The 144,179-nt window shown below is 36.7% G+C and overlaps 4 protein-coding genes across 5 annotated transcripts; 3 read left to right on the forward strand and 1 right to left on the reverse strand.

Moving 5' to 3' along the window:
- The first annotated feature begins 3,122 nt into the window (after positions 1 to 3,122).
- LOC126821683 (muscarinic acetylcholine receptor M1) lies at positions 3,123 to 75,040 on the forward strand. 2 transcript variants are annotated; one of them, XM_050550156.2, is made up of 3 exons: positions 3,123 to 3,259; positions 62,308 to 64,517; positions 74,103 to 75,040. In XM_050550156.2, the coding sequence occupies exons 2-3, from the start codon at positions 62,543 to 62,545 to the stop codon at positions 74,279 to 74,281; spliced, it is 2,154 nt and encodes a 717-aa protein (XP_050406113.1). In that variant the 5' UTR covers positions 3,123 to 3,259; positions 62,308 to 62,542; the 3' UTR covers positions 74,282 to 75,040. The 2 variants fall into 2 exon arrangements, with proteins under 2 accessions (XP_050406113.1, XP_050406112.1); XM_050550155.2 differs by lacking the exon at positions 3,123 to 3,259 and adding an exon at positions 55,831 to 56,196.
- Positions 75,041 to 84,501: 9,461 nt separating this feature from the next.
- LOC126821382 (apolipoprotein D) lies at positions 84,502 to 90,351 on the reverse strand. The gene is made up of 4 exons (XM_050549793.1): positions 90,346 to 90,351; positions 88,531 to 88,655; positions 85,542 to 85,627; positions 84,502 to 84,740 (listed from the first exon to the last, which is right to left on the reverse strand). Exons 1-4 carry the CDS (start codon positions 90,349 to 90,351, stop codon positions 84,502 to 84,504), a joined length of 456 nt encoding a protein of 151 aa, XP_050405750.1.
- Positions 90,352 to 97,969: 7,618 nt separating this feature from the next.
- On the forward strand, positions 97,970 to 100,614 carry LOC126821993 (apolipoprotein D-like). Its single transcript, XM_056101027.1, has 4 exons — positions 97,970 to 98,083; positions 98,840 to 98,964; positions 99,759 to 99,784; positions 100,364 to 100,614. Exons 1-4 carry the CDS (start codon positions 97,970 to 97,972, stop codon positions 100,597 to 100,599), a joined length of 501 nt encoding a protein of 166 aa, XP_055957002.1. The 3' UTR covers positions 100,600 to 100,614.
- Positions 100,615 to 105,007: 4,393 nt separating this feature from the next.
- On the forward strand, positions 105,008 to 108,315 carry LOC126821381 (apolipoprotein D-like). The gene is made up of 4 exons (XM_050549792.1): positions 105,008 to 105,121; positions 106,800 to 106,924; positions 107,351 to 107,436; positions 108,083 to 108,315. The coding sequence occupies exons 1-4, from the start codon at positions 105,008 to 105,010 to the stop codon at positions 108,313 to 108,315; spliced, it is 558 nt and encodes a 185-aa protein (XP_050405749.1).
- Positions 108,316 to 144,179: the final 35,864 nt, after the last annotated feature.

Consider the following 144,179-nt stretch of genomic DNA (forward strand, 5'->3'; position numbering starts at 1 on the left):
ATATTAAAAAAATTTACTTTTAATAAGAAATGAACTGTTCTTTGAAAATAAAAAAAGTAGTTCCTTTTCAACTGACCGATCAAATTCATGTAGAGCGATATCTCCTAAGGAGATATCACAGTAGATTATGAAATATATCACACAAACGATATCTACTGTAAAATGTATTATTGGGTGATAAATCCTTTTTAAATTCACACAGTCTTGTCAAGTTTGTTACCGGGGATTTTTTACTATGATTTAATAAATTGTTTTTATAACATTTAAGTCCTAAAGAAAGATCTTTTTACAGTTAATTTTCAATATAGAAAACCTATTCTATCCTGCTCAGACATATCCACTAGAGTTTTTAAAAGAATATATATAAAAAAATACAAATATTTTAAAATAAAAGTGTCCGGTCTCGGTCCTCGTAAACCCATAATGCAAACAAAGGGAAAACACCGGTTTTTCTTATATATAACAACTGACTGGAGTAAAGAGCGGTAACAGATACACGGTCGATTCTCAGCTCACTGATAATTTCTTTGAAGACGAAAAGTTGTTAATATGAGACTATGAGAGGATATCTGTTCGAATCTGACAATTCATAAAAAGAAATGACTGTCACTAGATAAGAGAAAAAATAGAACTAGTCCGCGGATTACCCTTTTTTCATTAATTCTCTACTTACAAATGTTAAAGAGATAATTATAGTTTATTGCGGTTGCCCTATAAATAAACTAATGTCATGTTATTATTTTTTCAGAATTACTTCTTTGTTCGCCACCTGGATCACAAATCGCAATTTGGTATGCGCTCTAAAACGGTAATTAGGCGATCTTAATTTATCAAATGCTGCATTCATATTAATTCTTACATGTATCTAACCTATTAAAAGTTCTTACAATAAAAGTACACCGAAAAATTATCTCTGTGGATATTTGTGCAGCCGACCTCTTGTCAAATTCTTAAACCTAACCCATGACCCACCTAGCGTGTCCCACAATTTGTATAAGTGGCCTAGCTTGATCCATGAGGGGGGCTGGATGGCCGAATGGTTAGCGCGTGCGTGCTGTATCATAAAGTCTGTCATTAAGTTTCGATTCCCCGGTTGTACGTGACAAGGATTAGGGTCGCCTGTCCGACCTAGTGGGTTTTCTCCGGGTCCCCCGGTTTTCTTCCACTGCTAAAGACCGATACGCGCAAGCGAATTATTGTTATAAAACTGAAACATATGTTAGTCCCGAAATGACCTTGTTTGTGTCGAGTGGACGTCACCCCCCCCCTCTCTCTCTCTCTCTTTCGGTAATTAGTATCAAGAATTTTGTTTCGGTATTTTTCGATGTTTTTTCTTTAATTTTCGGAGTTATTTTTCGGTAATTTCAGGAATTTTCCAGTATATTGTACAGCCAGTTTAAAAGAGCAACAGCAACGTTAAAACCGACAGCATAACTTATTAGCATATTTAAAAGAGCAACATAGTTAAAAACCGACAATCGTAACATTCTAACATAGTTAAAAGAGCAACATAGTTAAAAACCGACACGCATAACTTATTAACATAGTTGAAAGAGCAACATAGTTAAAACTGACAAACATAACTTACGAAAATAGTTAAAAGGGCAACATAGTTAACAATCGACAAGCATAACTTATTAACATAGTTAAAAGAGCAACTTAGTTATAAACTGATAAACATAACTTACGAACATAGTTAAAAGAGCAACTTAGTTATAAACTGATAAACATAACTTACGAACATAGTTAAAAGAGCAACTTAGTTATAAACTGATAATTATAACTTACGAACATAGTTAAAAGAGCAATATAGTTAAAAACCGAGAAGCATAACTTATTAAAATAGTTAAAAGATTAACTGATAAGCATACCTTACTAACATAGTTAAAGCAACGTTATAGTTAAAAGGCCAATCATTTTGTCAGGGATATGATTTGCTCTAAAGTAATCATGTCTTTTTTTACCTTGTTGATTATATACAACCCGTGTAATGCCCAATCTTAGAATTTGTAAATTACGTTTTAAGAAAACTGCATTTCTAAGACGGGAAAACTGCCTTCCATTATTAAATCAGATTTATTTTTGAGGAGAAATGATTAATCCAAGCTTACACCATTTACGCTTACGGGGATTAACGTTTGTAGACAATAATGGAATCAATGAATCTGTTCGATTCTTTCTGAGCTGCTGGCCTATTTGTTTCCACGTGTTCGGCTCACTAGCCGTCCACTCACGCCTGGTAGCGCCAACACTGCAAGGCATTACCGACTGGAACTTTATTGGTGTTTAGCGCGAGTACCAGAATACCGGCTCGATTGTCTGCTGGTACCTTTTATATGACAATGATATGCACTACTAGAAACCTATAATTATAATGTAGCGAGTTATACGAGATATTGTGAGTTAGCCAGCGGAACGTTCATGCATCGCGCAGTATTACAGCGCCACGTATAGACAAGTTTAAAAAGTTCTCTTTTTTATCGACGAATCTTCTTCGGTGTTATTTCGGAAAGTTTCGGCGTCTAATATACTGATATACTACTTGGATATACTATTTACATATAAAGGCACGGATTTTCTAAATATTCTACATGGAAGTCTTCGTCGATCTGAATAACTAAAATTTAATTGAGATCCTTACTTTTACACGGATCTAGGTTTGGTTTAACTTTAGCTAGATTTTAACGAATCTATTTTGATTCCGGTTCGGCGAATTCCGGCAACTGTGATAACCTACAGTCTAGTTAAACATTTGACACAATTAACTGTAAAGAGTATACACTATTTAATTGTCGTGTTACTGTTTCATTGCTTTCTGTCGTGTACAGGAATTAATGTAAAAGACGAGCAGTGATTATATCAATATTGGTCCTAGTCTTTCAATGAGTTCCGTTATTTGCTGCGGATAACTTCGTCTGTTCTCCTCTGAAGTATGGAGCTTTTACTCAAAACTAACAAAGAACTTTAAAAAGGATAAATATTGGATTAGGATATTAATTTTTTTTTATCCAAAAAAGAAGTGTCGATGTTTTTGAAACATAAAAATGATTAAACTTTTTGTGCCACGACGAGCGCTGATATAACTGTAATGCCCCGTTAACAATTCGTTTACGAAACAACACTCAGAGCTACATCCTGTGCGTTAAATGATCATCAAATAATAATGCTATGGAGTTCTTTAAATTGTTCTATTGGATATTTCACCGTTTGCTTTTAAAACATTTGGTTGGATTTCAGCGTAGGAATTTCTATTGCACAGGTGAGTAATTTGTATTTATTCATTTTATAAAACAACCCCTCCCCCCCAAAAAAAAAACCAACAAAAAACAAACAAACAATTGATTATATTATAATCAATTGTTTTTTTTTATATAATTATTTCAATAATGCCACTATAGAAGCCTACGTCTTTGTTTTTATGCCACCCATGAAAATCGTATTAATTTTGCTAACTGTAAAGGATTGTGACCTGGGGACCATCTTAGCATATATTCCCAGTGAAAGGAAACGACAAATGTGACAGATTTTATCAAACATACGTCTAGTCAGATGTTTTTAATTATTGATATAAGTTCCCAGAAATGTATTGATGAACTTGATAAAGCACCGATGATATTATATACAGGAACAGTTATCTTGTAGATAACCAAAACACATGGTTATAACTAGGCAAAACATATTGTTTGGATGCTATAACCTGTAGAATATTACTTACCTGTATGGGGGATACTACCTGTGTATATTAAATACCTGTATGGATGATACTACCTGTGTATATTAAATACCTGTATGGATGATACTACCTGTGTATATTAAATACCTGTATGGGTGATACTATCCGTGAATATGTAACATAGCCTGTATGGATCATACTACTCGTGTATATACTGCACACCTGAACGTTGAGGGCTCATAATATAATCATTTTCAACAAACGGGACTCTATATCTATATATGAATTATGCCCAGATATCGCTAGATTTTATATTCTCAGCCCCCCCATCTCTATTGGCACAAATGAGAAGACTGCAGTCCACCCTATCTTGGAGGGGGGGGGGGATGGCAGAATGGTTATCATAAGGTCAGCTGACGTGGTTTCGATTCCCCGGTTGTACGTGACAAGGAATAGAGGCACCTGTCCAACTTCTTGCGTTGTCTCCTGGCCCTCTTGTTTCCTCCCACTACTAAAAACTCCTTTGGGCAAGCGAATTATTTAAATAAAATTGAACCATATGTTAGTCCCGAAATGACCTAGTTTGTGTCGAGTGAACGTTAAACGCCCCCCTCTCTCCCCTCTCTCTCTCTCCTCTCTCTCTCTCTCTCTCTCCCTCTCTCTCTCTAGATCTGCGAAACGAAGGTTTGAAGAAACGGAAGTGACGCAAAAAATGGAAAACAAGAGTTATCCTTCTATATAACTAACTGACTGAAGTAATGAGCGATAACAGATACACAGCCGAATTCCTGCTCACTGATAATTCATTCGATGACAAGAAGTTGTTATAATATTAGACTGTGGGAGGATATCTTGACAATTCAAAAAAATAATTAACTGTCTACTAGATCAGAGAAAACGAAAAAAAGAAAAAAAAAAAAAAAAATAGAAAAAGTCCGTGCATTACCATGTTTTTATTGAGTATAGAATGAATAAGAACAAGTGAATATATGGGCCTTTTTCTCTTTCTCGCTTTCTTTTATTTAGTGACATTCAATTATTTTTTTGAATTGTCAGATATTCTCGCACTGTCTCATATAACAACTTTTCGTCTTCGAAGGAATTATCAGTGAGCAGAAATTCGACCGTGTATCTGTTATCGCTCATTACTTCAGTCAGTTAGTTATATAGAAGGATAGCACTTGTTTTCCATTTTTTGCGTCACTTCCGTTTCTTCAAACCTTCGTTACGCATCTACCGTAGCAATGATATATGTGTTAAAATTATATTTGGAATGTGTTTAACCAGTTCTATCACATATGTGATAATGTCTGACACCAATATTGTCATTTAAATGTACGTGTAGTTACTTGTTATTTATATTTTTATGTTCTTAATAGCGTCAATGAGCCGCACATTGGCGTTGCTATACAAAATGTAACAACGCCACTAAGAAACGCATCGATGTTGTATATTAAACAAAATTAACAGCGCCACTAAGACAAACGTCGATATTATACAAAATTTAACAACGCCACTGAGAACATCGATGTTGCTATACAACAGCGTCACCGAACTGCACATGCTACACAAGATGTAATAGCGCCATTGATCTCTTAATGTAGCTGCATTTTATACATAATCTACAGATACCACTGTGTGCTATACAAATTATAATAGCACCACTTAGCAGCAAATGGATGTAGCTATGATCTTATACAAAATACAACAGTGCTAGACAGCACATCGATGTTACTATAATATTATACAAAATACAATCGCATTGATGAGTAGAGCATTACATAAGTCTTTTTATACGAATAATATATTAACACTTTTTCTAAAACTATCGTATTCTTTCTAAACATTTTTTCCTTTAGGGTATTATATTTTAAAGACTTCATTAAGAAAAGAAAGTCTCCGACGATCGGTAAATGAAGCCATGTATAAAACTATCAGTTCATCGCTATAAGTAGTAATAGTTGCCAACCACGAGGAGAAGTTAAAAAAGATAGGTATAATTTTATTGTACTTTTTCACGTTAATACATGAATATTAAACATACATTATGCAAGAGGTAAATCTGATTATTGCAAGTCTTTATTTAGGCTTCAGATGTCATAGAAATTATAAATTAGATCTTAGTTACACAACAAGCACAAAATCAACTCTGTAGACCCACGGATGACTTGGATTCGGAGTTAACGCCTGTCAATCAAACGATCGGCCATTCTCGGAGACGGCGAAGAGAGAGTTGACTCCTATTTCTAGTCAAAAATTACAATGGTGATAACTTTGTTCAGAATAAAGTAATTTGACTGAAATTTTCAATATATTCTTCTTTCATCATCTATTTTTGAACTGTTATAGCAAGAATGGCCAACTCTCTATTAAAATCTCCCACAATGTATCTTTAACTACATATCGTGATGTAGTAAAGTATATTTTAATAATTATAGATAATTAAATGGAAATTGCTCATAAATAAATCAATCTTTCTGTATTGTTTAGCAATCTTCTTACTAATATAATGCGTTATAATACCCGGAAGCGATAATTATTGTTACTCTATTTAAAGGGGTGGTCTCGACATTTAAGTATATAATTGTTATTTTTTGTGGATTTTGTGGTTTAAAAACAAAATGACTCATTTACTTATATACAAGGGTGAAGTTGAGATGGGTGGGTGTCATAACATCTAGTATATACGTTTATGAAACATTTGATAGATTTTTAGATTTAGAAATGAACACGATCTATTGCGTTGATTTAAAAAACGAGGAGATGGGGTTCCATACACCATCCTGTCATCACAAATACCTCGATCTAAACTGCATTGTATTGCCATTTTATTACACAACTTCTGCCACAACCACTAAGACACATTTTATGTTTTAAGATGTCTTAATGACAGAATGCACACATCCCTAGTTGAGAGGGCATTGTTAATACTGTAGTCAGCAGCGCTGGGCGGAGTTAACTGGTTAGCTAATTAACTAGTTAAAACAATTTAATTTGTTAAAATATTTGTAACTAGTCAAACCTTTGGCTTTATGTAAAGAAATTTCATCTGCAATCGTTTTCTTACATGGAAATAATAAAGATAATTAAAAATATTGTACAATACAATTCTGTACTGTCAAGTTGGATAAACATAAATATCTTTCATTCGTAGACGTATATGCCATGTGTTTTTGCTCTATTGTAATTTTGACGTTTGAACTTTTTTTTAATTGGGTAACTCGTTAATTTATAGCCATTTTTTTTTAACTCCGCCCAGCCCTGGTAGCCATAGAAACAACCTATCATTAAAGACGTGTTCAAAAATGAAAATTAATATACATAGTCATTCTATAATTACCGATGAAATAAAGGAAATAATTTATTTAAATTGACGTGGGTATGGAGGCGTAGCCCACAACAACAAATTGGTTTTAAGAGTTAAAACTCCCACTCTTACTTTCGTTAGGTAAGATTAGATAAAGAGCGACAGTTCTCGCTATAATAGTAAAAAACAGATAATGAAAACAGAAAATGCTGAAAATTTCAGCCAGATTGCTTCACTCTGAACCAAGATATTAATGATTCAATTTTCGGCTAGTCTCGATCATCATTACTAACTTCGGTTCTATAATTAACAAAGTCTCGATTATCCCCTTTTTACGTTAAATTATCCATCACAAAATGTATTCAAATCCACTAAAGATCGCAGTCTAACGATGGCACCGAGAGTTGTTTATGGGCCTGGATCAGTTAATTAATGTCTGATTAATAATTTAGATAGCATTTCAGGTCTAAAGAAATACCTGCAATAGGCAGATTTAGCTCTTGCATATGATCTATTATAAAATAATGTACTAATGTGTGATCTATGATCAAATTTATTAATGTGACATCTATGATAATATAGGTTATTAAAGTAGTATAAATGGAAGTGTAATAATACAGATAATAATGTAGTCTGAGTTAATCCATTAATGCACATTACATTATAATATAAAATCTTGTTAGACATGTCTGTCTACTACATGACATTTAAAAGGGATGGAAAGCTATTGGGTTTCAAGTCCCAACACTGTATTTCGGATATTCTGAGACTAACATATAATAATATTAAGTTTCTATAGGAGTGTTGTTGGGGTATGTAACCAAGGGATGTTTCATCGAGGTTTATCGTATCCATAGAATGACACACAGTTTGTATGTAGATAATACCATACAGCTTTGGGTTATACTAGTTATCACATATATTGTACTAATTTGAACGGTTTTCGTTTGTTTCCCAATGAAATGAAATAGGGTTTAACGCCCTACTGTTCTGCTACTAAACTGGGCTAATGAAGACGGGCATACGCCATACAGTGTACTATATCGAATTCCAACTGCCAAGGGATCTTTTACGTGCACGTCAATGTGTACACGGACCTCGATTTTTCGTCCCATCCGAACGACTAGATAGCTGTCCTTGTCATGCCCTCCGTCCTACATCACTGACAAGGGGAAACCACGTGATCAAGGACTAGGGAGTCCCGGTCTGTCGGTGATTACAGCGCTTGCTCACTAAATGGGGTTGGCCGAAAATGTTTCTCGGGAATTTAGTCAGACTTGCCCTGGGGTAAGAAAAAGCGTTTCTTGTATACCAATTACAGCACGTTTAAGATCCCCTCCTGATAATTAGAAATCGAAATAAGAGTTCGCTGTCCGACCACAATTTTTACAATTTCATTTCCAAAGACTGGACCGACGGAGCAGAAATCAAGTTTAGGCGGATTTCCCATTGTGATCGACAAACCGCATGCGTCACCTAATGATGTGCCGTTTCAAGCTATTGGGCCTTCTGCTCGTCATACAAAGTATATATAATTTAGACCAAATTTGAGCGATAAAATCCACCACTGCGTTCACGCTACAGTACTTAGATTATGGTTAAGTTAGAATTTAAAATGAAATGAAATTAATAATCAAGGAAATGGTAGTAGACAGTTTCGTGCAGCCGGCGCCAAGTCGTTGATGTTTCTAGAGGGATACCCACAATTCCGTACACCGTACACCAAGAACGCACTGTAACATACCGTTTCATTGGCTAATCGATCGCGTTTTCCAGAACGCGGGTTATGTCACTACTCTTCCAGATCCTAGTGTAGTAAAGTAAAACGAAATTTTGAATTATAAAAAAAAAGAAACCAAATAGGATCTGTGTTTTAATCAGATTGATTTTAATGTCTTCCATTTGCAAATGGAACAGAAAATGCTAAAGTTTATGTTTATGTTTAAGCGCAATGCAATTAAGAAATAAATCGATGATAAACGGAAAACATTGAAGTATTACTTTTGACCTCAAATATACATTTACATGCTTGATTTGAAATGAAATAAAATGGGGTTTAACGTCCTTGTTTTCTGCACCGACTTGGCGAATAAAGATGTGCATACGCAATACAATGTGCTATGATGGCAATTTTGCCTTGAAAGCGGCACTATGGCCTTTTCTTATTTCGAAATCCAACTGTCAATGCTTCTTTTGCGTGCCTCGCTTTTCAGTCCGATCTGAAGGACTGACATTTTATTTCTCCTTGCCTTGTCATACTCTCCATCCTGTATCACTGACAACGGGAAACCACTCCGGAATATCCCGAGCAACTGTCTCGGCCAACATCGGAAGCGAACCCGAGACCTCCAGATGAGCGAGCCTGCCCCCAAACCCCATTCTGGTTTAAAACTCTTTATTCCTTGATAACGAGATAAACCCACTGGTTAATTCGGTCAGACAATGACGAAAGCTTTATTGGGATTTTTTATATTTTAATCCGAGACCTTGACAAGACACCTAGGGAGATTCCATAGAGCTTTAAACTATACTACGTCTCAATAATTTCTAAAAAATAAATATTCTGAAATAAAGGAGAGAATCTTAATATCACAAAAGGACCATTTGGTTGAGGAAAACTGGACGAACTCGCAACAGCATGTCTCTTTATGATCATGGCTTTGTGCATTGGTTCAAGGTAAAAAAAGATACAATTTAAACTTAGGCTATATATCTTTCGTAGCGTCTGTATCGACTCCTCAGGGGCCCTGAATTCCAAATGAAGTTATAAATTGTTCTTTGGGGAATAACATTTTTACAAGAATCATCACCCTTTCTTTAAAAGGGTATTGATATTTCAAAATATTCTGGAAAATTGGACATGTTAAGGCGCAAAAAGCTTTGAATACAATTCATTATTTTATGTAGCCAGAACCTATATAAAATGTAGATTAAAACTAAATGTATCAAATTCTTTTCTTCTGTCACTCGACATTAACTCCGGATGGATATTCCGAATTGTATAAATGAACTTGAGGAGCTGTCTTCGGGGATATTTTTTTATACCCGAGTTATTAGTCTTTCGCTGGAATCGATTGAAGTATAGTAAAAAGTGATGACTTAGACATGTTTCTTACTAGGGGGTTAAAAAAATTCTCATTGAAAACTTTTTGTCAATTAAAACTAATTTTGTTTTTAAAAGAAGGTAAAAGAGATTGGGGTATTTTTGTTACAGATTGGTAATTAGGAATAATTTTACTCTACATGTATTTTTATATTCCCTAAATCCCTCCGTCCATCTCCCGTGACAGGCTACTATTAATATTTCTCTAATATTAACCTAGCAAATGGCCATCTTGCGGACAAATTGGGGATCACGGTGGCTAAGTGGGTAAGACGCTGGCTCGCTAGCCTGGAGGTCGTGTGTTCGATCCCTGCATTGGCCGAGAAAGTTCATCCCGATTTTCCGGCGTGATTCCTCCTTGTCAGTGATGCAGGACGGAGGGCCTGGCAAGGACAGCTGTCTAGTCCTTCGGATGAGACGAAAAACCGAGGTCCCGTGTATACATTGGCATGCACGTAAAAGATCCCATGGCAGTTGGAATTCGATATAAGAGTAGGCGATAGTGCCGCTGCCCGGGCAAAATTTCCCTCATAGCATAGCACACTGTATGGCGTATGCCCGTCTTCATTAGCCCAGTATAGAAGCAGAACAGTAGGACGTTAAACCCCATTTCATTTCATTTCATTTCATTTGCGGACAAATTGCTTGCTCGCCTTATTGGCTGCAATGCGATAATTCAACTAATCATAGCCCACGTTTGACCAATCGTTCAATTTAAACCAGTCGCTTCTAATGGAAATTTGGAGGGTGGGGGGTTGTTGGCCGAATGGTTAACGCGTACGCGTTGTATCATAAGTTTTGCCATTGAGTGATGTGGCATGGTTTCGATTCCCCGCTTGCACATGACAAGGATTAGGGTAACCTGTCCAACTTCGTGGGTTTTCCTCTCACTGCTAAAAGACCCCTACGCACAAGCGAATTAATGAAATACAATTGAACCATGTTAGTCCCGAAATGACCTTGTTTGTGTCGAGCGAACGTTAAACCTCTCTCTTTAAAGGAAATTTATATTTAAAAGTCTTACAGTAGCCGATAACGTCCTACTCTTCCACAGGGACTGGGCTAGTGAAGACGGACATACGCCATACAATGTGCTATGAGGGACAGCAGCGTTATGGGCTACTCTTATTTCGAATTCCAGCAGTCTTTTACGTACACGCCTATGTGTTCACGTAACCCAGGTTTTTCGTCTCGGCCGAACGACTAGACACTGTCTTTGCCAGGATCTTCACCCTGCATCACTGATAAGGGGAGAAATCGCGATGAGCTGTCTCCGCCAAAACCGAGATCGAACACAGGATCTCCAAGTTAGCGAGCCAACGTTTTACTCACTAAGCCACCGCGGCCACCTTTTTGAACTGTATTACCTTAATTCCGTTGATTTGCAAAAACATTTAGTATTGCTCAAATCTATAGTTTGTTTTGCAAAGGCTGATTGCCTTCAATGATACATTCTGATTCGTAAATCAACGATTGTACGTCAGGGTAACTTGAATCTATTACTAATCCAATTCAGAAAAGCTGACAGACTTCCTCTGCAATTTTCTTTTGTAATTTACTGTTCTTTAAAATAAAATGTAAATTCAATTAGATTCAATCTGAGTAAAACAAATACAAATGTGTGAAACAGATACAACCACTCCAGCCAGCTGTGGTGCAAGAATAACTCAAAAGCCTGCACAGAAGAGAACAAACTTAGGCCATGCCAATATTGGGTAAGATTAATTTAATAGAATCGACAATATTTCCTGTTCTGCAATACAGCCGAACAACCGTTAAATATGAATTAGGATTATTATTAAAAAAAATTCTATAGAAAGTAATTTTTACAAGAACACCAAATTCACGTCTTCGTACCTATTAAACTTTTATATTCGGAATATATAGTATACTAATATTTGTGACTGTCGTTTGTCTGTTTGTCTATCTGTCTGTCTGTCTGTTCAGGGTTGGCGGTTACAATTTGGTGTATTGGGGTAGCTCGGACCGCGGAGTAACGTAGGCTAGGTGATGTTGGCCTTCCCCCCCCGGTTTCGGAGTTATAGGCACAACCCGTGCAATGCCGGGTCATGCGCTAGTTTTAAATATTTTCCTTACAATACTTAAGGCGCTTCTGACAAAAAACTCTCTTGTCCGTGATTAGTAAGATCGCTTTTGTCCAAATTTCAATTTTCCATTCTTTTGTCAATTTTTTTCTGAAATATTAAAATTTTGAATATGATTTGTAGAATATGCACATCTATAAGATATCTTTCCTTGCCGGCCACCTTTTGCAATACTTTGGACTATATTGTCAAAAGAAACACCCCTGTCGGTTCTTATCAGTGATTAAGGACAAAAATTAGTATATACTTTTAATTTATCCTTAATGTTAAAGAATTCATGAAATATCTGGCCCCGGTTTCACAAAACATTCTCAGTTTAGAATATACTCAAAATTATTCGCCTTATTTTTAACTAAAATATAGTCTTGTATAACACTTTTGTTGTTTTAATGTATCAAATATATCATTAAGAGATTATGTGCAAGTTTGTATGTTTCTTGGTTAAAGATTTTTCTCATAAACAGTGATTGAAAGTTGAGTAAACTCTTAACTTAAGTCTGAGAATGCTTTGTGAAACCGGGGCCTGGTCTCTTTAAAAACGTTTATTACCAGGTAACGGTGAGCTGAAGGTTGCTGATTATTGTATTATGATACGTACATAAATTACTAAAACTGTGTCTGTCACTAAAACCCTTCTTTATGATTTTGTTAATAATGTTCGTCCTTGTAAATGAATTAAATTAATTGAATATGTTTTAAAAAATCAAATGTCATGTGAAATTTATATCGTATAACGACACAAGAAAAGTGGGGGAAAACATCCTAAATGTGAACCTGTTAAAAAATGATATGAAAGGTTAACGAGGGTGCCAAAGGTTAAGCGTGTTAATAGAAGCAGTTAGAGAAGTGATTAACTACATATTGATCCACTGCCATCGCCTTCGAATCTCTAGGGGTCGGATTTCATTCACCCATTGATCGCCAGTTAAGCAAGAGAAAGTCCAGAATTTGGCAATTAGAGTAAGAATTGTAACCATCAACCAGGGACACAATGTCAGAGTCGTTAGGGAATACGTAACCTCGTGCTTGTCAGTTAAGGAAAAGATAGTCCAGAATTAGGTAATTATGTGTAGAGTAAAAATTATAACCATCAACCAGGGAAATGGTGTCGGGGAATACGTAACCTCCTGCTTGTCTAACGGGCTCTTGCGATGTTGTAAGCTTTAATTAATAGATGATACATACAGGCGATCTCTCGCCTGTCCTTAAGGCAAAGTAAATGTATCAAAGTAAAGACTTCGTTATTGATAACCAGTGCATTATTCACCCTCGAAGTAACTAGTTGCATGGGAGATATGAAATCAATAAAGGAATTTTCTTAATAGAGAAACGGCTGTTGTAAAAACTGATATGATACATAAATTATTGCTATGCAAGAAACCCAATCGCTATCCTGTGATGAGTCTATCTGATATTAATCAGAAAGCCAATGGCCGTTTGTTGATTTGTAGCTTTAGATGTTCGGTCAGTGTAGCCGAATAAAAGACAATAATATCCGGGTCTTTTTATGTGATTGATATTCATGAAAAAAGGAAGATCCGATATTGACTCTAGCAACACAGTTATTAGAAAGAGCAATAGCGGCCATTTATATACACAGAGAGAAAAAAAAGTTAGACACCCTCTGTATATTTCACAATGGGAGTTGACGTTATACCTCGAAAAAAACAAACAAATATATTTTGCAAGAATACATATATGACAACAGGAAAACATAAAAAGTTTATCTAGTTTCGAGATTTTAATCATAGTTCTGAACAAAATTCCAAGATGTCAGAAAAGGAGTCACATTAAGTAGTGATGATTGTGTCAACAATTCTCATAAGATAAGTGATTATGAAATATACAGTAGGGTATATAATCATAAGCTGTTTGTTAATTTCACTTCCTGTTACATAGCTTATCCCGTTTGATATTACAATAACATCCCTTCTTGAAGAGCTTACGAGAATACAAACAGCCTATATTTCAGGGTGGGGGGGGGATACAAAGTACTATAAAAGGAACTGGTTCCAGACTAGTAACAACACTTTGTCTGCGATATCACCCTCTGTGGAAGCGGACGTTAAACACTAAGAACAACAACAACAACGACTGGTAACCTGTGGCTCTATTCTTCGGAACCTAAAATGGCTCTAAAAGCACATATTAAGGTAATATGAATGTATATAAATTGATTTATATTCAGTTTTTAAAATATTTATTGTAATTGTAATTTCTAATCAATTCGGTTCGGTGAAATAATAAACAGCCCAATTTGAACGAAAGTCGTTTACATCTGCTTAGTCAATTCTACACGTTTTTTTATAATCATTATTTTGTTGTTTGTGAATCAGCCATTACTAATTACACGTTTTTTATAATCATTATTTTGTTGTTTGTGAATCAGCCATTACTAATTACTCCCGGGAATTCTTTTTCTTTGTTGATTACAAATGGCACCCAAAAACACAGAGTACACGACTCGTGTATTGATTTTAAAATTTTCATTGTCTTAAGTATTGGATATTAGGATCCCATATTTTCATAGCAAGATAACAACATCAAAATTGACTGGGCTAATTCTTACATTTCTTATTCCTATTTTTAATTTCTGATATCATGGAAAATACTAAGTTAGAGATTTAGCTCATTCAAGTACTCGCCTGAACCAGCAGAAAACTTACAAAATTGGTCACCCGTATGAAGTCTGTTGGTAAATTTAAACAAGAAAGGAATATTTGCTTGCTGCATTACAGAAATAATTATTTTATTTCATTCCAAAAATTTAGAATGTATATTAAATCATCACTTCCGTTTAAGATTTCAATATGATTGTTTACATCTGTTTAAACAACAGGGTAGAAGTTGGTTTGCATCTCGGCCAATTTAAAGGCATTTTGTTCTTTTAAACTTGTACTTATCAATTAAGATGAGGTTCCCTATGAGGAAGTCCGTTCGATCCCCGAGTAGGCCGAGTCTCCTTGTCAGTGGTGCAGGATAAGGATCTGGTAAGGGAAAGTCGTCTAGATTTCCAGTTAGGATGGAAAACCGATTTCCAGCCGTCTGTGTACTCGTTCGTGTTCACGTAAAAAAACCATTGCCAATTAGAATTCCATGAAACGCCAATGTGATGGCAAAATTTACTTCACGTCACAGAGAGAACACCGCCGTGTGTTTTCTCGTCGTTATTACCCCGGTTCGGTTGGTACAGAAATGTAGGACGTTAAAACCCCATTTCAATTCATTATACATACTTACGGATAATACATTCAACTCGACCATAAACTTCGTATTACAAACTACGCAAATATACTTAATATGAAACTGGTACATTATCGTTCACAGATGTTTGATAACAAGCTCAACATTAACCTCTTTAAACCGTCCAGGTCGTTCAGTCAAGTTGACAATCCTTAATACAAAGCAGATTTCCTCTTTATTGGATGAACCATTACGTCTTTAATAGCTCATAACTGATAAGATTTCTTTCAAGCTCGGACCACTCAAACCTGATGGAAATCGCTTTATGGCTTTTAAAGATATTGTCTTTTAATATATGGAAGACATTTTATGCCCATTTTCCCATGGACGACTGCTCAATGTGTATTTATCTAAGTCAAGAACAGGATTTTACTCTTATTTTATTAGAAGTCAATCCGAAAAAACTCAGTATTTCCCCGCTTAATGACCTTTTATCAATATTCAATACTATATTAATGGTGTTTTGGGAAGCACCAAGTTGCATGTATAATAACACAAACGGAACTGTATTTTATGGTTGATATCTCTACTAAAGAAAAAAAAAACTGAGTGTATTAAGGCTATATTTTCTCGACGGTCGCAATCTTAATTACATTACCATCGATTGAAAAAGAACTACCCAAACCACCGTGAAGAATATATGTCACCAAAAGTATATCCCAGGCAAGACGCGTCAAGAGTAACGTTTTTGAGAATCTATAAATTATTTAGAACTCTTGCAAGGGGTGATGGATTGATGAGCGCTGGCGTTACCAGGCAACGACCAAAAACTGTAGTTGACGTTCTGTAATAATTAAAAATGCCTTATGTAAGATTAAGATAAAGAGCTGCCCGCTTTTGCTATAATAGTTCAAAAATAGATAATGAAATATGAATATATTGAAAATGTCATTCAAAGTCATTACTTTATTCTGGGCGAAGTAGTTTAGATCGTTTATTATCGTAGCAACGGTACATGACAAACGATCTAGAGGATTGATTATGTTCTTGTCATGTTAATAATAAATTCCAATCTTTATTATCTTTAAAATCACATCAAATATACACCTTCGTGTTCTAGGATACACGTAGATTAATAAAACCGCTACGGCACAACATTTCAGCGTCTAAAAGTAGCAAATAATACGGTAAAAAGACAATGATGTTATACGGACCTTTTCGGTATGAAAGTTGTTCGATATGTGCTGTTGTATCCGTGTGCCGTGTCACGTATGAGAAATACACACGCATTGATGACGTCACACGCAAAATCAATATGGATATCTTTGCTCGGTATTAGTTTGCTTCTTTAGGGAACCACGATAGCCAAGAAGCCAGGAAACTGGGCTGTTATATACATGGATCAAATACCGGGGTCCACCCGTGTACATACTGGCGTGCACTTAAAATAATCCCCGATTTTTTTTAAATCGAAGAAGAGTGGACGGAACACCGCTATCCTTGCACAAGTCGTAAGCCTAATCATTACCTAAAACTCTATTTCTTTAATTAATTAACTTTGCATGTCCGTCATTCGGTTCCTGTTGACCTTGAAATAAACAAAGTATAGGCATTGCTATATTCTGTAATTCAGTTTACCCGAAAGCTGATTGTTGCCATTGACAACCAAATCTGATCACTGACAAAGCACAAAAGACGTAAATTGGACCAATTAACTCAAAGCACAGTTGGTGTTTTATTTTTTTGAATGGAAAATAACCGTTAGCTATAGTAAGTGATCATGGTTTATATATCTAATTAACCGATCAGAATCTATTATGATTACTAGAATCAGTCGTCATCATAAACATGTTAACAGAATGAAATGCAATGGGGTTTAACGTCCTAACTTTCTGAACCAACTTGGCTAATGAAGACGGGCATACTCTCTATATACAGTGTGCTATGAGGGACATTTTGTACTACGGTCTACTATATTATATCGAATTCCAACTACCATGGGTTGTTTTACATGCATGCCAACGTGTACGCTGGAGCGGGTTTTCGTCCCACCCAGGCCCTTCTTCCTACATCAATGACATGGGGTCACCACGCTTGAAAATCCCGGGACCATTTTCGAACAACTCCGAGACTGAACCCGGACCTTCTGGCTAGTGAGCCAGCGGCACCGCGGCCCCCAAACATGTTAATACTATTATTGTAAATGTGGATATACTCTAGGTGACGGAGTTCAAAAATAAGATTGTAAAAGAATGGAGTTTAAGGTCTCGTCGAAACGTTACTAATAATACACAGGACCTTGGTTTTCTGCTCAAACGAGACCCGGGCGTGTTTAGTCCATTGCCCTAGCTTCTCAAACACCACCGATCGTTGCCCTTAATTTGAGTTGCTAATTGCAGCAACTAAATGACGACGCTAGTTTGAAGAAGATGATGTCCATAAAGTTGTGACCGTGTTGAAGATAATTTTAATATAAGTGTTGACCCCGGTTTATGAATTTCGCTTTCAAGTAGTCATTTTATTAAAAGATAAAATTGTCGGTTACATTGAATTTTATGCTTCGCCCTGTTCTGTGGGGTGGCAAACGGTCTTAACGCGAGTGCGCTTTAGGTCATAAGGTCAGCCATTGAATGAAGTATGAATTAGGTAGCATGGTTTTAATCTCAAACTTTCACAAGTAGTAGGCTCCCCTGCCTAAACTAAAAAAATCTTGGATGTTACCCACCCCCCTCTCTCTCTCTCTCTCTCCCCCCCTCTCTCTCTCTCTCTCTCTCTCTCACACAGTGCATTTAACAAGTTGAACTGGGTTCAGTTGAACAATTTTTTGTGGAACCAGTTTTACGTTTTTACCCACTTAGAGATTAAAGTACATGTCAAACAAGGTTTGGATTGGATTTAATATTACTGCACTCGATACCACAGTCTCACCGGAACATAACTCGACATGTTGCTGTAATAAATGTCTTGGATACTTGAGACATAAGAACCAACAATAGGGACTGTTGTAATTTGTTGCTTAGTAGGTTCAACGATTTTACACCGTACACATGAAATTTTAAACAGATAAACTTTCATTTAGGTAGATATAAAGTATTGAATTAGGATGATGTGATGTATTAATTCAATCAGTTAAAGGATAAATTCTATTTAAATAAATTTTCATTTCTGAAGACAACGCGGAAGTTGACGTGTTTACTTTATGGGCTCTCATACTGACATTGTAAATGGTAACATGTCATCTTGAAGCTGACCTGTTAATAGTAAATGACATCTTATAACTAACGTTGTAAATGGAAAATGACTTGTTAATGGTAAATGGCTTCTGACGTTGTTATAATATTGACAATAGAAACTATCTTGTCAGATACGTTGTATATTCATTCTGCATTATCTATTATTGAACTATTATTGCACAAACGGCCATTCCTTTATTTAAATTTTACTTAGCAGATTTTTAATAGATGCCTTGGGAAATAGGGGAGTTCTCCTTTAAATAATTTAGATATGAAGTAAGCTTTAGTCGCGGTGATCAATTTATTTTAAGCGTTTAGATTTTTGTAAACGAGGGTTATAAAACTAGGTGAATTTGTAAGAGCACAAAGGAATTGCCATGTAGAAGTTAATTTAGATGTATAACTGTAGTTTTATTTTATTACACGGTCTGTGTTCTACCAGGAACAACTTACCACGTATATCAAGAACATAAAATGTTTAGAATTCATCACATTAAGAGCGGTTCCTTATTGTGACCATAAAAATCAGGAAACGTCGTAAACATTGTCTCGTGTCTATAGGCTGTTTACTCTTTGAGAATTTTCAGGAATTACAGCATGGTTTATTCTACAGTTGCTATACTTATCTATCGGATTGGTGAAACGGTAATAAAAGGCTATTCGATGATTATTTATAACAATTAAGGGTATTGAATGACAACTGATATCTAAATAAGAGTACTGAATACGGACCAGTTCGTGTTAATTGTCATATATTTAGTTTTATTCGACGTGGCTACGTCCGGTGTCTTCATCCAAAATGCAATCATTAATCTTGTGGCCATTTTGTATGTATTTCAAACACGCATTTTTCCAATACCACTAAAACAACCAAACTGGCAATATATTATTTAAATTATTAACGGATAAGGGATAACAAGTAGTAATTTATCATATAATGAAGAAGATTGTGTAGGTTATATAATGCCATGGGGTCGATGTAAGCGGATACAAATTCAAAATAGTTTTAAAATATGACAGTTGTCTCAAAAGGCATAGAACCAACAATACAGCTTTAAAGATGAATTGTGTAAGAGCTAAAATCGGCTTATTGAAGGTTTTTCTTTTGGTTTTATACAAATAAATATTTAAAGATTTATTAACACGGCAAGCCTAAAATCAATTCTCTAAACTCTCGGATGGCCGAGATTTCAATGGATGTAAACATCTGCGAGATTTTAGAAAACAATTTGGACAATCGTTGCTAATATACGATTTATGCGATATCTTCAAACAGTCATAACTTCGCTCAAAATTAAGTAATTTGACGAGTCAGTTATGAGATATCAATAAACATTTTTCTATAGACTATGGGATGCAATCTCATGTACTGTAAGAGGTCGATCAAAAAATAACACACTATCAAATGTTTACCTTTTGGTGACTAAATACCCACTAGACGCTAGAATCAAAACCAGAAAGGCATTCATACATGTGCCTGATAATATCGGACGCAACGATGTGTGATTGGACAAGCTGATCAAAAGGCAACTCCTGTCTGCAAATTTCATTATAACTTCTAACATCAAAGTATACAGTGTGTACATAATTAATACGCGTTAGGTAATATTCGGTGACACATATGAGAAACGTCCATTATAAGATTTTGTTATGCAATGATTGGTGCAGTGGTGTGTACCGCGACACATTGATCAAAAGGGAAGATCACTCTGTACAATTAATAAGTTGAAAGCCTGATATTGAAACTGCGCAATTTCTCTGTTAAAGATGTAAAATCTAAGAGCTCATCTCTTTTCTTAAGAATTAGTTATGAAATGTTGTTTTTCTACATTTTAGAAGACCGTTGACAAATTTTGTACGACATTCGAAATGTGCGAGCGAATTACCTCAAACAAATTTAAAATGATAACCCTATTTGTTTTTTGAAAGTAATTCAATCCAGTTCAATCGCCGTAAATAGTTAATAGACAGAAAATAACTATTAAATCACTAATACATTTTCAGCCATATAATTCAATAGCCGACAAAGGAAATTGCTAATTAAAGATGCATTATGTAAGATTTAGATATGGAGCTGGTCGTTCTTGCTATAATAGTTCCAAAAATAGATAATGAAAAAAATGAATGTATTGAAAATTTTAGTCAAATTACTTTATGCCCTGCGAAGTTATGAGTTTTTAATTTTTTTTACAAATGTAGCGTAGTTTGTTTATTAGTGTAGCAACGGCACTTGACAATCGAGACCAAGTCTCAGATATCAATTTTATTTCTAATTAACTTAAAATCGGAGCCATCATATGTTCTAGAGAGTGGATTATGGGCTTTTCTTGTTAATAAATGTCTAAATAAAGCCAGAAAGAAAACCGGCAATAGGCTGATTTAGCGCTTACACAATGCATACTTAAGTATCTCGTAGGATATATGCTATTAGACAAGAAAACTTATAGAACTTTAATTGTTTGTTACATGACATAAATTTCTAATATCAGAGGTTTCACTGTAATCGTTTTTTTATTTTCATTTTCGTGATAAATGGATCTTAAATTTCAACACTTGTATAATATTTCAAGTATGGTTTATTGTTCGACTGTTTTCAAATAAAATGATAAATTTCAGAATACAAAATACAAATTTCAGTACAGTAAAATTTATTTTTAAATTATATATTAAAAATACTCAGTTGCATTAATTATCCCCAGTCTCCCCATTGATACATCCGGTTTATTACAGTCACCTCCTTCAATACAATGTTTTGTTTCGAAAGCGGAAGTTGGTTTGTATATTAATTTTTCCATTGAAACCGACTAGTTTAAATCAGATGCATTAGGTCATATTAATAACATGGCTTAGAGAGTAAACCATTGATTCGCTAACCTGAAGGTCCCGCATCTGGATATTCCGGCGTGGTTCCCCCTTGTCAGTGATGCAGGACAGAGGGCCTGGCAAGGGACAACATATAATGGTTTGGATTGACCGAAAAAATAAGGCCCCGTGTTAAACCTTGGTAGTTCGCCATAGCGCCGCTGTCCGGGCAAAATTTCCCTCATAGCAATCTGACTGTATCCCTTATGTCCGACTTCATTATCCCACCTTGGTAGTTCGCCTTAGCGCCGCTGTCCGGGCAAAATTTCCCTCATAGCACTCTGACTGTATCCCTTATGTCCGTCTTCGTTATCCCACAGGAGCTCGAAGTTTCGTCCCATCCGAACTTCAATGCGCTTTTCGCTGTCAGGCCACCTACTTTACAAAACTGACAAGGGAACCAGGTTGACTGGAAACCCCCAATAACCTTATCGACCAGGGGCCTGTTTCACGAAATTTTAATTAAGATATAATCCAAATTTTAGTAATTTTAGTAAGTTTCGTCCCATCCGAACTTCAATGCGCTTTTCGCTGTCAGGCCACCTACTTTACAAAACTGACAAGGGAACCAGGTTGACTGGAAACCCCCAATAACCTTATCGACCAGGGGCCTGTTTCACGAAATTTTAATTAAGATATAATCCAAATTTTAGTAATTTGATTGGATAATATTAGATTGATTTTAGCGCTTAACCAATCAAAATGGAAGTATCTACTAAAATTGGATTTTATCTTTAGTTAAGATTTCGAGAAACAGGGCCCAGTACCAAGACCTCCTGGTTGTAGCTCAGCATGGCCCACGCTTTGATAATGTGTTTATATCCATCTAATGCTAGGTTCCCATGCTATCCGTTACGATAGGATTTTCCCTATTGAGTCCAGGATCTAGTACGTGCAGACACGTTCGGATATGATTCGATATGATCAACACGATTGTTACGACTGCCATCAATATATGATAAGACATGATAAGATTACCAAGAGTACCCCACGAATAAAACCACGATTTCAATCGCAGCACAAATCGTGATAGTGGGAACCCAGCAGAAAGTATAAATATCGATAGACTATAACGTTGTAGAACATGTAATATGTACATCTCAACGATGGCCTAGCAGATTTGTCTTAGATTTCGCATATATACGAGACACTACTTCTCATTTGGGAAGCTCGCATAGCTAATGAACTTTTTCAAAACCGTTAAATGTAATTCGTTTATCATTTCAAATAGAAAGTTTTTTTCTTATTACCACTCCATAACCCGCACAGCGCAACTGCCTAGTTAAATTTTGAAAAGTTATGTTGAAAACGAGAATGAACAACACGCTTGTGTTACACAAGTGTGATGTTTTACTAAATATGCTACATTCCATCTCTTAACAGTTTCATCAAAGAACCCGACATTAAAGAACGTACAATAGAGCTTATCCCACTGTAACTAACTGAAAGTCAATTTATTTGGACGTTAACCGGACTATTAACATCAATAAGATTACAGCACTTCAATTGTGATTTAATCAATGCCAGGGCTCGTTTATCATTTCCGCGGTGATAATAGTTTGTAGTAAGTGCATAAAGTTGAATCTGTTCCTGCAAAACAAAAATGACAAATATTTGGTTGGAATTAGGTATTCTCAAACGATCTCGCAGACAATGCCTGGATTAACATATCACTTTTATGTACCAACCTAGATAATGACGACGGTAATACATCATACAGCGTCCTATGAGGGAAACTTTGCCCCGCACAGCTTATGCTAGGTTCTTACAGCGTTCGGATACGTTTCGATGCGATCAACACGATTTCAACGACAGACTTCAATACGGTATATGACAAGACCTGATAGGATCACCACGATTACTCCTCGATTAAAACCACGATTTCAGTCGTAGCGCGAATCGTGATAGTGGGAACCTGGCATTACCGGGATGGTGAAATGAAATGAAAGGAAATGGGGTTTAACGTCCTACTGTTCTGCTCCTAAACTGGGCTAATGAAAATGGGCATACGCCATACAGAGTGCTATGAGAAAAATTTTGCCCGGGCAGCGGCGCTACGTCCTACTATTATATCGAATTCCAACTACCAAGGGATCTTTTACGTGCACGCCAATATGTACACGGGACCTCGGTTTTTCGTCCCACCCGAACGACTAGACAGCTGTCCTTGTCAGGCCCTCCGTCCTGCATCACTGGCAAGGGGGGACCACGCCGGAAAATCTGGATGAACTTTCTCGGCCAATGCAGGGATCGAACACCCGACCTCCAGGCTAGCGAGCCAGCGTCTTACCCACTTAGCCACGTGATCCCCCATACCGGGATGGTACCATGAATGTAAACTTATTAGCCAATGTAACACCGGAAACATTCAAGATTATAAAAAAGTCGAATAGAGACTGTACACAATAAAACAAGTGGAAACAGTTTTGTATAAGCAGTTTATCTTGTTACTGCATCCTATCCACTTATATTTTTCAAAATGATCAATTGTAAATACTAATCTTCTCTTGAATAAAATACTATTAAAACCAAAACACGTGGCCAACTCTTTTTACGTAACACTTATTGTTGCATTTTGTACAAATTGCAAGCAGTATAAATATGTTAACTGCCTGATGCTCTGGCGTGGAATTGTTTATTAAACGACCAAACTGCCATAAAACATGGCTCAGGAATTAACATTGTTATAACTTTTTCTAACCTAGCAGTGATCAATCATGGTAATTTTAGAATTTAACATCTATATACCCTGCCTTATCTAATAAAGTTCAATCATGGTAGTTTTAGGATTTAATAATAAAAAACATCTTATTTTATTATCTTTTTATTACAATGTATTCTCTATTGAACAGCGTCTTATCTCATATTTTTGTATCATCATGCATGTATTTGTCCTTTTTAGAAGGATAATAAAATACAACCGCATGACTATTCCACTTTTGTCATCTAGCAATCAGCGCTCTGATGTCACCCTTCGCCTACCCCTCAAATCACAGTATTTAAATAAAAATATAAAGAGCGAAACATTGAAATCTTAATTAAAACTACAATTCCTTAATTTATGCTCTTGGTGCAGAAATATAATACAATGTTTTTAGAAATTGATATCGTTCAAATCTGCAATTTTGTTAACCGCACTTTTTGCCATTTCATAACTGCAAACAACAATTCAATTGAAAACAACTGTAACAATAAATAGAAACAAATTAATTGAATTATATCAATTTCCATTTCTATGAATTTTCACACTTCCCCATTTTCAAGATGGTTCCAAGAATATTAATAATAAACAGATGTGATAGTCTTTTATCTGGAAATAGATGAAATAACAAAAGGCATAATTAGTAACATTCATAATCACTGGGATGTTGTTTGGGGAGCATAGAAAACAGTTAAAAAACACACAAAAATAAACGATCAATTACATTAAGAATGGTGCGATGAAAACCAGGAAAGGGATATGTACAAAATTTCAACATTTAATCAACTATTGCATGTTTTTTTGCTTGAAGAATTTGTAATTGTTGCAGGCGTGCGTGAATGAGGTAATCCCTAAACGAATTCCACATGTAGCTACAATCATCCAGAACTAATCTACGTTTCTGGCTAGTTAACAATCAACGAGCTCCAAGCTCCGAGATATGATGATCTAATCCTACTATAGCTCAATAGTAAAATGTTCCTCGGGGCTAGTTGACGGCCATTTAACTCTATATGCGAGTATCAAATGATGAAGATTATCCTAATTTGATCTCATTTATTCTCCTAATTTAGAGAGATTAAGTAAATCTAGGTTAGGATAAAACCTCGATTCAAGATACCTTCCAGGCTAAACAACGCACCGGACATATGACTTAAATCTGAACTCGGTAAGCGAAATTGTGCTAATTTAGTAAGTTTTCTTGTAGAGCATTGCAGAAGTAAAATTTAAAGATTAAATAAGAATCAATTTCATTGGGTAATTCGGCAATATTATCCGATATATTTCTAGAGATTCAATATAGTCATTACCGGGATATTGATAGTCGACTTGTGGAGAGGCACTAATTTGTATTGTCTGATTTGGAAAACAAAAAAATACCAGTGACTATATTTCGTTTTATCCAATTACTAATAGAAGTATCAGTGTTCACCAGAACTTCTTGAGGTTACGAAGGTCATTGGCCATATTCCCACTATGGGAACAGCTTTGATTTTAACGAGTTTAACGAGAAGTGGTATCGGGTGTTCAGGAAAGAAAGCCACCCATGTTTTCGCACGACATCAGTCACTACCAACAGTTTGATGTGGCCATAGCTTTGATCTCGGATTTGTTTAAAATTGATGCAATAAATGCAGGGACATAAACACTCGCCTGTAAACCACAGTTAATGCGAGTTATTAAACATACATTATGCAAGAGCTAAATCTGCCTATTGCAGGTCTTTCTTTAGGCTAAAAATGGAGGAGCCAGATTTAGCCTCGAACAACCAGTACGGTGGTTGAAATTATTATTGCACACGTCTTGTCAAACCTTCTAAGGCTAATATCTTCGCTCGCAAAAGAGTAATTTAAGTGAAATTTTGAAATTATTCATTTTACATTATCTATTTTCGAACTATTATAGCAAGAATGGCTAGCTTTTTATCTAAATCTTACATACGGTATCTTTAAATTCAACCCAGCATTCTTTTTATTTTTTCTTCGACCATACTTGTGGTCCTTTGGAACAAATAATTTCATGGGCTTCGTATACTGATTATATCAACCAAATTTTTCTTACATTTTCTGTAATAGTTTAATGCAGCTTTGGACTGCTAGAATATATTAGAGGATTTGGAGCAAACAAAACTCTAGATAAATCAACACCCAACAGTGTACTCTTTAATTTCCCCCTACTGTGCAATACTGCAATATATCATATCATATTTCGCAGTTCTATTTCAGACAAATACACATTTTTTATTTGGTTAAAAGTACGGCTATTTAGCACGTATTATGTTTGAATCATCCTAGATGCAACTTCCTTAAGCACCATGTTTTGCAGAGCAGGAAGACTTAATTTCTGACACCTACTTCAAACTCCATACACGATTGTGTTTTTCAATGGTTTCATCGTGAAATGTACTTTTCTAACAAGAGTCATTCAACATGCAATAACAGACCTCTATAAGCAATGTTCACAATCCGTAAACACTTCTTCACTCACGATTCGTGTACTTTTCTAAAGACACTTACGGACATGGAAATGGACGATTCTTTGGTAGTACGTTAATCATTTATTAATAATTGTAGACAAATGTCTCACTCTCAAATATAAAAGTATGAAATTACGACACAATTTCTTCAGACGAAAAAAGGAGTCATATTATGTGGGCTAATGAAGACGCGGGACAAGAAAAAACTGTGATGATTCAAGGACAATATTGGTGTCAGTCATTGTCACATAAATTATGTGATAGAACTCGTTAAAAACGTTCCATAAATAATTTTAACATAGAGATCATTGCTACGATAGATGCGTAATGAAGGTTTCAACAATCGGAAGTGACGAACGCAAAAGGAAAACACGAGTTATCCTTCTATATAACTGACTGAAGTGACGAGTGATAACAGATACACGGGCGAATTTCTGCCCATACATTCGCGAATTTCTGCCCATACATTCCCCTTGTTTTTATTCACTCTATACCTTATAAAAACATGGTAATGCACGGACTTTTTCTATTTTTCTAGTTTTTTCTTTTTCTTTTCTAGTGACAGTCAATTACTTTTTGAATTGTCAGATATCCTCTTACAGTCTCACATAACAACATTTAGTCTTCGAAGGAATTATTAGTGACCCTAATTCGACCCTTATCATATATCTCAATTAATCGCCATTCTATTCTTAGGTTGCTTCTGTGTCGACAGTGGAACAAAAATGGATATATGTCTTTATAAACGTAAAACTTTCAGATAAGACATTGTCATCCCACACATATTGTCATCGAAGTTTGAAATCCAGTGTAATGGAAAATTTTATCTTTGAATTTATGATCTAAAGCGCCCGGACACCTTACTACGTCATCCGTGCCAGTGATGTTATTAGTGAAGTGAAATTCCACTGCGGACCGGTTTACTATTTCAGTCTGCTTCATACAGGTATTGCGAAAGCAATGAGAGGGAGTCAGAAATTGGATTTAACGTCCACTCGACACAAACTAGGTAATTTCAGGACTAACATATGGTTCAATTTTAATTCAATAATTCGCTTGCACAAAGGTAATCGAAACCACGCCAGCTGTCTCAATGACAGAGCTAACCATTCGGCCATCCAACCATAGTTGTTATAGTTCTGTAGTTGTTCTCGATCTTAGCACGCGCAGGGGGTTTTTTTCTGTGGGAGGAAACCGGAGTACCCTGAGTAAACCCATGAAGTGGAGAAGGCGCCCCTATCTCCAAGCCACATACGCTCACACCAGGGATCGAAACCACAACCGCAAGCCAGAGGTGACCGGTCAGCTAGAGGTCGAAGCGCGGCACTCTAGACTACTAGGCCATCCCAACCCCCTTATAGTTCTGTATAATATGACCGAGCTTTATAAGGCCAAGAATGAGTTCTACATGTGACGTCACATCATACGGCGTCGATCATTGGCTCGATTATTTACATAAGACGTAGTAGAGTAAACTGGTCCAGGCAGAATGGTGCCCTTTACGCATTTTATTTCCCATTTACACTAAATAAGAAATATCTTTTATCGAGATATACTTCAAACACCTTTATTTACTTTTCTAATACTTCAAAAAATAATCTAAAATTTAATTTGTAGAAGTGAAAATGTTAATATTGCGAGCTAATTAACGCGCACCGAAGTCATCCCTTTCAGCAAATATTCACTGCTGATCAATGTGTTACTTTTTGTGTTGGACGTTTATGTTTGCCATATCTATCATGCGTAAAAATGATTGTGTGGGCCAAGTGAAATTGATATTGACGCTTTACTTTTATAAATGACACATCTGTCATGCTTGCAAGTGATTGTATAGCAAAAGTTAAACCCCACTGCGGACCAGTTTACAATTGATGTTGTACTTGTATATTGCGAACAATATTGTATTGTTTTCCATCACTTTTTTTAAACGCTCAACCCACACATTTCTCAATTTGTTACGCTTTGTGCTTATGTATTATTATAGTTCTCTTTGTATTGTTCCCTGGCCTCGTTTATTTAATATGTGCCAGCTTCCATGTCTACATAAAATTGTCAAGATAATTCTTTCATCTGTTATACTACCAGTACTCGAGATCATCGATTTTACTGTCATCGATTATGATGGACGTAATTTACATGTTACTTAATCACAGCGTTTGGCATCATAATAAACACAACTGCTGTTACAAAACTATGACAGATCAAGTCAACAAACCGTCTAGAAGATGGACTGGGATTGTGCTAGTTCCCAAGTTTTACACAGATCACGGGATTAATCAATTAAAGAGTTAGGCGTCTTGGTTAAAAGATCAAACCCTCCAGTCATCAATCTTCTTGTAGCTCAACAGAACATAAAGTTTTTGTGAATCTGACTCGTATACAAAGGTAAACTTTCTATAGAGTGAATTACTCGTGTCGATATTGGTATATGGGGAAAGATTAATGTTGGCCTGTGGTGAAAAGTGAATTATTCGAGATTAGAATCAATAAATTAGAGCATGGTTATAATGCAGGTCTCCATTAAAAGGTTACGTCATTACTTTCTGCGTTGTTTTACTTTTTTATTCGAAAAATAAAAAAAAATCCATATTTGCAAATTAACAACCTGCTGTGTGATCATCGCCTATTAATAAATTTCATACAGATCATTTTACCAGATGTTGCACACACACGGAGAGATGTAATCAGTTGTATATTTGATTAAAAAGTTTGGTTTTGAGACACTTTTTAAAACCTTTAATAGAATTTGCGCTTTTGGTTTCCTTTGATATTGAATTCCATAATTTCGGCACACCGACTGCGCTAGATCTATCTCCGTAATTGGTTTTCGAAAAAAGCTTAATTAAGAGGTTGTCTGATTGTGATCGAAGGGATCAGCAAGTTTTATTGGTGTTGAGAAGGTCTCTAAGGTGTTGAGGTGAAGAATCGTCATTCAGAGCAGAATACGCAATAGACAGTATTTTAAAATTGATACGTTGACGGACTGGAAGCCAATGGAGATCTTTCAGAATTGGTGTCATGTGTACATTTGGTTTAGTCTTTGTTATGATCCAGGCTGCTTTATTTTGAAGTTTCTGAAGTCGTTTAATTGTACAAAAGTGAATTATAGTATCCGAGTCCTGATGTAACCATAGTGTTTACCAGCATTTTGATCGTGTCACTATCAATGAAAGGTCTAATTTTTCCAAAATTATAAATCTGAAAATTAATACTTTTCCACATGGCCTAAATTTGTTTATTCATGCCCAGATTAGAGTCAAAATAAATACCAAGATTTTTTACAGAATCTGTTGGTGTAAAAGAGATATTGCCAATTTGATCATTTTAATACTTGTATTATGTACAGTTCCGGGTTTAGATGAAGAGAGACCTTAGGCTATTCCACATGTATGGAAGCCGCAACAAAATATACGGTGGCAGCACAGACACCAAGATGGTGACGGGCGTTTAAGACTACACTGCGTGTAAGAATGACTTATGACAGTGTCAAAAACACACCTTGGTTAAAGGCCCTGAGCTACATCTTGAGGCCCAAGACTTCACCCTGGCAAATCCGGCGTTGATTATGGCAAGGTTTTAACAAATTACTGGGAAAAAACGCCTAATGTCTTTGGAAGACCAACAACCCAGGAGGCCTAGCGCCTCAAATCGTTTTTATCTTTGTCCTAACCATGGCCGAATGGTTAGCACGTTGTAGGGTCGCCTGTCCAACCTCGTGGGTTTTCTCCGGGTCCTCCGGTTTAGTCCCAAGACTAACATAAACCATATGTTAGTCCCGAAATGACCTAGTTTGTGTCGAGTGGACGTTAAACCCGAATTTTTCTCTCTCCCTCTCTCTCTCTCTCTCTCTCTTGAGGTGTGAGCTGGGCCATTGTGATTATCTTAAACCATTATTGAAAGATAAAACATCACCCATCAGGACCCCGCTTATCGAGTTACTTGCCCAAGGGTCCTAGCGCGGACCCCGATTATGTCAACCGCCAAATATACGAATTATTGTACTGATCTATAGCTTAATTGAAATATAATTAGATTGCATATACCAACATTGATTGTTAGGTTTACTTCTCGATTTGTTTTGTCAATTGCTAATCCCGGTTTTCTTGCAAACGCCTTGCTAAACAGCTTCATATTTAGTTATTGGGCGTGTGCTAAATGCTGTCACATAAAAATTGAAAAATGACCCAGTTCAATTTTAATTACACCTTTGTTTGTCGCACCTGTTTACTAATGACGACTAGCAGCGATTAGACAACCTTGGATTTGAGGCGTATTGGAAGCATTAATCACAATCTTGGAACAACATTGATGGGCTGTATTTTTTGTATTTTTTTTATTCCAAGGTATAGCATCGTATTTTTACTGAGAATAACGAAATGAAATGTGGTTTAACGTTCTTTTTGTTCTGCTCCGGCTAGGCTAATGAAGACGAGCATACGCCCAATCTGATTAAAACACAGATCTATATTTCGTTTCGTTTTATTACACTTTCGATGACCTACACTACAAGTTGTACTGGGAGGTCGTGTCAGGGGTCGTAAGAGTGGCTTTTGGCCCTATGACATCAATCAGCGTTGACGTTTCTCGTGGTTTACCCACAGTTCCATGCATGTCACACCAAGAAGTCGCCGTAACAGACCGTTTCATTGGCTAATCCCCACTTCAACCAAAAGGCCGGTAATACAACAAATCTTCCAGATCCTAGTGTAGTGAAGACTAGTAAAACGAAATTTTGAATTATATAAAAAACGAAACGAAATAGGATCTGTGTTTTAATCAGATTGAGCATACGCCATAGAGTGTGCTATTTCGAATTCCAACTGTCAAGGGCTCTTTTACATGCACACGCGACTTCGGTTTTTGGTACCATCCTAACGACTATAACTTTTCCATTGCCAGGCCCTCCGTCCTACATCACTGACAAGGGGCATTGACGCCGTAAAATCCCGATGAACTATCTCGGCCAACGCAGGGATCGAACACTGGACCTTCAGGTTAGCGATCCAGCGTCCTACTCACCGAGTCCGCAAATTTCAGGGAGCCGCGGTAGTTCAGTGACCCAGTCGAAGCAGAACAGTAGGACGTTAAACCCTATTTCATTTCATTTTCCGCAATCTTGAAACAACATTGATGTATCATGGTGCTTTTATTGAGAATAACAAAATCTTTATAACTAACGAAACACTAACAAATTTCACATTCAGTAATTCAGTGCACTAAGAGTAAAATATTAACTGTTAAGATTCGTGACTGTGTTGTGCTCCAAGGGATGTCATTCGTGATATATTTATAAAGTATTTCCTCGTAAGTTTTTATTTCGTAAAAATATTGAAATCGCAGAAGGCTTTAAACATTCATCCTTTTAAATTGAACATCAATAAGAACTGTAGAGTACAACGTACAAGCTTAAATAAAACATGGTGCTTAATATAATCTCATACGTCAAATGTATTTTTCGACTGATTACACCCTGGTGTAAACATGGCGGCGTGAAATCTGTAGAAAACTACTGTAAAGCCAAATGTCGATAATTTAAGATAGGATTGACCGATTTAAACAATTTTAGATCAATAATTTCATATTACGATTATTTTTAATTGTGTGAAATTTCTTCTTGCTCAAAATCATCATTATTGTTTTCTGTCCGGTACTTCAAGACCGGATTAAACGTATGTATGGTGCCCCTGGTTGAAAATGTTACTCGGGCCCCTTGCATAAAACAATGATAGTGAAAAGGGGTTATATTCTGGTCATTGTCCGTCACACTCACTTGAATTTGCAGGACAGTGTGGTAGATTTATTTGACACAAATATACAGCATAATAAATAAAAACATAGACTCATAATTGAATTTTTTGGGGAATTATTTTTTTTGTTTTTTTTTGTTTTTGAGAGCGGGGGTGGTTAATAAACGAACCCCTGACTTCAGTCCAATCTGCACTGCCTTAAATCTCTCCTTGCCCTAAGTCCTTAATTTATAAGACTTATTTAGACAAAAAATAGAATTTCAATTCAGTCAGTGCGGTTTTGATTATTGACTACAATCCTTTACTGATTGTGTTCCATACAGAGAGAGAGAGAGAGAGAGAGAGAGAACTGGTTTAACATCCACTCGACACAAACTCGACACAGGAAACCTCCGAGGTTGGACCGGCGACTCTACTCCTTGTCACGTACAACCGGAGAATCGAAACCACGCCATTTGACAAATCTTATGATACAGCGCGAACGTGCTAACCCTTCGGCCATCGAACCCCCCGTGTTCCATATTATTATAGACAAGGGCAAACGCACAGTCGTTTGGATGGGACGATCCCGTGTACACATTGGCGTGAACGTAAAAAATAACTCTTGGCAGATGGATTTCGATATAAGAGTAGGCCATAGCGCTAAGTTTTTTCCTCCGTGCCCGTCTTCATCAGCCCATTCGGAGCAGTAGGACGATAAACCCCACTTCATTTCATTTCTGTTCCATATATGTGAATACAATATTCTAATTTACGTCATCTGAGCAAGACTTGTCTGAAAGATAGGTCAGTTTTTAAAATAGAACATCTGTTATTGACATTATAGGCAATAGATGAAATACTTTTAACTTATTTATGACAGAAATTATTCTTTCAGCTAGATAATAAACGAAAGGAAATTAGGTTATTTTTTGTAATAGTTGGAAGAAATTTATAGTATCGCGGTTATGGATTTATTTTATTATTATCTTGGTATTGATCTTTAATGTATTTAAGAAAACTGTGTTTACGTACGATGGGATATGCAAAAGTAGTAGTTAAAAAGATAAAAGGTGAACTCAACAAATTGTATTAATAAAGATAAAATAACAAATCGAACAGATGGCAATCTATCTATAAATATTAGCACTAGTTTAAAGGGACCCATGCACAGTCCTGTACTAGAAAATATATCTGCGGTAGCCCTATTCAATTCTGAGAGAGAGAGAGAGAGAGAGAGAGAGAGAGAAATGGGATTTAACGTCCACTCGACACAAACTAAGTCATTTCGGGACTAATACATGGTTCAATTTTATTTCAATAATTCGCTTGTGCGTAGGGGTCTTTAGATGTGGGAGGAAACCGGAGGACCTGGAGACAACCCACGAGGTTGGACAGGCGACTATTCAGTTCATAGCAGATGTAAATATTACAACATTCTATCATAGACTTGTTTATATGAGAGGGTGACCTAGTGGTCTAACATATGAACTTTAGACAACATGTGCTTTGGATTTAGGGGGGTGAACGTGGTAAGAAATGTGGTAACATGTCTAAAATCTTTGGGGTTTTTTCCGAGCCCCCCCCCCCACCCCTGCTAAAGACGCCTACGCTCAAACAAATTATTGAAATAAATTGTACCATATTGCTAGTTCCCAGATGCTCCATCTTTAGGCATTTTTCTGATTCACAATTCGACAGCAGGTGTAATTTATTTAGTCTTGATTATCCAGAGTTCAGGCAGATCTAGACCTGATCAATACTTAATTGTCAAATTGAATTTTCGTTGATTTGCCATTCTTCAAAAATGTAACGTATTGTTTTAATATCATTAGGACCTTACTATAGTATAATATAACTACTCACATTATACAGGCAGAAAATATATAATTTAACTCGGAAAGTTGTAGAGGCTATTTCCAAGGAAGATTTAGGACTGGACAATCCTAAGTGTAATATGGCAATGTAATTTCCGGAAAATTACTAAACAATAATAGCACGCAAATGGAATTGTCGCACTTTCCCATATTCTCTTTAATACTTCACAATGTGTGGAAAACAACCTGAAGATACCAACTTTCAATAAAAGAAAAAAATAAGACAGGTCACCCTTAAAGGGGGGGGGGGGGGTGCTGCGGTGGCCCAGTAAGTAAAGTGGTCTCGAGTTTGCTCGGGCTCGGGAAATTCCGACGTGGTTTCACCTTATTAGTGGTGCAGAACATGGCAAGCATAGTACCTAGTTGTTCGGACAAAGAACCGAGACATATGTGTACACATTGTTGTGCACGTAAAAAAACCCATTACATTACGACAGTCTTCATTGTCCCAATCGGTGTAGGAAAGTAAGACATTAAACCCCATTTCATTCCATTTCACGTTTAATGGGCATACCGACACCCTTAAAATTAATATGCTTGATTTACACAGGGGGTAACACAGATCGATGGAATTTCAAGTCATCGGATCCTTGTAGATACGGACTACAACTCAACCATTTTGGATGGATTCAACTATTACAATATTGTAGTTGGCAAGAGATTCTAACATCGCTCAAATCACGCCCAAAGACTTCAAACTAAACTATTTTATCATATTATATGTTCCAGCTTGTCGGATTACGTATTCCATAGAGAAACAATGAAACGGGGTTTAACGTCCTACTGTTCTGCTCCAAACTGGGCTAATGAAGACGGGAATACGCCATACACTGTGCTATAAGGCACTACGGCCTACTCTTATATCAAATTCCAACTGTCAAGGGATCTTTTACGTGCACGCCAATGTGTACACGGGACCGTCTTTTTTTGCGTCCCATCCGAACGACTAGATAGCTGTTCTTGTCAGGCCCTCCGTCCTGCATCACTGACAAGGGGGAACCACGCCGAAAAATCTGGATGAACTTTCTCGGCCAATGCAGGGATCGAACAACCGACTGCCAGCGCCTTACCCATTTAGCCACCGCGACCCCCCCCCCCCTCAACCATAGAGAAACAATTGAAGTACTAAGAGATAAACGGGATTAACCTGCAAAACCAGTCTTAATCAACAATTAAAAACAGTCTTAATCAACAAGAACAGTCTTGATCAACAAGAACAGCCTTAATCCTTGTTTCACAAGAGAGAAGTATTTCACAATGTTTTTTTAGAATACTGTGTAGACTTAAATTGTCATTTACGCGTGCTAAAAGTTTATTTAGCGACATGGTATTTCAAAATGCCATGTTATGACTTATTCTGGTGATAAATTAGAAGCTTTGGTGCCAGTTTGTCAATCAGACTTGATTCTCTTGCAGACTTTCTAAACGTATATAAGGCGATTGAAAGCACATATATACAACTAAAGATATGACGAGAGAGAGAGAGAGAGAGAGAGAGAGAGAGAGAGAAATGGGGTTTAACGTCCACTCGACACAAACTAGGTCATTTCGGGACTAACATATGGTTTAGTTTTATTTCAATAATTCGCTTGCGCGTAGGGGGTCTTCAGCAGTGGGAGAAAACCGGAGGACCCGGAGAAAACCCACGAGGTTGGACAGGCGACCCTACTCCGTGTCACGTACAACCGGGGATTCGAAACCACGCCAGTTGACTCAATGACAGACTTTATGATACAGCGCGCACGTGCTAACCATTTGGCCATCCAACCCCCCCAAAGATATGACGAACAAGATCGTTGTTAAAATATAGATCAAACGTACAATATGTACTACTATAATGTATACTGTTGTCATTGTGTAGTTAAGAGTGAACTGGGGTTGAACACCCTACTTTTCTGCCACAACTGGGCTAATGAAGACAGTTACACACCATGCTATGTAGTATGGGGACTATCTACCCGGGCATCGGCGTTCCGTTCTTTACACGGGACCTCGCTTTTTCGTCCCATCCAAACGACTATGCGCTTTTCCAAGGCAACCCACGCTAGAACTTTCTCGGCCAACCCCCGGATCGAACCTAGGACCTTCTGGTTAGTGAGACATCACCCCACTCACTGAGCCACCGCGGCTCCCAGTATCAATTGTCCATATTACATTTGGTAATATTGTGTTTTATGTTATCATACGGATGTTCTAATATACCTTTGATCACCGTTATTTGAGAAAATAAAAATAAATAAGATAATAAAAAATATTCAGTTTCTCTGCAGGCTACGTTAAATATTAGTATGCTTAAGTATGTTCGTGGGTTTCAAATAGGAAACCTAATCAAGAAACTATGCAAACTATACTACTCATCAAAGATATCTATTTTTTTTTTGCTTAAACTTCCAGACTGCATTGTATAGCAATATCTTTTCAAGGGTTTCATTTGATGCAGATCGACGTTGGTGGGGACTCTTATCAAAGATCTTTAAAATTCAATATGATAAAACTATTATTCAGATTACAAGGTGTGTTATGCTTCTATTTCAAATCATCTAATCATAAATAAGACTTAAATAGATTCAAATAAATAGAATACCCACAAAACATGGTTGTTAAGATAATGTAAAATCGGAGAAAACCTAAAATAGTTTATAACTACCGATGACGTATTATCCGTAATTATTATTTGATTTATAAACAATATTTCATTTGAATTCGAGTACAATTGAACCGAGTGACGCAGGAGGTAAATCAAAAGTAAATTACAGATGCTTTAGCTATATGAAAACCTCAAATGCGAAGGGATATTATTAGGTGTTTTTAAGTATGGCTATGTTGAATTCTAAAACTGAAAGTGGTATTATGGCTAACAGGAACACAATTTGGAGCGGGCTATCTGAAACAGCCGCTATCAGATAGAATGTAATCTCGGGGCAATAGGTCACCACCTCAGTCCCCAGTCACGTAGTTTAGAAGCAGTTTCACTTTTATGAGGCTAGTCTCAAATCAGGAATCCAGGTGGATGTATGAGTGGAAATGATACAAAAATAAAAGAGAGAGAGAGAGAGAGAGAGAGAAAGAGAGAGAGAGAGAGACTTGGTCATTTCAGGACTAACATATGCTTCAATTTTATATCAATAATTCGGTTCCGCGTAGGGGTATTTATCAGTGGGAGGAAACCGGAGAACCCGGAGAAAACTCACGAGGTTGGGCAGGCGACCCTACTCCTTGTCACCTAACAACCGGGGAATCGAAACCACGCTGCTTGACTCAATGACAGACCTTATGATACAGCGTACACGTGCTAACCACTCGGCCATCACCCCCCCCCCCCCCCCGGAAATGATAAAGAAACTATTATGTCGATGGTCGTAGTAAGGAGTACATATTTAGAGGACGTATTTATCATACATTTATTCTGACCCTGTGTATGACTGATGTCAGAACATTTAAATTCGGGTCCAGATTTCGGCTCAAATCATTCAAAAGTAAAATAGAACCATGTTGCCATTTTGTATGTGATGATTTATGATCAGCTAACAAAGGTTATTTATTCCAGACACCCGGCTTTTTAAATGTGTGATTATTAATAATCTGACATCAATGCATTTAGAATTAGTTTTAATTTTTCGATTTTTCGTCCCATCCGAACGACTAGATACTGTCCTTGCCCTGCATCACTGGTAAGTTTAAACCACGCCAGAAAACCCGAGAACTACATGCCAAAAAGCCAACGTCTTACTCACTAAGCCACTGCGGCTTCCGAATTGACCCAAGATTTGAAGTAGATAACATAACTCGTACATAACAATCAATAAAAGATTATATCTGACGTTTTTAGTTTCAAATTGTTGTCTACAATCGCGCACTTTAAATCTTTTATGCTCCTTTTATAGACCACGACACCGTGTTGGCAAGGCTCTGTTGGCATAAAACCAGCGATTTATCACTTATTTTATTGACATGATTGCGATATCAATTTTAACACACGGTTTAAACTCATTTATCTAAGACACGTGTATATCACACCGGATGTCTCAATATTCGAACCCAGGACAGAACTGTATTCTAGTTTTATTTGTTTAAACATACATTATGCAAGAGCTAAATCTGAAATATTATCTAAATTATTAATTAGACATTAATTAACGTATCCAGACCATAATCAACTCTAGATGGCATCGCTTGCCTGCGATCTTAAGTGGATTGTGAGCGGATTTACTGCATAACTTTCCTTCTCGATTAAACGATTAATTGGATAATCGAGACTATACTGTTTATCGTTATCGTACTGACTTTAGTAATGATGACCGAGGCTAGCCAGAAATGTCATTCGCTTAGTTTTAGGTTCATAGTGGATCAATGTGAATGAAATTTTCAGCAAATTGCCTTTACGTTATCTAGTTTTTAACTATTATAGTGAGAACTGCTAACTCGTTATCGAATCTCCCATAATGTATCTTTAACCATTTATCTAAGATCTGTTTGTGATATTGGACTTGACCATAATATCTCAACATTCAAACCAAGGACGGAACTGTTTACTAGTTTGACTGAACTCTGTCTCGACATCGAATCCTAACCAAGGACGGAACTGTGTTCTACATTTATTTGTTAAGCTATCCCGTAACCCTTTATTGGTCTAAAAAGAAGACGTAACCCCTCTAAGACGCAAAGAACAATTTAAACTGTTATCACGCTCAACCAACATATTGTTTTACACTTTGATGAGTAAAAAACAGTTTTAATTGATGCCTGCGTCTTCTAATCAGTTTTCTGTCACGGACAATTCTCTTAACAGTTAACCTCGGATATATACCTTTAACCCTTAACTTCGGATAAATACCTTTAACTGTTAACTTCGGACAAATACCGTTAACAGTTAATTTCGGACAAATACATTTAACAGTAACTTTGGACAAATACCTTCATCACCTTCTGATGAAATTGACATCCACCTATTTCACATCGACACTATCTCTGGCCGACTATTTTAGGATAATTACTGTGCCTTGTCTTATAGTCCGTATAATAGTCAAACTCGCCCATTTTAAAGGAGAAATCCCAGATATATTTCAGTAAATAAAAATGGGTAATTCTGTGTGAAAGACCCTTGAACTGTGTATATTGCCCCAAACAAATATCTGGAGCTATAATACCAACGTTCAGCTTGCCATTGAAGAAGCACTCCAATGTCTATTACCCAGAGGCGTGTGCAGTGACATCCTAAAGCTATATTTCTGGTTATGTTGTTTTCCAGTGAGTAATGTATTTTGCAGGCTCACTGAATTACCTCTTGTCAGTGTTTGTTTTAAATGTGTCGAATAGGCGCATTAATCAAGCCATCCAATGAAAAATTGGAGCGAGCGCCCCATAAATTGTTTTGGCGATAATTTCCAAAGGGTTGCACTTAAAAACTTAAACGAACATTTATTTCGGGAAAACTGTGAAAACTGGGATCTCTATACATCAAATGATATGATACCGACTTACGTTGAAAGAATAATAATAATAATATTAAAACCAAAAGATATACCTCAAAATACGTCCAGTTTAAAGATGTATTATGTAAGAGCTAAATCTTCCTATAACAGATTTTTCTTTAGCCTCAAATTTATATTATAAATTATTACACATTTATTCACATGACAAGCCTATACAGGGTTCCCGCGGCTTCGTCAAACATTTTTTCAAGGATATTCAAGGATAAATATACGTCAAATTCAAGGATTTTCAAGGACATTTTTCAGCCTAAAGTTACAATTTTTCATCTTAAAAATAACCAAAACATTACCAACTATCGTTATAATCTCATATTTAAAAGGAATTGAAGACATTTGAAACAAAATAAAGGATCTCAACTGAAATTCAAGGATATTTTCTTATTTCCGCGAAATTCAAGGATATTCAAGACCTTGAAAATGAAATTTTAAATTTAAGGATATTCAAGGATTTTCAAGGACCGCGGGAACCCTGCTATAATCAATGGATTGAAACACGATCGTCATTTAGTAATTTAATTTAAACTGGATATTCGAGACTCTGTTCATTATCGTAACGATGGTACTTGACAATCGAAACCATATTGTGAAAGCCTGATAACTTCGCTCAGACATGAATACTTTTGAAATTTTCAATATATTCATTATTCATTATCATTACGTAATGTATCTTTAACAGTAATAACATTTGTCATACTAACGACTATATGAAATATCTGCCATGAAAACGTAAGTATTTATATAACACAACACAGTTTATAGTTAATTTACTAAGTATTTACAGTTTCTGAATGAATGCATGAAAGAACGAAGAAAAAAATTAATAATTCAAATTAGATATAAATACATACTTTATGGTCATTCATTCTTTAAATAAACAAAACGACACATAGAAAGTTTTAATACAAAAAAGAAAGATCAACACATATTTAATGAATTAAATAAATAGGTAAATCGATAATATACCGCATATAGTGGGTGATCATCGCATAGTATATTTTTTGCGATGCGGGTCTTCATTAGCACAGTCGGTCCAGAAAAGTAGGACATTAAACCCCATTTCATTTTTTTTTGTCCGGTAGTTCTATTGAGCAGAATACTGCCTGGAAATGAAAGAATCCCGATTATTAAGTCATATATTCAGTATTTCTCAGCATTGGCAGTTCGAACAAAGACACCGTATGTTATAGTGCACATGCGGAAAAAATCAACAAGGCTTTATTATGTAAATGTTGTTATATTTGCATAATCAGCTCCTTCTGACACAAGACGAGGCTGGTTATGCAAATAGAAGGAGGGTCACCTGCCGAACATCGTGGGTTTTCTCCGGTTCCCCCGGATTCCTCCCAAAGCTGAAAACCCTTACGCGGAAAGTGAATTCTGGCAGAAGACTAAGAGTATTGGGGTATGTTTAATCGGGAGATCAGAAACCAGAAATCAATTAGATGAGCCCACGCGGTGTCTTGGTTAATCCACTGTGCACTAATCTGGGTACAAGTCAACAATTCATCTAATATAGCAAGATATGACAAACTATATTTATCCTTATAGCTCTTTTGATAGTGCTATACGTTGCCAGAGGATTTGAAACACTATAAACAATTTCAGCCCACAGTTCACTCCTACTCGATTTAACCAAGATCATAAGTAATATTCTCCTGGCTTGTCTGATTATTAGATTTTGTGTTGTCAGGCTATAGAATTTTAATATTGAACAAATTCGCTTGTCTGCTATATGGATATCGTACTATTACACACGAAGGTTACGGTAAGAGCACACAATTATAAATTTTTCAGTGACTACTCACCAACAACGAATATGATTTTTAACTTCGAATTTCAAGTGCAAAACTATCGTTTCAGTTGGCTGCAACTATTGTACACAAGGCAGGATGTTTACTTAAACATAGCCGATGATACTTGTCGTTGTACTTTAATCATTTGAAGAGGTATGACAACAAGACAATAACTATAATCAGTTGTAACTTTACTTTCTGCGCCATATCTTAATATTAAAGAGCACATGTAAAAACGTGTATATCCCAGCAATGGCTCTGATGCTTCTGAAATGTTCCATGCAATTGAATATGAACATTGTAGCTGTACAGTCAAATCGAAACTTATCGTTTTATCAACCAACGTTTGTTACCTCAAAAGCGCTTCATGTCTCTCTTTAAGCAATTTGTTCTGCGACTGTGGGCGTTATATCTCTAATCCTAAAGTACACCCGTGTATTGTAGCTTGGAACATAATGTATATCGCACTAATTAAAGATATGCCCTTATTAGACGACCAGACAGCTGTGGTCCTAATATATGAGTATTATATTAAATACTCCAGGTCAGTAACCGGTGCTGACCAGAAACCCCTTGCTGGCTGTGAGATATCTGGATTATACCCACGGTTTTAACACTATGCCATGTGTGTAATCCTTTAATCGGCTCGTGTGTGAATCTGTTTAATGCATTTATGTAGACTCAAAGTTAACATAAGACGGGGACAGATTACGTCATCCTCTAGGGCCAGGGCAAACAGTTTGAAAATTTATAAATGATTTAATTAACCACTGAGTATATTGACGTTTCCAGCATCGTGCGGAGATATTATTATGTAGACTTTTATCTTATACAATATATCCAGAAATATTAGCACAACCGTAAAGCTGCACTACTTTGTTTCACGGTAAACGATGAAAAGATAAAAGGTATGCCCACACAAACTGATTTCGACACCGGTTTGATAACATTTTAAAGTACTTTTCGTCTGTCTTGGGATTATCTTTGAGTACAGATATTTTGGACCTTTCCATCTTTATATGGAGATATTTCGCAACTTTCCATCTTTATATAGATATATGTTGACCTCTCCGATCTTCGAATAGAAATAATTTGAACCTTTCCATCTTTGAATACAGATATTTCGGACCTTTCCATCTTTAAATACAGATAATTCGGACCTTTCCATCTTTATATAGATATATGTTGGCATCCCCTATCTTCTAATAGAAATAATTTGGACTTTTCCATCTTTAAATACAAAATTTCGGAACTTTCTATCTTTATATAGATATGTTTCGGACTTTTCCATTTTGATATAGATACATGTCGACCTCGCCTATCTTTATATAGATATATTTCGGACCTTTCCATCTGTATATAGATATATGTTGGCCTCTCCTATCTTCGAATAGAAATTATTTGGACCTTTCCATCTCTAAATACAGATATCTCGGACCTTTCCATCTTTATATAGAGATATTTCCTCCGACCTTTCCATCTTTATATAGATATATTTCGGTCCTTTCCATCTGTATATAGATATATGTTGGCCTCTCATATCTTCGTATAGAAATTATTTGGACCTTTCCATCTCAAAATACAGCTATCTCGGACCTTTCCATCTTTATATAGATGTATTGCGGACATTCCCATCTTTAAATAGAGATATTTCGGACCTTCTCATCAGAATGTAAAAGATATTTTGGACGTTCCAATCTTATAAGAGCCGAAGAGTTCTCCTTTACTTTACGACCCGATACGGGTTCGTGTTTTCATATGACTCAACCTTACAATCCTTAGGAATGATTCAGTTTTCTCAGAAAATATTCAATGTTTCCATTTGCTAACTAGAGTTTGGATATTCTTTTGGAGTCTCTATAGCTTCTTCAGCCTCTTGGGAATCGTATTTTCAATATGTTACTATTCACACACGGTAAAGCGTAGAAATACAATTTCCTTTCTGCACAATACAACTGTTTTTTCTCGGTTCGTAATACAGTAATAATTCAATAATTTTTGTCATGGTGACCATCGGTTATTTGAATAAGTTGAAAAACACAGGAAATGCGATGTGATTTCAATATTTTCAGTTCTAAGTATTTGTATTGAGCAAGGATGAAAGATTGATTTGTGAATTGCGCAAGTCTTTGTACGCCGTCGTGCAACTATTCATAGGTTCAGGTTTACAAGGCACCATAGAAAACCAGATTAAATTATTTCTGATTGATAAACCGAGTTCGTCTCACCTTATTAGGTTAGATCTTAAGAAATGGCTAGGGATGAGCACACGGGCGAACATACCGAGGTCACGAACTAATGATATGCAAATATCAATAATTAATGAATACTGGATCGGCATGTCTCGTGTTAAGATTTGGTACGCTTCAAGAAACGAGATGAACGAAGTAATTAAATAAAACGTTTTATCGGAATAAAATACAGAAATACAAATTTTGTAATTAAAACAGAGCGAGAAAGTTAATTGATCGAGCTTTTTTTTTCTTGTTGGTCCAAAAACTTATATAGCAAATGGTTCATTTTGGCTTATTTGAGACATTAAACATTTTGAAATAACGATCTTAATCATATCTTTTTTCTGACATTGAGTAATGAAAAATAAAATTGACCCACTTTTATAATTATTGTACATTTTTATAGCGCACAACTCATTCCACACACAGAGAACTAAATATTCTATGCCATGCCCAACAATAAGCATACTGTTTTGTAATGCGGTCCTACTCCGTTTCATATCTATTACACACAAAAAGAATATATATATCTTTTCAATTTTATTAAAGAAACCAGAATATATACTTCTCAAAATTCTCGAAAGATACTTAGTATTTTAGACTAAAATCGTCGATTTACAACCTTAAATGTCGGTCAACTAGCTTAGTGTCTGACCTCAAGCGGAGCTAATTTTAGACAGACAGCGTAAGTTTAGTATGCGCACACCTGCTACGACTAAGTGCCCATGTGCTTTACAAAATATGATACAGAAATTAAATATACAAATAAAATAATCCTTGATATCCACCGAGTTTGTTAGTCGCTAATATGAATTTCAGATGTTTTTCACAACTTTACTAGAATTTTGAAAAAATACAATTAAAAGGAATACGTGGAGTAATGTGGCCTTTTAATCAACCTCCCTTAATATTAGTCGCTAATATGTACATTAGTCGTTTTTAACGACTACAAATTTTCTCGGATGTTTTGAATTATGAAATGGAGTTGAAATTTATTTACAGCAATTTTTTGCAAATTTTAAAGAATGAAGAGAAAATGGTTTTGAGTAAGTCACGGGGAAAGAAGAATACAGATTTTTCGAGAAAGTGCTCCCTCTATCAAAATAATGTTTTTATTTCTGATAAGAATTCTGACAATCGCGTGCCTTTTTAACAAACCATATCATTTTGATCTTTTTATCCAATAATTCGAATTGGGTTGAATTCTTAAATCAGGTTTGCAATAGCTAAAGCGATCCCAGTCACGCAAAATAACACACCAACTGACCATAATTGTAGACATACGAGAAAAAAGATTCTCTACAAAAACCAGGGTTAAGTGGCCGCATTCTGTGAGTAAAAAATGTTCCTTGCGTGTTGGAAATCAGTCTACTGTGTATAAATGGTGAGTCGCACGTCGCGTCCAAGAACATCTTCAGCGATGTCTGAAAGACAAGATGGTTTGGGGTCCCTTTGTGACATATTCCATGTATATTGATTAAGCAACAATTGAGCTGAGCGAGATCATAGAACCCACTCCCGCTATCTAGTATCATCATTGATAAACTTTTATTGATCTTTGCTCATCGCAACTGTCTGAAAACACCGATACCGTCTTTTATTCTTTCCTCTCTTGGTTGCTTTTTTTCGTCTAACATTTATGGTGTTATCAAAGATAGTCTTTCACCAACTGTTCTATTAATGTTAAGACTTGGTCGTGTGTGCGTTTTTTTATGGCATTTGTGTGTCTAGATTAACTGTCATTAGATAATAAGCGTCTCTGGGGTAATAAGGATCATGCAGGAAATCACTTTTGTCGGCTAAATTTATTGTAATTCACCTTAAAAGGCAATTTATAAATTATTAAGCATTTAGCCAATTTCCATACTAATCATTTGCAAATTAAGAAACATGTAAAATACATCAAGAAATCTATGATAAAATCGGAATGTTGATCGGTCTAAGTTTATTTTCAGCGTACTAAATTTTTAAATCGATATCAATAAAAGAAGCTTTAAATTAAAAGTGATAGTTTCCTGGATAAAAAAACTTAGGTAACAAAATCGGTGTATTAAAATGGAAATATGAAAAACGGTAACAATTCGTATACCATTCAAAAAAAGTAGGGGATATTTGATTTTGGGGGCATAATACTAAAATATGCAAATGACTACGAAAAAAGTCACTATAGAACCTAACAGAAGAAACATTTCCAGTTACATGTGACGCCCAAACGCACCAATAGCTACCGCATGGAATGCAGGTGATGCTTGGGATCATCATGGGGGTCCAACCCAAGATTTGCACGATTCTGACTTTGAATGTTACAGTCATTGTGGCATTGAATTCCAGGGTGGAAACATCAGTTTAATTGTTTTAGTGACCAGAAAACAAATTTTGATATGCGTCGGCTTACCCAAAATGAAAGGTTACGTGCCCTTGGCATGCTACAGATCGGCACAACACAGGCGGTTGTGGCGCGGACGATGAATGTTTCTCAGTCTGTCATAAGCAGGCTATGGTCCAGATACCGTGATACACAATCTGTACAGGACAGACCACGCTCAGGTCGACCAAGGGCGACAACTCAAGCCCAGGATCGATTTATCCCTACCTTGGCCTTGAGAAATCGTGTCATCACAGCAAATCAGATCAGCGCTCGTCTTCAAACAGACACTGGTGTGAGAGTGAGTGGCCAGACGATTCGGAATCGACTGCATAGGGGTCACCTTCGCGCCCGACGTCCTCGCGTGATCCCTTGTTTGAGAGATCATCACATTCAGGCAAGACGTCGTTGGTGTAGGGATCGTCAACACTGGGATAATCGACGCTGGAGCAATGTGATGTTTTCAGATGAGTCAAGGTTCACTGTTGATTTTTTGGACAGACGTAGGAGGGTGTGGCGTCGTCGAAACGAGCGCTTCCAAGACGTTAACGTCATCAGACATGATCGATTTGGGGGTGGTTCTGTTATGGTGTGGGGAGGCATCACTGTTGCTGGAAGAACGGCTTTACATGTTGTTGCAGGGCGTGTTACAGGCCAGTACTACCGGGACAACATCTTGGCAGTCCATGTTGTGCCGTTCGCACGACGTCATGGCCGCCGTTTCATCTTCCAGGATGACAACGCAAGATGTCACAGGGCCAGGATCGTTACAGGTTACCTCCAACAACAGAACATCACCACATTACCTTGGCCAGCACTGAGTCCCGACCTCTCCCCCATCGAGCATGTCTGGGACATGCTTGGACAGAGGTTACGTCAACGTCAACAACGTCCTGCCAATGTCCAAGAACTTGCTGCTGCGTTGCAACAGGAATGGGACAATCTGGACCAAAATGACCTTAGACGTCTCATTAGGAGTATGCCACGTCGGATCAATGCTTGTTTGGCAAACAGAGGAGGATTTACCCGTTACTGACTTGGTTGTGATGCTGTGGTAACTTTGCTGTTTGACCCCGGGTATCATTTTACCCTTATAATGGTCAGTCTGTGCCTTACTTAGTCTAACGATCATTTGGAATAAATCGATGAATGTGAACTTCATTTCATTTTGTCATTTGTTTCTTCGTCAGTTTCATTAGGTGACTTTAATAACACTTAAAAATCAAATATCCCCTACTTTTTTTGAATAGTATATATCAACATAATTTGCCGTTTTACAAAGATCGTATAAATTTATGATTTTACTTCGCAAATACCCCAGTCATAAATAAATATTACGAGTTCAATTGCTCTGTAAGGAGAATATAAGAAATATGAAATAGACAAGTTTATAGCTTATAATATTTATATTGCTATCCCGGGTACAATTTTATAGCCTAAGTTTGAATTAGCCCTCTGGAGAAGTTTGCTGATGGACAAACACTAAAAGTCGTTTTCATACACTCATATATTGTCTTCACACCGTTAGGAAGAAGTTACAACAATGAAAGAAACCCTTCTACCATGAACCCTCGTACGTACATACGGTCCATGATAATACAACTCCGTAATTCCAAGTCTCTTCTACCATGGACTCTATATTATAAAAAAGTTATTCTACCACGAACCAATTCCTACAGCAACGACACTTCAGGTGTGAATTCAGAAGAACGTGTTAATCTGTTAAATGCAGCTGTAAATAATTAAAATAGATAAACGCACCAAAATCGCATTTATGTTTGTCAGCAACAGATGATAGAGTTCATCATATCTTTTTTTTAAACATACAGCTACTCGTAGAGATGAAGGAGTCAATGTTATATTCAATCCAGGTTACCAGATTATCTTCAAAGGTGTCATCACATGTCTGGTAGACGCAAATCAGGAATTATTAAACCAGATTATCTTTGAGGTTTTCATGATGAATCTGGTATTGCACAATATAACACGTGCGGGTAGTGATTACACAGCATGTCTCTATGAATTAATACCGACTGGAATCGTGGTATTGCCATGATTTACTTATTATTTATTTTAGCTCTACATTGTTAACATTTAACAAGTCAGAGGATTTTAGAAACTTTCCAGGATTTTCAGCTGTTCTATACATGTAGGTGACAGGGAGGACCCCCTTGCCTCCCCACCACCACCTTATCAGGTGTTACTGTCCCTTTTATTAAGAGTCGTTGTTAACAGAAACATCGTTAACGCGTTACGGATCGAGTGCTTTTTTAGGTTCTTTTTTTTGGGAACTGTTCCGCGTGGCATAAGGTATGATCCTGTCTGTCCTTGTTTGGAATTGTTCCACGTGGCATAAGGAATGATCCTACCGGAATTCTTATTCGTGCATTCAATTTAGATATAGTTATAGCCCCAGTCACAGAAATGTTCTACATATCGAAGGTTTTTAAAAATTATTTTCAAAACCGTGCTGGAATTTTAGTAGGTGGTGAGGATACATCCTGTGGCGTCATTTATCTGTCTTCCAGTCCCGTGACATTCCATCCTCTTAAATGCTGTTATTGCTCCTTTGACTTTTATCACAAAACTCTGACGACCTTACCCCCATTGAGAAAGCTTCTGTTGGGTGTATATTCGTTGCTTGTGAACACTATGTTTAGCATTAAAGTCGGAGTTAGTGGTTTTGTCCAGAGAAATAAATATGAATATAAATATAATTTTGTTCGAGACCCAAAGGAGAGAGAGAGAGAGAGAGAGAAATGGGGTTTAACGTCCGCTCGACACAAACTAGGTCATTTCGGGACTAACATATGATTTAATTTTATTTCAATAATTTGCTTGCGCGTAGGGGTCTTTAGCAGTGGGAGGAAACCGGAGGACCCGAAGAAAACCCACGACGTTGGACAGGCGACCCTACTCCTTGTCACGTACAACCGGGGATTCGAAACCACACCAGTCGACTCAATGACAGGCCGTATGATACAGCGCGCAGCGTGCACGTGCTAACCATTCAGCCATCCAACTCCCCAGACCTAAAGGAAGAAACTAAAGCATATTCTGATCGATAGTGTGCGAGATTTTTTAAATTCTTGATTTCAAAATCTTTACTCTTTTTGTTCTCAATGATTCCAACCCAGGTCATGATGAAAAATTTGCGGCTGAAATATTTATAATTGTTCCCTTTAGATTGCTGCACGAATGAATGAATAAATGAGTGATCCTCCTTTTCATCATATTGAAAGCGAGATTTAGATTCAATTCCCCGCTCTTAATAGTGTCATTCTTATCAGATTGTTCGAGATTTATCAGTTTCCTAAACCTCCCCCCTACACATTAAAGCTTTGCCACCATATGGCTTCTATTTCCCCTTCAAGTCAATGATATAGATTGATAGTCAACTAATTCAACATACAGATCGATATAAGTCCCAATTCAATATTATTCTTGTGTTAGCATGAGTGACATTTTAGAAGCAGATATTTACTATATTTCTTTTAATTTGTTAATAAAAGGCTATAACAGTTCCAAGTTTAGTCAAGGATCTTGATGTATTGTAAACGATATATCTGACCCTGAAAAGCAAGTATTATTAAGATAATCGTTTATTAGTATCGATAGTTTCAACATACATTATGCAAGAGCTAAATCTGCGTATTGCAGGTCTTTCTTTACACCTGAAATGTTATCTAAATTATTAATTAGACATTAATTAACTTATGGAAACCATAATCAACTCTCGATGTCAACGCTAGCCCGCGATGTTTATTGGATTAGGTTCCGATTTGCTGTTCGACTTCCATTCATGATTTAATCATGAAATGGATAATCGAGACTGTGTTTTTTATCGTACCGACTTTAGTAATGATGACCGAGGCTAGACCGAAAATTCAATCGCTAAAATCTCTGTTCAGAGTGGATAAATGTGACTGAAATTGTCAGCAGAGAGAGAGAGAGAGAGAGAGAGAGAGAGAATTGGGGTTTAACGTCCACTCGACACAAACTAGGTCATTTCGAGACTAACATATGGTTCAATTTTATTTCCATAATTCGCTTGCGCGTAGGGGTCTTTAGCAGTGGGAGGAAACCGAAGGACCCGGAGAAAACCCACGAAATTGGACAGGCGAGAAATTGTCAGCAAATTCCCTTTACACTATCTAGTTTTTAACTATTATAGTTAGAACTGGCAGCTCTTTATATAATCTCTCATACTGTATCTTTAAGAATGAATTTATTTAAGAAAACATCTGAATTGAAATCTGCAGAATTGTTGACTGAAATGTTTTGGAATCAAACGTTATCAGACTAAGTAGCGTCGTTATCTCTAAACCATCGGTCCAACTAGCTGTATATAGTAACAAGTGCTTATGGTGATTGGGTGGCCGAATGGTTTTATGCGTGCGCTTTAGACCAGATAAGGTCTGTTATTATTTCAAGTGGTCTGGTTCCGATTACCAGCTTGTGCCTGACACGAAGGTAGGGCGCTTGTTCAACCTCGTGTGTTTTCTCCGGATCCTCGCACAGGCGAATTATAGAAATGATAACTGAAACATATTTTAGTCCCGAAATGAACTAGTTTGTGTCGTGTCAAGTGGTAGTTAAAGCCTATTTCTCACTCTCTTTTCCCAGAGGACTTGGCAACACGTCTTATGTCGGCGGTCCTAGTTGATAGGACAAAGCAACTGCAAATACTATGTTGAGACGTACTTTGGCATTTGTCGCTAAAATATCAAATTTCTCACGGCTTATATCTACTCAGCTTGATTATTTAACATTTAATTAAGAAAACAAAATCAAAATACCAACGCTAGATAATGTCCTGGCTTGGTTTCAATAGGATTTAAAACGGGTCTATCATTAAATTGTTCGTGGACAACGACAGGTAGCAGCATGGTTTGATGAAATTCCAATTCCACATATCTTTGTAAATACTAAGCGGAATTGAACCATTATTGGACCATAAGCCTACTAGAGCCCCAGCGTTCGTGATATAGTCCTTATTGCTTTAAATTATATACCAAAATCATATTTACAAAATCAAGCTATACATACGTGACCGACTTGACGTTACATAACCTTTTGTCAGTGTCTACCTGATTTTACTAAAGGTCACTATAACGATATGGCTATCCTGGAAGCAGGTCGAGCATTAACTTAATTAAATTAAATGAGTTTAGTGGGGTGTCTTTGGAAGCCCAGATATTCCATTTCTGATGTATTAGCAATCACGTTCGAGTGAACTACCTGAAGTAAATCTACAACATCGATTCATGTACACATTCCGAATTAACTTAATGTCTAAACAATAAGTCAGCGCCGTATTTATGCTCGCGTGAAGTTCTGATCAGCTTTTCCAGATTTCACGGGGTATCCATAGATGAAAGTAGAATGCAAATCGAGCGCCAAAATCTGTAGAATTAGACTAATTATTTCGTCTGAAAATTTCTAATTAAAATTGTGTAAGGGACTTGGTAATTACGACGATGACTTAGGCAAGTATTTGGGTACTTATATACATCTAACAAGATATTGGGGGACTTCCTACCTACTCACATATAACTAAAAATTCATATGGCTTAGAAAAGTGCGTATGTGTGTGTGTCTGAAATAGCTTTATTTAAGTCTGCTTCAACGGAGGGGATATCGTCGACAATCTTAGAAACGGTGGCGTTGTGCTACATACAGTTGCATAGGTCCAGGACCGTCGATGATAAAGTGAGAGATTCTGATTTAGTCCCAAATAATGTGTTCGATAGGTGAAACTGATGATACGAGATGAGGCAAATTTTAAACGATTCAGAAATCGCCTGTAAATCTCATTTTCGTTTTTTCCTTATATGGCGATCACAAAATAGGCTGTACATGATAACGATGTTTCAAAACTGAGTAAAAATTACACTTTCAATCAAAGAGACCATGTCCTTTAAGATTTTTGTGGCTATATTTGTATTGTCATTTTATTGAAATACTCTCTGTACATGATAATAATATCACATGCGGTAATCAAATAAATGCGATGGAAATGCCATTTTTAATATTCGGGAACGTCAGCACTTAGGTCGTTTAGTGCTAACATCATTTTTTTTCTGATCTCAAAAATATTTGGTAGGGTAGCCAAACGATGTATTTAAAAATGTATACGGCAATATTCAAATTTCAATTTTAGGAAAATTCCTAATAATAACATTGTACACAATGGTTAATTTCCTATGGCCTTGGTTTTCAATGAGTTAAATCATAATTTAAATTATTTGTTAACACACCCATAACGCTTTTAGTTCACTTAATTGCCAATTTTTTAAACACCAATTTTTACAATAAGGTTTGCAAAACATTACTTTTTAAATAAATGCACCGGGGTTCCGTCCACTCTGAATTCTAGAAGAAAAATCATTTGCATGAACTGCCAATCCATAAACGGCACCGCTTGTTTTTTTGTACTATATGAACAACTGAACACTAATCTGTTTCAGTTGCATAGGTGTAACCCAACATATGATTTGATGATAGTTTGATAAAGCTATGAGTTAAAACTAGGTCTTAGTGTTTGCACTTCTGCTATATTCCCACTATAAAGAATCGTGCTACGATTGAAATCGATCGTGGTTTTAATCGTGGTTATCCTATCAGGTCTTATCATATATTGAGGTCATTCGTAGCAATCGTGGTGCCCATATCGAAACGTATCTGCACGTAGCAGATCGTGGACGCATCTCACGACAGTGCTAACTTGGCACTATCGATCACATTCATCAACCCCAGTGTTTTTTTGACAATAGGTCAACAATAATTGACAGACATGACATTTATGTCAAATAGACGCACCTATAATTAAGTTCTTTTTGTTTAAAGTTTAAATCAAATTTCAAAGAAATCCCCGTAAATATAAGTTTTAAAAGTTTGGAGTATTCCCAGGAGCAATGGGCCTAATAATACTTGAGCTTTCAAGAGTTTTTCTGCGTTTTATTTGCTGCGATATCTCCAAACAACGCCTGAAATGTGTAAACTATATAAAACATATATAGGACAGACGCGGTCTGTTGAATTCTGTTCCATCCTATTTTCTTTTGCAATGATCATGTAACATTGGAAATAGGTCACCATTACGTTATTTGTGATCGAATACTTCCCACTTATTTAGCGCATGCGCAGGGGTGTTTTATGTGCAAGAGAACCGGAGTAGACAGAATCTCAGAGCCACATACGACCGACAACTGGAGTTGATCGACCAGATACGCCCCGAAGCGCCACACTATAGGCCACCCTAACACGCCTGGCCCATTTTTTGACTCGGGTCTGCCCAGCTTCATAACAGATGCCCCGATACATACCAGAAGTGTAAGTACCAGCAACAACTTGTCAATTTTAGTCAAGTCCCTGTCTGTTCTGGAGTCGATGACCATGATCTTATTAGCAAAGAGGTCAACATAACATCAAATCACGTAGTACACATCTCTTCAAGACATCACAATCTCCGACCCCGCAAACAATAATGCTACTCAGACATTTCAAACTAGTGGTATAACCCAGATCAGCACACACTTAATTATTGGCTTGCGAGTGATTTAGGGTTGAAATCGAAACATGCCGTGCGTCATCGCTGGGCTTCTGTTTTATCGGTCTCTTGTCAAAAACTGATCAGATCCCAGAAGATCGAATATCTGAACCACGTGACCTAATAACTCTCCCACATCTTTTGCAAGTACTAAGAGGACCGAGTTGTAGCTTCATTACTAAAACACGAGTGACGTGAAATCGAATACAAAAGGTCTGAAACAGACTAATCGCTTCTTAGACAGGTTTTACATTGTTTTGTAACAAGGTTTAATTTTTAGTGTCGCAACATAATGTTTTGAATCTGTAATACAACATAGTATTTATAGAAAAATATTTTCAATTGCTGTCTCGAAAGCCATAGAGAGAGAGAGAGGTGGGGTTTAACGTCCACTCGACACAAACTAGGTCATTTCGGGACTAACATATGGTTTAATTTTACTTCAATAATTCGCTTGCGCATAGGGGTCTTAAGCAGTGGGAGGAAACCGGAGAACCCGGAGAAAACCCACGAGGTTGGACAGGCGACCCTACTCCTTGTCACGTACAACCGGGGATTCGAAACCACGCCAGTCGACTCAATGACAGACTTTATGATACAGCGCGCGCACGCTAACCATTCAGCCATACCCCCCCCCCCCCGAAAGACATGGTCACTAACCAAGACGGGTTGGGTATGATCACATCAGAACGAAATTCACATTTCGGAGCTGTTAAGTGCCAGTCAAAAGTATGGAACACATATTCGTAAATTATTAGGGAGATTGGAGCCCACTAATCCGACCGTTTCACGAAATTTTAACTAACATAAAATCCAAATTTAGTAATTTGATTGGATAATATTAGATTGATTTTAGTGCTTAGCCAATCAAAATTGAAGTATCTACTAAAATATGGAATTTATCTTAAGTTAAAATTTCGTGAAACAGGTCCCTGATATCAGTGATATTAGACAAAGATCATGGCAAGGAAATCGTCCATCATTCACCCCATGTTTGCATAGCAAGTATTTTAAGTAGAAATTTTGCAAGCCCCGCTTCCTGTGCTTAAAAGGAATATTGGCTTTAAATTACAGAACTGTACCCATAGAAAAAATGTTCAGATTTTCTTTGGGAAATTATATCATCGATTTTTTTTTCAAAATGGAGAGAGAGAGAGAGAGAAATGGGATTTAACGTCCACTCGACACAAACTAGGTCATTTCGGGACTAACATGTGGTTTAATTTTATTTACAGAATTCGCTTGCGCGTATCGCTTGCGCGTAGGGGTCTTTAGCAGTGGGAGCAAACCGGAGGACCCGGAGAAAACCCACGAGGTTGGACAGGCGACCCTACTCCTTGCCACGTACAACCGGGGATTCGAAACCACGCCAGTCGACTCAATGACAGACTTTATGATACAGCGCGCGCACGCTAACCATTCAGCCATCCACCCCCCCCCCTTTCAAAATGGACGGAAATTTAAACCAGATATGTTATATAAGGTATGTTAAAGGAGCTAAATCGCTATTCTTTGGCACCTAGAAATGGGCACAAATGGGCCGCAACGCATATAATAATGTAATATAAATGTATATAAAAAACGGATTTACATTAAATCGTTTCTGTTTTTACTGTAATTTCTAATCAGTTATGTTCGGAGAAATACCCGAAGAGTCCAACTTGAATGGCAGTCTTTGGCGTCTGGTTATTCCAGTCTATACCGGTAGTATTCTCTTGTGAGATGTATTTAGCCTCGCTCATCGAGTCGCTTCTTTACAAATGGCGCTCGAAAGCATTCTGGGACGCGACGCGTGTGCCAATTTTAAAATTTATATTTTGTCTTAAATATATATCGGATATCAGAAGTCCATTTTTTTACGGTAAGATAACAACACCAAGGTTGATTTCAATTGGCCAATAAATCGTGTGTGCAATGTCGAAGACTGGATAATATTGAGTTAAAAACTTGCCTCCTTTAACACAACTTCGGGTCGTCATAGTGCGATCATTCTATTTTATAACACAGTATTTATTTGATTGATAGATATAGGTGTCAGTTAACAATTGTTATTTATAACAATCATTTTAAAAATGCTTCAGTAACAGTCATATAAAGTTGTATTGACATATGCCATGAATTAATGTTTTCATTGTCAGAGCAAACAATGTCACGTGTAGACAATTTTTATAAACACGACAGTGGTACTGTGATAAGCAATGTACATGTATAGCATTTGTCACATAGTTTGCGGAGATATACACACACACATTCAGACCAGAAATTTCTAAATAGTTTGAATCTATTCCGGGACGTGTTTTTTGGGGATTATTTAAACTTCAATCAGCATAGTTAAATGTGTACACTTGTGTGTTGGCGTGTGTTTGTATTTATTTGGAATTAATGTGGATTGAAAAAAGTAGCAGTGGAGATTTACATACAACTCATATAGTCACTGTGAATGTGGTGCTTCTTTTGCCAAAACAACATTGTTATATAATCGGATATGTAGTTCAAGTTATGAGTTATCAAAAGGTAAAAAAATACTAATACGTGAATTCCTAAGCAAACGGCAAAAAAATGTCAGCTATGTGAACTACCGCAAGAAATAATCAAATATATATGTTTTAGACCAATTATTATTAAGCATAGCATACCTCTTGTACACATGGCTAATTATAGCGCCCCCGCGTTAGTCTTATATTTTGGAATTTAAAATACAAGGACCAGGAAAAGTAAAATGTTAAACGAAACTAACATATCCAGAAAGTCATATCATTACTTGTTGAAATTAATTTCCATTCACAAGATTAATGAAGTAATAAACTATAACACATACTTATGGAAGAACAATTACTGATTTATTTGGGCGACGTTTCGAAGAGTATTCTCTCAACGTTTTCAAGTATGTGTTATAGTTTATTGCTCTATCCAGTTACTAATTTAAATGCCTCTAAAAGATCATTAATGAAGTAATTGACTTATATGTCAGCTAATATTGCAGAGTTCATTATATAGAATAACATTAATTTAGTGAACAATTAGATTACAATTATTTCGTTTCATTTATAAAAATACTCTTGTTTTGGCATTCCATTAAGTGCAACATACATGTTGTTTCCAGAATTCGAGAAACCGAACTCATTCAGCATTTGATTAATAAATTAAGGCACCCGCTATGACATGATCAAGGTACATGTCAGTCACTGTATATAACGAAACAACATGTTCTTGACTAACTATTAAGTCGTTGGATCGGAGAATATCATAGCATTTATTCTGCTCTCTTTGTTTACAGCGGATGACAGATGCCCTGTTAACGTCATAGTCGACGTGGCGAGTTGTTAATTAAAGACGATACCCATTTGTATATTGGCATGAGCATGGTTCATACTATTTCTGTATTAGAATAAACGAACGACTTAACGAATATGCAACGGCTGGATTTGTCCTGCCCGTATAACGGAAATGCCACACCTTCAGTATAAAAAGAATATTCACGAATGAAATGTGTAAAGAATTTTTGGAAGAATATGTTGTTCCAATTTAGCATTTGGGAAATGATCGACCAGAAGTATCAGTTTATTGAGTATTGGGCCAGCATGATCATAAAAATGAGAAGCAACATGAAAATAAATGGGTGGACAACATCCTACGGTTATCGGATTAATGGGTATCGAACAGAAGGATGTCATATTATTAGGCTGCTCTCCCAAATCAACTACCTGACAGTAATAGCAGGTTTCATTGGTCAATAAAAGTTAGTATTGATCCATGGAATAATTGGTTTATTTTCTGGGAAAATGTTACAGTTTGTGATGAATGGTGCCCATAAGGTGATAATTAAAAAATATTGATAACTGACATACTATACTTTACAGAAAGAATTCGTAATAAAAATGTCCCAAAATATGTGATAGATATGAGAACGTGCAGATTTCATCAATATAATGCATACCTTCTAAATAGTATACCATTTACCAAGTAGCCTACTCCGATCTTCAGTCTAACAACTCCTCAAATACCATTTACCAAGTAGACCACCTCGAACTTCAAACTAGTAACTTTTCAAATACCATTTACCAAGTTGAACACTCCTAACTTCAGACTAGTAACTTCTCAAATACCATTTACCAAGTAGATCACTCCGATCTTCAGACTAAAACCTCCTCAAAATACCAACTTTTTATCTGGTAATAGGTCGTGGAGCTAATTATGATAACGCTGGAACCAGCAGCGCATTAAAAACTTTAGAATTAGTGTGTTTATGTGCTTTATAAATGTTAATTATACATGTATTAGTTTCATAAATTATACTTAGAATATTGATTATATAGTATTAAATATGGTGTGTGTTCTTTAATGATACATTTTGACTAGCGTGATTTTGTTGGATTCAAGGTGTAAAAATGTATTATCACATTTCATTATTACGCTGATTATGAGACTGTCAGGTGTTTAAGATAAGTACGAACATTGGTGTAAAAGCACATATTACTGTACTATGGGTGTACATAAAGTGATTTGGTTTAATGCGTTGACGGTCAAAATTGTACGGCAGTCGTTTACGCCGGCTTAGAACATTCTACTCGGTTTTGTAATATTATTTTGTTGTTTGTGAATCAGCCATTTCGAATATTATGGATACTAATGAGTCAGAAGTCAAGCCCCTTTAGAAGATATTGGATTGAATCAGTAACCAATGAAATAGATAAATTTTATGACCAAAGGTAAAATGATCGGAACCTTTCTTAATGTTTCTACTTAACTCCAGCTTAAAACATTTTCAGAGATAACCGAATACTTCAGTAAACTCGTCAGGCTACGATCGTGTGTAAATATCATTGTTACTGAAGTCTTTATATGTTTTAACTTCTATAAATAATCTATTGATTTTTATTGAACTTATTTGAATACACTGGCATATGGGTGGATATAAATACATGTATATCGAAATGTATATATTGAAATAATTGTGCAACAATCTGAACATCTGATGTGCACTGAATGACATTATACTCTAGAATTGTCCATATAAAAAGACAAATGCAGGGATGTCGATTATAATGGGTCACCCAATAAAAAATTAAAGTTACAGATAGTCAGACAATAGTAAATGCACGCGGAATCCCCACGTTGGGGGCGGGGCTGCCAGAGCAGTCTGTAGATTAGGAATGTTTCGTGCGCTTTTAATAATACAAGGCCTTTTTATTAATGTAGATTACCTCAACCAACAATCCAACATAATTCTTAAATAATTGATGTAGATTACGCCAAGTACAACACATAAATCGAGATTTAGCTCGCTATATATTAACGTTGTCATTGTACCTATTTTAGGAATTGCATATAAAATATTTTTTTCCTGAAAATAAATAAAATTCCGAATAGGTGGTTTTTCGTGCCTGGGATAGTCTGTCGATGAACTGTTACTCGAGGTATTGGTGTTACATCATTAATGCAATTAAACTAATTGAAACCGCAAGGTCACTTTCCGGTTAATTGCATAATGCGAACCATGGCAGTGCCAGTATAGCTTCAGGTCATGTTAGTATTAAATAATAGGTTAAACGTTCGTGTTCTTCTGAATGATTCAAACGCGTGGCCCTGTAAGTAATAAACCACTGAATTTCTGTACTTAAAAACGGTTCCTGTTCTACATATGGTAGTAATGTTTCTTTGTTTTAAAAAGACTTAAAGTTCGTGGTCAAGGTTAGCGTCATCTTGTAACGCTTGCCGCACACCACCCAATGTCTTATTATTATTGCTCACTCACCTCAAATTCAACTAGAACAGTGCCTGAAATGTTTCCATCAAACTATATTCTTAATGAACCATATGTTGAGTTTGCGGTAATCATTAATCAATGAATGCAAGGGGTTAACACCCTACTGTGCTGTACCTCCTGGGTTAAGACGGGAGAAGACATTAAATATATATTATTTAAGATGAGATAAAGAGCTGGCAGATCTCACTATAATAACTAAAAACTAGATAATGTGAAGGGAATATGCTGAAAATTCCAGTCAGTCAAATTGTTCCACTCTGAACCGAGATACTAGTGTTTGAATTTTGGGCCTAGACTCGATCATTATTACTAAAGTGGGTACGGTAAAAAAGATAATCCCGATTCAAATCGGATTCAAACCCAGTGAAAATCCGTCACATAAGATGGCATCGAGTGTCAGTTAAGGTCTTTTCATGTTAATAAATATCTAATTAATAGTTTATATAACATTTCAGGTCCAAAGAAAGACCTGCAATAGGCAGATCTAGCTCTTGCATAATGTATGTTTAAGGCTAAATGAAGAAAAGACCTACCACTGAACTGTATTGCACGTAAAGTTAGCTTTAAGAAAGAATTGAGGCCAGATTCTGAAATCGATCCGCGATAAACACTGACACAGATAATGAAAATATTGTTTGTAAAAGGTGGCATATACACAATGCCACCTTTCACCGCTAAGTGTTCTTTAAAGGCAATCATTGTCTTTACTGCAATCAAATAATATTATCCCAACATAGTAGTAATCTCGAGACTATAATAACTGCAACGTTCAATATTTTCCTTTAAAAGCTAAATTTTCTTTGAAGACACTAGTATTTATTGGCATTGTAATCAAATATTTTTATCCATAAAAGAATGATATAAAGAACTGGCCTCTCTCGCTATCAGACGCTAAGTGAGAGGGACGCAATGACGAGCTTTACGTCATGGTTTTGAGTTTTTGCGCCTTTTCACAAATCGTAAAATTGGCATGGTTTCAATGCAATTTTCAACATTATAATCATAACCAAAATGCTTAAACAGTATCAAACATATACCATGGGTCAGATATGCTACAAATCGACTCTAGCATGTTCCACACAGCCCAATATTACTCGACGGCACTGTGAGGGACCTTCCCCTCCCCCGCACACATATGAAAATTGTTTTTTGGGGCCCGGACGGGATCTTATTCCTCGTTCAAAATCATGGGCCACCACACCCCTGCTCGCTATAATAGTTCAAAATAGATAATGAAAAATTGAAAATTTCAGTCAAATTACTTTATTCAGTGCGAAGTTATGAGTGTTTGAAGTTTTAACAAATGTAGCTTAAATTGTTTATTATCGTAACAACGGAACCTGATAATAGAGACTATGTCTCGATTATCTATTTTATAGCGGTGTTCTAATCTACTTAAAATCTAAGCCATCCGATATCATAGAAAGCTGATTTTGGGTTTGTCAAGTCAACAAATGTTTAAATAAAAATTTATATAGCACTTGAAGCCAGAATAAGACCTGCAATAGACAGATATAGCTTTTCCATAAGGCATCTACTGTAACTATAGCTAGTGTTAATAATACACGTTTCCTATTCTCACTATATTTTCATTTATGACCCTACTCACCAATGACACACGTCGTGTTCAAAGAAACGCAGCCACTTGTAATTTAAAGGGGTAACATGCAGTTATGAAAATGGAGTATATAGATTACAAAAGGAGCCTGAAATTTGTTGACTTTGAGAATAATCCATGTGTTGGATCGTAGAAATCTAATTATAGATAGATTATAGTATTCATTAAAAAGTATTCCTATTGTAGAACATATAGCTCCAAAAATCAATCAATTGTGAGTAGGAACTCTTTCTTCGCGAAATTATTAAAAAAGGTTTTGTATGGAGTTTAGAGTAAGTGTATAAAACTATAAACATTGCAAATATCTACTGAATGTGAAATATTTAAATTGTAATATGTTAATCTTAGCTCTTTGATTTTTTATCATACACAAATTGGTGGTTTGATTCAATTCTTTGTGTTGATTGACTTTGTGGTGTGATAATCTGTGTCCGCGTGTTAAAAAATACGCCTAATCTTTTATTCAGATTTGTATCTGAATAGGGATTGGGGAACAGGCATAGCCTAAACTAAACCCACCCCCTTTCCCATTTATGCCCAATTTTGTGTTCAACAGTGGCAGTTAAAGTCACTACCTAGAATGACAATTTAATGGTATAGAGCTTAACCCTTAATAGCCGAAATACCAAAGCACATTGACCCGATAAACAGTTATTTTTTTATCTTAATTAATGAGATTTTCTCACTTTGAAATCGTGAGAATTTAAATATCACTTTAAGTACGATTTGGCTACATTATGCTTCCGGCTTCTAGGTGTGCATTAGTTTCTTCGGGTTTCACGCCATCATCTTTGTTTGTCGCAGTTCTTTACATCTTTTCCGTATAAATCACGTCATTCTTGGACAGATGTTGGCACTGGCATTTCACTTAAAGATCTGAGATAAAGGACAGCACATGATTACTCTTTTAATGAAAGTCAGTATATTCGGTACTATGTTAATGTGATAGTTTTCCATTTAGGAATGTCAACTTAATATTATCTGAATTCGATTCTGCCTTTAGTTTTATGTACGCCCCCGCCCTTTCCCTCTATGAGTCATAACGTTCCTACTTGTGTTTTAAAATAGTTTTGGATTATCCCACATAATGAAAATATAAGCAGCCATGATCTAATAGTATTTAGTGTAGATTTACATACGTTAATGAACATTACCGATGTAAAATTGTTTTATTACATTCGATGTAATCCTTGTTAATTGATTACTAATTAAATGTGTTGTTTTTATTTTCTATTTTTAGACTAACACCTGTGTTCCACAAAGTTAGCTAGAGAGAAAACCAGCTCAACAGGGGAAATTATGTTTGGCATCCAGGAGCAGATTGTATGTGATTACTATAGACAGCTAGCGGAAGATTATTAATACCGTTTTTCATCACCGTGTGTATTTATTTCCCCTATTTGCTTCTGTATGAAATACCTTCAGGAATCGTGATATCCGTTATTCAAGGAGTGATTGTGTAAAATGTGTCGGAAATGGCCGCTTGGAATGGAACTACAAACACCGTGTCACAAATATCAGTTAGTACCCAGATAGCTCAGGTTGAATATATGTTAGTGAATTCGCCAAAATCCGCGTCGTTTCTAGATATCTTTAATGCTTCCATTCCGGACAATCCGCAGACACAGCAGTATTTCTCTTCAACAGTGAAACCTTCCAACAATTTCACGCCTAACGCCATATTTGAAACGTCGTCTGCCATTGCGTCGATTATATCCTCAAATGCCGATTATGATTATGATAGCAACTGGACATTGTCAAATTTGAATTCTTCATTAGTGAGCTCTGATGTTACGCGTTCAACTTTGGAAGTGGCGATTATATCGTTTTTAGTAGTGTTACTGTCGCTTATGACGGCAGGTGGGAATTTACTAGTAATATGGGCATTTAAAATAGATCGTCGACTTCAAACCGTAAGCAATTATTTTCTGTTAAGTTTAGCAGTGGCAGATATAAGCATTGGGGTTGTGTCGATGCCCTTCTACACGGTCTATCTTCTTATGGATCATTGGCCACTTGGAACTCTTTTATGCGATATCTGGCTTTCCTTGGATTACACAATGAGCAATGCATCAGTGGCTAATCTAATTATTATCAGTTTTGACAGATATTTGTCCGTTACCAGACCCTTGACTTATCGGGCTAAACGAACTCCTAAACGTGCTGGCTGGATGATTGGGTGTGCTTGGGTGATCTCGGCCTTGATGTGGACGCCCTGGATCTTTGCCTGGCCTTATATAGAAGGTAAACGAACAGTCCCCGAAAACGATTGCTATATTCAGTTTCTGAAAACTAATCAGTATATAACCATCATTACGTGCATGGCTGCTTTTTATGTGCCCGTGTCCATAATGACCATCATATATTATCGAATTTATCGAGAGACGAGAAAGAGACAGAAAGATTTAGCAGGATTACAAGGAGGGAAGGAAGGGAAGGGTAGCAAGGGTAGCAAGAAATCAACTCTATCTAGTGATGAGGAGGGTTATTCAAGCTTAAGTGAAAAACGTAGTCCCTCCACGGAACTTGGTAATTCCATAAAACATAAAAACTCCTGTAAAAAGAAGTTTTTCTCGTGTTTGAAAATAGATCGGGATTCAGATTACGCCGAGGAATCCAGTTCTAGCGATCAAACAGCTTCTCCCGGTAATGCCAACATAATTGTGTCAGAATCTCATGAATATATCCCAGTGAACACCAATGTAAATAAACGTGTTACCCCTAGCAACCATATTAATCAGACTTCCATTAAAAGGGGCAAACACAATGATCAGATGTGTATTAGTGGTTCCCTTATACCTCTGTTACCCGTAGAAACACCCCTGTCTTCCCCCACCCCCTCATCTTGTCATGATATCACCACGTCTTTTTCACGACAGACTGATTTGTCGTCTATTCCTCTTGCAGAGGAAGACGATGACGTCATTGAAGAAGAAAAGGATAAAATGTATACAGTGTTTATCAAACTCCCTCCAAGTGATATAGAGGACCAACAGCCTTCTATTCGTTTGGTTCCTGATAGTGACGTAGATAGTATATGTGACACAGGCCACCACAGGACACATGGTGATAGTGATTCTAGTGATGATTGTCATCCTGATTTAAATGATGAAGACGACGATGAGGAGGAGGAAGACCGGAATCGTATTGTTCCACCCGTTCGTCCTCCAACCGGAACGCCCGCCATGGCTAGACGGGCACACAGCAACGATACCGCCCGTGTCGCCATGCAGGCCAAGATGGCGGCTAAAGTTGCCAATAAAGTACGAAAACAACGAGCTCATCATAAATTGCATTCCAAAAGACATGAAAGGAGGCAGGATCAAAAAGCTGCTAAAACACTGACAGCCATTTTATTAGCCTTTATCATCACATGGACACCGTATAATATATTTACAATAGTGGAAGCCTACTGTACTGGATGTATAAATGAAACTTTGTACGCTATAGGTAAGTCTATTATTATCGCCAAAATTTCCCAAGAGAGACTATAATGTTTCAGGACCGTCCATAGGTTTATACATGCACGCACAAGTCTACGGGTGCGATCTTTAAAAAAAACCCCACCGAAATCAGGCTTTGATTTTAATAGTTATCATCTAAGCAATCTCTCCATAGACTGTTTTACTGTTGGACTGGTCATGAAAAGAAACATTATCATTTCATCTTGTCAATAGAGTAGTGGTCTCGCAATGAAAAATATCTAGTCGTTCGGAAAACCGAGGTCCCGTGTAAATGTTGACGTGCACGTAAAAGAACCAGTTGGAATTCGATGAAATACAAGTGGAAAACCGCTGTCCGGACAAGATGTCCCCCATAGCGCACCATATGCCCGCCCTTCTCGGTTGGTGCCGAAATGTAGCACGTTAAACTTGTTTCCTTGCCTCTCTTAGAAAAACTACTTGTGACTTTGTGGACGCATTTTTCGTTGCCTGGCAATTCCATACCGTGTGCCGTTTACACACCTTTAAGATTAACTCGTCATTTCTTGAGACGGTAGTTCAACTTACAACCTGACAGCATAGCATTGCTGAGGTGAAAGACTAAATATTGTTCATTCATTAAATTGTAGACAGAAACATTTGTTTTAAAACAGACCATAATTAGTTTTATGTTTGATTAAAACATGTAAAGCTCATTTCAACAACCGTGTGTCATTTTCGCCATGTTAATTGTGATTTAACGGGGAATTATAGCACTTTGAAGATCTATGGCGGTTAGTTAAAAATAATTTCCAATTTACCATGATTTGACGATACATCATCGAGTGCCTTAAATTAATTGTATGCCGTTTTCCTGTCATATTTAACAATCCTTTGTAGATATAGACGTTTTAAGACTCTTTACGAGTCGTAAACATTATAGTGTTTTTTTACGAAATTCATCGGATCTTACAACAAAATTGACCAGTTCTTGGATTTTCGATAATTTGGCGAATTTGATATTCTTTTTGTACATTTAATGCCTTATTGAAAGTGATAACGTCCCTTTAAACCAAAGAATTCTTAGTACAAAACGTGTTAACAAAACACATGTTTCGCATTGCCGACGACCAGACTTATTATTAAGCACAGTTTTTAAAAATATTCTTTCCAATAATAATTCACAATGCAAATACATTGTGCCACAGTTAGTGTAAGCACCACTTCTTTAATGCTACATGTCTACTGAATTATTTTCTCTGTTGGACAGCATTTTTGGAGTGGCTTGTTAGATAATTGAACAACTTTTATAAGAGAGAAAAAAACCACGAAGAAAAAGTGTAAGCTACAATGGAATCGGTTACAGAAATATCCAGTTTTACGTTAAGATTCGTTATATGCATGGTTTATAACGTATCTCACCTGTTTTGGATTGGCGTGATGTTATAACATAGTCTTAGGGCCACGGTGGCTAAGAGGGTAAGCCGCTGGCTCGCTAGCCTGGAATTCGGGTCTTCGATCCTGCATTGGCCGAGAAAGTTCATCCAGATTTTCCGGCTTGGTTTCCCCTTGTCATTGATGCAGGACAGAGGGCCTGATAAGAACAGCTGTCTAGTCGTTCGGATGGGACGAAAAACCAAGGTCCCGTGTACACAGTGGATGGCACGTAAAACATCCCTTGACAGTTGGAATTCGATATAAGAGTAGGACGTAGTGCCGCTGTCCAGGCAAAATTTCCCTCATAGCACTATGTATGGCGTATGCCCGTCTGCATTAGCCCAGGTCGGAGCAGAACAGTAGGACGTGAAACCCCATTTCATTTCATTTCATTTATAACATAGTCTTGATGCGAATAATATTAGCATTGCTCTTTAATTCTGAGAAAACGATAGAGTATGTCGCCTGAGTTGTTGTAGCTACTACTGGTGTTAACTTAGGTCTCCCACATACTTACCGGAAGTACGTGTGGGATAGCTCACTTCGTACGTGTGGGATAGCTCACTTCCCGGATCTTATAAATAGTGACGGTTGTCATACACGAGGTTGTATATGCCTGCGAATTATTGAAATAAAATTGCACCATATGTTAGTCCCGAAATGACCTAGTTTGTGTCGAGTGGACATTAAACACCATTTCTCTCTCTTACAGAGAAGCCAAAACAACACTGACTACTGATAGTATCTGTTTCAAAATTAGTGAGGAATGCTGCTAATTGAAAGAAGCTTTAGGTCTATATTTATTGGATCAGGTTAAAGTTTTGACTTGTTTCGGAAGTGGCATTCGGGCGCGGACTTACTAATAAATATTGACCTATCTTGATTGTTGAAAACCATCAAGTAATTAACACTTAGTAATAAAGCTTGTGAAATAATGAGGTAGGGTATACAAGAAGAATGCTCCCACAGTAATGTACTAATATAATGGGAGCTACGATGGCCTATCACCTGTAGCTTGTGGTCGTGGTTTCGATCCAAGATGTAAACGTGTGTGGCTTGGAGATGGGGGCGCCTTCTCAACCGCGTTTGTTTACTCCCGGTACGCCGGTTTCCTCCTACAGGAAAGACCCCATACGCGTGCGCTAGGATAATAGAAATAAGTCAACTTATCTGCGATATCACCCTCGGTGGAAGCGGACGTTAAACACTAATAGCAGAAGACTCACTAAGGCAAACATTTCCCTCATAGCACATTGCATGACAAATGACCGTCTTCATTGGCCCGTTTGGCATAGAGATACGGCGTTAAACTCATTTATCCATTGTGTGTGAAATACCTTTATTTAACGTCCGCTTTCACCGAAGTGATACGCCCGGATTGAAATCTGGTCATATGTTGCCACCACCCATGTCTGTCCTTTCGTCAACATTTATTTTCCGATCTTTACAAATTTATCCGCGTTGTTCAGATTAGTGCGCAATGACATTTCGTTCGTTCGTTCGTTCGTCCCTGGAGTTTTATATCCACTTTTATCAAGGAACATATCGCAGACAAGGGCAATGACAACGAAAGCTACTGAATTTCATCGATTACCGATGCCAAGTTCTAGAGTTATTGCATTTACTCTCGCCGAGCATCCTGTGAATACCCTTGCAACAAAATGTATCATAGAAATGGGGTTAACGCCCACTCGATACAAACTAGGCCATTTCGGAACTATATTCGTGGCATTACTTTGCTGTAAAAAGTAACCGCTGCATCATTTGCCGGTCCCATTACTCATATGTCCTGTTCTATAATTGCTTGCAGCGCTTGTCAGTGGAATTATTTCACATTTTACGTAACTGCCATGAACGTTCTCATAGATAAAAATTTACTTTGTACTTTTGCATTGCTAACTCATTAGTATCTGACATATCTGTTACTCTAAGCTGTTACTGTATACTTTTATCTTCTTTAATTATTAGTCATCTTCAAATCATCTTATAGATCTTATAATAACAGTATGAAGATAATTCATACAAAAATTCTTATTAAGAAATATGACAGACAGTCTCAAAATTTCTACCTATTTTCCGCTTGAAAGGAAGTGCCAATTTTTGCAAACTCTATTAATTTGTTGTGATAAGACAAGAAGGCCAGTATCCTATTTTAAAAGAGTCACTGGTTACACTTCATTAGCCTTTAAATACACTTCATGTCAAAATCCGTCTCTGTGCTTATTTCTCGTTCGTAAAAAAGAAAATCATATGTATTGAATTTTCTGAAATGTCATTTCAGAAAACTTCGTCTTCATGTACTTGGCTGCGAAAGAAATGAATTAGAAATCTCGCTGGTGTCAATCATAATAATGACACTTTTCCAGTTGAAAGGTACTAGGACATCACTTGGCGTATTAGCTGTCTTAATTAGATTTAAGAAACACTGGTACAAGAGCGATAAATTGAACTGCTTGTCAAATTAACTGCCTATATTTGATCTTGGGCATTATAGTACGAACTGACCTAGGCGAACAGAACGAACTAGATGAATGAACACACGTTTGTAATATTCCAGCACGTATAACTTAATTTACGACTTACTCGTATTTAATTTACACCGCCATGGTGATTAGAATCCACTTCAAGCATCTTCCATACCATTTTCATTATGGTTGCCTTCGGGTCATCGGTTATAAGAGGCGATTAACTCAAGTTATTATTGGATTACCTTAAGCTTCTGTGCTTGCTTTAACACCCATAACCGGGGCATCTGTAATATATTTCATTACATTTTCTACGGTGCAAGAACGTAGATGGAACTTGAAAACATGGCTGGTCACATTGACCAACTGAACGTCTACATAAATGTATATATTGTAGGGTCGATCATTCCGAAAGTTGGCAACTTCGAATGGTTAAAACTAAAAGATTGCAGGATCCGTCAGTTCGAAGGACGGCTTCCCCGATGGTCTAAATATAAAAAGTTAACTACTCTGAAGACCCAAAAAATGTACATATCAATTGGCGCCAAGATCTTTCATACCGTTTGTTCATATCCTGAACCAGTTTTCTGCAAATGGAAAAATATATAAACAACCTATTTATATAATAAAATCGCAATTTATTTATGTTCTTACTCATTTACACAAAAGGCACAAAGAAGTATTAATAAAATGCGAAAGAATATCAAGGTCGGAGGTTTTTTTTGCGGAGGAGGGGGGGGGGGGGGTATTAATAAAATGCGAAAGAATATTAAGGTCGGAGTATTTTTGAGGGGTGAAATAATAATTAAATATTGATGAAAAGTAATTAACGGTTATGTTTTAATTACTTTTTCATTTGAATTACAAAATATTATCTTTAGATTCTATGTATGAAATATAACTTTTGGTATTTGTAATATTTTCTTTATCTCAAAGTAAATATTGGACTCTAGTTTAATTCTTTAAATGTTCATGTTTGATTACACCCAAATGTTTGTTTATACTGGTAATATCTATATAGTGTTCTAAAAATGTAAACCAATATTTCAAGAAGTTTTGTTATATCCGTGCATTTATTAAAGATTCGGTCTAGATTTTCAATTACAGAATTAATTTACGATCAAAAGTATTGTAGATTTTCAAACTAATTTTAATTAATGGAGACTCAAACGTTCGGGCTGTCTGACTAGCTGGCCTAACGCTTCTGAACATACAAACCATAACTTAAAGAGAGCTTGCGGGGACAATAATACACCATGGAAATATATTTTAGACATTAAAATAAAGAAAAAAAACCCAACATATTTCCGGGTTTTGCTATGGAAATTACAAGATTTCTAACTTTATTTCCACATAACTAACCACATCTGCGCAGTTTAAGGAGATCCTAGGCAGTAGTTGGTCAGTCGCGAAATCAACTTAATGGTGTATGAGGTCCATAACCTAGTTAAATTCTTTCACGATAAAATTCTGTTTATAATTCCAATTTGACTATGGAAACTGACATAATACGATAAGGACTGTTTGAAAATATATCATTATATTTAATATTCCTCAGAACAACATGACCTGTTTTCCCTAGTGGGCAATGTAATGTCAATAACAAACGAAGCGAATCAAAGCCAGTAAAACTTTCGGCACTTTTCTGTGAAATAAACGTCACTTTGTGTTGCCAGGCGGTCTATTTAGCAGTTATAAAGACCAATGCCAACGTCCTGTGTTTAAAGCGAGAATTTCAAATTTTCTAAGAAAGTCAAAACATAATTATTTCTTTGTCTTTTGCTCAATAGGTTATCAAATCACTATTGACAACATGGGGCAGCCATTTTCCAATGTTGGAATTTGAAGTTAAAAATGATATTTTTGCAAATTTCTCAGCTGGCAATAGCAAATTATAGGATTAATAGGATTATTCTTTAACAAGGTAGGACTGTTTATGGATACCATCTATTTTAAGGCTTTATATTTTAATACATTTTAAAAATATAACTTGAAAATTAGCAATTTCCGCTTTAATGGACAGGAAAAACATTCGGTTTAAATAAAGTGGGTTATGTATTTTCGGGGTTAATTATTTGCTGGTCTTCATTACATGCAGTTCTCTATATAGGTTGTCTATTCTGTTTCCATTATTATTCATCATATTGTACTTGGTTATTTAAGACAAGTCATCTCTTGATTGACGAAATGAGGGACCGGTTAAGGTCAAATCATCACAACCTTCTTCTGAGAATCAGGACGAATCGAAATCTCATCACACAGCAATATTGTTGCGCTTAGGGTTTTTAAATCTATAAATTTTATTCTTTAACTTTTTAACATCGTTTCATCAGAGGATTTTGAGAAATGAAAGGGGGATTTAACGTCCTACTGTTCTGCTCCGAACTGGGCTAATGAAGACGGGCCTACTCTTATATCGAATCCCAAATGTCAAGGGATCTTTTACGTGCACACCAATGTGTACACGGGAAGGGACCTCGGTTTTTCGTCCTATCAGAACGACTAAACAGCTGTCCTTGTCAGGCCCTCTGTCCTGCATCACTGACAAGAGGGAAGCACACCGGAAAATCTGGATGAACTTTCTCGGCCAACGCAGGGATCCAACACCCGACCTCCAGGCCAGCGAGCCAGCGTCTTACCCATTTAGCCACCGCGACCCCCACGATTTTGAGAATCGGGACGAATTTGAATCTAATTACACTGGAAAGGTTTTGCTCATTTAACTTTAACTAGAATGTTTACAATTACGCATCGTTTGATGATTTCGATATTAGAATTGACACCACAAGTCCAAGATGGCTGCGATGACGTCATGCTCGATTGCTGGTCTATATAGTACGTTTATACTTGTTAACATCTTAAGATGTTTTTGAGAATCAATACGACTTGACTACTCTCTATACAATTCTGATCACCTCGTTGTCTATAGGATTAACACTATATCGGTAAAAAGACGAAGCGAACATCCAGTACCGGGTACAAGTACTCAAATACCTTAATATACCCCGGATGAACGAGATGTATTTACAAAAGGTGAACAAGATAACACCACTAATGAAATGACACATGGCCCAATTTCCCGAAACAACTCTTATTAGTAGTTGTCTAATAAATTTTGACGCTTATATGGTGTTACTTTTGACCAGTTCCATGTTGTCAGTTCAAAGATAGAATATGTCTGAGATTTACACCAAGATCAATGGTTTTCATTATCGGACTCACTCCAATGTTTTCCGTTCGACATCAATGTCAGTTGGTCAATGCGACCAGTCGGTCAAAACGGCTAACGTATCTGTGTAATTAGTAAATTACCATGGACAACCAAATCAAACAGATCCAGAACCCCTTGTACTTGTCAATGAAAACAAAATAAACCCTGCTTCCTTTCAATAGCAGGAGTAATCTGACCGCATTTTTACGACAAAGCCATCGTTAGTTCTAGCAAGAATTCCAGAGAAATACACAAAAGACCTTTTGTCGTACAATTGATTATTATTTTTCTTTCATGTGTTTTAATATTTGAAATAGGGCGCCATGCCATGTTGGCATACATTTGCATGAACCAACCCTCAATATATATATATATATATATATATATATATATATATATATATTATTCTCGGAATAAAGTTTATAGAGAGCAATGACGAATGTTCCAAAACTGTCCAAAATGTATCCAAAATAATTAAGTAACGAATAGAGTGCCCACATAACGTCAATGGACAGATATAGCCAATTTCAAATCATCATATTATCTTTGCAAATGCTTTAGGGAACTGAACTGTTTTAAAGATTCAACAATATTGTGGTTCGCTATGGATTCAAATAACAGCTAACTTGAACAATGTGTGACAATCTATTGATTTGATATCATGAACCAATTTTTTTACCTGCGTACTTTGTTTTAATATTACTCTTTTAAAGAGAACTGTAACGTGGAAGTAAATCCCGGGTATTAATTTCGTTTATTTCACACAAACAGGGGTCTGGGTGGCCGAATGGTCTGCGGCGTATGGTTATGGTCATTAGGTATGTTATTGAGTCAAGTGGCTTAGTTTCGATCCCAAGCTTGTACGTGACAACGAATACGATCGTCTGGCCAACCTTGTGGGGTTTCTCCGGTTCCTCTGGTCACTTCCTACTGCTAAAGACACCTACCCGCAAGCAAAATATTGAAATAAAATTGAACCATATGCAAGCCTCTTTCTTGTCTTCGTTAAAAGTTTTAGGTCCATAAATAAAGCTGATATCGAGATATACTGAATGGATTGTGTGTTCCTTTGTCCACATAATCAGCTAAAAGTGAAATTAAAATTATAGTAAACAACCCGACTTATGAAAAAATATAAAGCTTATCAGATCAACCCAATTTAATACTTTGTTTTTGCAGATATCAATGAGGTCATCGTCTGTTAGTGTTTAACGTCCGCTTCCACTGAGGGTGATATCGCTTACAAGTTGTCTTTTTTACTATGCTCAGCGCATGCGCAGGGGTCTTTCCTGTAAGGGGGAACCGGAGTAAACCCACATACACCAGAGATAACCGCCGCTGTCCTGGGAAAATGATCTATGCCCGTCTTTATAAGCCCAGTCGGACCAGAACAGTAGGAAGTTTAACCCCATTTCATAACATTTCAATTATGAAATGTATTTTCACTAGTACAGTGTCAAGAGTGAAGTACATGTACATACGTGTTGATGTAGAGCAAACGCTACCAAATGAAAAATCATCCTCATTTGCATTTGATTTTGGTGCCAACGAAATCGTGTCCGGCGCTGCATGGCAAGGTGTCGAAGATGTTAGACCCGGCGTCGCTCATGCAGCCTTGCTTGCCTCAGGAAATTAAACATAAGAAACATACGATCACCAATATGAATGTCTGGCGCATCCATTTTGCATATGAATGACCTTCACTGCGCATTCAGTGTGGCGCTTTTCATTCTGAATTCAATCCGCTTTTTAAGCGTGAAAAACCAATCCGGAGACACCGGAATTCGCATTGAATGCGCATGCAGTGTGAACGCAGCTTAAGCCTGTTCCCCAATCCGATTTAGACAACCTGAATAAGATATTGTTTATATAAAAAAAGACCACTAGGCCATCCCAACCCCGCTACACCAATAAAATCTATGAACGCCATTTGATGGATTGAATAATCTCTTGTAAAATACAATATTACGAACATTGAATCTGTAATTCTCGCTTAAATCTAGTGACGGGCATCATTTTAATCCGATTGAATTCAAGTGGGGGGATTCTCTACCGTTGATTTTTTGATTTTGTTTTGATTAATTTTGATATTTTCCGAAAAATGCAAATGACGCACACGAATTTTAATTGATCTGCTGATATAAATTATATATCAAATTGTTTTTATTGAGTTTCGCAAAAACTGATGCAAATATGTTAATCTTAGTAGGTCTTTGGTCAAATAATTATATGATAGATAAAAATGGGGTTTAACGTCAACCAAACACAAACTAGGTCATTTCGGGACTAACATATGGTACAATTTTATTTCAATAATTTGCTTGTACATATAGATCTTTAGCAGTGAGAGGAAATCGGAAAGCGAACGCGTTAGGTTATTCAACCCACCCCTCAATATTTTTATGGACATACGGTTAATTTCAATATGTTAAAAAATGATTACATTTATTTTCTTAATGTCGGTTATATTGTCTCTTTAACTGTGCTTTATTTTTTTCAGGTTACTGGTTATGTTACATCAATAGTACAATTAATCCCTTATGTTACGCGTTATGTAACGCTAATTTTAGGAGAGCATTCTGGAGAATCTTGACGTGTCGGTTCTCAGCCGAGAGAAGACCTGCATTACATAGGATGATGATGCCACAAATAAATCCTGCAAACTTTTTACCAAGGTAAAATAAGCAGTAAAATAGGAATTTAGCAATATGTGTTCGTGATCTGCAAATCTTGTGGTGAGCTGTTGTTTTTAGCACGAGCTGGTTGTCGTATTTGGAATTCCGAAGTGTTTAAGACAAATAGAAGTAGTTCCAGGAATTTAACTGTTGTTTTTCAATTGTAATGATTTACAATGTTAAGTGTTCATCATTCAGCAAATTGTCCGTTCACGATGGAATTTGTCAGAAGAAATGGGGTGCTTGTGGTTCAACTAAACATTTTTGAAGGCGATATTGAATTTATTGTCTGTGGTATCCGATTTGTTAATGAAGAATGGTAATCGACTTATTCATGTTTGACTATACAAAATAATGAATGCCACAAAATTCGAAGAGGAAAGCAAAGTTATTAAGGGCGTTGTTTCGTAAACATGGTATTTCGGTAATTTTTAGACCCCCAAAAAACAACAAAAAAAAACCCAAAAAAATCTTTTATGGTCATGTGCGCGTTTCCACTTACTCCTTTTCGAATTCTGTCAATCGATTTTTGTACTTGCCAATGTGTGCACGAGTGGTCAATTAAAAGAAAGTTTAAATTTTATTTTAGAGGGAGGCCATGTCTCAAGTTGAATTACTTAATAACAATAGCATTATTATTGTATGTCTTGTGTGGTGTTTAATTGGAAAGGGTTATTTATATACTATACTTACTCTTAATGTAAATATTTATACCTCTATGTATATAATATTACTATTTAAATAAATAATGACAGTGCTTCGCGGAAACAATAAAACATGCATAGATTTATATATTCATACGAGAATCCTTGGATCTGAGTGTACCTAGTATAAAATCTAGGCGGTGTATATATTTTGAAATTTGTCTAGAAGGTATATAATGAAACAAATGGTATAATTTAGCGTATATCGTGATTATTAGATTTAAAAAACATGTTGTATAATAGTATTTATTTGACTTTTGGTAAAATTCTATTGTTGAAAACTCGCCAGACACAATAATAGCTATTTGAGTTTCTCTGCTATTATGATCAAATTCACTAATGCTTTTTATGGTGTTCGATATGAGCTGCGGCGATAATGATAATGAAATGAAATATCTTGAATAAGTCATGGTTCGAAATGATTAGATATATCAAATTATATGCTTTAAGATCAAGTTATTAATCTGTGCCAGTGTGCATTAACTGAAATGAAATGGGGTTTAACGTCTTATATCGAATTCGAAATGCAAGGGATATTTTACGTGCAGCCAATGTGTACATGGGATCTCGGTTTTTCGTCCCATCCGAACAACTATACTTTACCCCTTGTCAGACCCCTAAAAATACAAGGTATATTCTTCCAGGGAATAATGTAGCAAACATTTCGCTATGGTAAATCGTGTGTGATATTGTAATTTCATATTAGCCAAACGCAATCTGATTAAACCACAGATCCTATTTCGTTTCGTTATTTTTTGTAGTTCAAAATGTGGAAGTTATCGAAGGCAGAAAAAACGAAACGAAATATAGATCAGTATTTTAATCAGACTGAGCCAAACGAGTCATCTTGCAATATCATACGATAAACAATTCTTGCTTTGCGGTATTTTTACTTTCTAGTGTATATACGGGTATTAAAATAGAACAAGCACATGAAAGCACTGCTTATTAATAATTGTAGGGCTTAAAAGTCAGGTGATCCAAGTCCCCATCTCAAGTACATTGAGTTAGTCCTCCAGGTGTATAAACCCCGATATAGATTTTATCGTGCCAAAAGATCTAAGTCCTACTGATTAAAATATTTTCTAAACCGAAATACTATTAAGAAATTCTAGAAGATTAACCCATCATTTACAATATCTGGCCCTCCGTCTTGCATCCATCAAAAATCAAACCAAACATATTCAATGTTGATATAATGATAATTTATTTCGACAACCTGATTCACTTCCAACTACACTATTTTGTATAGATCTTGGTTTGGTAAAAACTTACATATTAAAATCTGTAATCGGCAAAGTGATCCAAACGGATGTCAAATGGCCATCAAAATTAATGGCCGTCAAATATTACCAAGGCAAGGAATGCAATCGTCAATCTGCTTCAAATGTACACTTTATTATATTCAACCTTCCAATAATTTGAAAAATCAAATGAAGTTTAAAATTAAAACTTTAAACTTCATTTACTCAAATCGACAGAGTCAGTAAATATTTGGGTAACTTCGCTTTTCAGCCCTCCAATTGAAAACTGCCTCGTGAATCCCTTGTAAGAATGATTTTATTTAGTATGCACTTTCACTCAAATAAGAAGCATAATCCTTGCCGCATTATCCTTAAAGAGAGGGTACTCTCACTGGTTATTGTATAGTAAAATATTAGATAGTGTTCAGGATAGCTTTTTTCAACACGTCTATAATATTGTTTACTTCTTTTGTTATACAAGTTTATTTATCCACATGAAGCACAGACTATACGCATGAGGGAATGTGCTTATTTTTAAAGAAGAAAGTACCAACTATTTTGTAGCAATGAAATGAAATGGGGTTTAACGTCCTACTGTTCTGCACCGACTGCGCTAATGAAGACGGGGGTAATGCTATACAGTGTGCCAGGAGGGAAATTGTTGCCCGGACAGCGGCGCTATAACCTTCTCTTAATCGAATTCTAACCTTCAAAGATTCTTTTACGTGGGCTAAATTATATAAGATATTGAATTTTCGAATGAATCGTGCCATAGAAGGATGCAACCACCATCCGCGAGTATCTGCACAGATCTATATCCTTGTTCTTAAAGTTGATAGGGTGCCACGGAAGTTCAGTGAATAAGGCGTTGGCTCACGAACTCACCAATTTTCAGGGTAGTTTCCCCTTATCAGTGTTGCAGAACCCGGGCCCTGGTATTCGATGCAGAATAGGCGGAAACGCTGTCCGGATAACATTTCCCCAGAACACAATGCCCCGTCTTTACCCACGTTGCTGCAGAAAAGTAGGGCGTTAAACCCCATTTCATTTCACTCAAAGCTGCTATTAATCTCTAAGATTAAAGTTAAAATGTTTTAGAGTAACAATAGATTATAAAGTTCTCTAGTAAAAATATAATGCACTACAGATTCGATATCATTTATGTGTTCCGTTGCAATGGATTACATTACTTCAATAGAAATTAATGTCAGTCATATTAATCCGTTTCTAAAAGGTGTGTGTTTCATGTCAATGGACGCCGGACTGGATTTTATCACTTCAGAAGAAGCAGAAGCCAATAACATACATTAATATGTTTTTAAATGGAATGGATTACATAATGTCAAAAGAAATAGATACCGGTCACATACATTAACATACATTGAAATTATTTGTAAAATATGTGGATTACACATGACTCCAATCGATATAGATGTCAATCACATGCATTAATATGTTTTTTAAAAGATATGTTTCATTGGAATTGATTACATAACTTACAGAAATATGTCAGTCACATTAACAAAGGATATGCGTTTCATTGCAATTGATTACATAACTTCAAAATAAAGATGTCAGTCACATACATTAAAATGATTTATAAAGTGTATGTTTCATTGCAATGGATTACATAACTTCTGAAGAAGCAGATGCCAATAACGTACATAGATATATGATTTTGTCTCTAATTCCGCTAAAACCTTCCCGTGACATGTGATCGATAGAAGGTGAACTTGTCAGATTTCTTTAAAAGTCTGTTAGAATGTCCCACTTCTCTGATTCCTAAAATTCCAACATGAATATTCGTCTGGAACAAGTGTAACATCCTGTTATCGATCCGGAGCTAAATCTGGAAGCTTTGATGAATTACTCATGAAAACTTACATTACTCCGTGCATCTGTCACTGTTCTTTCGTTCTTTCGTTCTTTCGTTTTTAGAACTGATTTGAAAATGACCTTGTTCTTATCATGAGATTTGATGTTACATAAAACCAACAAAGGAAGTTCTATTTTGGTTAGTTTGAATTCAAGATGTACGACCTTGACGCTGTCTTTATGACCGCTCTTAAGGGATTTTCCTTATAAATTCATTAACATACGTCCTGAACTATACGGAAAGTATGGGCTATCTATGGTGCTACAAAGGGAACATTGAAGAAGTTGAACGACACCCATGGGAACGCATCATTCGATAGCCTCACACTGAAATGGTACCTTTGCGTCACTGGCGATAGTTATAGCGGCATGGCGGCATGTTTTTCTTTTGGAAGTACAAGGTCTTCCCCGTTTAACTGAAGTCGTTATAAGATGGCAGTGAGTTTTCCGCGAAATATGTGCATCCATGACAGTATTTGTTTTCAAACTACATGGTCTTCGTTTTGAATTATACTCATTATAAGGTGACAGTGAGTTGTTCACTTAATATTTCTCAGTAATTGATGACCTTTAACCTTGGGTATAGATATTTATAGATATTTATTAACAATTGTTAAATAATAATCATTATATTGTTTGTTGAAATCAAAAGCATATTATAAGATATTACCCACACACGAAATAAATGTTTTATATAAAACTACAACACTTTATTTTATTTGTTTTTTGTCTGCTTTTGGGGGTGTGCTGGGTGGCCGAATAGTGTAAGGCGTGTAATGTGGATCATAAGGTCTGTCACTGAGTTGACGGTCATCAATAACGGGGATGAACTGGTATTAAACATAGCAGGTTGTACATCACAAAGTTTTCCTAAGGGAGTGGAGGAGTGGGGTTGCTATTTTACATTCAAGTAACTCCCAGTGGTCCGGAATGCAAGGGGGTTGGATGGCCGAATGGTTAGCACATGCGCACTGTATCTTAAGGTCTGTCATTGATTCAACGGGTATGGTTTCGATTCGCCGCTTGTACGTGACAAGGAGTAGGGTCGTCTGGCTAACCTCGTGGGTTTTCTCCTGGTCCTCCGATTTCCTCCAACAGCAAAAGACCGCTACGCGCAAGCCAAATATTGAAATAAAATTGAACCATGTGTTAGTCCCGAAATGACCTAGTATGTGTCGAGTGGACATTAACCCCCATCTCTTTCTGCCATGTTTTGGTAAATATTTAGAGTGTTGAGGCGGAAGGATAGTAATATGGCTATATACAGCGGATAATTACATGTTTATTAGTATGATATTCAAATTTGTGTATCTCAAAATTTCAATGGGCAACCTCATACGAGCTTTTGAGTATGACATATAGCCAGGTGTCGCCCCGTCTGTGGAGAAGTTGGAAGCAGGCAAAGAGATAAGAATTAACATTAAAGAAAATTGGGAAATCAATGATGATCTGCCCCCAACAACTCAGCGAGTGACCGTTATTAGCTGTTGATACTTCGCTTCGGTTTCTGATATCCAAACGCTATACAGGCAGTTAAATGTAGTGACGGGTGAGGTACACAGAGCAGGAGCAACGTCCTATTACTTTTCTGCACTGGACAGCGGCGTTAAGGCAAACTCTAATATCGAGATCCAACTCTCAAGAGTAACTTTACGTGCACACCAATGTGTACATTGGACCAGGGTTTTCGTTCCATCCAAGGGACTAGACACTGTCCTTAATACCATGCCCTCAGTTGGAAACAACGATGAAAGTCCCGAGGAACTTTCTCAACAGACACCGGGATTGATTTTTGGACCCATGGTAAGTAAGCTAGCGCCTATTGCTGAGCCACCACGGCTTCTGTGGTATTCAGAGCAAAGACCTAAAAGACAATATATACACCCATAACAACTGTGGGTGTCCATTATATTGTTATCGTTTTTGTATTATATAATCCATAACTTCATTAATTTTCTTATTGGAATTTTTTTCCCAGACTACTCTATTTTGATGTGATCGATCGATTTACTATTTTGCCAGTATGCAGATCAGAGTGGCTTTTTAACCGGGGCTATTTCACCTTTGACCCATATATAATTACAAACTGGCGACTGTGGAGACAACTCATTCGTGTTTTTAAATAACATCCTGGACTACGCGTCATGATTTCCTTTAGTGACGTTGTTGGTATTGGGCGAGTCCCCTAATGAACCCGAAGTTCTATGGGTTATCGACTGACAAACCTTTTCGTTAGAGTAACACATTGTTTATATGCAGAAAACTGTTGGACCCACGTTACAGCTTGCATGCAATAATTCAGACAAGCTTCATACACTGGTTGTATCCTAATGTCTTCGGGGAACGCTCCCTGTGTCGGCGGAGAAAGTTCCTTTGGATTTTGCGACGTGGTTTCCCTTTGTCAATTGTAAATGTCGGGGGGGGGGGGGTGGCAATAACAGTTTATAGTCGTTCGGGAGGGACAAAAGACGAGGGGTGCACGCAAAAGAACCCTTGAGAGGTGGAATCCGTGGTGCCGCTGTCGGGACAAAATATTCCTCACTATCGGATGATCCGGCGCTGCACGGGTTGAAAGTAGTATAACTGCGAAACCGGAAGCGGTAGTCCAACGTCACCTAGCCCATGTTAATCCCCGGTCAGCGCTACTCCTATACTCCAAATTTCAGCCTCGTTACAGCCCTAATGTAACCGCCAAACCAACCCTGAACAGACAAACAGACGAACAAACGACAGTCACAAATATTAGTATAGATATCACACTGGCGCATGCCCGTCGTTAACACTTTTATCTCATTTTATTTGTATCCTAATGCATATACAGACGGTCTGAGCAAATTCAACATGCGGTTTTTGTAACCTGCATTTAGAATATTGGTTAGTGTGGGTGTGAGTAACGACCGCTACAGTGATTCAATAGTTTCCACTGAAAGATATTGGATTTGTATACGATGTATTCGTTTATACACGCATACCCAGTAACACAAGTTGGTCTGCAAATCACACATCAAATTATAAAGGGAAACACAGGCGGTCCGGGGTTCGATCCCAGTGTGGGTCGAGAAATGTGGTCTTCCCTATTAGGAGGTGCAGGTCGGAGGGCTTAGCAGGGAGCACCATCCAGTAGTTCGGTTGGGACGAAAAACCTAGACCCCATGGGCATGGAAGTAAAAGAACACTTAACAGTTAGAATTCAATTATAAGAGTTGGCCGTAGCGCCGTTGTTCGGGCAAAATATCCCTCGTATCTTACTGTACGGTGTATATCCGTCTTCGTCAGCCCATTCGGTGCAGAACAGTTGGAAATGAAATGAAATGGGGTTTAACGTACAACTGTTCTGCTCCTATAATGGGCTAATGAAGACGGGCATACGCCATACAGTGTGCTATGAGGGAAACTTTGCCCGGGCAGCGGCACTATCGTCTACTGCCAAGGGATCTTTTACGTGCATTCCAATGTATACACGGGACCTCGGTTTTTCGTATCATTCGAAGGACTAGACAGTTGGACGTTAAACCACAATTCAATTCAATTCTAGCTCAGACATGTTCAACATATCAGATCAGGAGGTTTACTTAACCCGAACCAAAACATTCTAGTCATGAGACCATTGTCCTACCGCTTGACGGACGACCAGTGTCCCGGAGACTGCATTCAGTCTGACCTTCTGAGATTGGCCCCGCTTGAGAACCGACACTGACGTTTTAATTCCTAAATGGACGATTTTAGTCGAACACAATAAATATACTTCGAGAATTTTGAGAAGTATTTATTTCATCCATTTAATAAAATTGAAAATAGAATAATAATTTTTGGATAAGGCGGCCAATCATGGCAGATATCAAATCTCGAAGCACATAGTTATCTGTGTGCAGAATGACTGTCACATTTTCTTCAAAGTAATGTCAACTTTAATATACAGATACTCTAATGTAATACAACATAAAAAAATGAATACACATGAATGATCAGCTTTTAAGTCTTCAACCTTTCTTTTATATGTAGAATAATTTTAAAAGCCATTAACATCGATCACTGTCGTTATGTCATGTACGTTAAAAATCTAAGCAGCAATCTTTCGCAAATTATCTTAAATTCTTGTGCTATATAATGACCAAAAGGCGAGAGAGTTCATGGGATAATTATTATTTACACCCAATTAAAGACATTATTGAATGTGAATTACACAGACTTTTGCCGTTTGAACGGTTCTTAGTTCACAGGGGAAAATTACTGCATTAAAATCAGTCTTTAATCAACAGCGGTTACTGTATGGAGCCACGGTGGCTAAGCGAATAAGACGCTGGCCTGAAAGCCCGGAAGTCGCGGATTCGATCCCGGTGTTGGCCTAGAAAGTTCTTCGGGATTTTCCTGCGCGGTTTCCCCTTGTCAGTGGCGCAGAATGGTGGGTATTACAAAAATAGCTGTCTAGTCGTTCGGATGGGACGAAAACCAAAGGCCCATTTGCTTGTACATAACACATCCCTTGTCAGACGTTCAAGAAAGATCAGACAGCTACCTTATGATTCAATGTACATTGTATATGAGAATGATGTAAACAATTTTTATTTATTTATGTGTGAGGAAGTTTGTTTGTGGTTTCGCCATATACAACAAAACGGTTGAACTTATAAATCTTAAAATAACTTCATAATAGCCTTTTTTTACATAAAAAAAAAAAATAATAATAATAATGCTGCTATTTATTTTGTATTAAAAAATAGCCAATTAATTAATTCTGCGATATCATAATTGATATAATGCAGCTATTTTTGCTTCCCTATAACGAACACCCAAATAAAAGGTAAACCCCGTTCGTTTTTTTGTATAGAGATGTTATGTGGAAACGCACCAAGAACATACTGTATATTGTGTACTGGTTCTTTATCTTCGTGATAACTCTTTATTATTCTCACTAATTCTAAACTCTGAACACAGGTCACCATTAAAGGGGCATCATGGAAGATTAGATAAAGAGTTGACAGTTCTCGCTATAATAGTTAAAAATACGACGTAAATAGAATATGCTGAAAATTTCAGTCAAATTGCTTCACTCTGAACCGAGATATTAGGTTTTGAATTTTAGGATAATGTCGGTAAGATAAAAAAAACCCAAAGTATCGATTATCCAATTTTACGTTTAATTATCCTTCAGGCTAAATATCGCAGGCTAGCGATGGCATCAAGAGTTGATTTTGGTCTGGATAAAGTTAATTAATGACTAATTATGTAATAATTTAGATATCATTTCAGGCCTAAAGCAAGAATTGCAATGGGCAGATTTAGCTCTTGCATAATGCATTTTTAATTGCCTAGCTATTTAGCCATGAATTATAGTCTTTCGCTAAAACTGTCCCCTCCACCCACATCCAACTTTTTCATGGCGGATTTTATTGTAGAATCGAAAAAAAAGGTATGAATAAACAGTTTTCTGAGGCGGAAGGATAAAGGGGTTAAGAGGTTGGTTACGTTGATTTGGGCCGATAGTTATTTGGTTACAAGTATGCTATTTCCAGTTTGTTTATTTCAAGATTTTCAGGGTGACCGCATGCTTTTGAGCGTATTGCCCCAGTGGTAGAAAGCCTTAGATCCAACGAAAATTTATGAAAAACGTTAGATCCGGTCAGCGCCCAGAGCTCTAGCTTGCCGATCACCGCTGGCTTGCAGTCGTGGGTTTACTCCGGGTAACCCCGTTTCCTCCTCCAGGAAAGACCCGTTCGCGAAGATGATAAAAATGAAAATATGATAACTTGTCTGCGATATCACCATTAGTGGAATCGGACGTTAAACACTAAGAACAGCAACATTACAGTTATTGAGGAAATTAAAGGTGTATTGTGGCAATACCAGACACGCGCGCACCTGATGTTTGCCTCAAGCGTATTTGACGGGTGATCCTTACCTTAGGTCACCCGTCGGTTCACTCGACGGGGAAACTGTGATGGGTAAGTTATTTTGAGTGCAAGAGGGGATCACGTGTCTAAGTGGGTAAGAGGCTGGATCGTTAGCCTGGAGGTCGGGTGTTCGATCCCTGCATTGGCCGAGAAAGTTCATCCAGATTTTCAGGTGTGGTTTCCCCTTGTCCGTGAGGGCCTGACAAGGTTAGCTGTCTAGTCGTTCGGATGGGACTAAAAAACCGAGGTCCCGTGTACATATTGGCGTGCACGTAAAAGATCCCTTGGCAGTTGAAATTCGAAATAAGAATAGGCCGTAGCGCCGCTGCCCTGGCAAAATTTCCCTCATAGCACACTGTATGGCGTATGCCCGTCTTCATTAGCCCAGTTTAGGAGCAGAACAGTAGGACGTTAAACCCCATTTCATTTTGAGTGCAAGAAAAAATAAAGGAATTATCAATCTTCGATTTTTTAATAAATAAATCATGATGAAAGTGAGATAAATGCATTTTATTTCTTTAAACTTGTACAATTGCTTTGGTCTGTTTTTTTTAAATACGATGTTGGTACGCCATTATTTTCTAAAATCTGAAATAATTTCTGGTCCAAAGATTCGGTGATCGTGATATTCCGGCTTAAAATCCAGGCAAATTGGACATGTGCGATTTTGCCAAAAGATTCACAAGAAAATACAACAGTATAGTTCATGTAGTTCGTATCCAATACCCAGTAAGGTGCATAGGGAGAATCTGAAAAAAATGAGTAAACAATATGATATGAAAACTCAGAAAACCACCACGACCGGTAAGCAATTTTAAATTTTTGGGATTCCAAGTATTATTATTTTAGAATTAAAATATCTGTACCTACAATTGATTATTTTTTACAATCGGCTTCTAAAGTATGTAAGGTTTATAAATAAAGAGATGGTCGTTTTCTTATAATAGTTCACTTTAAATTAGATAATGAAAAAGGATTAGGGTGAAGATTTCATTCAAATGGCTTTATTCTGGGCTGCCATTGAGTCAACTGGCGTGGTTTCGATTCCCCCGTTGTACGTGGCAGGGAGTAGGGTCGCCTGTCCAACCTCGTGGGTTTTCTCCCGGTCCTCCGATTTCCTCCCACTGCTAAAGACCAATACGTGCATGCGAATTGTTGAAATAAAAATTGAATCATGTTTTAGTCCCGAAATGACCCAGTTTGTGTCGAGTGGACGTTAAACCCAATTTCTCCCTCTCTTTTATTCTAGGCGAAGTTATGCCTAAGTCTCCATTATCCAGTTTATTTAATTATTTAATTCTAACAGAGAATTGATTTTAGGCCTGTCATGTGAATTAATGCCTAAATAGTAATTTATATAAGACTTGAAACCAGATAAACGATTCCTATTTAAGTACGTCATCTAATTAATCCGGTAATTATAACTTTAACCAACAATTGTCCGTTATGAAAGATAAAATACAATGCACCTTGTTTCGATATGGCTTTTTTGAAGCACGGGAAAAGAGTAACCACTGGAATTTAATTACTCATAAGTAATCGATACTCACCCTCTGAAAATTTAACCATTAATTTTGCTGGATCGGACGGATCAGGCACATAAGCGTCACCAGTTTTTGAAACGGGTTGGCCATTCCTGTAATTAAAAAATAATATTTGTTATATTCAAATTAAATTATTATTCAAATCGCTATTTTACAAAGTTATTGTATAACATAATTTTCATATTTTATATAAATAAATACTAGTAATATAGAGACCTTTACATGGGCCCAAACTCAAACACTCTTGGGCGAAACATCTTTAATGCAAGTAACTGAAATGAAATGAAATGGGGTTTAACGTCCTACTGTTCTGCTCCTAAACTGGGCTAATGAAGACGGGCATACACCACACAGTGTGCTATGAGGGAAATTTTGCCCTGAAAATGGGGTTTAACGTCCTACTGTTCGGCCCCGACTGGGCTAATGAAGACGGGCATACGCCATACAGTGTGCTATGAGGGAAATCTTGCCCGCGCCGCGGCGCTACGGCCTACTCTTATATCGAATTCCAACTGCCAAGGGATCTTTTACGTGCACGCCAATATGTCCTGCATCACTGACAAGGGGAAACCACGCGGGAAAATCTGGATGACCTCCAGGCTAGCGAGCCAGCGTCTTACCCACTTAACCACGTGATCCTCCTGTAAGTACAGGAGGCCAGAAAGAAACAACAGCAAAATATAAAAAAGTGTAGATTTATCGAAAACTCCTTAATATAAATTGGTAATTTATCTTCTTAATGCACAGTAAAATATCTATAGAATATAAGTACGTATGAGTTCATGCTCAAATCCTCCGACCCCCGCCACTTAAAACTCTCTGAACAAAATCAAAACCGATCTGCATATTAAGTTTCTTCGATACAGACAAGGAATTCACATCTGTTATTAGGTAACATATTAAGATGTATAGTTTCTATAGGGAATTTGATGAATTATTTATTGAATTACACCATATTTAATTGATTATACATGTTTTTTTTTGTAATTTGAGATATTAAAGGTCCGATTCAAGTATCTAATCCACAAGAAACACACGAATAATTATCATCTTTTTAAAATTCATTTGGTACCAGGGCTAATGACGACCTAACAAGTCCCCCTCAGCCTCTAGAAACAAGGCATCGGCTTTACGCAGCTATATCTAGCAAAATGTGCTCTATTCTTATAAACAAGTACTTTCTTTAAGGCGGATCATAACACATTTTATCAGTACGAACCATTATGCTAGACCCCTAACAGCAGATAACATCCGGTTAGTCTTAACAGTTGAATACTGAATTATTGGAGAAATCAAAAATTAAATAAGATCTATTTCATCATCAATATGTGTTCAAAATGGCCACCCGTCTTCATTATCTTGGTTGGTTACAAGTAGGTCGTTAAACTCCTTATTTTACACTTCATTAGAAAATGAACCGTTGATTTTTATTCGACAACTTAGATTTTAAATTGACATTACAAATCGATTTTGACGTTGCTGAAGTTGTGGAAGCGGGACTTTAAACTTCTGTGATATTACATAATTATTATTACAAATTTCGGTTAAACTTTCATATAACTGTATCTAATGAATCCAGATTTTCATTAAATATTAGTATTAATAAATATTAACAATTACATAATACTGGTTGTATACTGTCGATTTCTCGAGAGAATGCTTGAAAATCTGATGCAACTGGGTTTTCTGACAAGCATTGGACAACTAAACTCAACAGTTTTGTGTTTTGTTTTAATAATTAGGTAGTGTGAGAGAGAGAGAGAGAGAGAGAGAGAGAGGGGGGGGGGGGTTCTGACATGCATTGGACAGCTAAACTCAACAGATAGTTTAACGTCCACTCGACACAAATAAGGTCATTTTGGGACTAACATATGGTTCAATTTTATTTCAATAATTCGCTTGCGCGTAGGGGTCTTTAGCAGTGGGGAGAAAAAACTCACGAGATTGGACAGGCAACTCTACTCCTTGTCACGTACAACGCGGGGAATGGAAACCACGCCAGTTGACTCATTGACAGGCCTTATGATACAGCGTGTACGTGCTAACCGTTCGGCTGGTTCACTAATGAGGTTGTGCCAGGTTCGTTCCCCGTGTTTACTGAGAAAGTTCTTCGGGATTATCAGTGGTGTAGAAGGCCTAGCAGGGAACGGTGTCTAGTCGTTCGGATGGAATGCAAAACCGAGGTTGTCCCGGGTTCGATCACCGTGTTTACTGAGAAAGGTCTTCGGGATTATCAGTGGTGAAATAATAGGGAAGGAAGACCTGGCAGGGAACGGTGTCTAGTCGTTTGGATGGAATGCAAAACCGAGGTTGTCCCGTGTTCGATCGCCGTGTTTACACAGAAAGATCTTCGGGATTATCAGAGGTGTAATATATAAGGAAGGAGACCATAGCAAGGAACAGTGTCTAGTCCTTCGTATGTTATAAAAAACCGAGATCCCGCGTACACGTTTGATTGCAAGTAAAAGCACCCCTGAAAGGCGAAATTCGTCGAAGAGCAGGCGGAAAACCTCGCGGTGGAGACATTTTTCCTTACTGCATGGGAGCCACTTTGGCTAAGCGAATAAAACGCTGGTTCGCTAGCCTGGAGGTCGCGCGTTCTGTTCCGGTGTTAGCCGAGAGTTCGTCGTGATTTTCCGGCGTGGTTTCCGCTTGTCAGTGGTACAGGGCGGAGAGCTTGACGAGGACAGCTGTCTAGTCGCTCGTCCTGTGTACATATTGACGTACATGTACATGTAAAAGATCCATTGGCAGTTGGAATTCGACATATGAGTAGTCCGTAGCGCCACTGTCAGGGCAAAATTTCCCTCATAGCACACTGTATGGTGTATGCCCGTCTTCATTAGCCCAGTCGAAGACGAACGGTAGGACGTTAAACCGCATTTTATTTCATTTCATTTCTTACTGCATGACGTATGTTCGTCTTCTTCATTAGACTGGTTGGCGCACAAAGGTATAGGATGATTAATTTCCCTTCATTTCCAGAAGTACTTACGTCACTCCCTGGTTAAAAACTTTAATATGTCCCCCAGCCTCCAGGGAATAATTAGCGGTAATGCACGATTGATCTTCCTCGAAAAAGTTTGGAATTTTGTAAATTTCATGCCATTTTCCTAAATACTGTAAAAACAAACAAGAAGTGTAAATTTTTGTACATAAGACCAAACTAAAGTTACAAAAAAATCTGCTGAATAGGATGGTATTGTTGATATACTTGGTTGAGTTAAACGGGTTAGTTTTATTATTATCAATTTAATTCTTTGATTAAATAAATAAATGTTCGTCAGGGCATCACTTCCACAGATTTGCAAAACGTAGAAGTCCTATAATCGAAGTTCTATTAGTGTTAAAAAAAACCCCCAAAACATTAGGATCCATACCCTATCCAATGCACCGTATTTATAATGCATGTGTATGAACGAACAAAACAATGCAAGAACTAGATATCTTCATAAACCTATCGTCTGTATTTGACTCAGAAACACAATTTAGATAAATAAAACTTAAATGTACACAAAATTCAAATTGAATATGAATTACAGATGTTACTTATTCGTATCATGGGATTACATTCTCATTTCATTGACTGGCAATTAATCATATGAAATTTAAACATCAAAGTATTATTATACAATAGATATCCACTAATTAATGTGTTGTTTCCAAAGATAAAAGCCAATAAACCTAACAGTACATTTTCTATACGGTATTAGTTATAGCCCACCCGGATCATCGCTGTCTAAATTCAACATAGGCATAAATTACAGTTGGAAATGATCCGATTATCATTCTTTGATATGACACCAATGCATTATCCAATAAAATAATTCAGTTGGTCCCGTGACATAGTTGAATGTCAGAACAAGTTTCTGATTGGTTAGGATTATCAACTTGCGTCATTCAAACTTATTTGCTGTGTTAGCCTCTGGCCTTTTCCGGACATACTACAATCCTATAGCTAGAGTATACAACCTTCGTCTGATTTAATGACGAACAATGAATTATTGACAAATGCACTACCCCCCCCCCCCAAAAAAAAAAACAACAAAAAAAACCAAAAAAACAACAAAAACAAAACAAAAAACCGATATCTCGTGCTAAAGCATTTTCAATAGAAGGCTTGATCTCGCTTGAACTCCGTACATCTTATCAAGCCCTTCACGTAATACCCCGCATATTTCGGCACTTGTTCCGATTGGCTACTGACCCAGATTGAAAAAGCCTATCAGATTCCTCGATCATCGCGAATACCAAGTCTCGCGCTTTCCAGCTAAAATGTCTACCTTTGATAACCGAGTTGCAAAGTTCAAGGTTCGTTCAATGTCAAGGCTTCCTTGGGGGTCGCCATGGTTGATCTGGGTGTGTTTGTGTCACAACCACTGATTGGTAGCTACTGTTCGCGTGTCTTCGGTACAGGGAGATAAGGTAGCTATAAGTTTGGAAATTGCAAAGATGTGTAGCAACGTTTTGATGTTGTAAAACTCGCGGTCGTTGCTTCAGTAACATGGTGTTAAAGAGACACTGGCAGCGTCGGAAAAAGGAGTGTGTGTGTGCGGTAGTATCGTGAATCCATGTGAAATGTAGCCTATATAAAAACATATGTACATGTGGGTCATTTTCTGGATTGGTAACATGTATTTTAGGGTGGCAAAGTGGCTGAAAATCGAAGAAAGTCCCTGTGAATGGGCAAGCGGTTCCAATCGGACAGCAGACACTTCGTCTCCATCACTCCCGTGGCGCTAACTTTAGGCAACTAACTATAGGGACGTTAACTATTACAACTATGTTATGAAATGTATTCAAGACGAACCCACATTAAAGTACAGATAATAAAATAAAATTAATAACAGAGCTTACTCTATTTATATCTAGACTGCTGAGTGGCAGGGCATCTGGGCAAGGACCAAACGCGGTCTTCTGAGCTGTCGACAACACTGCAAACAAACAAAGCAACACAGCTAACCTTTCCATTTTAATAAATTTATCACCAAATATATTTCTCTTATTTCTAGAAGTTGACCAACCCTATCTTGTATGATAAGAAAGGAAGGGACATACATGTTTATCAGTATATTTAATCGACTTGAAAACACGTGCAAGACACGGTCACGGGTTATATAACAACACGTGATATCTATATGTAACACAATTCTAATACCTCAAGGGAGAGAGAGAGAGAGAGAGAGAGAGTGGGGGGGGGGGCTCATCGTTCACTCGACACAAACTAGGGCATTTATTTCAATAACTCGATTGCGCGTGTCGGGCTTTAGCAGTGGAAAAAAAACTGGGACGCCCGGAGAAAACCCAAGAGGTTGGACATAAGCCACTACTCCTTGTTACGCACAAGCGGAGAATCGAAACCAGACCACTTGACTCAATGCCAGACCTTATAATCTATGGCGCACGCGCTAAACCATTTCCCTCATAGCACTGCCTGGCGTGGGCACTATTAGCCAGGTTAGTGCAGAAATGTAACACGCTAAACCACATTTCAGTGGTTCTTTTATGTGCACTCCAATGTGTACGAGGGTCTCGGTTTTTCGTTAAAATAATGCAAGTAATTATGTCAACATATCCTTTCAATAAGTATAACACGACACCCAAATGTCAATATTACCTGCAACAGGAAAATTTCAACGTTAGTAATTTCCGCCGTTCTCCGTGGGTAGTCGTAACTTTCCGTCAATAAACAATCTGTGGCGTCATTTTAGTCTTTCTACTCATAGAAATATAGACTAGAATAGTGAGCAGAAAGACTAAAATGACGTCATTAAGAACGCCTAAGAATTAGGTCGAAATTTTTTATTTTATTTGGCTGTGTTGACCGAATTACGATTTGTAACCCATGTTGCGGAGACAGTATAATAATAAGATGACATTATATGTATTTATTTATTTGGCTGTCGGAACTCGCACTACTACACATCATGAAGTGTAATAACTGATTTTTCGTTTTTTGTATCAAACCTTTCTGATTTTGTTGTAATCAGTTCTCAAAGAGTCTTATCGTTACAGGAAATATCAGCAATGTTCCCTCTACTTTTTAATTGAAAAGCAAGTTTTATTCCGGTGACAAATGTATGTATGCACGGCGTTTGTCCCATTTTAACTTGAAATTGTTTCAAGGTAAATTTTGCACAATCCATCTGTCATGCCTACAAAAACTGTATTGGCAAAAGTAGTTCGGCACACAGGCGCCCGTAACGTGGAAAATATTTCAAATATAGCATCAAGCTATGACTAAGTATATGTCTAAAGTCTGTTACGTCCATGTTCGTAAGTGAGATTATTGAATAAATGGTCTGTTTCCGATTTCTAACTCAGGGGTAAACAACTCGTCTGAAACCGATTATCTTTCAGTAGATATAATGCTCTAACGTGTGCGCTTTGGATCATATGGTCTGTCATTGAATCAGGTGAAGAGGTTTCGAGCCCACACTTGTTCGTAACAAGGGGCAGGGTCGCCTATCAAACCGTGTGGGTTTCTCTGGGTCCTCCGGTTTCCTCCCAAAGCAAAAAACCCCTACACGCATGCTTATTATTGAAATAAATTGAAGCATATGTTAGTCCCGAAATGACCTAGTTTGTGTCGAATGAACGTTAACCCACCGCCCATCGTTTCCCTGTTTTCGTAGTTATGCTACAATTCTTTCATAACCCACCTGACTACACAGAGTCCATACCACACCATAGAAATCAACACAGTGCTTAATTTCCCCACTTAGATATGTCAGTCATCAGGCATAAACTGCTTATCGAACTATATATAGATGTAATAATCTAGAACGCGTCATTAAGTCTTTATTTCCACTTATATCCCTGGAACACGATATATCTGACATGACCAATGTTTCCTATTTTATCCATATATCTCTTTTACTGACACACTGATAGCTGCAAATCAGTTCTGAACATAAAACATTAAAATAAGATACCGCGTTCAAACCTCATTTCCTCTCGACAACAAAGGCTTTACTGTATTGCTGCTTCCCGGTAACATGTCCCTCACAGAACATTGCATGGCGTCTGGCCGTCTTTATTAGCCCAGTTGAAGCAGAAAAGTGGCACGTTAATCGCTATTTCATTTGTATTACTGCTACATAGGACATAAAGAACAAAGTCCGAAAAAAATTATGCCATCGTATAAAATGCCTTCAGGGCCATGTGTATGATTAAGGCACTAGCCCTGGAAACGATTGAGAGCAATGTCCATTTAGTTACTGGACGATCGAAGCCCTAGCGGCGATGGCGGGCAATAATGGACAGTAAGGCACACACCTTCTTCTAAATTATACCCATTCAGTTATGCATTAAATATGTCTTAAATCGAATATTGCATGGTGTACAGACTCTGTTTAAACCCTAACTATGCTCATTCAGTTACCCAATACTTTTTGTGTCGAGACTCTCTTTAAACCCTAACTATGTAAATAACGCCGCCGACTTTGTTTAACCTATTTCCTGTCATTAATGTCAGTGCAATTCTTGATAGTTATTCCAACCATACGGCTATATAATATTTCTTCATTGTATGTTCTAATAAGAGTTCATCAACAATGAGAAACAGCGGTTGAAATGGATCGGAAATGATACTGAACGTATTGTGGTACGGTACCAAATCAATGATGATTTAGTTCGTGCTGAGAGTTCTATAGGAAATAAGCCAAATGTTAATATCTAATTTCCATTGATCACGCCTTACATATCAACTACCATAACTTAATTCAACTGGTTTCCGGTAACACTAGGGTTGCTTTCAGATGGCGCCTTATTTATAGGTCATGGGGTTAAGGGGTCATTTTATCCAATCACGCACCATGTACAGCGTGATCCCGTAATAAACATCTGCGAAATGAAAAGATGGCGAGTAAAAGGACACAATTCAATAAAAAGGGCGAGGTACACTTGTTAAGCGAATGATAATTTGATTATTGTGATGCCAACCTCTCATTCAGCCATCACCGCGGGATTATTTTGTGTATTCATTTCATTACCTATTTTGCCTTCCATGAGTGAATGTAGCAACTTGCCGTAAACTGATAGACAACAGATTTCATTAATGTGGTTAAGAATAGTGCCAAATGGGAAATGGCATTCTCTCCATATGGTAGTTCCGTTATTAAAGAAAAGTAACCGTATAAAATAATATAGTATGGGAATATTATCATAAAAGCACACTCAGGTTACCCTTAGTTCATGAGTTATATCTTCCGTCTGGAATTTCCCCCTATTATTACTATAGTTTCATTTTCTGTATATGGTAAAGATTGGCGCTGTCTTAAGTAAGTGCTCTCGGTGGACAACTTTAAGAGGCAACAGAAAGAAAAATGCGAAAGTAGTGTAACGCTGGGATGGTTATTAAAAGCATAATATGACGCACATCAATATTTGATTGACGGATAGTCTGGTTTCCAGACGAAATTTTTCTTAAGCCATTATAACGGTTCTATGTTTCTTTCCGTTTTAATTCCATGTCCAAACCCTCTCTAATTAGGTCGAACTAACCATACATAATTGGTTCCATAGCCACCCCCCTACCTACGAGTATATATAGTTCTAAACCGTTTGTGGCTTTGGAGTAATACCATCTAAGGGTTATCTAATGTTTAAACTTGATGTAAATGTTCATTAGGTGAATGTTTTAAATGAGTTCAATCATTAACATTTCCCACTAGAGCTATAAGCAGAGTTACGAAATTTCATTGCTCAATGCTTTGGGACAAGATAACTTTGATTCTAACTGATGGAAAGTGATGAAACTCGGTGCATAGTTTTACTACCAGGTACTTCTAAACCTTGACTGAGTTTGATCGTGAACATTTTATGCTTAGACTAAATATAGATAATCAGTTTGATTGCACAATACTTTTGAAAAGATAAATGTGCAAATAATCAATACGTGTCATCTCTTTATTTTGGGATTTCGGTGCGGGACATCATCCTCACTGCAGTTGGCTTGTTAAATTCGGTTTAAGCAAAGGGCATTGGTGACGGTCATCTAGTACTATGAGTAACATATGTACATGTAAGTCATATCATATGGAATCACTTTTCACTCGGTATAATTCTTGAAAAAAAATTAAAAAAAAAAAGATATGTACTTAATAACCTCACGTAAAATAAATAAGAAATAAAATCAGAAGTTTGTTTTGATGGGGAGATGTGGAGGGGATATGCGGGGGACTTGTTGTTGCATTAACAAACAGGCTTCAGCCTAATCATTCGAAACATGAAATGAAATGGGGTTTAACGTCCTACTGTTCTGCTCCTATACTGGGCTAATGAAGACGGGCATACGCCATACAGTATGCTATGAGGGAAATTTTGCCCGGGCAGCCATTCGAAACAATATTTTCAATATAATAACTAATCGATATAATAACACACCCGATCCGCCATACAGTGTGCTATGAGGGAAAGTTTGCCCGGGCAGCCATTCGAAACAATATTTTCAATCTAATAACTAATCGATATAATAAAACACCAGATCCACCATACCCAGTACTTTATTTTGACTTAAATCTAAGAGATTTAACCCCTTTAACGCCCAAATGTGTTGCCATGCAGTCCTCTGTATATTCTAAATGTAACCATGGCGTAATGACGTCTTAATAATTATTGTTTATAATTAATATTATAATAAATGCCGAAGAGCAATCTCGACTGTAAAAACGTTAGCACATGTCAAACTGTACTTCCAATGTAGTAGTCGCTATCATTCAAACAAATATTTTAAGAATTTATATTAGTCTGGATGGGTTGTCAACATTTACGAATAATAGATCATTGGCTAGATTATCCGGTCTTTTGCAAAGTCAAAGAATCCATTTGCATTGACAGTTGGTTTAAACAATATTTATTCATAAAATATATAATACATTACAGATTTAAAGATATGATACAAAAACAAGCTAAAAGCATATATAAATTTACTTCATATAAGCATTGCGAGTTCAATATCCTTAATTTTTTGTATTGTAAAATTTCTATCTTCATGAACAATATCTATGTTTTTTCAATTAATCCTAGTCCATCGTGTGGGGGGATCACGTGGCTAAGTGGGTAAGACGCTAGCTCGCTAGCCTGGAGGTCGGGTGTTCGATCCCTGCATTAGCCGAGAAAGTTCATCCAGATTTTCCGGCGTGGTTCTCCCTTGTCACTGGTGCAGGACGGAGGGGGCTGACAAGGAAAGCTGTCTAGTCGTTCGGATAGGACGAAAAACCGAGGCCCCGTGTACACATTGGCGTGCACGTAAAAGATCCCTTGGCAGTTGGAATTCGATATAAGAGTAGGCCGTAGTGCCGCTGTCCGGGCAAAATCTCCCTCATAGCACACTGTATGGCGTATGCCCGTCTTCATTAGCCCAGGTTAGGAGCAGAACAGTAAGACGTTAAACTCCATTTCATTCATTCATTCCATCGTGTGGCGATTGTTTATAATAATGCATGAATTAGGGATTTATTTCCGTAAGGAGCGCAACTCTTAAATGACTGGATTTACTGGATAACCAACGACATAAAAAATGACCCCCCCCCCCCCAGTTACGCATGTACAATGGAACTTTTTGTCAAACGTTGACAACAGACCCGTACCCTCGGGTGACCACCACTACCAATGTAGACTGGCCTAATCCAGACGCAAGAGACCGTCATTCAATTTCGACTGCTCGCGTATTTTGACGAACAAAACTGATTAGAAATTCTAATAAAGGACTTTAAAAGTGAATATAAATCGGCTTATATACTCTCATTGCTTTTGAACCAATGTTCGTCCAGTGAGTGTTCCAGAGACTAAAGATTTATCTCCTTTGAAATGCTTACATTACTCTGGACACTCACCTATTCGAACCAGTTTCGACACATATGGGTTAAAAGCGAACGTCAAACATAGCGTTTGTGTACCGAAAGTTTTTATTTAACAAGTTACTAACGGGGGCGATCTGTCTTATCTTTGATGCTACAATTATCAGACCAGCTGTTGTATTCTGTGTTCTCGGCCTTTTTTTTTTAAAGAAAAAGAAAACAACCCCAAACCATTTTATTGCCTAATTTGGTTTAATAAGAAACGGCCAATACACAAGATAGGGACACACAAACCAAACAATTAATGTTTATGTAACGCATTTTGCACACAGATAAGTATGTTTGATTTGCCTAATCTTCTAGAATACCTTTCCTACAAAGTATAAATCAGTCAACACGGAGAACACCCAAATCCGATATGGAACCCATAGAAACTTCAAACACATTACTACAGCATTAGAAAACGTGCAGATTAGAGCTACGAAGCTTGTTTCAGAATATAAAGACATGGGTTATGAATAAATAAAATGAAACGGGGTTTAACGTCCTGCTTTTCTGCCCCGGCTACGCCATGCAGTGTGTTACAGGTAATATTTTGCCCGGACAGCAACGTTAGGTTTACTCTTATATCTAATTCCAACGTTCAAGGGTTCTTTTATGTGCAAGCCAATGTGTACACGGGATCTCAGTTTTTCTTTCCATCCGAACGATGATGCATTGTCCCTTGCCATATCCTCCGGCATATGAAGAATATCTTAGAAAGCTGAAACTCCCAACACGCCTGGTGACATGATAGAGACATATAAAATAACGAGGAATTTATAAAAACAGTCTGCCACAATTATGCAAACTATACCCAGATTCATGTATATACATCTAATTCAGAGAAAATAGTAAAAAAAAAAGAAAAAAAGAAAATAAACCCCACTGATCAAACAAAAAATAAGAAAACCCTTTTCAAAAACAGAATAATTTATTTATGCTTTTAAATCAAACCTAAAAACAATAAATATGATCGAAAACGATGATATGGACCCGAGTATAGTGGTCAGCTCTCGGTGCTCAGAAGAGGCTCAGTAAGTATGCATAAAAAAAATCTGCCTAAGACATCAGATGAACTTCTTAATAATTGGTAAGTATTGTATCATTCGAAATGAAATGGAAATGAAACCTGGTTTAACGTCCTACTTTTCATTCTACGAATTTGATTAGGACTTCGAGCTTACCTATAGGACACGCGGTCTGATATTTCCAGTTTTGATTAAAACGTATCCCATATTTGTATTTATACCAATTACGGAAGATATGCAAAGAATGCACACCTAGTCATTATAGAAATTAGTTCAATGATATAAATAGTTGGAAATGTCGTTCATTGTCCATTAACCATTTTTATGAACATTTGGAATTCGCTTGTCATCGTTGTAATCATAGTTTCACCTTGGTAAACCACGAGCGCTATGATTGAGTCCTTTCAAGATAAAGAACAGTACAGAACAGTGTCTTATCAGAATCAGACAAAACTACACGTGTCGTGAATGACAATTATATAAGTTAACATATAAATAACGAAATAGTCTACACTACTAATTTGTCAAAGCGTCACAGTCTGCGGAGAAGAACACATTAAGCATGGAGACGTTAATTCTGGTTGTTTTAGCATGTTTTACCTCTGCTTTAGCACAGGTGCCTGGTTTTGGTGGATGCCCAGACGCTAAACCTCTAGCTCATCTTGATCTTAACAGAGTGAGTGTATTATATTTATATAATCAGTGCTTATAGGCAAGACGATGGGAACAGCACTTAGCACACATTACGTTTAGTTATAAGTCTAGACATCTTCTATTCTATATCATTGCATCTACTCTACGGATGGACCCGAGTTAATGTGTATTACCAATTTACATATTGGGATACATATTATATGGTTATTCAGATATTGTGTCAAGTTGGCCCATTCTGCATACAGAGATCTATATACTTCATACTTTGAGAATAGACCTCTGCTCTAAATGACCGCCATATCCAAAAATTATTATACTATTTTGAAAACGCGGTTCTACTCACATCTGTCATACACACAAAGACTAAATGAACTTTTTCAATTGTATTAAATGGAAGCAGAATAAATACAAATTTCTCAAAGTATACTTAGTGTTTTCTACTAAAATCGTCGATTTAGGACTTACAATATCGGTCAACTAGCTTAGTGTCTGTTCTCAAGCGGAGCTATCTGTATACAGACAGATTATAGGTTTAGTATGGAGTTAGCCCACACCACATTTTGTATCATGTTTTTGACACAGGCTTATTTTTTTTTTCAAACTAGTCTGCAGTGGATCTTACAATATCGCTAAGATCACTGGAACACATAACAATAGAGACGATTTGGGAATGGTTGAATCTAGGTGTCTTTCTATTGATGTTATTTTAAGGTATATTCCTTGTTCATTTGCATTATACTGGTTTGATCTATTTAATTCCTATGTTTAATTCTATCAGTATCTAGGAAAATGGTACGAGCTGTACAAAATGCCCAACTTATTTGAAGGTGGACAGACATGTGTAACAGCTAACTATTCTGTGAAAGCTAATGGACACATTAAAGTATATAACCATGGATTTACGTAAGTATTTACAAAATCATAGCATCAAAATAACAGAATCAAAATAAACGTGTGTCGACTTTTCTACTTTTCACCTAGGAAGTTGTTGTAGTCTCTGCCTTGCAGGTCACATTTGAATACGCGCAATTCCCGTTAACAAAAATGTCTGTGTGATAGAGTCTAGTAATGAAGGCGATTATTTTATTAATATCTCGATCAAGCCAAGATTGTAAGTTTTATAATATTATTACTGGCGGCTGCATAAAATTTTCCGTAACATAGAGATCGAGATATTAATAAAATAATCGCCATAATTACTAGACTCTATCACACAGACATTTTTGTTAACGGGAATTGCGCGTATTCAAATGTGACCTGCAAGGCAGAGACTACAACAACTTCCTAGGCGAAAAGTAGAAAAGTCGACAGTACGACAGATCATAGGTCGCTAATAGCGCAGTGTGTTAATTTCCTAATTTCTACTTTTCGAGTTGCATTTTGGCTTGTATAGCGTGTTGGCGCCTTCTTACTGACATCAATAAATACAAAAATATGACTAAGTCGACAAGACGGTATACAAGCCAAAATGCAAGTCGAAAAGTAGAAATTAAGAAAAAACGGGGGGCGCTATTATCGCTGTGTTATTTCTTAATTTCTTATTTTCGAGTTGATTTTGGCTTGTATACCGTCTTGTCGCCTCACATTTTGTCGTAACTTCTACTTTTCGACTTTCGTGTTCTGAAGAGGCGAAAAGTAGAAATTATGAATGGTAGTTATAGGCTTCCATACATTTCATTTCATTTCTTTTTTACCAGTAATGGTGAAGCAGTTTGGGCTGAAGGTGATGCCTTTTTACCAGACACCACCAAACCATCTCAACTAACTGTTAAGTTTACAGATAGTGAGTTCAAATGTTTTTTTTTATTTCTCGATAGTCAAGGTGTGAAATAATGTTATAGTTTATTTCTCGAAAGTTCGAATAACGATGTTATAGTTTATAAATGACAAATATTTAATTATTTCTCGATAGTTCAAATGTTATCGTTTATTTATCGATAGTTCAAATCACAAATTGTTCTATCTGGAAAATTCAAATTTTGGACATTTATTTTCTTTGGGGTGTCAGTATAGATTACTTCGCTTAGAGTGTAATAATTGATCCAAATCCCCGGGAGACTAGATTTACTTTCCTAGTTTGGTTCATATAAGACATTTAAGACCGCCATATTGAATTAAAAAAAATCAAAATCACTAGACCGATACGAAGATTGGCTTGTATTTGAAATCTTTATTGGGAATAGTTTTGAAACTGAAGAGATTAGCTAGATCTAATGCATCGTTTATATTTAAACTACTATTTTACAAAATCTGATTTTTTTATAATCCCTATGATATAAATTAATGTGCCATTTATTTTCAGACTCTCCATATGCCCCTTACTGGGTTTTGGACACAGATTACGATAACTATTCTGCAGTCTTCTCTTGCGAATCCTTAGGCGGATTAGCTCACGTGGAATTTGCTTGGATCCTTAGTCGAAATAATACTATCAGTGACAGTTTAAAGCAGAAAATATTCAAAATATTTGAAAAGAATGGTGTTGGTACCACTGATATCAAGAAGACCGTACAGGATAATTGTGGAAAGGATGTATAATGATGTACATATTCAATAAACTTATGTATATAAATGTTGTAAATACTTTTTCTTTTTTTAAAAAAAAATAAATAAACAGATTTTACCTTGTATTTTTTTTTGTTCTCATAAAAGAATGGATTGAAAATCTCAGTATTCCAGAATAAAAGGCAAATACTGCGTATAATAAGACCACACAATAATGTAGCGATCTGGCCCCCCGAATCTTTCCCCACAGACTTCCAGGCAAACATGCTTCACAAATATGTGATACGTTCGTTCCCAGTCTAGCACTACGATCGAATTTCAACAAAAATACATTCAACAATTAAACTTACGATATATATTAATTTATCTATACGAATATTTGTGACTGTCGTTTGTTTGTGGGTCTGTTCAGGGTTGGCGGCTACACTAGGGCTGTTTCCGAGGTTGGAATTTGGTGTATAGGGGTAGCTCGGACCGGGATGTAACATAGGCTTGGTATCGATGGCCTACCACTTCCGGTCTCGGAATTATGCTACTTCCGGTTCATGGCTACCCGGGTAACCACTAATACTATACTATAACTACTATATATTAATACTATAATATAAATAGGATGGATAAAATATGAATTCTGTTTCACAAGCTATAAATAATTGATTGCTTTATAAGTTATGAATCAATTACTAATCTTGCAGGTCACGGATAGCGACACATTATAAATGGTACGTGTTAATAATAATAACAGTGAAACAAGTTGTATTTGCAACCTAACGATGGGTTGTCATGAATAGAACGCGTTTACAATAAATAGTTAAAAATAGTGAAGCTATAGTAGAATTATATTACGCTAATTAAATTAAGAACCGCAGCAAGTGTTTGAACAACTAATCGTTGTGGACCTATCCACCTGCCCTATGCCCAAGAATATATCCAAATTAGGTGTGGGGGGCGTAAAATTTGTCTACAATATCACCTTTGGTGGGATGTACAACTCCAGGAACGAACGGACGAACCGGGCGTAAAATAAACCATGTTCGATCCCGGTGTCGGCGAAGAAAGTTCCCAGGGATTTTCTAGTCTGTTTTCTCTCCTGTCAGTGGCGCGTGGCTTGTCAAGGACATTGTCTCGGACATTGTCTCGTCCTTCGGGTGAGTTGAAACACTTAGGTGCTATGTACACGGCGGCATGCACGTAAAATAACCCCTGACAGGTGGTATTCGAAATAAAGAGTAGGACGTAGCGCCACTGTAAAGCCTAGCTTATGTCGCCCTACGACGCGACGAAACTGGCGGCAACTCGAAATTCGGCGACTGATTAAGATCGCGTGGAACTGATCAGTCGTAACTGCCTGATGACCTGTGCGCTCTTACGACTGGTCTACGTTACCGCCCAGTTGTTCTGAGTCGCACATTTTCTAATCCTACGACTGGAGACAACTAGTTTTCCCTAGTCGCCACTACCTTGAGCTAGTCGCCAGTTGCCGTCAGTTTAGTTGCGACATAATCTAGGCTTAAAGCCCGACTCATACCGCTACGACTACACACAACCCGACAGGACTCAGCGTCTTGGGTAGTTGTAAAAAAATCGGGTCGCGTCTTTACTTCAGTTGCCTACGACGGTACCAGTCCACACAGGCCCGACTCTCACAGATTATGCGTCGTGAGTTACGCCACTTCCCTCTAGCGAGCGATTCCAAAAGTAAACCGGACATTATATTTTGCCAAGATGCCGCTGAAGTTGACTGCTCGAAAAATCTGCCATCTTGAATCTTTCGGGGAAAACAAGGAGCGCATGACCTGCACAGTCACATGACTAAATGCTACTCTCTGATTGGCTAAACAACAGTAAGACAATTGATCGTGTCGTGTGAGTGTCCACACAAACACGATGGGTTACGAATGCATCTAACTGCATCCGACTACGATTGAACATGCTCAGTCGGACCGACGGGCAACGTCGCGACGGAAATCGATTGAATCGTGGTCGTGGGACTGTCCACACTGCACTGATTATCTGAGACAAGACGTTGCGTTGGGTAGAGTCTGGGCAAGTCGTGGCGGTGTGGGCCGGACTTAAGGGAAACATTACTTCATTGTACACTGTATGGCGTATGTTGGTCGTCATTGGGCTGGCCGGTGGATACAAATAGGATGTTAAACCCCATGGCATCACATTTCATTTCACATATTAAGCGAATTAGCAAATCATAAATGAACGGAACCAGATGTCTCTTTCATTTTTAAATTCAAATATTCATTTGAATGTGCCAAATAGACAGTTTGCTGTAATCTATAGGGAATATATAATAATGAAGTGAAGATGAATAATCTTTATATTACATTGAGTATTTCTCTAGATCGATACCAAATCAAATACACGGCCCTTTTCTAGATGGGAAGTGATATATCAAAGGCGTTGATCTGTTCTGCGATAACGCTTCGTGCATCAAGAGAGAGAGAGAGAGAGAGAGATGGAGGTTAACATCCACTCGACACAAACTAGGTCATTTCATTTCTGGACTAACATATGGTTCAATTTTATTTCAACAATTCGCTTGCGCGTAGGGGATCTTTAGCTGTGGAAGGAAACTGGAGGACCCAGAGAATACCCACGAGGTTGGACGGGCAACCCTACTCCTTGTCACGTATAACCGGGGAACCGAAACCACGCCAGTTGACTCAATGACAGACTTTATGATACAGCGCGCGCACGCTAACCATTCAGCCATCCCCCCCCCCCCGAAAGCCATGGTCACTAACCAAGACGTGTTGGGTATGATCACATCAGAACGAAATCATGATGTAGGTTAAATACAAACAAATATGATACATTTGTAAATATAAAAAGCACATAATACAGAATTATTTTTGACAATAAACACATTTAATCCTATGAAAGATATAAAATACAGACAATAAACACATTTAATCCTGTGAAAGATATAAAATACAGACAATAAACACATTTAATCATGTGAAAGATATAAAATACAGACAATAAACACATTTAATCCTGTGAAAGATATAAAATACAGTTTCACACCGATGAAAAGTTTTCGATGTCTACCATCTTGGAAATAACTGGGGAACTGAACTGGCAAAATTGTTTGGATTTAGGCGTTATTTTATCCGTGACACAATTAAAGTATCTTTGTTTACCATCAAAATTTCACCCGAATACATTGGGTAGATTTCAAACTGTTTAATGTTTTCCGTAAGGTTTCTTGATAAAAAGTGCATGAGTCGAAAAGGCGACGTTTATTCTGAGTATAAACAATATCAAAATAGTATATAAAAATGCAATGAAATGGCCTTTCAGTTCATGATAAGAAGAAATTAAATGGAAACATTTAACAAACCAATTTCTAAAAACACCTTTTACAACAACTGTTCTAGAACCGAAATGAAATGAAATGGGGATTAACGTCTTACTGTTCTGTAATTGTCTAGAACCTCAGTGATTAGTTAAATCAGAAGAATAAATAAGTTTTTGGGCGAGATGCATTCCTATACGTCTTAATTCTTGGTGACTTTCTGTTAACATCCAAGATGAAATGTTCAATGAAAACTGATCAAGCTTCGGTAACAATTGTAGGATTTGACGATAAAAAAGGGGACTAAATAAGTTTTGGTCGAGATGCATTCCTATACGTCTGATAGGATTTGACGAAAAACAAACAAACCGCAAATGATCAAATTTGACCCGTTTGGTCTTGCATATATGTTTTATGACCTCTAAGTCTTTAATCTGTTCCTGCTTGATAGAGAAGGGTTGTTATATATTTCTTTTCAAATCATGTTGACTGGTTAGGTGACCGAAGGGTTAACGCGTGCGCATTGTAACATAAGGTTTGTCATTGAGTCAGGTGGTGTGGTTTCGATTCACCGGTTGTACGTGGCAAGGAGTAGAGTCGTCTGTCCAACCTCTTGGGTTTTCTCCCGGTCCTCCGATCTCCCCCCGCCCACATTGCTAAAGACCCCTACGCGCAAGCGAAATACTGAAATAAAATTAAACCATACGTTAGTTAGGAAATGGCATAGTTTGTTTCGAGTGGGCGTTTATTTTATAATAGAAGGGAATGTTTTCTCGTAAACACATCATACCCTTACTCCACAGGTTTCAGAAGCTCTTGATTGGTCAAAATCAGCACGTCTTGTCTAAACGTTATAGGAATAATTGGAAACATTCATTGCTCATTGAAAACCGTTAGTAGAAGTTCAAATGTGTATTTTAAAAGTCTCTTATCATATTATAACCTGATTTCACTCACGTGCCCTAGGATTCCGTCCGTTTCATTAAAGATAAAAATAATACAGGTTAAAGTACACGTTTTTATGACGTGTCATGAATGACAATTATATAAGATGGACATATAAGTACATGGAATTGTCGGCACCATTCATCAAATTGGCAAAACGTCTCTTAAGAAGACACATTCGACATGGTGAGGTTAATTATAGTCGTTTTAGCATGTTTTACATCTGCGTTTGCGCAGGTGCCTGGTTTTGGTGGATGTCCAAGCTCTAACACGGTAGCTAATTTTGACATTGACAGAGTAAGTGTATTACATTAATATAATCACTGCGTTATACTCAGTAAGCCGAGAAAAGTTACAACAGTCGCTACGTCTATATGGAAGTCTATAGTCGTCTTCTATTCCTATTATTCAGTTTGTATTGTGGATGGATCCGAGATAAATATTTTGCTTGGAAAACTAAATCTCGATTAATTTCCATTAATTTCAGAGCGACGTGAAGTTAGCTTGTGGTTCGTTGTTCGTTATTAACAACGAGTCAGTTTAAGTGTTGTTCGGTATTCGCGAATAACAAACAAGGAGCCAGTTTGTTGCTCGGTATTTGCGAATAACGAGCTAGTTTGTTGTTTGTTATTCACCAGATATGGAATTAGTAATATAATAAAGGCATTTTATAGGGAATACGCCGGGGGTGTTTTTTATGAGCCTTATTGGTTTATAATACTTCAAAGTCTTTGGAAATAGATTCTAACGAGCTGTTTCATATTGGCGAATAACGAACAATGAACCAGTTTGTTGTTCAGTTTTAGCGAATAACAAACAATCATCTACTTTGTTGTTCGTTATTCACCAGATATTGAGAGAAAGAGAGAGAGGGGGCGGGGTAACGTTTACTCAACATAAACTGGGTCATTTCGGGACTAACCTATGGTTAAATTTTATTTCAATAATTCGTTTGTGCGTAGGGGTCTTTAACAGTGGGAGGTAACCGGAAAATCCGGAGAAGTTGGACATGCGAACCTACTCCTTTTCACGTACAGCCGGGGAATCGAAAACACGCCAATTGACTCAATGACAGACCTTATGATACAGCGCACGCTTTATACCAGATATGGAATTAGTAATATAATAAAGGCACTTTTATAGGGAATACGCTAAAACACTTCAAAGTCTTGGGAAATAGATTCTAACAAGCTGACATTCTACCCGAACAACGAGCTGTTTCATATTGGCGGATAACTAACAACGATCCAATTTGTTGTTCGGTATTTGCGAATAACGAACAACGAGCAAGATTGTTGTTCGGTATTCGAAATAACGAACAACGAGCTAGTTCGTTGTTCGTTATTCACCAGATATGGAATAAGTAATATAATAAAGGCACTTTTATAGAGAATACCCGGAAATGGGTTTTTATGAGTTGTTTGTTATTCACCAGATATGGAATTAGTAATATAGTAAAGGCATTTTTATAGGGAATACGGCGGGGTGCTTTTTTATGAGCCTAATTGGTTTATAACACTTCAACGTCTTGGGAAATAGATTCTAACAAGCTGTCTTTCTACCCGAACAACGAGCTGTTTTATATTGGCGAATAACGAATAACTCCACGTCGCTCAATTCTTTTAAGCTACTGATCGTCCTTTCAGGGAATGTAAATGCTTTGCAAACTACAATATTGTAAACGTTCAATTTCTAAGAGACATACCAGTAAAAGTATTCAATTCCATTACAAATTTATGATCAATTGAAAACCTCGTAACATCTAATCCTACTGAATCCATCCTGGAAGATTACCTGTATACAGATGATATTTTGGTTTGGCGTCTTAACCAAATGTTTTACTAACCAATTTGAGTATATTTTAGCGTGTATTAGACATTTCCCACAAAAGATGCAAATGGCGACTGGTATTTGCCTTATATATTACTTGATAATTGTTTAATTCCTATAGAATAAATATGTTAAATTCTGTCAGTATCTAGGAAAGTGGTATGAGGTGTATAAACTTCCTAACTTGTTTCAAAAAGGACAGACATGCGTAACAGCTAACTACTCTATAAAAGCGGATGGACATATTAAAGTATATAACCAAGGATTTTCGTAAGTATTTACAAAATAATACTATCAAAAATGGCGGACATGATGTTACTGTCTGTTTCTGTAACTTCTGTAACTGAAGACTGACCTTAGTCAACATACTTTGTGTAAGCAGGGACAATTTAGATAAAATGAAATGGGATTTACTCTCTTACCTTTCTGCAGCAACCGGGGGAATTTTGTTACAGCATGCTCTTATTGCAATTTCCAACTGTCTTGGATTAAGATGCTGTAAATATATTACGCAGGATTTTGTACGACTTGACGTTTGTTCTTGTCGGGTTATCCTTCCTACACCACAGACATGGCAAACCATGCTGGAAATCTTGCTTTGTGAGTCAGCGCAAAGGACAATTAGATAACCCGATTTACGTAGATTAGCTTTTAGACAGAGTTCTCAGAAAATTTGTATTTGTCTCTTTTTTCCAGTAACGGTAAAACAGTTTTTGCTGAGGGTGATGCCTATATACCAGACAAAGCAGATGCATCAAAACTTTCTCTTAGATTTACAAATGGTAAGTTTATGTTTAGTTCCAATGGTGAATAGTTCTAAAATCTATTCTCTATAGTTACATAGACCAATCGTTTATTTTCAGTTCCAGCGATCAATCATTTTATTTTTGCAGTCATAAATTTTGATTGATTCCTTTGATAATTAACTAAAGCGCAATCAATGTAATACGTGACGTTTTGAGCTGCCGAGAGAAAACATGGTGGTAAACATATTGTCTGTGGTCTTCGAACTTCCAGTTGTATGTTTTTGTGCTATAATGTTTTGGGTGAATTTCAAATCACGCGAAATTGATCCGATCGCGATTTTTACCCTTTTCTTCTAATCTCATAAAAATGCCTCTCGTACAATTTTGGTGATGTCACTGGCATAAACATAATTTGTCTTTTATTTTCTTTCCGGCGTGATTCCCCCTTGTCAGTGATGCAAGACGGAGGGCATGACAAGCACAGCTGTCTAGTCGTTCGGATGGGACAAAAAACCGATTGACAGTTGGAATTCGATATAAGAGTAGGCTGTAGTGCCGCTGTTCGGGCAAAATTTCCCTCATAGCACACTGTATGGCGTATGACCGTCGTCATTAGCCCAGTTCGGAGCAGAACAGTAGGAGGACGTTAAACTCCATTTCATTTCATTTCTTTTATTTTCAGCGGCTCCATACGGTCATTACTGGGTCTTGGACACGGATTACACGACCTATACTGTAGTGTTTTCTTGTGAGTCTTTGGGTGGATTAGCTCACATAGAATTTGCTTGGATCCTTACTCGAAACAATACTATAAGTGACAGTTTAAAACAGAAAGTGTTCCAAATATTTGAGAAAAATGGTGTCCCTACAAAATCTCTCACGAAGACAACACAGGATTGTGGAAAGGATGTGTAATGTCCATATCCAATAAACTTGTGTATATAAATGTTGTAAATATTTTCTCTTTTTCAAAAATAAAATAAATTTGCCTTTCATTTTTATTGTTTTATACAAAAGAGAGAGAGAGAGAGATTACGTCTACTCGATACAAACCATTTGATTTCGGGACTAATGTGTTTATTTTTATTTCAATAATTCGCTTGCCCCGACCCTACTCCTTGTAACGTACAAGTGGGGGATCGAAACCACACCATTTGACTCAGTGACAGACCTTGTGATCTAAAGCATTAGGCCACGCAACCCCTGTAATGCAACGGCAAAGCAAATATGTCACACGATAAATGTTAACAAATTCTCTGATTAGTGTACCAAGGTAGACCTAAAAAGAATATAGTAATTACTTGGTACCTATTACACTATAATGGTATTCACGTTTCTAAGTGGATGGTCAGATAAGAACGGAAGGTTGCGGAACGTCTCTATCGCGTTCAATAGGGTTTCAGAAAAGGGGGCGTAACTCCGGAACAGGGGGCCACAGTTCACTGAAAATCAATAGGGTTCGGGTGCTCATGATCCCAATGTAGCCGCTATCTCCAAATGTTGACAAACCGACTGACGGACATGGATAAAGGCATAATATTCCTACATATAAAAAAATAAAACTCTTTAGGGAGATGGCATTTGGTGAATTAAAACATTCTAAATTTTTGAAGAACGCGACTCTTTTTGAAATATCAAATAAGCGTTAAGACGGGTTAAACTTTGTTAAATACAATACATTTTAAGTTCTATACGGCGATCTACAGAAAATAATATACATTAAAGATTGAGAATATATAAATACTGATACTGAGACAACAATGACAACTTGTAACGTCAAAAATGTGTTTGATGACCATAAATTTCTGTTTGGTATTTCTTCACAGATAATCTTTCTTTGAACAAAAAAGAAAAAAACCCTAAAGAGTTAATAAGATAGATCCGGGTTCAAAAGGCTAGATTTTTGTAAACATAACTTTTTATGGCAACATTTAAACATCTAGTGGCTTGCTTGGGGTTGAAAGGAAATGTCTTGATTGTTATTTGCTAGGAAGTTAAATCTGGAATTTAAAAAGATCTGGTTAGGCTTTAAGTAAACCAATTCTTTTGTTCATTCTTCAGAATCCCATTGCTGTTTATTGAATTCCCCATCCAAGCTGTAGGTGTTTGTCGGGGAAGTGGAGGGAGGGAAATCTGGAAAGTGGGCATGATCATACTCCTCGCAGTGTTTCCTTTGGTTAGACCTGTCAAAATCAGACACTGCTGTAATAACCGCAAATTTCTGTTCCAAAATGTGACTGGTCAACAGTCGGATCAACAACCAATACATTACAGCGTAACAAAATCATTCAGGTTTAAACAGAGCTCCACATATATGTGTACATTACGTCACGTCATTACTCACGAAATGTATTATGCTCCACTAACCAGTGCATAGCAGAATATTGTAGAAAACTAATTGTGTGACAAACGAGACCATCGAAAACGCGTACAATGTAAACAATAGGCGATGACCCATATGAACAAACACGTAGAGGCGAACAACATGTTCACCGTTTTTAATACATTAAATCACTGTCCAAAGTTTTAGGGAAGACCCCAGATTAAACGAAGGGCTGTTGAACGGGAAGAATAGATACACTCCCTCAAAAACTCAAGTGTCAGAAGCCAATCCAGCAATGGTCAGAGAGAGAGATTTCTTGAGCCATTGCTTCAGGAATATGGGACATGATCCTCTTTGAATATCATGTTAAGATTTTGTAGGCCTACACCACAGCCGTTATGGTTTAACGTATTAAGAATGGTTCATTATAAATTTGAGCATCTCTTAATTTAATCGAGCCCGGCTACTCCACGAAGGAAATGGAACATTTGTATGTAGTATACAGAATACATGTATTCTCCAGATCTGGGTGAAGATACCCGGGTTCTTTTTGTGTACAGTTTAAATCCGCAGAAAGTCTTATTTCATTATATTCAACGCATGCGCCTTTACCGTGGAAGTAAACCGGAATAACCCCATGAGGTAGAGAAGGCATTTCTTCTCCAGGCCACATACCTGGATTGCAAGGTTGCTTTATTTATACTAGAGGTTGGTCAATAAAAACTCAAAATGTACTGTATTTCATAAGAAAGTGTTCACAGTGGGATGTAGCAGATTTTTGGCCATTATGTGTGTCGTTTTATTCGTTATAAACCGAGAGGTTGGAAGTAAAGATTTATCCCTGCAAATGGAAGAGATTCTAGTACGAATCCCAAGGTACAGTAGAGCCTATGGATTCTTGTAACTCATCCACCAAAGTAGAATCGTAACGGCAGCGAAATTATTGCATAGTCTACGCCATAACCTATTGAACAAAATATATCTTGTCGCAATACATTGACATTGATAAGAAGAATTTGTGTGTTTTTGTGTCGGTGTGAATACCGACGAAAGGTTCAATCATGCATTAATCATAAAAGAGAAATCTTCCCAGGGGAACATTCAATCCAAGAATATATGCATTCGATAATTTATAATGTGACATGGTTTTTTTTTCAGATCACGGTTCAAAAATTTTGTTCAGATCATGGTTGAATTTTTTTTTTCAGATCACAGCTGAAATATTTCTTTTGAGATCACGGTTCAATATTTGTTTTTTCAAAATAAAATCCACCATAAAATCTCTACAGACCGTGTTCTGGAATTAAGCTGTCATGTGAGAAGATCAATCGTCTAAAACAATTATCACAGAACATGCAATCATTTATATACCCATACATATACTGATTTGCCTAAGATCGAATCTAATCACGCGAGAACAGCCAGTCCTAAATCATCATGGGAAATAACCTGGCCCGTATATTCTGGTTTATCCCTTGGGGATCAGGGTGGCTAAGTGGGTAAGACGCTGGCTCGCTAGCCTGTAGGTCGGGTGTTCGATCCCTGCATTGGCCAAGAAAGTTCACCCAGATTTTCCGCCGTGGTTCCCCCTTGTCAGTGATGCAGGACGGAGGGCATGAAAAGGACAGCTGTCTAGTCGTTCGGATGGGACGAAAAACCGAGGACCCGTGTACACATTGGCGTGCACGTAAAAGATCCCTTGACAGTTGGAATTCGATATAAGAGTAGGCCGTAGTGCAGCTGTCCGGGCAAAATTTCGCTCATAGCACACTGTATGGCGTATGCCTGTCTTCATTAGCCCAGTTTGGAGCAGAACAGTAGGACGTTAAAACCCATTTCACTTCATCTCATTTCGGTTTATCCCTTCTGCGGCTGTTTCCTGTTTGGTTTAAGAATCCCGACTGATTATGTGGGGGTGCCCGGCAAGACTTCGACACTGCTTACTCTTACCCACACATCATTGCTTCATCCCACCGTGTCTTAACACTTTAACTCTGACATGTGTGCAGTATTAAATATGTTCTATTGTATCAATTGATTTTGTTGAGATTACTTGTCCAGTTTTACAGCAGCGTCTATTATATAAAATAAACAGGTTGGTTGATTTATTATTATATTATCAGCAGTGGCCTAACCAGACGCTAGAATATTAATTAAATTATATCTTTCAGTGTATATACTTAAGAAGATTTACAATAGCATTGCAGCTTAAAGTATAATTAAATTCCAAACAAATATGCTGCATGTGTAGATTATTCAATTGTCTTCCCCTTATTTTCAAAATGTGCTGCTTAACAGTTAACGCTTCCAGGTGACCTAACTTACATAAAATAATACGGTCAAACTATTTAAATGGCTCTTAAAAGAATCGTATATGGACGAATAAAACAATAAAATGGCCGGCTTTGTGGAAATGGCATAATTTCTACCTCCCTGTCTTAGGTTATAATCGGGGGTTAAGCTACCTTGATCAGCCTATTTCTGAGGCTGGGGTCAGCAATTCCTTAATTGACCTGGTGACCAGAGGCCATTTTAACCAAACGCAAAGGACGGCAGAAATCGTGCTTTATCTGTTGATAATTTCGAACAAATATCGTTTTTAGAACCTCTTGTCCATAGCTGATAAGCTTTTAACTCATTCTCATTACACACTTATACAAAAGTGCCGTGCCTTATCTTTGGTCTTTAGCTGTGTTAAACAGGTTCAGAACTTTTCTTGACCACAGAACAATTATAGCCACAACGATAAATAATAAATGACCAATTACTACTTACAACTGGTTCCTGGAATTATTCCATTAGTGGTAAAGGTAATTGCGTTGATTTGACTATACAAATTAATGAAGCTTACGGTTAATTAAAATAACATAGAAACTTGGCATGACTCATTGGATAGTAACTTGAACTAACATTAAAGTAGAAATCCTGCTTTGGAAAATAATCAACCTAATAGAACTTAAGAAAACCACGCAGAACCATTATAAAAAAAACAAACCCATGAATATTCTTTGCAACAATCCTTCTATTAGTCCAATAAAACTTCGCGAGGTCTTCAGTGCAACCTTAGATAGGTTGTCAGGCAAATAAATATATGTCCTACAATAACTTTAGTGTTCTATCAGAATTGCTCTGTTATAAGCAGTTTTATGAACTTAACCAATACCAGCGTACCGAGCATGACGACACCACAATCTTTGAGAACCGTCAATCGATGCGCAATTATCCAAGGAACAAGCATGTATTTTTCGAAGAGCGTCGCATCCAAGAACAAGAACAACAAGATAAGTAACGCTTCGATCCCTGTGCTTGTCGAGAAAGTTCACTGGGATTTTCCAGCCCGGTTTCCCCTTGTCAGTAATACAGGACGGACGAGAGCCTGATAAGGACAGTGACTAATCGTTCGGACGTATATGGACAGCCAGCACTGGGATCGAGCCCAAAACCTCTTGGTTAGTGAACCAGCATCATGCCCACTTAACCATCATATATTCTCTGTATATGGGCATGGGAGCCACAGAGGCTCAATGAGTACGACGTTGGCTCGCTAACCTGGAAGTCCAGTGTTCGATCACTGTGTTGACCGACGTGGTTTCTCCTTGTAAGTGGTACAAGACGGGGGGACGAAAAACCTATGTCCTGTGTACACATTGGTGTGCGCGTAAAAGAACCCTTGACAGTTGGAATTCGGTGTAAGAGTAAGCCATTAGACAACATTTCCCACATAGCACATTGTATGGCGTATACCAGTCTTCATTAACCCAGTCGGTGAAGAAAAGTAGAGCATTAAACCCCACTTCATTTCCTTATCTTCAACGCAGCTTTTGTGATTGTAACTTGGCACAGAAACGGCTGACTTTATGTAACGACTTTTAATCTGGAACAAAACAGATTATAACATAAACTTTATGTAACCATTTCAAATTTGGATCAAAATTGGGTGAGAAAATTACTCATCGAAACAACTGATCAAATAGAAGTCAACGTACAATTATGTTATATAAAGAAAAGGTTATTTAGGTGACTTTTAAGAGACCACCCTAGTGATCAAATCAAATCAAGCGCCATATCATAAAGCTATAATAGCCTGTTTGTATTTTAAAATCGTTGCAGCTGTAACTACATTTCTTCCATTGGTTGGTACAGGAGGACCGCGCCATGCATAAACAAAATACACAAGACAAGCGTACATATCAAATTAAGGGGATGGATCTGGGGGCATCTGTAAGCGTCGACTGAACTGTAGGTAGTGTGACTCGATAAATAAGAATACTTAGAGATATAGTTTAAATAGTTGGCATCCACGCATTAAAATGGCCGTTTTTGACTAATCAACTTAACTTCTTGTGGTCACGCTTCGAGATAACAAATAAAATCGGGTTGAAGTAAGTCCGTCTTATCAAAAGAGGCGCAGAATGGTTTTTATACTTGAGTCCATGTGCCTTGATCACGAAAGTTAAACGGTATATATAGACTTTGATAAAATAGTTTCTGCCACTTCACTCAACCTAAAAAAACAAAACAAAATGGAGAAACTTATTGTTTTGGTTTCTGTTTGTTTGGTTGTAGCTTTCGCTCAAAAAATTGGATTAGGACCATGTCCCAGTGCCAAATCGTTGACTCAGTTGGATCTAACCAGAGTAAGTAATGTCTTGTTTTTATTCAGCCGGCTTTTGTCGAGCACCATGTCTGTCGTCCATTACGTTTTTCGATTCCTACGTATATTGGGCTCGCTTAAGCGATTTTAACTAAATTTGGTAGGTATGTTGCTTGGATTGGCCGGGGTATCTCAAAGAGGCAATTTTTATATATTTCACGGGTTTTCACAAGTAGGTATGTTTCAGATTTGTTAAAATAAAATTAATCGGGCTCATATAGGCGACTGGGGAACGAGTAAAAGGAAAAGACTTTAAAGAACGTACATCACCATGGGTAACTCATTGTCGTCTCTGGTCAAGCAATATCGGTAAGCGTATATAATATATACCTTTTAAAAGGTGTTGGTGTTTCAGTGGTTGACCTATGACCCTGAAGTAATTCTGTATACAGTAGCTCCAGTCCATTAAATCCTTAACCAAACTATCACAACATTTAGTCACAAATGCTGATGAACAATATATAAAAGGCAGGGAATGAAACTCATTTTTGAACACTTCACAGATTCACAGAGCAAACATATTTTGGAAAGTACTTTGTACGATTTTAAAACGTGCTAGTTTAGTTACCACTGTGGGTTCCATTTACAGCTAAAAATGAATAATTTCTCAGGCATTGATTAAAGATAAAGACGAACGTGTAAAATCAATAGAAATTTTAGATGACCATAACTTGTGTTACGATTGATCGATTTAAGACAATTTGGAAAATGTGCGGTTTTGTAAGACTTTTTTTGCCTTATAGTCTGTAATATTGTGCCTTTAATAAAACTGACATTCTGGTAATTGGTAGGGAAGCTAAAAATGGTGGCTCCAATTAGATCATTTTGTAACGTTTATTGTTTTAGTATTTAGGAAAATGGTATGAACTTTACAAACTTAACAGTTTCTTCGAAATTAACCAGGACTGCATTACAGCCAACTATTCAATTAAAGCCGATGGACATGTCAAAGTTTTCAACCGTGGAACAACGTAAGAATACAATGATTATTAAAGGTGCATTGTGTAAGAGCCATATCTGCCTATTGCGGATCTTTATCAATTAGTAATTGAGCATTTATTCACATATTGGATAATCTAGACTTTACTATCGTAGCAATCGAGACTATCTTGTCGAACCTTCAATATATTCATTTTCTGTTTTTAAACTATTATAGCAATAACATATATCTAAATCAAACATATCTAAATCTTAAATAATGTATCCTTAATGTGTAATCCAATCAGAACTGGTGTTTAAGTTGTCAATAAAACCACTTTCTTATTTTAGCAATGGTAAGGAAGTTACCGCGATTGGAGATGCTTATATACCAAACTCCACCCTTCCAGCTCATTTGGCCGTGAGTTTCGCCACAGGTACGGTATATCTCACTAAAGTATATCGTAAGGATATATGTATTAATTCTTTCTGATTATGAGGGTTGAAACTTGCGGGCATACATTAATCAGGTGATGGTTTAAAAATTATGACTGCCGATGTTGGAACTTGTCACCATATGTCAAACGAGTGGTTCTTTCAGAATTACGACTGCTGGAACTTGCCGTTAAAAAGCGCGATTGTCTCCAAAGTTAAGAAAATATAAAACTCTTAAGGCCACACATTTAAATTCATAGAAAATGAAAATTTATTTACCATAAATCAAATTTTACAATACTCATTTAATACTACTTTTCATTTGAACTTTTGTAGTACTGTTGTATTCATATTTAATTACGTGTTATTTATTTTATAGGAGCCCCATATGCGCCATATTGGGTACTGGACACTGATTATACCAATTTTTCGGTTGTTTTCTCCTGTGAAGCTTTAGATGGGTTGGTTCATGCAGAATTTGCTTGGATTTTAAGTCGAACAAATTTTATTAGTGCCGATTTAAAACAGCAATTATTTCAAAAACTTACAGACAATGGCGTTGATACATCAGCTTTGAAACAAACTGTACAGACAAACTGTTCTTATTAATAAAGAATCACTTCACGCTTCTCTGTGTGATTATGCTCAGGAATAGAATAAAATACCACGTCTCTGTTCATTTCACATAGCTAACACAATTTTATACACTTGCACAGTGAACTTTAAGCGACTACTGAACGAAGGAAAATACCAAACTTAAACAAACTTAAGCAAGAGCTAAATCTGCCTATTGCAGGTCTTTGTTTAGTCCTGAAATGTTAACCAAACTATTAATTAGACATTTATTAACAAAACAAGAGCATAATCGACTCTCGATGGCATCGGATACTCGAGATTTTAACTAGATTAAAACGGTTCGCCATTTAAAAATGTAATTTAAAAATGTAATTTAAAAATGTAATTTAAAAATGAGAAAGCGAGGCTAAGTCTCGATTATACCAGTGCCTTGGTTACCACTGTGCACACATCTTGTCAAAACTAAAAACAATGATAACTTGGCTGAGAATGAAGTGATTTGAAAGAAATTTTCAATATTTTCTTTTTTTTATCATCTATTTTTTTTTTAATTATTATAGCAAGAATGGCCAACTCTTTATTAAACTCTTAACTAATGTATCTTTAAGTATGAAAGCTGAAATGGTGAATTTGATTTTTATGGTAATCGTTAATGAATGTTAAAACATTTGTCTCTAAAGATGCTTAGAAAGTGGAATCTCAATAATCTCGTCAGATGCAAATTGGAGGTCGAGGCCATGACTGACAAACATAAAGGCCTTATGATCTTTAGCGCATGCGTTAGACCTCTCAACCACCATAGACATTATTGTCTATTAAGAAATACTGCAAAAGATTTTAATAGTCAGCACCATTTATTGCGTGTAAAAAACACACAAAACACATTAGCTTTGACCTAGTTAGTTGAAAGTAATAATACAATAAATAAATGACGGTCACGAACTGGTCATGGTGTATCTCCAGTATTGTGAATTTATTTGTTTTAAAGTCGAAGCTGGTAAATGTCGCTCTTTAAACCGACAAGGGGTGCTTGAAACCCTCTTATAGAACGGATTTAATACAGAACAGCGTGCAGGTTTTATATTTATGCAATTGATTTTTAACGAGGGGAAACCGGTCACACATATCATTTATATTAAATAGGGAATATCAGACATTTTATGCATTTCCCGAAGCGCCTACTTCATTTTCCGCTATCTGGCAGACAAAGTAGGTATCTCATGGCAAATGTAATTACTAAAAACCGTTATTTAAATCGTTTATAACAAAATCTATTGGGGAAAAAATTATCCTACTATAAAATGTGCAAAGCGATGCTTTAAATGCTAAAGATAATTTCATTCATCGCCTACATCTATTTCAACTTTCTAAAACGGTATAAATACACCGCTTTTGGATATACTGACCGGAAGAGGATGTCATGCTAATTTCCTGTTGAAGCCCTTCTTCATTTTATGTAATTTCATATCATTAACAGGAAACAAAAGTGACAATATTTCTTGGCATTCTTATGTAACCATTCTCGACCATACTTCTGAACAGAAATTAGTTTAAAAAGTAATACGTTTTAGTTATCCAGGTAAAAGATTCGGGTTGAAGTGGGGGGGGGGGGGTATCAATTGACTGGTGACCTGATTTAAATACTCTTCGCGTGATCAGACATAACATCATGGGCCAAAGTATCACATTAGATAATGGCAAATTTCATATTCAATTAGGGTTAATGGTGTTAATGAACAAATATTTCCGTGGATATTATCTGCTTTATTTTGGCCAGTGCCATTCTATCCCGAATTCATCCTTGGCGGCTCTGGACACCGTTTTGTACAGAGTGACTGTTTCTGTCGCTGTGTACATATTTACGTCAAAGAAAAATACACTTCGACACGTCATTTTAGTGCTTTAGGAATCACTTGTAAACTACAATAATGTGAAAGATAAATCTCAAATTGGAATTTATCGGTGTAAAATGGTTCAGTATTTGCGAAAATATGTTGAATTGAAATTTCATCGTTCCATGCTTCTTGCTATGTAATACGCCCGCAACCATTTTATTGTCCACGAAATTATTTGATAGGCTTGTTTTAAATTCAATTGAATCCCAGTTGGTATTTTGATTTCTTTTTATTAATTAAATGTTAAATTATCATATTGGCTTGGATTAAAGGGGCTAAATCGCTAATATTTGGGACCTAGAAATTGACACAAATGAGTCAACGCATATGATAATGGAATAGGAATGTATATAAACTGATTTACATTCAATCGTTCATGTTTTTCCTCTAATTTCAAATCATTTATGTTTGGCGAAATACACCAGAAGTCTCTTTCGAATGGCAACCTCTAGCGTCTGGTTATTCCAGTCTACACCGATAGTATTTATTGCGCATGCTCTCCAGATAATAATATGACGTCACCATTTTACATGACTTGTGAAATATGTCTAGCCTCGTTCTTCGAGTCCGTTGTTACAAATGGCGCTGCAACGCATTATGGTACACGATTCGTGTACCAATGGTAAAATGTTTATTTTGTCTTAAATATTGGATGTCAGAAGCCCATCTTTTCCCGGTAAGATCACAACATCAATGTTGATTTAAATTGACAAATAATTCGTGTTTTCAGTGTCGAAAACAGTGGATGATATTGAGTTAGAGACTTAGCTACTTTAAGTCGTAAAAAATTTGATATTTTAGCGAAAAATGCAAATAATCCTATTACAACTTACAGAACACTTGAGCTGCTTAAACCGGTTATATCCCAGTAACCAGTATTAATAGTTTACTCTTGTACACAGGCCTATAATCTGGATCTCCGGTGCAAACTGTATAATTAGAGAGGAACGTGATTTTATGTAAACAGTTCACAATTCTATGGAATACAATTACTGCTTATTACTGAGCCCTTTTTCCACTAGGCTTCTCTAGTCATTATCAAACAATTTAAAGTATATGTGGTAGCCTATAATTGAGTAAATATTATGTTTTAACTTACACTGGAACGAAACAAATCTATTGACAGGAAGTTGTAGGAGGCGAGAATTGATGGAAGGGAAATGACACAATTTATCATTTTACCATTTATATAATCAACTGACTCAAATTTGATACCCTAAGACGTGGAATGCATCATAATTGGAGTTCGTATTTTTTCTTTTGTCAAATTATTTGTCAAATTATTTCTGTAAAGTACGAAGGAAAGAAATTGAGTTTAACATCTCCACATCACGGGACTCTGTCATAATTAGTTATTTCTAGAGGGGGTATTTTTTCCGGATAGTGACTTTCCCACTTACAAATTTTATCATTTTACAAGTAGAATGTGGACTGCATCATAACTGGAGTTCGTATTTTTTTCTTTTTTCAAATTATTTCTGTAAAGTACTGTCATGGTGCTGTACTCTTTGGGTTGTAGTTTATTCCAACACTAACGACGATAACTCAGACAAATAGTTAAAATTGTACTTTTAATAAAGAAGTGTCCAAAACTGTCTAACGGTCACAATAACGGGATGGGTATCGCTAGGACGAGCCGATCACTGTATACGACTTTAGGATTAAAATAATTATATAATACTATTTGATAAGAAATGTTAAATTGCACATAAGAAACAGATGTTTAAATACAGACGATTATATGGACATAGCAAGAACGTGTGTTAACTATAATTACGTAATATATATCCCAAAATGACATAGTTTGTGACGAGTGGACGTATCCCCCCCACCCTCTCTCTGTCTCCAATTACAATCCGTGGATAGCACTTTGAAAATCATTGCACTTCTCTAAAATTGACAAGTAAAAAGGAATCTAGGCCAATTCTGCTAATCAGGGACTGAGGATCGGATTCCTCCATGGCGAGAGAAATTTAAAAAACAAGTTTGTAAATGGCGTGCACGTAAAATATCCCTTGGCAGTTGGAATTCGATAGAAGAGTAGGTTGTAGCGGCGCTGTCCGGGCAAAATTTCTCTCATAGTGTGACAGAGTGATATTTTTAATATATATAGTTGGTTTTTAGTCATTTTAATCTGCACTTAATATAAACTAATAGTGGTTGTACTATCCCTTTAAACCTATTCTATACTATCCACTCTGTACCTGGTCTGTAGTGAGTTCCACTCACCATATCTTCAACTTTAACCTTTCCTATTTGTCTAGTGAGTTGTTGTATGAAAGTTTCCTTGGAGACATTCATCTTATAGTTTTGATAGGCAAAGGTAGACACTTTCCCTCTCCTTAGTCATATAAAGTTTATTGTATATGGTATTGCTATTTATTAGTACATAAGTTCCAGCTAAATGTAAATATTGAAGCTTCTTCAATAGTGGTTTGGCAGTTTATTTATCAGGTATGTTTATAATTATATTTATGGAATTAGTCTTTGTTTTAAAGTGGCAGCCATGCTGAATTTCTTTAAAGTATAAGTTGATAGTTTGAAATGGGGAAAGATTACATCATTATATAGTTAAAACATTATTTAAAGTATTTCACTTTAAATATACACTTACAGTCATTTACATCACATTTATATTTCATTTACAGTGTTCCAACGTTTAAAGGTATTTCACCTTTATATCAATTGGTAGTTATTATAAAACCCCTCTTTAGGGTAAGCAATATTAGTTTTATTCTTAAGATCTAATTAGTAATTATTAGTATTAATTAGTATTATTATTATTTACGCTGCGATAATAAGTATATTTCATACTTTTACGAGTATATCTGTATTTCATAATTTAAGTCACTTAAGAGAAGAGTTACATGTATATTATACATATGATTTTATATTATCGTTATTATTACTTTTAAACTATGCTTTAATACTGTTTTTATGCATTGTATTTATTATATTACTTGTATATTTGCAGGGTTTTCTTTTTATAGTTAATAAAGAATTTTCAAGGAATGAACCCTTGTGTGTGGTCATTTTAGCCCCGACATTTGACCCCCTTCAACAATAGCACACTGCATGGCGCATGCCCGTCTTCATCAGCCCAGTATAGGAGCAGAACAGTAGGACGTTAAACCCCATTTCATTTCATTTCATGTCATTTACGACGCTACGAGCTACTCTATTTCGATTTCAACTATCAGGTGTTGCTGACGCTGGTGTGTTGGGTGCAGAACCGTAGGACATTAAACCCCATTTCATTTCATTTTTATAGAGGTCACCGAGCCAACCATACTCCTTCAAGACTAAATTTGGCCCAAACGCGACAACATTAACTTCTTTAGAGGTCACCGAGCAAACCATACTCTCAGACTCCTTCTCAGTCCATCCCTGCTTCTAATTTTTAAAACCAAGTTTGATCATTACATCAATTATTGAAATTACTTTTCTAATCGATACCATTTCGAGTATGGTCTTGTTGTTTTCGTAGCTTCTTCACTCGGCCATTCATTTCCTGAAACAAACTCTACAGACGTTCTTAAAATATAGCGTTCGGGAATTTTACATAAACATGTTATTTGTGGCTAAATATTGTCTGGCCATCAGACATTCTTGAGTTATGAAACTTTTATTTGAATGGACGAGGTATCACATCTATTTGAAGACGAATATGTGCTAAGATCCCAATATAAAACATTAGTTACACATATATTACTGAACTGTACATAATCGTAAATAGACGTGAAACTATATAAGTTTAAATGTCTCCATTCATATCTGTGGTACTTATTAGCGGACTGTTTATAGTCACCATTAAGTATCTTTTCCGTCGGCAGTCGAGATCTTAAATGTATTCAAATCATCAATATAATGGCTGTTTCTAAAAAGAACACAGAAAACCCCACCAATATATCTTACGGAATACTTCAAGAGCAACTAATTTACAATGAACACGTAACTTCAGAAATAAATAATCAAAACAGTGGTTGAATTTCCGACTTTTTTTATTTAGTATTTAATTTTGATTGATCGTAGGCCAGTTAGGTAAATTGGAATTATGGTTTATTTGTAATGGTCTGTGGAAATCTGTTTTTCAATAAAAATACGTTTTCGGGTTAGAATAGATGACCTAATTGTGCTGGAAGGAATGCATCTATAAAAACCTATAATAGTTTCATTGCACACACACACCCACACACACACCCACACACACATGGCTTCATATCCGGAGTATCATCCTGCACTGGTGAGTTTTAGGGCGTCACAGAATATACAATCTCACCATTCCACTGTATATTCTCACAGAATATACAAGCTCACTATTTCACTGTATATTCAAATAACGCATCAACTATATACAGATTTGAAAACCAACATCTGAGATCAATTGTGACTATAATATAACACCAGATTTATAAAGCAATTAAGATAAAGGCAAGGGTTTAATATAATCCAATAATTGAATTTTCCTTTTACCATAAATGCAAATTCGTACTTTCCAAAAGAACATCTCATAAACTGGATTTTTCCTCTATAATTACTCTGAACACTTCCCAGAATCCCAGAACCACTTGAAAGTCAATTAAACTAACATTTCAATGAACTCTGGTATAAAACAGTTTATTAGCCTGGGTTCTTGAAATTATTGATAATCAGGCGATGCAGATTTATAAAAGCCTGATTCGGCATAAAGAATCGCATTCAACCCTCGTAAATTAATTGACATTCTTATCACATGCCGACAATCATGTCATGTTTGCTGTGAGAACCGTTCTCGCCTTATTTTGTGCCTACGAGCAGATTGATTATCTTCATGCGTAAAATGTGTCAAGAGCCACGGGCCATATTGACTTGATAGAAGTGTAAATGGGTTTAGAATGAAATATATAAATCATTATCATGCGATTTTTTTCTCGCGGTTCTTATTTAGCGATCAGATGTGGATCCGAATTCAATAGCTGTTGAATATCTAAATTTTTTAAATGTGGTTTAACGTGATACTTTTCTGCTAACATCTTATTTTTCGGTATATTGGCGATTGGTATATACGACTTGCCGTTTGCTTTGCCCCGACAACGACGCTACGAGCTACTCTTATTTCGATTTCAACTATCAGGTGTTGCTGACGCTGGTGTGTTGGGTGATTTCGATAAATTCAAGGAGGTATGCATTTCATGGAAAGTACGACCTCAAAGAATTAGGACCAGTGGTACCTCTGTATTTCGACACTTATATTTGCTAAACCATCCGTTTGGCACCATTGACAAGTGAGAACCAAATTGGAACATACCGCGGAGCTTTCTCGGCCAACGCCAGAATTAAATCATTGACCTCCTGATTAGTGAGCCAGTGACATACTCATCGAACCACCACTTTTACAAGATGCAGGGCTTGTAGTTAAAAGTATCCAATACCCTAATAAAAACGAAGCATATATAGAGAGAATTTTAACCCACAAAAAGTTCACCAACTGCCCATTTTTCTTAACATCATACTATTCATTTCAAATTATATCAAGTTTTTTTTGACATAAATAATTTTGGTATAATGTTATATGCGTGCTTTAAGCGTCTTTAAGCGTATGCCCGTGAACCGTGAGTTGGTTGTCTAGACTTGCTGCCTTACGGTAATTGTAGCTCAACATTTTAACACAATATCAACGATTTCTTAACTTATATTTCAAGGGTTACGTTGTTCCACTGTACAAAACCAATATAGTCACATTTTTAAAACCAAAGGCGGAATAGATTGTTGTATGACCTTGAGGCACGTTCCAGAATATCAAAACAAAGATATAGCCCACTTTATATCAATTCTAACGCCTACATCGAAATTGTTTCATAAAAAAAAATTCCCGGTTTACATTTGCAGTTGGGTTTAATAGCAAAGAAAAAAAAACCTCGAATAATAGTATTGATTATCATCGCAGATGGGAACACTTTGAGTTAGTGATGTAAGGACACCGGGGATTGGACGATATTAGGTTATTGAATATATTGTGCCGGAGACGGCCGATTGAGTGTCCAATAACTCAATCTTCTTCAACGGATATTGAATAAAACGTATGATTGTATTTTACCGCGTAGACCGTTTGTTTGACCAGTAAACTCAGTTAACGGTAAAGCGATATGGGATGAAAAGAAGATTTTTGATTGAGGGTAGTAGACGATTGAATGGTGTAAAGGAAATAACATCTTGTCTAGAGGTTGAGCTAACAAAATTTGTAACAGAAGCACAGTTTGCCTTTGTAGGCTGTAATATCATTGGTTTAGACTTCCAACGGCTCGCTGCCTTTCTATACCATATTCATGTATTCTTTTATTCAATTCACCACTTCAACGGTTCATTGTAGCCGATTTGACTGATGCTATGTACTTGCCAATAGAGCGTCATAATAAAAATGCCATTTTATTATGTGTTTTCAAAATCTTTGGCAATACAAGTCTAACCGCAAACTTGTAATTGCTCTCCATGACATCACCCATGTAATAAGAGAGGTAGGTTTAACTTCCACACGAGACAAACTAGGTTATTTCGGGACTTACATATGGTTCAATTTTATTTCAACAAATTCGCTTGCGCGTGTTGGTCTTTAGCAGTGGGAAGAATCCAAAAAGCAGGGAATCGAAACCACGCCACTGACTCAATGGTAAACCTTATGATCCTACGCGCACGCGTTAAAACATTCGGTCACCCAATCCCCCACCTATGTAATGAAATTACTGAACTTCTAATAGAAACGAAATGAAATGAAAAGAATGGGGTTTAATTTATGCACCAAACAGGTTAATGACATCTGACCATCTGGAACACATTCGATTTGTTAAAATTACCTTCAACGTATATTACCATCAGAAAGGGGCCATTCATCTTCATGGATTTGGTTGCTTAGAACTGAGAGGGATGAAATTATGGACCATATTGATGGAAAAAGAATAGAATGGTGGCATTAAAAATAGGTTTGTTATTGAAAAGCAATGAAACTGGAAAGTGTTTCTTATATTTAACGTATATTTTATTATGTCAGATATCAACGCCTATGACACCGAATGTTGGGAAATAAAATGAAATGAAATTTAATGTCCCAAGTTATGAAGACGTGCATACGCCAGCTGTCAGGGGGTATTATTTTTTATTTTACGTGGTTCCACCGAAACAACTAGACGATTATCCTTGCTTGTCATGCCCTTCACCCTGCATCACTGACACGGAGAAATCGGGCTAGAAGATCCCGAGTAACTTTCTAGACCAACACCGTCATACTCACCGAGCTACCGTAGGTCCCTATAGTAATATCTGTAGTACTTTAGACTGGCGATGGTCGTGCATGAAACATAGTATGCTTAATACTTCTGGCACATAAACTTCTATAGAAAATGCTAAATTTTGGTCGAAATTAAATTCAAACTAAGTCTGTAATTCCACTTTTTCGTGGATTTTTACAAAACTTTATAATACGCGCATAACTCCAAGACTGTAACAAATTTAGGCAAGGCTATGCGACATGGCTGCCACTACAATTTGGTACTTTCGTTGAAATTCTGCGCAAGTACAAATAACCTCAACGAATAATTTTAATCGCATATCATCATAATTTGCATTAAAATAGAAGCTTTTATCAAAGACACATTGAGTTTCAAACTTTAAAATAGTCACCGAACATTCAGTTTCTTTTTTTATGTGGCTATAACGTTACCCACGTAAAATGTGGAGTAGCCACAAATAAAATATCGTGAACTTCCTGCACCGGTTCTGTTTGTTTATGACACGTCATACAGGAAATATTATAATTACATAAAACCTCCTCGTCATATTGACAAGAATTCCCATAACACATATAATAGACTGAATAAGGTGGGGATAATCTAACCGTGTAGGAGTCAATAAGAAGATCCCGCGGGACTGCAGTTTACAATAAGACCAAATGAAATGTCATCATGAAGACCAGATAGTGTCATGTCTGACAAGATTAATGTGAGTGGCGGCTATGAAAAACGTCATTGAACACCGTATTCTTTTGGCACTTTCAGTTCTGTATCGGAATGCAGTCGATTAAAAACTAGATGTAAACATTAGATGTTAGATTCTCTGGCTATTTAAACAGCCATGTTGAAGACGGACTAGAGTACTGTAGCGACCTCTACTCTCAGATTTAATAACTGTTCTTCTTACTGAAGTATTTATTCTGTCAAGTAGTAGGTCTGACTGTGATTAGAACCAGGCTCCGGTCACTGAACTCAAGAATGTTCTAGCTTCTGTTGCACTCCCTCTCATGGTCTTGAGGAAGAAAAGGCCACATATGCAGTTATTTTCTTTGTTTAATTCAGTAACCTGCTGATCATGACTAGAGATAACGATCTACCTATAAACCAAGTTTCATACAAATGCAATGAAAGGTGATTTAACGTCCTACTGTTCTGCTCCGACTGGGCTAATGAGCACAGTGTACAGTACCATACAGTGTACTAATATTTTGTCAGGACAGCTAGAGTGTACTAGCCCACAGGAGATATTGAGTATTAGTAACTGTATAAAGTTGACCTAATAAAGTGTATTTGGATACGGAAGTAAACGTTGGCACATTAAAAAGATTTCAAAATTCCAAAGAACTGAACAGAACGAAAGGTTAACGATCAGAATTATTCCCTTTGGTATTCATCAATTTATGTTGATGTCAACAAGTTCATCTTGTTTATTATATTCAGAATACATTATGGATGATTAGAGCAAGGTTGAGTATAATCAGTGGATAATGGCACACCCAAGACGTGTTCTATAAACGGATAATAGAATTATTGAAAGTAGGTGATTATATAGACGATTTCTATCCATTTGACCCATAATTACAAGCGCTGTAAACGGTGCCATCTTTTCAACCAACTGCCAAGAAATCGGTTACCCATTATACGGCAAAAGCCCGAGTGTCATTTGAAAAGTATTGTTTAAATTTTTCTAACATGCACATATTATTACTTTTTGACTTTATACTAAATCGTACGAACTTCTGACTTTATATCCACAAATTGTTATTTTATGACTGCAGTAATTTAAGTCTTATTGTGCCGTCATGAATAGTAACCCAAACATGATTTCCGAAACTGTGTGTGTGTGTATGTGGCGTGTTGGCATACAATTTACTAATATAAAGCCGATCTCCGTCATTTGCATTTCTGACAATATCTAATTTTTCACTTTTTAATCCGCGCTAAAATATACTCAAAAGACTTTACCAAACAAATTATGTGACGCTTGCTTGTTTGCATCGTTTGCAAGGGAGCCTACCATATACTAATTGTACCATATCTGTCCCAAAATGACCGAGGTTTTAGTCGATGTTACCCCCACCCCCACCCCTCTCTTTCTGACAATTTTTGATTTTTGGTAGTCCGAAAGATATTAAAGGCCGTATGACTCTATTCTTTAAAACCTCATAATGCACGAAAATAGGTTGTAAAGTTTATTTGAATATAATATGAATATATATATATATATATATATTAAAAAGTTTATTATTGTTATTTCTAACCTATTAAGTTCGGTGGTGAAATACATGAACAGTCCAGATTGAACGACGGTCGTTTACACCTCCTTAGTCTAGCCTATTTTGTTATTAATATTTTGTAGTTTGTGATCAGCCGTTACTAATTACGTCCGCATTGTCTTGTTGCATATGTTTGTCTTTGTTTATTATAAATGGTGTCCAAAACCATAGTATACTCGTGTGCTGATTATTAAATGTTAATTGTGTCTTGAATATTTGATATTATGATCCCATATGTTCACGGCAATATCACAACATCAATTTTGATTTGAAATGGGCCAATATTGAATTCTTATTCGTGATTTTAATTTCGAATATTATAGATGATATTGAGTTAGCATATTAGCAATATATATATTCCAAAATGCGTCTTCTCTGTCCCACAATCATTTTCTCATTCTGCATACAGAGAGAGAGATGAATTTACTTCGAGAATACATCTCTGCCGCCATATCCAAAAATTAGTATACTGTTTTGTAATGCGGTTCTACGCCGTTTCACATTTGTCATACACACAAAGACTAAGTAGACATTTTCAATTTTATTAAATGGCATCAGAATGAATATTTAACAAAATTGAAGTATACTTAGTGGTTTCGACCAAAATCGTCGATTTAGGACTTAAAATGTCGGTCAGCTAGCTGAGTGTCTGTTCTTAAAGGGAGCTAATTGTATACATTTTCTGTGATTAACAAATCTAATGCCATTTGAAAAATAAATAGAAAAAGAGAACTACCGTATATGTATTATAACTGAGTCAATGCGGTTTATGTTTTCAGATTGGTTTTAGTCTAGAAAGGAAATCAAAGTCATCAGCCACTAAACCTTTTTAACCCCGTCACAGAAAACCCCAATCCATATATCAGGATTGTACACGCATTTCTAAGGGTCTTACCACATACATCAAATGATGTCGTGCAGTCCTCTTTTCAAAATAAACGCGGGTTAATTTAAAATGATTCAAGTCTAATTTTCCATTTCTTGGACGCCATTACATCCAATCCTTTGCGTCAACAGAAATTGACGCTAGTATTTTTTTCAACATGTAGAATTTGACCCGATTATCTGTGGGTCAATATTTATCGGCGGCTCCAATCTACATTTCTGTAATAGGTTATCCAGGAACAAAAAAAAAGAGACTGCAAAGGGAAATATTTGCTTAATTTTGACTGCTGTGTTTCTACATAGTTTTTAATTAAGGGTGCTTCACGGTTAAGGCCTTGAGTTCATTAATCTCAGAAATTGACAGCAAGAGAAAGAAAAAAAAAATTCTGACGGCAAAAGTAGGTCTGATTAACATACCATCTTTCACAGAAAGGAATTAGATTCCTTTACTTCTTACCTCTTGGACCCAATAGTTTAAGAAGAAATATTCAAGAGGTTTGTATTTAGTTACGTCTCGGGATATAAATGAAATGTGGTTTAACAGTACCAACCAGGCTAATGTACGAGTATACTCCATACACTGGGCTATGGAGGGGGGGGGGGGATTTTTCCCCAGACAGCAGCTCGACGACCTATAGACAGCGGCTCTACGGCCTACATATATTTTAATTGAGTTCCTCCTGTCAAGGGTTATTTACGTTCACACCAATGTGTATACGGGACCTCGGATTTTTGTAGAGACCTCGTCGAATTTAATGCCCATTAGGTAATTTCGAGACTAATTTTTTTTTTTTGGGGGGGGGGGGGGCTGAGAACCCGAAAAAACTACGAGGTCAGACAGACTGCACTCATATTGTCCATAGATTTGTCCTGTATATTTGTTTGTGTGTGGTGCAGTCCCCCTGTGTGGGATCGAAACTACGCCACTTGACTAAATGACAGCCCATGTGATCTAGAGTGCGCGTGTTAGACTATTCGCCCCCCTTCCCCCTCGAATCTGTAGAATTCTGACATGTTTGCTTCTGTTTCGGTCCATGAATTATTGAACAATTATTAACTAGCACTATAATAAACATCTAGTCAATGACCATTAATATATTTTTAGAACAATGAATTTGACATTTTATTACAAATGGAACTAATTTCTTTCAAGGTACACGCAATCAATTTCTTTTTCCAATAAAACATAGATGATGTGGTCATATAATTGACAGGTGAAAGATCTTATCGTACATTTACGTCATAATATTCATTAAAACATTTATGATGCACATAAAAGAAATGGATAGGGTATAAAAATGTGATCATGCAACACTAAAATTATGATCAACATCACTAATAATTCTACCCAAAATTTCATTTAAAGCCAAAACATTCCAGAATAAGGTTAAAGGTAGAATTGAAGGCGATGCACAATCAGAACATATTGCATTACATATTTGATTCGATAAAACGGAGCTTTATTCTTTATTCCAATACCCATTCAACGGCTCGCCATTAAACTAATGCTTGAAATACATTTGAACGCATAATATATTTGATTCGATAAAGCGGTGCTCTAATTTTAAAATCTCTAGGGACATGGACACTTTGCCTGTGATGTCCTCGGTTGTAGATAACAGAACAAATCTATCAATCACTTTACGGGGTTTTTGTTGTAAGCAAGAGATTATGACAATCATAATTAATTTATTCTAATTGGTAAATCTAATACCCAGACAGATGGGATAATAAGACAATTAATTCAAGAACAGGAACACGGTCGAGATAAATTCTAGATATGCAACGGTAATATGTGGGTTGCTGATTTATTCGTTGGGTGGGAGACCGGAAGAAAGGGTTATTTTCAATATGATAACTTCCGTGATTCATTGTTCAAACCGTTTTGCTTGTCCATATGAAGACACACTACTAGCTATAAATTGATAAGGAGTGTATTAGTAGCTAAAAAGAGTTTTGCGGAAACTGATTGCTACTTATAAAGTTGTATAGGCCTACTGATAATAAAAACAGTAACACGTGTGATGCAAGCCCTCAACCCAATACCCCCCACCTCTAGCATAACCAATATCTGGTTTAATTATCTAACATAGTCTGTCTTATATATATATTTCATATTCGACTCCCAAATGAAAAAAAGTATTTTTCAGCAACAGTTTGCTAATAAACACTCTGCCCATAACCGTCATGCCACAACATAGTACAAGTTATAGCTTCCTTACGGAGGGGGACGAATTAACGTGTGCGCGTTGCATCAAGGTGTCTGTCGTGGTGTCGATTCCCCATTTGTACGTGACAAGGGCTAGGTCTTCCTTATACGCCATCTATAGCCGTTCTCGACAGGAATCAGGAAGTTAAAGGGTCGTCAGGTTATAGTTTCGATTTGTTTTAAATAAAAGAAATATAAATACAGTTGGTAGTGACCATGACTTAGTGACCCACAAAACCCAGACAATCACAATAGTTGAAATTAATTTATTTGCTTATTGGAACCTAACAAATTTTAGTCTGTCACTGACAGTAATTAGGATCAATAAGAGTAGTCCCGGATTTCACAGGATACCGGAAATAAATAGAGGAAATAGGTACAGCACCCACTCGACACAAACTAGGTCATTTCAAGGCATAAATATGGTTCAATTTTATTTTAATCATTCGTTTCGCGCGTAGTCGATCTGTAGTAGTGAGAGGAAACCGGACAAGGAGAAAAGCCACGCTACTTGATTCGTTAACAGACCTTATGATGTAAAGCACATGCGTTAAATCATTCGACCACCCAACCCCCCCATACCAGAAATAATAAAAAAATGAATTGAGGAGTCGCAGTTCGTTATAAGTGTTGGTGGACCCTGGCAAGGGACAACGTATAGTCGTTTGGATGGAACGAAAAATGGTATACCGTTTACACTTTGGCGTGCACGTAGAAGAACCACTGACAGTTGGAATTCGATATAAGAGTAGCCCAGTCGGCGTAGAGCAGAATGTTCTTAAAGCCCTTCATTTCATTTCATATAAGTGGATTGACCAAACAAGCAAGCTCGGTCACATATAATATTTGAAATCTAAAGACTATGCAACATTTTAATGTAAAGTATGTTGTTATTATGTAATTAAACACTTCCAAGTATATAAAAAATACCTTCATGCAGAACATAAAAAAAGAGATATACAAGTAGGATTATTATTGCTATGCTTATCTAAGAGTGATGAAGAAGGCGGTGTTAAATTTATAGTAACCATTGTCAAGTTAGGATTTATCGATTTGTTTTATTAAATACGTGCTTTTGATTTTGCATGATGTAAGAGTTATTCTGTGATGTTAAGGCTTTAATGGGGTTACGTAACTCATTTATAGAACTTTATTCTGAGTGGCTTGATAACGTCGGCATGCACGCCATATTCCTGAAGCAATGACTCGAGAAATCCCTCTCTGACCATTTCTGGATTGGCTTCTGATACTTGAGCTTTTGAGGCAGTTCAATCAAATCTATCCTAAGTACAGCAACATGACAGCCCTTCGTTTAATCTGGGGTCTTCCCTAAAACTTTGGACAGTGATTTAATGCATTAAAAACGGTGAAAGTATTGTTCGTCTCCAAACAGTATCGTTTACATTGTATCCGTGTTGATAGCCTCGTGTGCCATGCAATTAGTTTTTCTGCAATATTCTGCTATGCACTAGTTAATGACGTAACGATATGTAAACATATTTGGTCCAATTTGGAGCTCTGTTTAAAGCGTAATGATATTGTTACGCAGTTAGCTATTGGTTGCTAATCGGACTATTGACTATAGTCATAATTTAGAACAGAAATTTGCTTCCTTTACAACAGTGTTAAGTGGGATTAGCTTTAATCAAACGAAACACTGCGAGGAGTATGCATGCACACATACATTAATTACTTGATTATCCAGCTACTTTTACACAGCGTGCTATATGGGAACCCCGCGTGTAAATCGAAAGTTTGTATTTTATCAAATTAACCGATTTTATTTAATGAAATATAACCGGGATTGCTCCTTTAATTAAATGTTCCATACCGCTAATGAAGATGAGGATGCTAATGGAAATGTAGGCCATCTGAAATAAGGTCCTAAGCAAAGCAATCCTTTTAAAAAAAAGTTAGCGAATTGGATTCATTTTAATTCAAATTAAGAAAGTTCTCTGAGTTCATTTTAAATGGGTGGTTTGTCTGCACGGTCAAATATCGATACTTTAGACTATGAACTCGATTCTATTTTTTTTAAGTTTCTATAGTTGCAGACAGAAAACTTTTATCAAATGTGGACAATCTTATTGTGAGTGAATTTTACTTTAAGTGTATTTAAACTGTCGAGACGAGTCTACTTGTCTTTGCTTTTTATCAAATTTGATGGTTTAGCTATTGGTCACATTGCTAGATTTGGTTTCAGGGAAGATCTTCTCAATCCATTAGACGGCGGCAACAAGAGTTACTTACCTTAATGCATGAAGGAACACCGAATGCCTAAAACAATGCTTCCGGCGCGCATCTTGTCGTCTGCTTCTTATTGAAAGAATAAATCTCCAAGATATTTATATTATAGAAATAATTGGATTAAAGGTTATGTCAGCCCCGGGGTTTGTTGACATCACTCGCGTCGATATAAGATGAAATTTTAATTAATTCCTATGAAGATATCTAGACCGAGGAAACTTGTCCTCCCTGCTATCAAGGAAGCGGAAAATCATGAATCTAATAAGCAACCATTCCTGGAATCGTTATAACACAAATGGGCTAAACGTGTATAGCCAGAATATATACATGCATATTGTGTTTCACACGAAGAGGAAAATCTATGTACCTATCACTGTGATTTGGAACTTTATTCATACTCTTCAGGTTTATTGCATGTATAGCATATCTTAACACCCAGCATTCTCATTAATTTTCTAAATGTGACTGTGGTGAAGCAACACCCGAACGTGCCCAAACTTCTTTTCATCGGCTTTTGTGTGAATGATAATACATGTTACTTGCTCAGTGATTCATTTGATAATCAATTTACATGTCTCACAGAATAGTTATTATGTATTACGTAAACTGGCTTCCTGTATGCAATCATAATTTCCTTTATGAGAACCGAGGAAAGACACGTATGTAGACTGTATCAAATAAACATTGCACAATGGGGGGAGAAAGAAATCCATCAAGTAACGACTGTAGTTAGTTTGTTTCATTCGGTTCGTGTTATTCATTCATTTGTAATGGTATTATCAGAAATTATTTATCATATGTAATGGTATTAACAGTAACTAGATTCGCCCAATTTGCCTGGATACAAAATCGCCGGGGTCCAAATTCGCCCGTGCTCAAATTCGATGGCCTAATACATTCACGGTGTCATGCCGGTTAATTTGATACCACATACGTCGGGGTGGAGAGCGGCGACACAGCGTGATTAGCCTGTGTGCCCAGGCCCAATTTCCCCGCGGCCCTATTTCGATGGCCTAAAACGTTCACGGGGTCCTGCTGGTTAATTTGATACCGCATATTATGTGGAGGTGAATGGCGGCGACTAAGCGTGATGGGCGGACACACACACACGGACATCTTTGATTTTATTTATATAGATTATTATTCATTTAAAATGGTATCATCAGTAATTATTTCCTATATGTAATGGTATTATCAGTAAATTATTTCTCATTTGCAAATTTGTAATGGTATTATCGGTAATTATTTCTCATTTTTTTGTAGTGGCATTATCAGTAATTATTTCTTGTAATGATATTATCAGTAATTATTTCTCATTTGTAATGGTCGTTGATTGAAATTTTTGTATTAACATATATATAGTCCATTTCTATACTACTACTAACACCGAACCCGGAAGCGGTAGGCCAATGCCACCTAGCCTATGTTACTTCCTGATAAGAGCTACCACAATACACCAAATGCAAGTCTAGGGACAGCCCTGGTGTAGCCACCAACCCTAAACAGACAAACAAACGAAAATTAATTTGTTCAGCAATCGACGACCTTCTTCAAAGTGTCAGTGATTGGATTACTCCCTGATTAGAGCTACCACTATACACCAAATACAAGTCTAGGGATAGCCCTGATGTAGCCACCAAGCCTAAACAGACAGACAAACAAACGAAAATTAATTTGTTAAGCAACGGGCGATCTTCAGTTCCTCCTTGATTGGATTATAGTAAATCTGTTAAGTCAAATGCTACAAAACTTAATTGCTCACTTTTGGTAATAGCATGAAAACATGCACACGTGTATTTTTTTTTTTTTTTGGTCCTCTTTCAAACAAGAGCGGGAAATATCTGATCTCACCTCATTTTATACTAAAATAACAATCTCTATGTGAGTTTGGCTAGTTCAGCTTCACAGTATGACAGACGATTGGTCTAAATGTTGAAATCTATGTTTTTGCACCCACTGACTTCATCAGAAGTACCATATTTTTAACTTTAGTTACCTAAAACTCACAATTCAATTTTTGGGAATCTGCCATAGAAATTCTTTGTAGTTAGCTGTACTTCAAATTCACCTTAGGATTTTTATTTGTAAAGCGTAGAATTAAATTGAAAGTACATTTTTTAAACTTATACTTCTATTGTATGACACGTCTGCGATATCACCTCGCGGTGGAAGCGGACGTAGAATATAACTAACTCACACACATTGTATGACATTATAGTTTACCCGGTAATTTACATCATTATGATCCCTAGAGGGAATATACCTTTAAATGACACACAGATTGTTTAATACAACACCTAATTCTCGGAAATCAAAATCGTGTACAAGCTTCAGCCCTTTATATGGTTTTAACGAGTTGTAAATTAATAATATTAACTGTTTTGTATTCACAGTAATATATAACGCTTTTGTCAGTTTTCTCCTATTTAATTTTCAGAAAATGTCACGAAAAATACTGATTCGGTCACTTGACAGAGAAAAATTGGTTAATTGATGAAGTTTGTCAATATATAGTATTACTGGCTCAATACCAGACCAACTACTGCTATTAACGACTTAAAGAAAGACGCTGTTTTCAATCTGAAAGCTGATCTGAAACAAATAGACTATGCCATTGATTAGAATCTCGAATTCCCTCCTTCACAATGATGTATCCTTTAGCCACATAGCTCAAGTTTCTCAGAGTTTCGTAAATCAACAAGAACGTCTTCTTGTAGATCCCTACCTTGTTTATAAATTAGAATTTCTTTTTTTTTTCCAGCGAGAGAACCGCGGTACCTCAGTGAGTGGGGGCTCCGTGTTTGCTCCCTGTGTTGGGCGAGAAATTTCAGGTTATTTACAACCGTAAATTAATTTAAATTTGATAAAACAAAGTAAATAATCATTAAGAAATGATAAAAACTTTCTATACTATTTTTGTAAAACTAATCTATTTTATAACTCTTTCTTTCCTTCAAACACACGATTTTGGAACAATCTAGATCTTTCTATACGTAATTCAGATACGTTATTCACTTTTAAACAAAAACTTTCAAAACATGGTGACTCATTCAAGACCCATCAAACAGTGATTTAAATGAACATCCATTTTAAAGACACATGCCCGGCTCTCCAACCTGTGGACATTATATCTCCTGTATGTTCCTTATATCCAGATACACATAATACAACATTACCAACAGAATACATCAACACAAACTTTCTATTGTATGGCTTTACAGATATTTCACTTGATCAAAATAATTTATTATTTTCTGGGGTGCAAAAATTTTAGAATTAAGTAATAGGTTTTAAATACTGTAATCGTCTGTTATATTTACCAACAGCAAACATTATGTATATCGAATAACCTTTTTTTTGTAAAACTATCATTGTTTCCTTTCATAATTTTATTAATTAATAACACAATATGAATAGTTTCGCCTATATATATATGTATTTGAGTAAACTAATTGTAATTATATTGTTTTGTTGAAGGGAGGGGGGTGATATAGGCATAACCTGGTCCCAAATCCTATTCTTATTGAATACAATATAGTTTGTTTTGTTTAAAAAAAACCAAAAAAAACCCAACATTTACAACCGTAAAATATGTTCAACCTGAATTATGTTCATTAGCACTCGTAGGGAAATCTTACCCGAATTGTTTCGAAATGATTTAGTTTTTCAGAACGGAACATTGAATTAAGATGATCCAGTACGTCGATGGTCAGGAATCACCAGTGAAACGACACAAACATGATCTCCCAATCAATATAATTAAAGAGACAATTCAGAAACGAATTCTGTTTATCAGAAATTGGACTGTATTTGTCCCTCTCGGTACGTAGCTGTGCCGTTCTGCGAATAAACCGACTTTTCAGTCTCCATTACAACCTATTTCAGAATGAAGTCCAATACATGACCTAATTATCCATGATAGAATAGATCTTTAATCATTTTATTAATGATATGATGTATATTGTTCAAGTCACGATGATATGCTTCTATAAGAAGTTTATTGAATTTGCTAAAACTTCGTTTCCTGTTTTTGTCAGGTAAATCTATATTTTAATAAATGTGTCACGATCAGTTCTAAAGGGAGAAACAAAATTGGACTATCGTGATAACCTGGTAAACTTCTATAAAAACTATTTGATAATAGATGCCGTGTGCTAAACTTCTTTAACAACTATATAATAATAGTTGCTGAGTGGTAAACTTCTATAAAAACTATATAATAATGCATCTAGCCTCGGCTTTATGACGAAATCCGCCATTGGAACTACTTTCAAGTTTCCGGATTACCAACGGCGTTGCCCATGACGACGCCTTTGAAGAATGTTTTGTCATACAAATATTTCAAAGTCTGAAGCTGTTTTTCTTTCAAGTTTATCCGATTTTCTTCAAACAAGGAAAACTTTGCAATGAAAATTCTACACACGCTTCGAATGACGCAATTTTGATAACTTCTTTTTAAAAGCGGAAAGTTTTCCTAATAAGTAAACCGGTGCCGCGTCGCAAATGTATAGCCGTAGGTACATATCACTTACCATCATACAGCCGAGGCTAGATCTAGAGTAACGGATTCTGCCGATGTTTGCCGAGTGGTCGTTCGGGTGTTGCGAAAAACCGAAGTCACGAATACACATTGATGTGCACGTAAAAGAAACATTGACGGTTGCAATTCGAAATAAGAGCATGCCATAGTTCCATTTTCCGAGCAAAGTTTCTCCCAAAACACAAGAACAGGCGCCCTCATAATCCCAGTTGGTGCAGAAAAGGGCGTTAAACCACATTTCAGTTCATATCCACCATTTGTATATTGGTTTCTTACCGTATTATGCACGACATAAGTATTCGGGTCGGATCAAGAGGTCTAGACCAGTCGACTGCCAAATTTTTTATTTTTTTATTTTATTTATCTTCCAAAGTGCATCTCAAGAATGTCTGATCCGCAAGGTACATATTGCATAATCAATGTCATTACTGGGGCGAAGACACGCAAATTGGCCAAATCTTTGCCGTCCATGGCTCGATAATCATACCCATTGATGAAAGGCTTTCGTCACATTAACAAACAATCCGAAATATAAACGTTAAGAGAACGTCTAGATACTTAACGTCTGTGGCGGATCGTCTTACTCGTCCAAGGTTCTCAGAGGAAACAAAGTCTGGAGGAATCGATGAATTATTCTAGTATTTCTGTCAAGCAAAACAACTACACGATAAGAAATGAAATAAAATGCGGTTTAACTACTCACTTGTCTCCACCAATTGGGCTAATGTGTGCCATACAGTGTTCTTTTACGTGCACGCCAATGTGTACATGGGACATCGGGTTTTCGTCCCATTCGGAAGACTAGAACCTGTTTCTTGCCAGGCCCTCCACCCAACACCACTGACAAGGGGGGACCACGCCGGAAAACCCGATGGACAACCAGGTTAGCTACCCAACGTCTTACTTACTGAACATCCGCGACTCATACTTTTAGTTTTTATCAGTTACTTAACTGATCACTCAATTTATATACTGCAAGTGTGTGTGTGTGCAGCGAGGGGGGGGGGGGTAGTCTTTCGTATGAGACGAAAAACCGAGAGGTACCGTGTATACCATTGATTTCAACAGTATTTTATAATGGATTTTTTTTTAAAAGGCCAAGGCTTATATGAATTTATCCCTACTTACAGGTCACCTGTACAATAATTCTGAATTTTGATTTTATGAACTCCTCAACCTACGTAGTGGATTCTAAATCGCCATATTAATTAAACAATTAAGTTTTCCGGTTTTACTAAATATTACCTGATTCGATGAGAAATAACAAAAAATGTAAATAAATCACATCGATTATAAAAAAAACGAGCTTTCGGTATGACAAAATGGAGAGTACAGAATATAAAGGGAGGCAACTGCAGCGATATTTTTGGCATCGAACCACTAATTTCGACAGCTCTATTTTTTTCCCGAACTTATTGATGTGTTGAACGCTGTCAACATGGGGTAACAGGTTACAATGATTAACTTCAAATTTGTTTGTTGATACGCAATCGAAATTATGGAGGTCTGCGTCCATTTACAAGAAAATGGAATGGAATTGACGTCTCGTATGCAGAATACCTCGGTCATTTTGGTAATTTGTATTTCTATGGTTCACGGACAGCTGTGTTTCAGCCTACTGTTCTTGCAATTCCAACTATCAATTGATCTTTTACCTATACTACCAATTTATACACGACACTCTCATCCTATCAACTTGACAAATTTGTCTTATCAATGCCGCAAATATTACTAACTCAGTCGATGGTTTCGATATGGATAACGCGTGTGCCTTAGATCAAAAAGCCTGTTATTGAGTCAAGTTGTGTGGTTTCGATTCCCAGCTTGTATGTGACAAGGAGTAAGATCGCCTGTTGAAAAATTATGAAAAAAGAAATTGAACCATAGTTTAGTACCGAAATGACATAGTGTTTCGGGAATGTACATTAAACCTCAATTCTCCCCCTCTTTTAAGTCACAGTAAGTGATAAGAATCTTTTAATAATGTTTTGATATTCTGTGAAATGCGCGGAATGTTGGAAAACGCCTTTTTTAAAACATTATATTTTTCCCCTAAAGATGCCCAATGTGAAATGTGCAGATGTTCGTAGGTAAGTGTAACCCAGAGGCAGTAAACCCTAATTAGATATGATTAATTATGATGTAAATTTTGAACAGGATCAAAACAAATATAATATACTGTTAGGCGACTCGTATCAACCATGACGTAGATGATCGTATAGTACAGGAGCCTTGAGCAAAGATTCTTTTAATATTTTATTGGTTTTTGATTGATGTTATTTTCTTTAGCATTCCCAAACAGTGTCTTTTTAAATAGAAAGATATGGTTTTTTTTTAGAATCATGTCTGTAATAACGTCATGCTATTTGTTGAGTAATATAATGAACAAAGCTTGATTAGAAATTAAAATAACTGTTATTAAATATCCGCCAATTTGCGTACAATCACAACCTCCGACATTATTTCTTTCTAAAGCTTTGGATGAACACATGATAAATCAACCATTTTGAGCGGGGGTGGGGGTGTTGGTGGCCTAATAGCTTAACGCGTCCGCGTTAGATAATAAGGTTTGCCATTGAGTCAAGTGGGGTGTTCTCGATTTCCTGCTTGTACGTAACAACCGCGTGGGTTTTTCTGCGGATCCGCCGGTTTACATTCATCGCATTTTGCTTCGAAACTTGACCCAACAGAAGGTATTTCGCACAGTAAGTGTAGCGATAATGTTCTTGAAATGAAGACCGATATACGCTATGTAATGCGCTGTACTGGAAATTTTGCTCGCTTCCGACGACAATTTATCGGATTCCATCTGTCAAGGGATCTTTTACGTAAACGCTGACGGGTACACATGTGGATCACGGTTTTCCGTCCTACCTGAAAGACTATATGCTTCGTCCCGAACCAGGGGAGTTGGATGGACGAATGGTTAGCGAGTCATTGAGTCAACTGGCGTAGTTTCGATTGCGCGGCTGTAGGTGAAAAGGAGTAGGGTCGCCTGTCCAACCTCGTGGGTTTTCTCCGGGTCCTCCAGTTACAAAATGACCTAGTTTGTGTCCAGTGGACGCTACACCCCCCTCTCTCTCTCATTCTCTCTCCCCCCCCCATCTCTTTCAATCTCTCGCCCTGAACAACTAACATGAACAACTAACAAGTGAAACCTGGTTGGAAATCACTAGAAACTCATTCCACCAGTGGCATATTCACTAACTGTTGCTGCTGGGATATGTGGTTCAATGTTTGAAGCAGAGTGTTCATTCTGGACGGAACCGTTGCCCTTAAAAGCAGGTATTTTACTAACCTTCGCCTAGCTGTAAAAATGAAGACATACGTGACAGATTGACAGTTAATTAAAACATCTATATCGTGACAGATAATATTATCTATTTATCTTATCTTGTAAGTACTTGAATCCATCCACATATAGATAATACTCGATTACGATAACACTTGAAACAACACAATACGTGTTAATTTGCACAGCAAGACGTGTAGTGGTTAACAGAGTACTGCTTCTTGACATTAAAAATATGCACCAAGTGTGGCCTAAGTCAAGGACTTCTTGAATTGGAAAATTTATTTTAGACATACGGACAAATCGCTGACATCTTGCAGTATCATATTGTTTGCCCGAAAGTGGAAATGTGCCTGCAAGATACATCTTTGAAAAAAAGGTGTTTGCAATATATTGAATTCTGAAATGGAGTTTTCTCCCTTAGTATCTTACGCGTTTCATGATTAATAGAAAACAATTCGGAGAGGCTTTGATATGCAGATCAACGATTCTCTGCAACTATGCGACCAGCCTTATATATCTCTCTTGCTGGTATACTTAGTCAGGTGTATTATTCATTTTAAAAATGTCTTAATAAATCCCAATTCTAGACCCTTTAGCTACTCGGTGCACATTATCCGGTTAATCACCGCGATCGAATTATACATATCTATACATGTTGATTTTCTTTAGAAATATTAGATATCAAATTAAGGATTAATACCAAATCTGGACATGCAGGGTATTTTGACGATGCTTTTGTCGGCAAGATTAAAAGTGTTTTAACAATGTTTATTTTCTAATCGTAAATTAAACCTGAACTGGTTTTGTATATAAAGTTATTTTATTTCCATGTTAACTGCTGTAATATTCTACCAGTTAATGTGTGGTATCGTAGTTTTCTACCAGTTAATGACACGTATCTAAAGGGCGTATAGCCACACACGTTTGAACCTTAAAATGTAAATAAAAACACATATTAATGTATTATGAATGTATATAAGTCATTTTCTTTCAATTTCAACATTTTGTATTGTGATTTCTAATCAATTAATATGTTCAATGAGATACGCGAACAGTCCATTCGATACGGGATTTCTTTTTCTTATTTGGCGTTTGTGATTCGGAAAATTTTAATTACTGCCAGAGTACTCAGCATCGTGTACTGATTTTAAAATGTATACACTGTGTCTTAAATGTTGGATATTACGATCCCATATATCGCTACGATAATAACACCAATATTGATCGAAATGGACCAATATAGAATTATAATTCGTGTTTTAAATTTCAAACATTATGGATAATACTGAGTTACTGGTTTAGCTCCTTCAATATTCAAGATTTCATATGCATTGGCCTACACTAGAGTAGTTTAATCAAGTTATTGACATGAAGTGCATACTAGAGTGATATAGTTTTATCATGATACACTCATCATAATCAGATGTTGTGTCTAGGATACGTGTCTATCAGCAGATAATAATAAAACTGCATAATAATAACTGAGGCCAATTAAAATTAATTACTCGTTTCTCATCACTGATTTAAAGAGAGAGAGAGAGAGAGAGAGAGAGAGAGAGAGAGAGAGAGAGAAATGGGGTTTAACGACAAACTAGGTCATTTCGGGACTAACATATGGTTTTAATTTTATTTCAATAATTCGCTTGCGTGTAGGGGTCTTTAGCAGTGGGAGGAAACCGGAGGACCCGGAGAAAACCCACGAGGTTGGACAGGCGACCCTACTCCTTGTCACGTACAACATGGGGATACGAAACCACGCCAGTTGACTCAATGACAGACTTTATGATACAGCACGCGCTGTACGTCCGATGTATTAGCATGCCTATGTGGTAAAATAATTTATTGGTTATTACAGCCTTTACTTTCCGAATATGCAACAGGATTGATGCTGTGAAAATATGATGTCTATAAAATAACTTTGTCCTGTTAGCGATGTTGGAAATCACTCCTTTCAATCACTTTGTTTTGGTTTTTTGCAAAGAACTTTAAGAGCTAAATTTAGTTAATGGACTTTAAACCACACCGGTCAATGAATTGTTCAAATTTCAGCCTTGGATCGCCATTACCTGATTTTTGTTTAAAAACGAGAACTGAAATGTATAAAATGAAAAGCTTTAGAATCTCAGTTTTCAGACGGACATCCGCCATGTAGTGCGACATGACGGGAATTTTGCCCGAATAGCGACTCTACAGCCTACGCTTATTTCGATTTCCAGTTGATCTTTTTAAAATACACATAGGATAAATTTGTATTTTTATATACTGTTGTTTCTTGTGCGTTTAATAACATAACCACAGCCTTAGATTTAAATGATTGTCACTGGGTCAAGAAGCGTTTACGTCACTACGTGACACGGAGCAAATCAATCTGCACAAAATCGTGACTTTCCCATAGATCTCTTGCCCCCCTCTCCCAGTGCTAAAGGTTCCTACGCGCAAACGAATTATTGAAATAAATTGTATCATAATATGTTTGTCCCGAAGTTACCTAGTGTTTGTGTCAAGTGGACTTTGCATGTGAATCGCTCACTTCATGTTTCTTAATTATTATTTTTTTATTATTTCGTTCTTTGTAATGTGAAATGGGTGTTCGCGTTAATTGTGCACTTACTGTTATTGAATTCTGGTTACGATCGATTGTGCGTTACTTTCACTTGGACTCCTTGATATAAACACATTGCAAGAAATGCGAAACAAAATAAGAAAAACAACTATTTTATTTTAACCATTTAAAATAAAAAATAATACAACAATTAGATGACAAATTAAATTTACACGTATAATTACTATAATGAATAATTCAAAGCCAAAAATTTATTTTCATAATAAATGATTTATTTTTAATCGGATAGCGGGGCGTGGTTGTATAAGCCTTGGCATTTTAAGGATATCGCCAGGGGATTTTCGAATCCTAGCGATTTCTTTAACTTGGCTCGTTTATTTTGGAACCAAATTTTGATTTGAGATTCCGTGAGGTTAAGCCGAATGGCCAAGTCTTTTCTACGATTTTCCGTTAAATATCGACAATCGTCAAACTCTACTTTCAATTTTTGTAATTGTTCGCTTGTAAATGCGGCCCTTGGTCTTTTGTCTTCGGAACTATCTACACTACTCTTTCTTCGAACATGTCTGGCTCTTGGTCCTGTTAAAAAATATAAAGACAAGATATTTTAAATGGCGAAAAAGAATTAACAAAATTTTCAAGACACCTAGGATTTTATTAGTAAATATGAGAGCTAAATTATATTTAAAATAAGAACTTTT

This window comes from Patella vulgata, chromosome 5 (genome assembly GCF_932274485.2).
Source record: "Patella vulgata chromosome 5, xgPatVulg1.2, whole genome shotgun sequence".
Classification (NCBI taxonomy): domain Eukaryota; kingdom Metazoa; phylum Mollusca; class Gastropoda; family Patellidae; genus Patella; species Patella vulgata.

Bases quoted from the DNA above. Each gene is read 5' to 3' on its own strand.
- LOC126821993 (XM_056101027.1), top strand. From the start codon at position 97,970: ATGGAGACGTTAATTCTGGTTGTTTTAGCATGTTTTACCTCTGCTTTA. The intron at 98,084-98,839 runs GTGAGTGTATTA...TAATTCTATCAG, and splicing joins CTCATCTTGATCTTAACAGA to TATCTAGGAAAATGGTACGA. The intron at 98,965-99,758 runs GTAAGTATTTAC...CTTTTTTACCAG, and splicing joins GTATATAACCATGGATTTAC to TAATGGTGAAGCAGTTTGGG.
- LOC126821683 (XM_050550156.2), top strand. From the start codon at position 62,543: ATGGCCGCTTGGAATGGAACTACAAACACCGTGTCACAAATATCAGTT. The intron at 64,518-74,102 runs GTAAGTCTATTA...TATTTTTTTCAG, and splicing joins TGAAACTTTGTACGCTATAG to GTTACTGGTTATGTTACATC.
- LOC126821381 (XM_050549792.1), top strand. From the start codon at position 105,008: ATGGTGAGGTTAATTATAGTCGTTTTAGCATGTTTTACATCTGCGTTT. The intron at 106,925-107,350 runs GTAAGTATTTAC...TCTTTTTTCCAG, and splicing joins GTATATAACCAAGGATTTTC to TAACGGTAAAACAGTTTTTG. The intron at 107,437-108,082 runs GTAAGTTTATGT...TTTTATTTTCAG, and splicing joins TTCTCTTAGATTTACAAATG to CGGCTCCATACGGTCATTAC.
- LOC126821382 (XM_050549793.1), bottom strand. The intron at 85,628-88,530 runs GTAAGTACTTCT...TTTTAATTACAG, and splicing joins GTTTTTAACCAGGGAGTGAC to GAATGGCCAACCCGTTTCAA. The intron at 84,741-85,541 runs GTGAGTATCGAT...CATTTTTTTCAG, and splicing joins AATGGTTAAATTTTCAGAGG to ATTCTCCCTATGCACCTTAC.